At 31.1% G+C, this 129,045-nt stretch overlaps 1 protein-coding gene across 6 annotated transcripts; it reads left to right on the forward strand.

Annotated features, from left to right (window-relative positions):
- Positions 1–480: 480 nt before the first annotated feature.
- On the forward strand, positions 481–105,939 carry gem (gemini). Of its 6 annotated transcripts, none has more exons than XM_067267214.1 (19): positions 481–641; positions 17,692–17,837; positions 28,645–28,707; positions 33,544–33,720; positions 45,909–46,252; positions 54,059–54,126; positions 55,592–55,697; positions 60,544–60,650; positions 63,282–63,428; positions 70,717–70,785; positions 71,584–71,625; positions 76,693–76,838; positions 77,179–77,272; positions 84,154–84,253; positions 84,630–84,720; positions 95,586–95,635; positions 99,699–99,841; positions 100,865–100,916; positions 104,639–105,939. In XM_067267214.1, exons 2-19 carry the CDS (start codon positions 17,722–17,724, stop codon positions 104,689–104,691), a joined length of 1,968 nt encoding a protein of 655 aa, XP_067123315.1. In that variant the 5' UTR covers positions 481–641; positions 17,692–17,721; the 3' UTR covers positions 104,692–105,939. The 6 variants fall into 6 exon arrangements, 5 of the variants coding, with proteins under 5 accessions (XP_067123315.1, XP_067123317.1, XP_067123316.1 ...); XM_067267216.1 differs by having other exon boundaries at positions 77,179–77,248; XM_067267215.1 differs by having other exon boundaries at positions 481–637; positions 17,720–17,837.
- The last annotated feature ends 23,106 nt before the right edge of the window (positions 105,940–129,045 follow it).

Consider the following 129,045-nt stretch of genomic DNA (forward strand, 5'->3'; position numbering starts at 1 on the left):
CAAAGTTGACGGAGTACATTGATAAATTTTAGAACGGGGTGTCGTTACAGACGGAGATATGGACGAATATGATGTATTTACAAAAACAGAACGTACAGATTATGTTTCACTGTCATTTAAATGTATAAATCGAGACTATCCTAGCTAATTGGTTCTGTGTTTATAAAACCTTTAATATTGTAAGTTTAATACGTTGATTTTTAGTGAATTGTTATAATTCTCTTGATTTCACGCAATTGTCTATTGACATTTCGCAAACACTGTATAATCCGAAAAGACTTTCTGAACGCTCGAATCTTTGCGATCGAGCCGAATTCTTATTAATATTTAAAAAAAAGTATTAATTTTAAAAAATCAAATTATTAAATACCAAAAATAAAGAGAAAACTCTGAATTTTAAAAAATTACATAAAATTAAAAATAAAAAAAACGAATTTTTTTTTCCTCGAACGTTTCGGTCAATTGTGGGATTGCATGTTTTCATATTCCGTTTGGAGTAAATGCGTCGTCGACTTCGCGGCAAGTAGTAAACGTGTTTAGATGGAAAAAAGGGGGAAAAAATTTCTAAAAATGTTATTTGTTTAGTTAATATGATTGACATATCAACGCTATTTAATCGTACGGATATGTTACTAAGGTAAGTTTAATTTCTTTCGTGGTTTTATTTGATTCGATGCAAATAATCGAGATCGACTGCCAAATTTGAAGATCATTGCACCCTGTTACACTTGCTAGCAATAAAATTTTTTTTCGACGTATCGAAATATTCATATTAGTAGATCATTCTACGAATATTAATTTCATCATTAAGCGTAAAGATAGAATATGCTTCTTTTAAAGCTACTTTGTGCAATAAAACATGAAATACATTTCGTGTATTTAAGTAAAAATAATTTATTTAATATCAATATAAATTTCATGTATATTGGATGAAAGTTGCAATTTTATTTTGTTATTAGAATGCTTAAATGCCTGCATATCGAGATAAATCATTGTTTGAGCATCATGATAGTTTTGTGAATAATTAATAACTATTTAGCAAATGAATTTTGAACTTTAAACAGGAATTTTAAATGTATAAGAGATGAAAGTAATAACTTAGGAAATGATACTTTTACAGATTATTTAAAAAAAAACTAATAAAAAAAATTATTGAGCAATTAATGTGTGAATCAATGACCTGTACTTGGTTTGAATTTCTGTTCGGCATAACTGAGAATAATGTTTAAAGAATTAAAACTTAGGAGAGTCTTTAAATGTTTTGCATGTATTCGGAATGCCAAAATAATAATAATAATAGGGTGAGGGTATGAAAGCCTTGAGATGCAAATAGGCATGCATTGTTTTTATTGTGAGAGAAAAAAGGATAAATGAACAGAAAACAACATTAAAGGGCTTTTCTAATTCCTCTGCTAGCTCTTTCGATATCGAAAGTGCTAGCAAAGGAATTAGAAAAGCCCTTTAATGCCGTTTTCTGTTTGTTTATCCTCTTTTTTTCTCAGGTGTGTTGGCATGAATTCCATACAATGTTTTTATCAAAGTAAATAATTGAAATTCTACATCTAAAACTTTATAATCATAGTTACTAGTTTAAAAACATTAAAAAATATAACTTGAATAAGTATAAGATTCATTTCTTGGATAACATTTAATAAATTATACTAACAATAATAATAATAATCTAGCAAGAAAACAAAAATATTTTTATGTTTAAGTTTATTTTTGGATGAATGTAAATTTTATAATGTTTATCGCATTCATTTCATTATCAAGTAAACAAATAATCATCAATAGATCATAATTCCAAAAGACATATGTTTTTAAAACATTAATTTGCAAACTAAGTTGAAATAAAATATTAACAAATCTACATAATTTGTTAATATAAATTGTCTATTACATAGGTTTGCATGAAAAAGCCAAACTATTCTTTTTTAAGCATTAAGTTTTTTAATAACATATTATTATTTATATATTTTTAAACTGTATAAAATACAGAACTCATATGAGTAAATATTTTTCTTATGAAATATCTCATTTGTATGTGACAAACCTAGATTAAGCATACAAAATTGTATAAATAAAAACTTGTATAAAATGGACTTAAAATGTAGTGCATATATAAAGGATTGATGATACAAGTTCAAAAAATAAATTTTTGAATTGACTCCATATTGGAATAAGTATTAAAATGCATTTTAATGACATTATAATATACATATATGTCTGTATACCAGGTCTTTCATGTCTATGGTAGGTTCTTTTATGGAACAACCTTACTTATTATTGAACAAAACATACAAAAATATTTTTATTTATTGTGAAAGTTTTCAAACATGAAAAAACATACTTAATACTCATCTTTACAATTTATCACTGAACAGAATTTATTTGAGCTATTGCAAATGAAAGTGGTTTAAGTTCGTTTTTTTTTAATCAAGTTAATTATGACATTAGTTATAATTCTATGTGATCTTTTTATTTTTAAACTATTTGCAGTCAGAATCTTCAAAATTGCCATGAGTTTGTTAATAGATAATTATCAGTTACTGATATTTTTGAATCAGTACAAATGCAAACCTTTAAATACCTTGATTTAAAAATGAACTTAAAACCATTTTCATTTATAATGGCTCACTTTATAAATAAACTTTTTTCATTTATAATAAGTTACCAAGTGCTTATGCTTTGTACAGTACAATCTCAGTAATCCAACATATATGAAATTGGAACAGTATCAAATTATTGAAAGTAAGGTCAATTTGACGATTAATCATTTGTAAAGAAAGCATATGTTTATTTACATGATATTAATACATTGTATTAATCAAAAACATGTATAGAATATGTGAAAGGAGAACAATCATATGTTGCTTGTGTTTTTGAGTTCTCAAATTAATCAAAAATTCTTTAAAATAATTTTCAGTTGTCTTCTGTTGTTTCGTCATCTTCATATATTGAAATCGCCAATAATCAATGTTGCCAAGTTGACAGATTCCCACTAAACTTAGTGAGAAATTGAAATGACTGTGGAAAATTTAGTGGGAGGTATGGTATTTTTGATGGGAATTTCAAGTGGCTGACTTTTATATTTATATAATACTGTGTTATAAGGTACACCATTTTTTTATATTTTTTTTTAGTAGCTTAAGACTCAAAGTAATGCAAAGTTGTTGACAAGCTTTCCACTAGAGTTAACTCCAGTTTTCACTAAATTTGAACATTTTCCCACTAAATATGTCAACTTTGTCAGTGATAACAAGAATTGACTGATGTCAGATAGTGGATTTGCTGAGCTAGTGAATGGCCAGATTACTGAGACTGTATTGTACTTGGATAAATTTAACACATTTTTTCTCTTCTTTAATTTTGCAGTAGTTTCTTTGTCAATGTTTTCTTTTGGAACTGTTATATCTCCTTTTACTTGGCATATACGAGGGCTATTTTTTAAATAAGGTTCGTTTGTGAATGAGAGTGAGAATAATGCGCAATCAAGGCAGTACGCATGGGCTTCTGCTCCGAGCAAGCATGGCGCACGTTTTGACGCCATTTGTAGCCATATCATCAGTCTGTATGCTGAGCTGTAGAAGTTTAAAATGTTTAAGAAAATTGAGTCTCCCGCCGACTGTGAGATGTGATCTGTTATTCGATTCTTGAGTTCAAGAAACCTGGCAGCAGTGGAAATTCACTGTCAGATTTGTGAAGTTTACGGTGATAATGCTATGAGTGACAGTAAAGTTCGAAAATGAGTAAGAATGTTCAAGGATGGGCAAGTTAATGTGCATGATGAGCCACGCCCTGGCCGACCTTCTCTGATTTCTGAAGATTTTGTTCTTGATGTGGATAACAAAATTCGAGAGGACCGATGATTCACGATTTCAACGTTATCAATTGAATTTCCACAGATTTCAAGATCAGTCTTGTATACCATTGTTTCGGAGAAACTGAATTATCGAAAATTGTGTTCTCGGTGGGTTCCAAGATTGCTTTCTGACGATCACAAAACAAAAAGATTGGACAGTGCTTTATCGTATTTGACTCGATACGATCATCCACAAAGTCCAGACCTTGCACCCAGTGATTTTCACTTGTTTCGATACTTAAAGGAGTTCCTTGGTGGTCAACGGTTCAACGACGACGAAGAAGTGAAAACTGCAGTCATGGATTAGGCTTCTTTACAGGCGGCAGATTTCTTTGAAGTCGGAATTCAAAAAATTGTTGAGCGGTATGACAAATGTTTAAACAAAATGGAAATTATGTAGAAAAGTAGATAAAAGAATGTAGAATATGGAAAAAATATATTTTAATGATATTTACAGTATTTTTCTTTTTATTAAAAAACGGACCTTATTTAAAAAATAGCCTTCGTAGAATGTAATTATAGCAGTGGCATGCTGTCTGTGGAAGCTGTGGAAACGCCGCTTTCCTTGTATTTTTTAAAATATAAATACATATTGTGTGATTATTTTTATATTTTAAAGTACTTTGAATTACTTTAAATTAATATCTTATTCTAATCTTGATTGATTACAAATTTCTTGATTGATTACAAATTTCTATAATACGTGTGAAAAACAATGATAAGATTGCTATTGTATATTCGAATATAAATTTGTATATGCATATTCCCAATGGAAGTGCCGTATTGCCTGCGGAAATATCTCAATCGTGTAAAGCAGCCATATTACACCATTCGTGCATGTGCTTTACAGAGCACCAATCTCTCAAGACTTAGCTCATGGATGCTACACACCAAAATATCATATAACACTTCCAACGATTCTATTCATTAGCCACTTGTAGAGCTATTTGACTAAGTGGATTGTTTTAAGATTTAAAAAGTAAAGAATGTTCAATGTTATATTTATGTACATTTCTTTACAAAGCTATATTTAATTATAATTTTTTTTAATTATAATTATATTGACAGAGTTTCAGACATAAAATCTTTAGAATTTTGATCACTTTTAGATGTTAATAATTTTAAATATTATGAAAAACAATTTTCCAAAGCAAGTTTTAATTCTTTAAGTAAATTGTATGGAAAATTTTTTGATTTTTCTAAATTACATAGTGAATTACAATATTTATATTCCTGTCCAGACTATATTGGCAAGTCACTCTTAGACACAAAAAAATATTATAATTAATGAAGATCTGAACAAAGATGTACTAAAAGAATTATATGATTTACTATCATTAATTTTTACGGTATCATCTACGAGTGTGTCTGTTGAGTGCAGTTTTTCAACTATGAAGTGAATTGATACATTTGTAAGGAACACTCAGTCAGAGGAAAGATTGTCATCACTAGCATTGGTTTCAATAGAAAAAGAGCTTCTAAATACTTTGATGGGATCAACGACAAGCGATTTTTATGATAAAATAATTAACAACTTGACGGAAAAAATTGCCGAATAGAGCTAGTTTATAAAAAATAATAAAAACAAGTTTTTATATCTTTGTTTCATGTCAATTATCTATTTTAGAATTAAAATAAATAAACTGATTATTTTTGTCATTTCCAGTATTTGTTTAAAATTTTTATGGAAAAACAGATTCCCTATCATCAAATGTCAGTGGCAGGCCACTGAATTATAGTATAGTACTGAATTCTGATGAAAACTTTAATACAGATTATAAAAGTAAACAAATAATAATAATAATAAATTAACATAAACTATACACCAGGGGTCCCCAACCCTATGCCCGCGGGCACCATAGTGCCCGCCGATCGTTTTGTGTGTGCCCGCCGCTGTGCGACCACAATAAAAATAAAAATATTTCAGTTTTCAATAAAATGCTATGTAAAAGTTTTTTCATTTTTAATGATTAACCACACAAAAGTAGAAATGGCATCCAACACAGATAAAAGCACAAAGCGAAATGCGACCGATCTCTTTTTCCCCTCGCACGAAATTTTCGCCAACGAAATTTTCCATACCTAAAATGAAATGAATCGGACCGTTTCTATTGTTGCTGTGACAATGCAGACATTTGTCTGGAGGTCATCCAGCCTTGCCATATTTGGCCACTTTGTCCCAAATTTGGCTACCCTTTTTTTAGTTTCGCGTAAAAAATATCATTTGGCGCATTGGCTACTTTTTGGGTTACATAAATTTGACATAGCTACACTTTTGGCTACATATTATTTATAAATATATTACTTGAATAAAAATCACTTTAAAATGGTGTTTTGTCGTTTTTGATTAATTACAGACCCACATAAAACAAATATTTGTTTTATTATGTTTTTCAAATTATGCTTTTTTTTAAATACATTTTTGTTTGTCTCCTTAATGAATATATCTATTTTTAAGTAAAAATTGAAAGTGTCTGTAAAAGTAATTTTTTTAAATATTCTTTTTTGTGACAAAATTTTAATACTTATTATTATAATCTAGACTTGTTAATCCTTAAATAATAAAAGTAGAACAAAAATAATAATAATTTTCCTATTCCAAAGAACTTCTCAAACCAGTTATTTAATTTGAAAGTTGACTGACATTTCTTTATTAAACTAATATGTGCATTTTGCATATATCATGCTCCTTCATCAATTTGGTTTTAAGTTTTTCTGTTTTAAAAGATATTTTAAGCAATTTTAACTTTTCCTTTTTTAAACTTCCCCCCCCCTGTAGGCACTAAGGCCTTTTTAAGCAAGCCCATTATGTATTCGGCCACCATACAATTGGGCGGCCAGGTGATGAGGAACAGAGCCCGACATATCCGCTTGGACCATCCAGAAAAATTCTTGGGGATTTTTCGACCCGATCGGATTTGATCCCGGGTCTCTCCAGAGGGGGTAGGCTGGAGTGGTAGAAATAGAAATTTTGGATCTTCAGAACGACATTATCCTAAAATCCATTTTATCAGATGAGAATTTCTGGAATATAGTTGAAAGAAACATTCTTGAAAAAAGCAACATATAAAATAAAATCGTTTTCGGTTCCACATACTTGTGTGAATCATTGTTTTCGACAATGAACATTATAAAATCAAAGTACAGATCACGACGTACAGATGAACACCTTGATGATTGCTTATGAGCAGGAATAACACCACACTCTTCTAATTACAAAGCAATGGCCAATGAAATGAAATGCCAAAAATCACATTGACTTTGAGATTTATATTTTTTTATAAAGAATTTTTATACTTTGTAGATTTTGCATGCATTGTTTAGTAATTACTTGTTTTATAAAAATTATTGTTAATATTTTTGTATGTTAAATTACATTTTTGGAATTAAATGTTTTTTGTATATCATGTGTATGTATTATTAACTATGTCCAATTCTAAATTCACCTTGAAAAAATAAATGGTGCCCGCCGCCCGACCGGTATTCTAAAATGTGCTCTTAGGTACAAAAAGGTTGGGGACCCCTGCTATACACTATATGTTTTGTATTATACAGTACTTTAATATGGAGTAATGTATTAACATTGAATGATAGACCATTAAAATACAAGGTACATGTACGATAAAAGCAAGCTGCTTGCAGTAGGATTCATCAAATACTGTAATGTACAGTTTTAAATAGAATTGTTTAATGTCCTTAGATGGAACAAATATGTTTATGAAATAATAGTAAAGGTTTTATTTAAACATTTTATTTTAACAGAATTCAGAAGACAAATTTATTAAACAGAAGAAGACACTAAATATGCATGTGTCCAAGTGTCAAAGAAAAGTGTTAATAAGAACACCACCTTTTACATCAGGCTCATTGATATTTTTCTTCATTGAGTGTTGTGAATGACATAGATCTATCATCAGGTTTCACACACTAGCTTCAATTTGATAAGCTCTAGCTTATCAAATTAGAATATGAAACATGATGAAGGCTTATGAAATATGCTAAAAACATTTGTGTTCTTAAAAATGTGTTTGCTGGAAATATAAGGACGATATTGAGATTTTCTAGTTTTTTTTCTTATTAAATTCTGGAGATAAATCTAATTTGTTGAGTGTAAATAAAGATTTATTTTATTAATATCATCTGTCAAAGGGATCTTAGCAAACTCTTCCAAAACTGTAGCAACGAAGCTAATTCATTTAAAGCACTTTAAACAATAGATTGAGTTTAGGAATGAAATGTTTTCCTGTTCTGTTGGCCATGTAAATAAGGATAAATGTCTCCTCAGTACACTCCTATCATGGCTACTTGAGTGAGGTTGAGGTGGCCACTGATATGGAGTTTGGTTTATATTAAAACTTGTGCAATTTTAAATGGGATTGAAATTCCCATTTAAAGCAAGGTTTTACTGTATTTAAAACTCACATATTTGAGATATAAATGAGTAAATTCTTACCAAAAAGCAATAATAATGAACAGATTAGAGAATTTATTTGTAAGAAAAAAAATATTTCAAAAACTGTGTGGTTGTTAGGTCTTTCTTAAAATGAAAATACTCACTGCAGGACAAAGACAAAAAGTCAAAAGAGTTACCAGGTATGCAACTGGTAACTCTTTTGACTACAGTACATGAAAATGGTACTAATAGCTAGCACAATTCTAAAAATGAATAGAAAGCAGACCAAAATATTTGATTCATGGAAAACAGAAGTACAAAATTTTTAGAAAATGTTTGGGTCACCATTAAGGGTGAAAGGTAAAAAATTAGATAAAAAAGTAACATGTGTTTTTTGCTAATGATTTGTTGAATTTAATATAACCTTTTTCCAGAAATTTCTACTATTGTATTAATGTCTGTTAAATCATATTTTTCTCTCAGTTAATTTGTTATAAGTAAGCACAAATAAAAATCATATAAAATTTATTGTTAATGTGGTAAAAAAAATTAAAAAATTGGCATGGATTAAGTATTATTTTAATTAGCAATACTGTATTATATTATTGTTTAGTAAACTTGTTAAAATATCAAGCATACTTAAAGGTGTAAGGAATTACAGATTTATGAATATTTTTGAAGTTCTTTATTTCCTCTTTAGATTAATTCAAAATGTTCTTTTTACATCTGAATACAACTTAAAATGCTACAAATGTGTTCTAATTAAATTATGTGTGATGTTTGTTTTTTTATAAAGAATCTTGGATTGATATGCGTTGATTTTTTTCATTATATATTTTTTAACATCCAAACTAGTCTAATGTTAATGTTGACCCATTATACCTTTAACTACTCTGAGTTGGATGTTAAAAAATGTAAAATAAAACAATCATTATATATCAACCTATAATTCTTTAAAGAAATCATATGTAATTTAATAGAATGTTATGAACATGTTCAAGTTTGAAGTTGCATTTGAAAAGAATGATATTTTGTATTAGATATGAAGAGTAAAAGTAAAGAACTTTGAAAACATTCATCAATATATAATTCCTCACATTTTTGAGTAAATTTGATATTTTAACAAGTTGATAAAATTAATCAGTTAAAGAAATAAAATTGGTTTTTAAATTACTATATTAGTTCATTTTTTAAAAACTAGTGAGAAAGTTTAATTCTCTACCTTAATATATATAATAACATCTTAATAGCTGTGGAAGTGAAGATTTGATGGAGATCCTGGTAACATAATTGGCAATGCTTCTGCATGGTTTGCAGAAGTTGCAGCTGAGTCTTACTCCAGGCTAATTCTTTTCTTCCAGAAATTTTAAATTAAAATTCAATTTATTATAGTTCTCTACCTTGATAATTAGAAACTAAAAAAAAAAAAACACATTCAAACTCAATTTCAGAATCAATTAAAAATTATTGGTAAATTATTTAAGTTATTTAAATATTCATGTAAATAAATTTTTTTAACTTATTCAAATGTGCTTTTTAGGAGAATATTTTTTAGTTTTTAATTATGAAAATACAGAATAAACATGTCAGCTTTGTATATAAACATTAACTTGCAAACCTTACTGAATCTCTTTGATATTCAATATTTTTATGATGCCAAAAATGGCAGATTCAAACCCTGTTGTACTATTCAAACAGTAAAGCATTTTACTGTTGGGAATATGTGTGCTACAATTGTTGAAGGAAAAATGAATGCTATTCAATATATCCAAGTACTAGAGCAGTGATTCTCAACCTTTTTTCGTCACGGTACACTTTTAATAATTTAAAAATTTGGCGGCACACGCGGTTACTTCGGTCAGTACCGCGGTGACGTCATAATAGTAATTTTTTAAACGCAGTTGGTTACTTAGGTACATTTTCTAAATGCCTTGGTAACTACCGGCAGTTACTGATAACACCGGTTAGAACCGAATGAACTACTTGTCTGATGTTGCTTATGTATGGTTAATCGCAGTGGCAGCACACTTCAAAAATCTCGCGGCACACTAGAGTGCCGCGTCACAGTGGTTGAGAATCACTGTACTAGAGAGCAAAATGATTCCTTTATATGTTGACTTGTTTACAAATAGCAATTTCATCTTCCAGGATGATAATGTACTGTACTGACAGGCATGAAGTTAGTTTTTAAATTGGTCTGGAGATTGCGGTGGCATGCACAATCACCAATATTAATCTGATTGAAACTTTGGGATGAAACTTAAACAGAAGATGAATGCAAAGAATCCAACAAATAAAGTACAGTTAATTGAAACTATAATTTCATACTGATATTATCTAACATCAGAGGATCAGGTTGAAAAGCTTGATTAATTTACTTATACGTGCTTAATAATTATAAGTAAAGGTTTCCCAATTAAATATTAATTGTCTGTTTGTCTTCTAACACATCTAACATTCATTGACTACATTTAAAAGCTTTAATGAGTTAGTTTAGTATTTTTTTTTCACCTGACTTATTTTCTTGTAGTTTACAGGAAATAAAAAAATGTTAGCTTTTCAGTTTTTTCTGTCTTGTCACCCATGAATATAGAACAATGCTGTTAGTTTAATTTTGTTAAAAGCTTCAAATTCCTTACAAAGGTGCCTTTAGAATGATATATTATCTATCATGTTTGGTGTTGACATTTCTTTTCAAAGTCAGTTCAAAATCTAAAATACATGTTTATATGAGGCATTGCATGATTTTTGCACCAAACTATATATTCTGTAGTCAAAAGAATTAAAGTAATAACTAATAAATTGTTTTAATCATTTTTTAAAATTTAATTTAAGCACTGTTCATCTTTCTTTGGTTTTTATTTAATATATTTACTTTTTTCTTATATTATTCTAGAGGAATTTTTATATTTTATCTTTTTATATAATAGAACATCAAAAATTTAATGTGATTATTAGCTAGTTTGCTTATGATAAATATTTGTTTTTTTTTTCTTACAGATTCTTTTAATTAATGCATTGAAAAGATTAGGCTATTAATTAGTGATCAAACTATGAGGAGAATTACAGAAATTTACAGTATAATTGCTGAACAGTAACTGAATACATTTTTGTGAGTAAATAGATTTTGTTTAATCGTAATCATGAATTTTATATATATATTCAGTAAATATTACTAATATAAAAGCCGGTGTCTGTGTCTGTCTGTGCATGTGTGTGAATTCCTTACAATTTCTGCAGTTTTTGTCCAATTCAGATGAAATTTTGGTTATATTCGTTTTATGTTCTGATGGAAAGTATAGACTATTTACTTTGTGGAAATATTAGCTATAGAGTAAACGTTTTATTGATCTCTGATCGATGATTGCACTCACATTTCAGTGATATTGGTGACCATGTAATGTTCTTGCTTGACAAGGAAATTTCCCTTACATTGCATTTTGGCAATGGCATATTTTAAACTTACTTCATTAAATTTAAAATTTAAACGTAAAAGATAATAGTCATATCATGTCACTACTATAACAAATTTTTTAAAAAATTCCCCCCCCAGTGACCACATGACATTCTATTATCCAATCAGAAGTAATGATCTATTTAGCCCATTATTCAGATTATTATAGCTGTAAAAAAAAAAGCCTAGGGAAAAGAGTAAGAGTAAAATTGGTCAGATAAATTTTAGATCTAAAAAAATAAGAATATCTGAGACCCCTTAAGTCTGACTTGAGCAAAGTCGTCAAGGGTTGCAGAAACAGCATCTGAACATCAAGCTTCTAGAGCAGTGTTTCTCAACCTCTAACGAATCGTCGCCCCTTCAATAAAACTGTTACGTAGTATCACCCCTTCACTTTGAAAAAAATCTGATGCAATCAAGTTTCAAAATTCTGATGCCAGGGGCTGAGGCTAATATGAAATTTGTATTGCATTGAATAGACTAGTGACTTGTATAATGTTATTTGTTTAATTATTGTATGATATAACGAATAAAATATCTAATTATTCTTAATATAATGTTTTACTATATCGCCCAGAAAATTGTTTTTTGCTCCCCAAAATATAAATTGTTACTAATCGCCTCCCAACATGGAAAAACGCCCACATGGGGCGATATTGCCCCCATCGAGAAACACTGTTCTAGAATGCCACTGACCAAATACTGTCCAAACAAAACAGACACAACCATACATCGCCTCAACAAATGTTCAAAACTCGACAACAGGAGAAGAATCCTCTCCAATAACAGTCTTACAAATAATCATCTACTCAATATCAGCAATTGCCTTCAATTAAACTCGAAAGATGTTTGCCTTTAATCCTTATCGATCTTTTTTAATGATACAAAAATACCTACAACTACTAAATCAATATAACTTTTTTCTCATCTCTCATTTTGTCTGCCAACAATTGACAAACAGTTTATTCATCCACCTTTCTTTTTTTTTTCGACCTGTTGCTCATTTGCAGTGTCCTGAACCACCAATGACTCCACACCCCCTTGTGCATTCTTTTACAATCCCTCAACATTTGTACTGATTTTGTCAAACGTTTCTTCTAGACCTTTCAAGTTCTCCAACTTGAGATCACCATCTGTTTCTCAAACCAACTCCACTCATCTGGAAAAACAACTGCACGGGGTGAAATAGCCAACGTGCCTAATGCCTAACTTCACCACCAGAGGGTGGCAAGCAAGCACTGTTCTAGAGTTTCTTGAAATCTCTTCTCAATTCTTTAATCTCTATTTTCTCAAAAAATATTCTATCATGCTTGGTGAATTTCTAGTATGAATAATAATTATAGAATTTCTAGTATGAATAATAATTATAGATGAAATATATAAACAACACTTTCAGATTTACTATTATATAATGAAATTAGATTAAGCTACAGATTAAATTAAAAAGTAATAGATTACTTTAATTGATCAGTGTTTCTTAAGAAATCTAAATCCAAACAAAAACATCTGAGATGTAAAAAAATTATGTCAAGTAAAAATTTATGACAATTTAGACAACAGTCAAAATTTTTCATAGCAGTTTTTCTTTGGTAAAGATAAGCTTGGTGCTTGGAAGCAGTACCCACAAGATTTTTACTTGTATTATTGTTTTCTACATTTCACCACCAAGTGCCAAACTTATTTTTACCAAAGAAAAACTGCGAAGAAAAATTTTGACTGTTGTCTAAATTGTAAATTTTCACTTGACATAATTTTTTTACTTTTCAGATGTTTTTGTATGGATATCAATTATTTTTGTTTAATAAGTGTACAGTCAAACCTGTTTTTATGCGCTCTTTTTATGTGCGATTTTTATTTGTGCGATTTTTTTAATGCGAATTTTTAATTTGTGCGGTATAGTTGGCGACTAGTCTCGTGCGATTCGTCATGTCTCACGTTGACTTATTATAGCTAAATAAACTTATTATAGCATAAATGCACTTATTATAGTAATATTATTGCATGAATATGCGAAAAATGAAATAATTTACTTTTTAAGTAAACAAAACACCACCTAAACAAAAATATGTAAAACAGACGATAGACCAGACGATGCAGTCAAGTGCTGACATCTGTTGTCAATAAATTCTATTTCGTACGGTTTTGAGTTATTTTCTATGTGAGACTTTTTTTATGCGGTCCCTGTTGACCGCATAAAAAAATTATTTTTTTAATTGTGTTGCGAAAACTATTATTTACAGCCATTCGTGAAGTTTCGTGAGATTTTTTTTAATGCGTTTTTTTTAATGCGGTCCCTATCCCCCGCATAAAAACAGGTTTGACTGTATTATTATGTTAAGATATAAGATGATCACATACAATTCAGTCAGCATTCAGTTACTAAACATACCGCTGAACAAATGCACTGCCAACAGAATGCTTTCAATATTCATTTTGGTCAGTGATGCCTGAATGAATCGCCAATCAATTTTGTAAACAGTGCACTGACTGACACTCAATGCACTGTTTACAAAAATTGTTATAAAAAGTTTAAATTCACATAAATTTTGATCTTATGTAATTCTGAATAACATTTTGAATAAAATCCATTTGTTTCTATGCAATTTTATCTTTATAAGCATAAAATTAAGCCATAAAGTTGAATTAGCTCTATAGGGAAACTCCTGTGAACTTAGACCTATTCACCTGGAAGTTTTGTGAGCACATCACTGATAACGAGAAAGGCTTAAGTTTAAAATTTGAGCTTTTTAGACTCTGTAGTTTTTCTGTATGAGCATCTGCAGTGATGGATGAAGGAAGGAGAAGAAGAAAATACAGCTTTTTTTATGTGATTTTTGCACTTTTCAATTGCTTATATTTTGGCAATTGCATTATAGAAAATCTTGAAATTTTGCATACTGTCTAAGAAACAATTTTCTTTTGAACAAGTTATTCGGAATTAGTTTAGCTGTTTGGGGCAGAGAAATTGACCTCTGAAAATTGGCAACTCTGATTTCTGTAAATATAGTCAGTCAGTGACTTTTTTGATTGGCATGGAGTCACTGCCATGACTCATGATAAAGTAGAAGTTTATTAATCCAGCATCTACAGGACTAGAGTGGTGTCAGATTACAGGACATTTTTTTATCTTTACAAAATTTAATCAATTATATGTGATCTGAACATTGCAGACTATTACTGTGTATTTTTTTACCAGCACTTTCCGCTTATGCTTTGGATTTGTTTACATGCTCTTTAATCACCCTGAAAATGATATAATGTATGATTAAACTGTGTTAACATTGATTGAAAAATCTACACATTAATGAACACATTATTGCATTAAATCAAATGAACAGATATTATATGTTCTATTCTATTTTTTAAATATTCATTCTGTTTTTTTGTTTGACCTGACAATGTCTTTTTGATATGGAAGAAAATGTTTGTTTTTGTTAAATTTATTTTGTTTTCTACTGATTATTGGTTCTTTGTTGGAGTATTTACACATTAAACCAGTATTATAGTAGTGATTCTTTTAAAAATTAAAGCTGTGTCTAAAATAGTTTATTATTTATTTTTAATGTAATTTTTAGTTGACAGATTTATTGTCTAGGGTTTTCAAACTTTTTTTGCAATGGAACTCTTTTACATTATTTGTAATATAATGGAACCCTTATTTAAATTAATACTTATTATAGTAAAAGAAATATTTTATTTGAAACACACTTATTGTAAATTGGAATATCAAATTTTAGTGAGATGAATGCATCTGTTTTTTTGACATAAGTATCTACTGGAAATTTGGTTTTATACTTGATAACTGGATTCTCATATCTGGGGCGGCATCCAGTCTGCTTCGATACGTAGTTTTCGTGCTAGCATATCTTGAAAATCCTGATTCATATCAATATGTTGTTGTAAAGGGCAAAAGTATTTTTATGGCCTGTTTAGATATTTCAGGATATTGTTCAAGTAGATTCCCCAGAATACATCTAATGGCACTTCTTCAAAGTTAGCCTTTAACTGGGTATCGGATGTAATTTCTATTAATTTCTCATAATCCACTGACAGAAATCCTGTTGGTTTTTTTGTTACTGTGAATGGATTTTGTACCCAATAATAATCTTTGTACTCCAAGTTAGGAAAATACTCTGTAAGAGATGTGGATAAGCTGTTGAGATGATCTTTAATTTCATCCAGTATCTCTGCGTCCAATTCCATTTCAGACTCTTGTAGAAATTTAGTAAGAAGTGGAAAACAGTCAAAAATACCATGCTCTACTTATGAAATCTAGTACTGTAATTTACGAGATAAAGATGTCATATTATCTTGAGTTTGAAAAATGTTTGTTTCCTTCCTTGGTAGAGATAGGCATGTTTCATTCAGCTTTGAAAAAACATCTGCTAAATAAGTAAGTTTTGCACGCCATACATTATTTCTTAATCTGTCAGACAAATTAAATTTATGTTCAAGGAAGTAAAACTGCAATTCTTTTATCAAATCAACCATTCTCATCAGCACATTTCCTCTTGAAAGCTGCCTTACTTCTGTATGTAAAAGAAGAGTTGTTTAATGGCTACCCATATCTTTGCATAAAGCTTTAAATACTCTTGATTGTAATGGCCAAGTCTTAATAAAATTGATAATTGCATGGCTTCGTCCAAAACTACCTTAATGAAGCAGAAATTCTTTTTGTCACTAATGCGTATCTGTGAAGAATGCAGTGATTACTGCTCCAGTTTTTTGCAACAATTTTTATTCTAGTTACAGCGCCAGATAATTTTCCCATCGCTATAGCCTTCACTCCATCAGTGCACACTGAAATGCATTCATTTCAACCAATACCATGATTTGTTATATAATTATCAACACAATCAAATACAGTGGTGCCTCATATAACGTACTTAATCCATTCCAGGTGCACATCCGTTAAGTGAAATGTCCGTTATACGAAATGCATTTTCCCATAGAAATACATGTTAAAACATCTAATTTGTTCCACAGCATAAAATAACCATACTGTATCATAAAAAATGAACATGGGGTGTGTTCTTTTATTTCTCTGCATAACTCTGCGCGAGCAACATCTGTTTAAAAATTCCTGTGGAATGTGTTCTTAAATTCCGGTGGGAGTGCACGCCATCGAATGGCAAAAACGGCCGCTTGTAGCAGTAGTTTACGGTGGAAAGCAACATGGCATCCTCCATGGCTCAGATAGTTTTGATTCCAGGTCTATTATGTGGTTTTATGAATGAAAATTTAGAAATTGTGAAAGCGCAAGTTAGTGCACGCAGTGATGTAAGTGTCTTTACGAATTTTTTTTGAATGGTAGCCGGCATTCTAATTTTTTTTGTGGCTATTTTGAATGCTCTTTCAACAAATAATCCATTTTATGGTTAAATTTTACAATTGGGACCCTTCTTTTGCCTTTAAAAGCTCATATTTTAGAATTATAGATTCCTCTATCACGATACTATCAATAGTGAGGGCGCTGCCATCTTTCTTTCTTCCACCGTCGTTCCTAAATGCCTACAAACAGCAGTGTACTCCCGTAGTAGCAGAGACGCAGAGCAACTGCTATTAAAGAACACACCCATAGAGCAGTCACTAATTATGCCGGAAAGTCTGTTGTTCGCAGCATCCATTATTCGAGGCGTACGTTATACGAGGCACCACTGTATATCTTTTCCTGTGGTGTGAAGTTCTAAACTTTTACAGAAAAGCAAATTGTTCTCAATATTGCTTTTCAATGTAGCTTTATGGAACCCCTGACCTTGCTTCATGGAACCCAAGGGTTCAAGCTTTATCATTATATCATCATTTCTGTTTATGAAATTCAATATAATTGCTGGCAAATGACAGTTGCTATCTCAATCACAACTTGGAATGATAATTTGTTTTTCTGTTACATTAATAATAATTATTATATTTTCGTATATTTTATATTTTATACTATTTATAATTTTAAAAAAGTAATAACTGTTATTCTTATAGATAAAGCTTCACAATTTCTAATTAACAATAATAGAAATGACAAATACTCATCATTGGCATGTTGATGATATTGATGATGCCTTGGCTGCTGATTTTGATGGAAGCCTTTCTGGTTTGGGAATGGAGCTGGGTACTGCATCATTTAATATGAGGTAGAAATTTTTAATATTATTATATTTATTTATTTTTGTATTGTTGTATTAGTTACATTTATTATTAAATTAGTAATCTTGTAAAATAGTAATTAGTAGTAATAATATCAATAATAAAAACTAAAATAATTATCCTATGAATTATGATCGAATTAATGTAGAAATTTATATTTTTTATGATTTAGTAATGCAAATATCCAAAAGATTATTGAATAACTGTCTATTATAATAATAAATTATTTCACAAATGATCTCACCAGTGGCTGAGCAGATAAAATCACTAAATCCTAGTAGTTGATCCCAGATTTGCATCCGAACAACAGACCAACAGGCTGGTCATGAGGAGTTTTCTGGGTTTTTAAATTAGCACCTAAATTGGGACCAATTTCTCATAGAAAAGGCCTCCTAGGAATCATTCTAGTAGATCACCATTGAGTTCTGTTACCCTATCAAACCTATCTAACAATGATTCTTGTAAAATATGTGTATATTTAGGTTTAATTTGACTATAATTTATTAGTGATACTGTTAAAATGCTATACTAGTAACTTATACAGGTAACTTCACTATAGCATTCACCAATAAAAGTAAAGTTTGTCAACAAGATAATCCAATATTTGGTGTTAATTACTTTATCTTGTTGATAAACTTATATTCTAATTGATTAACTTAACTTGGATTATTGTATCTATTTAGCTTTATTTTGTATTAATTGGATGCATTTTTAATAAAATTAAAATACAAAAACATAACTAATTTAAAAATTTTATAAAATAATTTTTCTAATATAAAAGTTCCTTAAGTATTATAAAAATGATTACAAATATAACAGTTACTAAAAAAAATTAAATTTCTATTATAAGTATTTCTAATAAGAACTAATTTAGAAAAAAATGTTTTAAATCAATGTTTTCATTTATAATTAATAGCATTTAGTTAATATAAGATGATGATAAAAGAAATAAATTAAATAAATAAAATCTAACAAATAAAATTATATACAAACTTCAATTAAAAAATTTTATTTCTAATGCCAAATGTTAATGATTTTACTAAAAATTACAAATATAAAATTGGACTAACAGAGTTATTTAATAATTTGGTGCTACAGATGGCTGTATCACCATTTATTTATTACTCTGACAATTACCTAACTGGAATCATTAAAATTTAATAATTATTGGCTAAATTATTTAGCATTTAGAATAATTCAATTTTAATATTATTTTAAATATATTGAATTTATTTTTCAGTTTTTCTACTTCATTTTAAGAATAATACAAAACCAGAAAAGTTTAAAGTTAGCATTCTATAATAAAAAAATTAAAACAAATATTGCAATTTGATTTTTAATGAATTGTAAAATTTAAAAACTTCAAATGAAGACCAAAGTTTTAATCAATAAAAATCAATCAGAAAATACTTAAACTCTGTATACATAAACATCTCCAAACCTGATGTTATTATTAATCAAAGCTAAATGATTGCTATAATGTATTGGGTTAATTTTTTTGCTATTACTACTAATAATTAGATTTTAAGTAATTTGATATTAGATATAGATGTTAGGTGTCATCTCTTATCAAATTTAATAATTATAATAATTTAATATTTATTAAATAATTTAGAATAGTCTGGAAGAAAAGAATCAGCCTGGAGCAGGATTCAAACCTGTAATTCTTGTTTACCATGCAGATATGTTGCCAGTTATGCCATTCAGACCTCTGAGCAATTCTTTGCTTTCAGACATATTTAATTCTTGATATAACCATCCAGTTACTCAAGGTGCTGACTGGGGATGATTCCTATGCCCATGACTTGTATAATCATCCATTATAGCACTTAGCCAGGTATCACTTTACTATATACATATAAACATCTCAAAACCCGTGTCGGTGCAATCAGTAACCATTGATGGTTATAACTGGAAACCTAATTTGGGTAACTTCATTTCTTTTCTTGCAAGAGATTTCCTGATAAAATTATTTTTTGCTATAGTTTTGAAATCAACAGCAAATAATTTAGTTACTATTTCTTCTACAGTTTGTCTTCTTTTATACAAAAAGTTGATATTTCTGGCTGTGATACTTTTGTCTTATAATTTTTAGGACTTTTCTATTCCAGTATTAACAGTAGCAGTTATTAGTATTCCAGTATATGCTTTTGTGAACGTTTTTTAAGTGATGTAAAAAGCCCACTTGAAAAACACTTGAGAACAACATTACATTATATACATTTTGCTTTATCTTTTTCTTCAATGATTTGAAATTATATCCACATAATAGGTTTCCTTGATCTTTTATTTGCATACATTGATGAGGATTATCAGAGAGAAATAAATGTTTCAAAATTACATGAAAGAACACAATTGATTGCAATAATAGAACTGATATATCTACAGTACAAACATGAACTTACAACTGCAGATGCAGACCAGGATTTCTGAGTTGTTCTCAACTTATTTAAATATGCTAAACATGTCTCATAACTGTATCAAATTATGCAAAATTATTTTATAACTTTTTAATGCCTTAATTGCAATTATCCAGCAACATATGAACTGCCTAAGAAACATACAATAGAATCTTATTTTAATGGATTGCCTGGGATGCTGAAAATCATTTGTTGTTCCGAAAATCTGTTATATTGCAAACAACGAATTTCTCACACTCACGGGAAAATATCTGTTATTCGAAAAAATTTTCCTTTTTAAAACCCTGCATAAAAAAAAGCACTTGTACAATAAAATATTAACTTATACTGGAATTAGAAAGAATTATACAAATTAAACCTTTTAAACACTCCAGCAAATAATTTAATATTGTAAAAATGTTTTCGATCGTCTTTAACAATTTTTGTCAGTTAAACGATAAAGTAAAAAGGACTTTACTTTATCGTTTAACTGACGAAGATTGTTAAAGACGATCGAAAACATTTTTACAATATTAAATTATTTGCTGGAGTGTTTAAAAGGTGGTAATTTGTATAAACACTTGTACTCAAAATTATTCAGTCTCTTGAGATTTCTATCTTTTATTTTATATAAACACCTATATTACAAGATCATACATTATGCCATAATAAAGCTGACAGAAGCCGTATACATTATAAGCCAAAAAGTGACAAAGTAGATATGATCATTAGCACTTCAGGATATGTTAAAAAACTTATCCATTTTGTTTTGCTTTGATGATGCTGTGATGATGCGTTTCTGGGCTTCTTTTGGTGGCATCATCAGAATGAAATGTTAATGTTGCACAAACATGATTTTAAGGTGTGATATTCCCAAAAACATGTCTACAACAAAGGTGTGGCACACCTTTGTTGCATACACATGCATATCTTGTGTTAAGTCATAAGAAGTTTTTCTCTACTAACAGGTGGGCATAACACGTGGCTGCAATATTAGCAGTGAGAACTGTGATGATTATGCACTTAGTTTGCACAGCATATAATCTATTTTTTAAAATTCAGTATCCAGAAACATCCAATTATTGATTAAAGGTTGAAAAAATATGGTGTTTACTGGAGATGGAGCTAGGAAAAAATCTGTTATTCTGAGTTACAGATCCACTTAACAGAGGTAAAATTATACAGATTTGGCAAGACCCGAAGAAAAAAAATCTGTTATTCCAAAAATTTCGTTGTTTTGCAATCCATTAAAATGAGATTCTACCATATATTATATAATATTTGTGCCCTTTATAAATAATATAAAAGTAAAATTATTATTTTGTTTTTATATTATTGGTTTTATTTAATTGCAGTCATCAATGTGATTCTCAGATTCTCGCCAGACCTTAGGGACAGAAAAAGGCATTGATTTGTATGTGCCCTTCAACCATTCAGTCACTGTCCATATGAATGAATTACAGCATATTTTAGGAGCCTATGTTTAGTTTTGATCCCCTTACACCAAAATAATGACGATTGCTTTCTTCAATAGACATTTCAGTGATTTTCATTGTGCTTTCAAAGTCAGTTTTCCACAAATGTAGTAGAAATAGTCCAGCTGGTTTTTGCACATGCATGACATGTTGAGTCTGACAGAGTGATTATCTGATGAGGGGATGGCATGACATTGAGTCATCGATTTTGATCAATCTCTGTGAGGTTATAGTGCATCCCTAAAGACTGACATGCCAAGCAGTAAGGTGCAATACTCAAAATTAAAGGAGAAAATTGATGTTGAAAATTGCAAATCATTAAAAACCTTTAGAATTTCCATCATTTGTAGAATGGCTGGTGGCTTGGTGGGGACACGCCAGTTTCATAATTATGAGGTTTGTGTTTTGAATCTCAGTGGTAGCAATGTAAAAATTTTTTTAATACAAAACTATAATTTTTGATTTATTCTTGGTATTTTTAAATTTATAATAATATCAGAGAGAGAGACTGATTTATTTTTAGAATACTACAAATGCTTCCTAACAATATTTATTTAAAAACAAAACATTTTCTGTATGGTCATGTACAGTATGTTCTTACTGTGTCAACAAAGACATTATTTAACCTATTTAGATTAAATAATGTCTTTGTTTATAAATTTGCATATATAATTGCATCTTCGTTCAGTAAAGAATGAAGACGGCTTTGATATCTCATACTAACGTCAATAGCATAGAAATGTGTTCTGCAGAAGAATCACCGCAAGACAATATTACAAAATTTACATTTTGTGAAAGCATCTTTCAAAATCGAGACCTAATTGCAGTTGAGGGTTTTCAAAATTTCAGTTGCAAAGGTGGTAGAAATAAAACACCAAGCACTTTGATTTTTTTCAACATGATACAGTACAAATGATTTCCTTCAAATTAGTTGATGATGGAGAAGTGTTTTTAAACATTAATCAAGTTTGTTTTTCCAGTGACACATGTAAATCTTATTGTAAAAATCTGCATTTATTCAATGTACACACTGCAGAAATGTTTATTGTTTCATGTATTTCTATGACAGTTATCATCCACAAAATTGTGCTCATGGAAAGCAAACAAATTGAATAATGTTAATAAAAATGTTATTTTTTTTTATTAACAAAATTGGCCTTGAATAATGATAATTTTGTTTAAATCTGATCCTCTTTGCAAATACAGTGGGTGATCGGTTAATTAACACAATCTGTTCCAAGACCATGTTCACTGCCCGAATTGATTGTTAACCGATTATTGATTTACTGTAGATTTTTATGGGAATTTGATTAATTCATTGTGGAGACCCCCCCCAAAAAATAATAAATTATATGCTACTATGTTTATTTATTTGTAATAATAATAATATATACATATACAGTCTTGCATTCTTATCAACCATGTTTTTTTTTCTGTTTGTTAAATAATCTGTCCAATGTGCTTTTTCTGTATTCTTCAGGATTTTTCAGAAGTAATTAATAGCATTGTCATCATAGGTATTCCCAAGCTTGTTATCCTGAACTTGGTTTGGATGCCATTCTAAGACCATTATTCTGACAGCTTCCCACTTCTTCAAAAGATCTTTAATAGCAGATGTCAGCATTGGTTCTCTTTTGTCTTCCTCTTTTTTTGGAAGAAAACACATCTCGCTGAGATTCTTGGTTATTCATTCAAGTGGTCTTCAGGCCACCTTGCTAGGCTCATTGGTTTGGAGGTTAATAAGAGTAAACTGAACTACATCGCCATCTCATCAGTCCAGGAGCACTTGGGTGGAGTGGGGCTGACACCCTGACCAAGCAAGCGGCTACCTCTTCAGCAACTGCTATCTATAACAGGGTTCCTATTAGTGCCATCCATAACACCATCCATCAGACAGCTCTTCTAATATGGCAACAGGATTGGAAGAAGGGCAATACCAGTTGGCTAATCTTCTATTTTCTCCCAGACATTAGTCTCAGGCTAAAGATGGAAGTCAATAGAAGAAGTGTTATATAGAAGTCAATCAGATGATTGACTTCTATAACAGCTTCTCAGAGGCCATAGTAACTTCAATCAATACCTACACCAGTTCGAGCATACGGAAGTCCCCTATTGCACATGTGATGATGTCTACATTCAAGACCCCTTCACTTAATTTATCACTGTAGTTGCTTTAGTGATCTACAGAAAAGATTGATGAGGACCACCATTATGGGAGGGCACAACTGGCCCTGCCTGTTGGACATTCTTATTGGTAATCCTGGTGTTTTCAAAGAACTAGTGGACTTTATTCTCTCAATGAAAGCACTAGAACTTTTCAGTAATTAGTTCTTCTGACATGGACTTTACACCTTAAGTACAGCAGCCTTAGAGAACCCGGCTAAGCAGATCGCCTATTCTATCTGGGTATGTTTGTTTGTTGAAAAGGGACAGTCATTTGCAGGTTTGTATATATCTTTGTTCATACCACTTTTCTCCTGCCATAGCATTGATTGTCATATGTGTCAGGTTCCAAGTTCCAAGTCAAGTCCATTATGGGTTCATTTTTTTATGTCCATGTAACTTTATTGTACATAAGTGCATTGGACATCTATTTATTTTATTTTACTGTCTATGGTTATAGATAATGTATGTCAGTTTTACTATGTACCACTACAATGTAAAAACTTGAGACACTATTCATATTTACCTGTCACATAATCTCTTGTACCTGTATCATGTCTGGTTCAATAAATTTGTTGCAGCACTCATATACTCTTCCACTTTCATCAACTATCGTATCTCACTTTATTCTTCCCCTTCACCTCCTACTGCTAAATCTCTTTTACTCTCTCTCACACTAGGAAATACCTCTGAGTGGTCCTGGCTTTTCTGCCCCATTCATGTTACAAATCTCATTAGATCAGTTTCAGGTTCTATTATGAGCTCTTCAATATCACCTTCATCATCTCCAATTCGAGATCTCTAGCAGTTGTCACAATTTCATCCATAATTTCAGGGACATCATCTCGGTCTCCCTGAATGCATAATTTCAGGGACACAGCTTTTGCCAAGTAGAATTCAACTGTCATTGAATGATTTCTGACCATGTCTTTTGAATGAGCTGGATAGCTTCAACAATATCAAATTTTTCTTTCTAAAACATTTTTAATGTCATTGTTGAAGAGAATTGGCATGCTTCAAAACACCTTGAATTCTATCTCCTCATGTGACGAATATGGTGTTTGTTTCTTCAGTTCTCCAAAAATTTCTTTATCTTCCTCTTGAATGATAGGCATACTAGTTACATCTCTTTTTATGTTCCTTTCTTTTATCTAAATTAAAAACAATTTTTCCATTTTTTCACGTCTTTGATTCTTAGATGTGATTTTTGTTACTCCTTTAGCTGTTTGAGCTTCTTGATTATATCTTTCTTTCTTAGCTAAGATTGTGCCTACTGTAGACCTGTTCAAGCCATGCTGTCTAGCAATATCAGACATCTGCCCACTCTACCTTTGCTATTATCTCACTTGGTTTCTATGGTGAGCACAGTTTTTGACACTTCACTCTTTTTAGGCGTCATAATATTATCAATTTCTTTTTGAAATAAAAAGTTCGGAAAAGCACTCACAAAAATTCAGAGAATAGAAATCAACTAGCGTACAAAAACATTATTTAAATATGGGGCCTGGACAGAATTTGAAATTTGGTGTTAAAATGTTAACAAATATCTGATGGGACAGTTAAACTCTCACCTTTCAAAAATAAAAACTGATGCAAAACTTAATGGGAATTTTTTATAGTTTTTGAAAAACTTAACAGTTTTGCAAAGACTATAAAAAAATTTTTTCTGTCAGAAAGGTAAATAAAAGACAGGAATTACAAGGGAGAGTTTCAAAGTTTGGAGGAATACTATCTGATCAGTATCGAGTTGAGCGTTTATGTCAATGTCTCCTGCACTCCGAAAGGTTTTGAATTGTCACCTGGAGACAAAGGAAGATCAATTGGTATTTATTATTTTACACTCAAACCTGTTTTTGTGCGGTCTATTTTTGTGCAATTTGTTTTGTGTGATTTTTTTGTGTGCGGTATATGAATTTCAATCAAATTGGTATACTGCACAAAAATAATTGCACAAAACACATTGCACGTATAAAAAATTGCACAAAAAAAGACCGCACAAAAACAGGTTTGAGTGTACATTGTGTTTTTTCTGTGAGGTATTCATTATCCCAAAACTACCCTTGTTCTCATTGCGCCACAAGTTTCACTAGAAAAAGTTTTAGTCTAAAACCGAAATGTTTTTCCCTATAACTGGAGGGTTTTAGGATAGGACAACAGTAGCTAAAGAAATAATGCAGATTGATGCTAGGTACTGTACATTGATACCTTGGTTTTCATCGATAATCTGTTCGAAAACAATTGACGAAAATAACTCTGCAGCATTCTTGATTCTCATAAAAAAAAAAGACTGATTTATTAATAAAAGTTCCTGACAAAGTAATTATTTTTAGTAAATTAGTTGTTAGAAAACGTTGACATCTCAAGCACTGCAACAGATTTTCATGAATGAGTAAATGTTGAAAAGTAACCAAGTTACATTTCTGTATGTGATGAATAATTTTGTTACCTACTTATATAAGATGATTGAAGATAAATAAATCATAATGAAAAAAGAAAGTTTTATTTTCTTATCATCACCTCATTATTAGTTAACATCCAGAACATGTGGTGGCTTTTAACCATAATAAATTCATTGCACAGTGGTTTTAACTTTAGCAGCTGATTTTTATTTCATCGTGTATAGTATATCAAGCACCTACAAGTATATGTAGTTAGACTTTTAGCACTTTTTAGCAAAACAAAAGAAACAAATGTGTATTTTTCTCCATACATTTTATTTTTTTGAAATTTTTTTAACTATGAAAATTAAATTTCTAGGAAAACTTATAGAACTAGTGTTGTTCAGCAGTAAAAATTGTAAAAATGTTTTGAGGCTAGAATCCATATTTTAAAGTTACAAATCACTGTGTGTCTATGATCCTCTAGTTTGGTTGCATCAGCTAATGCTAAGAATGCGTTATGGCTTTTCTTAATCACCACAATGTGTCGTGGTCAAATATTATGAAAGCCATGACACGAATTTTGCTTTGTGGTTATTTTGAATTAGCCACAATGCGTTGTGGTAATTTTTTTTGCTCAATGAGTGATTTCAGTCTTTGAGCCTAACATATACAATGTATCCACCTATAAGCAGCGGTCATATATCCTCCAATCAGCAGTAGCAATGTAGAAGTTCTGAACTGTTCAAAAATTGTGCAATTCCATATTAAAACACCAACCTAATGATGTTCTTTAAAAATGGGCCAAAACATTTACTTTCCAAGTGTGTGTGTGTGTGTGTTTATTTTTTATTGAGTTAGAAGTTTTATCATTATTAACCATTAAACTGTTGTCATCTTTTCAAATAATGCCATTCACATGGAAATAAAAACTGCTATAATAGAGATAAAAAATTTAACAAAAAGTTATTGTTAAATATTTTTAACATTTAAAAATTTAAAACAGTAATTTGTAAATTTGTAATTATATCCAACTAAGCATTTTAAATTTTTTTTAAAAATTGTTTATATAATTGAATACACTTTATATTCTTGTTGACAAGGCTATGTCTTGTTTATAAAATCATACTGCCTGCTGTCTTACCAGCTTAGAGGTATGAAGGAGTACATGTCAAGAATTGAAATTTGGCACAGAACATTAGGTGCCCAAATCATGCGCGCATAAAAGAAACAGACTTGTAGGTAGTCAGGGGACTGACACAATAAAATACAAAATGGTGGCACTCTCTACGAACAGGCAGTAGTGCGAGATTTGCACATGCGTTGCTCGTTGGTAAGTTGGAAATACGAATATTGTGAAATTGAATTTTGACTAACGAATCTTTGAAAAAAAACCCATTTACCTGTCCCGTGTTATTCCCCACATATTTCTGATTGCCACGTGCTAACCTCGACCGATTGACTGGAGATATCTCATTTCATTATTGGAACTTTTTGAAACTAGATGGCGCGTCGTTATAATTTTATATTAAAACTTACTTTCGAAATAGAATTATTTTTTCTTTTTACATTTATTAATATATATATATATATTTCGTTTGTGCAAAATAAAAAAAATAATTGCAAACAATACAATAGCCACCATTATTTTTTTAAAAAATGGGAAATTTTCACATTGACAAAAATTCAACCTGGGGCGTCATGCAATGGAGAAAAATTTCAACATTTGATAGGTTAATTTCAATGAAAATGCATCGTGGATGACCTCGTGGTCGTGGCTGTGGCCAGTGAAGTTTGAATGATTGTGCTCAAAACCAGTGATACCAAAGATGATTGGAGAATGAGAACGAGACCCGTCGTGAGTGTCGAAGTGATCCCGCTTAGTAGTGAGTCTCCGAGACATAGTCTTGTCCCAAATACGGCCTTGCCGTTTTACTTGTTCCTTTTAAAAACATTGTCTCTTATGAAATTATGTATATAAAATAATGAAAGTGCTTGAATACATATTATGTAATATTTGAATTGCAAGATTATTAAACAAAATTCTGTTTATTATGGTTATTAAGGTAATAATTTCAAGTCAAATTGAAATTGTAATAAACTTTTTAGATTCTTATGGTTTCTCTTTCTCCTTTTATTATAGTAAACTTGCGTATTTCAAAACACTTTTTTTCTATTGACTGTTACTTTATCTCTAATCATCTGTCTGATTAGAAAAAAAAATTAGATTTCATCTGTCAATAAAATCATTTCTTTTAAAAACTATAGTGATGGTAGGTAAGTATGCTAATTTGCAGACTTCTGAAAAACTTTTAAAATATGGCATGTTGTTATTTTATATTAGATTAAAAAAAAACTTTAATATTTTTTTCATTGTAGTGATGCATTAATGGCTCTGCCAAATCTAAGTGCACTGAAACAGGAAAACAGTAGAGAAAATGGGTATGTGTTACATTTTGACAATATATAAGAAAGTATTGGCACTTATTCAATCTAGATTAGTGATGAGCAACCTTTTCTGGAGCAACCAGACTGCAAGTGAACATCATAGGCTTCTGGCAAATTACATGTTTCTTCTTGTGGAGCTTCAACATAACTACAGTATATTTGCTGGTACTAAAATATAAATGTCTATGCTAGTGCAAACTAGTAATATTTAGTTTATTCTTATCTTTTCACTTGAACAGGTGTAGTTTGAATATTCTTTGTCACAAATATCAGCTTAATTAGGGCTGTATGCATGGTGAAGAAAACAGGAAAATAAGATTGCATTGCCAAAGCCTTGGAAGCCACATATTAGGATTTCATGGGCTGTTGGTTGCTCATGACTGATCTAGATTAAAATAATATAGTCTTAGTTTATTATTATAAATAACTGTTCTCTGACAAATTAATGATATAAAGATAACTTATGCAAAAATGTGAAATGAAAATGTATCATATAAAATCTTACTTGAAACTTTACAAAAATATTGCTAAAATTTTATAAATTTTAATGCAACATAATAGAATTTTTATTTTACATTGTAAATTACTGTTCAGTAAAATCATTAAGTTAATCAGTCAGATAGCAACAGAAAAGAAATCAGTCTGTAACCATGGAGGATCTAGAGCAGTGGTCGGCAACTGGTGGTCTAGATTCATTGGACCATTGATGGTCCATGAGAAAATCTGGGTGGTCTGTGGAGAAATTTGGACATTGATGAACTGAAGGTTATGTGAAGTATTACGAAAGAAATGCAAAATGCTTAGTTGCTTTTTTTCACTCATCGGGAGTTTTTTTATTCAACATTCATCTGGACATGGGCAGAATGCAAACCAGTGTACATTCATTACAAACCTTGCTACGTACCAATATTTATTCCATTGAACTCTTCTGACCCTTTTTCTTACAAGATCTCTGCATTCCGTACGCTAACTAGAAGGGCATACATGCACCACACTAGATGGGAGGATACAGTGACAGAATTGAAGCTCATTGAAAACATAGCAGTAATGCATGGGTATGGTAGAAGCATGATACATAATTTGTCACGCATGTATACCAACCTGCTAACTGCATGCCATACTCACAACATACAGGTAAAGCCCAACAACACCCATAGTTACAGCATCAACTAATCACGCACGGTGGTGCAATACAACCAGCACCTAACCTCCATCTATAAAGAGAACTACCTTTATAGGTAGTAATCTCTAACAAAGATTGCCTATAAAAGATCTTGCACAGTATATCGGCTATTGCGCAACAACAAAGACAGGACCGAGGAAAGTCGGCACCGGGTGTATATATGGTTCCTCTCAGAGACCACAGATTCCAGCGTGATCTAGTACACATTGGATCCACAAAGTGCTCACTAAGCAAAAGGATACGGGAACATGGATATGATATTGCCAACCAAAGGCATACCACCATCCTAGCCGCCTGGACCCCGAAATACAAGCCGACCTCCATAAGGCCAAATTGGTGAAAATGTCAGGTCAGGTTGAACACCTTCACAACCTGGAAGTATTAGAAATATACAAAGCCAGTCTGGCCAGCAACTATATTAACGCAAAGTATGTCACTAACGTTTCATATGCATGGAGGTGGTGCTATGAAAAAACAAGAGCAACACTAGCACGTAGCTACTGTTTATACATCATTAATTACATCTTATTTATTTGTGGTGATGTAAGGATATTTTTATCACTATTGTAGCACATACGGCTAAAAATTATTTTCTAACGTTTAAATATTTCGTAATTTTAAAATAATTTTAAACATGTTCAGCGAGTTCCACATTCGAATTATACTGGTCAAAAGCCTGAGGAAGACCATGATTATGGTCAAAAACATTAGTTTTAACTAAAATTTGTTCTTACTGGTGTATAAAAAAAGGTTCTAATGTATTGGTTTTTTATTCAAATCTAAAACCAAATACAAAGTGACTGTTATCAATAAATAATGAACAATAAACAATATTGTGAGTGCGATTGTCATCCTTTGTGGAAAAGTGCTAAGAATCCATAAACTTATTTCAAACAAGCAGCAATGGACTTTAGGTTTGCATTAATTTGTTATAATTAAACAAGTGAGTTTCATATTAATATAGTAAAATTCAACTTTTAAGATCATTATTCTACAGATTTTGTATAGTTTAAAAAAATTTATGATACTTGTCCGCAGGATTCAAAATTGTGAGTTTAGGGGTCCATGAGATCAGAAAGGTTGCAGACTGCTGATCTAGAACATCTCAGCAATACATTTATAATTTACCATATACAGTGATACCTTGGTTTTCATCGATAATCTATTTGAAAACAATTGGTGAAATCCGAAACTGGCAAAAACTGAGGCAATTATTTTAATATGAATCAATGTAAATCCAATTAATTTGTTCTAGACACTCCAAAATACATATCAAAAACACATTTTATAGAGAATAAATACAGTAATACCTCGACTTACGCAAACCCAGAGTTACGTGATTTTTAAAACTCGTCTATTCATCTTTTGTTTGAGCTCCATGCAACTCTTGATTACTCACTTCCCCCACACTACTGTTCTGCTTACATGTTCGGACGTGTCGCATGGAATCGACGCATAACTACAATTTATTTTGTGTTATTTATTTCTGTGTTTGTTATATCTACGGAGACTTGAGAGACTCTACTATGTCATCCAAATGAAGTAGAACTGATTCTTCTGCATCAAACAAGAAAAGAAAAACTTTATCTTTGAAATGTAAAGTTAACATTATTGAAGACTTCGATACAAAAATGAAAAGAGGTTACAAATTTTATAAAATATAGACTCCAACGCAGAGTGCATTTCTTCTACAAAATGAGAAATAAAAAAATTATTAGCATGCTACAAGGAAATCTTGCGGGAGAAAAAAAATCTTTGAGCCGTCAGATGAATTTGTTAGATTTTATGAAGCCTTCTACATCAAAATAACTTCAGCTTAGTATTTTAATAATATAATTTGTTATACATATGTATTATCTAAAATTTTATTAAGCATTTTTTTCTAACTTATTGTTTTCTTTAGTCTCCGGTCCCAATTAAAAATAATTTGTATGTATTTATATGCGAAATTATACCCCGACTTACGCGAATTCGACTTACACTGTTATCGTTCGGTCCCACCTATTGCGTAAGTTTGGGGTATTACTGTATAGTGTTTAATACTAAAAACAATAAGAAATTAATATAAAATGAATATAAAAGACTAATAGATGGCCTCTGAAACAGAATCACCATCTAATTGTTTTTATTGATCCAAATTAATAATAATTGTTCGACATCTTCAATTGTTTGCAATCTCTGTTTCATTAACACATTTATGCTTTTCGCTACATTAGCCTCCTTTATTGTTTCCTTTTTTTCCACGATGGAACTTATCATGGATGGCAACTTCCCATACATGCAGCTGATTTCAGCAATCTTAATGCTGCTCTCGTATTTTTCAATGATTTCCTTCAACTCAGTTGTGTTCCTGGCCTTCTTCTTCAAAGGACTGCTGGTTCTGGAAACTTTCTTTGGAGCTAAAGGGAAAGGAAAGCGATGAAATTGTTGGTTAGCAGCAAGGTCATGTGGGCACGCCAATGAAATCCAAGGCAAATGACAAAAACTGAGACAAACTTTTTGCAGAAAAAGTCAATGATAATTGAAGTCAACAAAAACAGAGGTATTATTGTGTGTATATATATATATATATAAACAACAATTCAACAAACATGATTAACATGATTATTAAAGTTATCATGGAATGGTGACTTAACCACCTACCTCTAAAGAAATTATTTCATACCTGATTATTAACTATGCCTAATTATAGCCTGATAATTTGACAGATCACCTGGCTTTATCACAGCAAGTTTCAGATTATGGTATCATTTCCTATCTCTTGGCATTTTGTTGTGAATGAGAAAACTGAGACTAATTATGACAAATCAAATCATTAAGCTACATTTTAATTATTAAATGTCTGTGAAATATTTTAAGAATAAAATATTAAATAAAATCATTGTTTTCATTCTTTTATATTTTATTTTTTATTGTAATAAATTTTACTATTGAAAATTTTTCGAATTGCTTTAAATCTTGAGAACTAAATTTTAAGTAAATTAATTTGAGTATAAGAATAATAGCATTTTATAGTTAAATTATTAATAGTTCACTATAAATAATAATTTTAAGACTCAATTTTTCCCCTCTTTATCTATTATATTTTGGTGTTATTTTAATAAATAAAAGCACACTACAACAAGAAAAATGAGAAAAAGAAAATTTATTAAAAAGCAAGCATTTTTAATAAATGAATTTACTATCATCAGGCAAAAGATAGAACAAAAAAATGAAGTTAGTACAAATATTTTGGAATATTAATGGAACATACAATTTAAAACTTTAAAATTTAACAGAATTTTAAGATTACTACTTAAATGTCTTTAATAATTGTTTATGATAATATATTGATGCACATTCAGTTATAATGAACATAATAATTCCAGAAACAAATTTTAATTATTTAATATTTTTGAAATTAAACGTTTTGTCTTTGAAATATTCTCAAATTATGCTAACTACCTTTGGAATTCTGTTTAAAAATAAAATTTTATTTTATGAACATCCTTCTGAAAGATAGAAGGTTTAATCCAAAGGTTATATATTTTGGAAGGTTCTAAAATATGTGGATGATTAAAATAATATTTTAAATAATAATTTGAATTCACAATATAGATGTTAAAGTATTTAATAAAGTTCTAATTAAAAAGATTTTGTATTTTCAGTGATACATCACATGGCAGTGATTGTCGTCTTCAGTGTGAACCTTCTCGTCCAGTAGCAGTTGTTCATGGAAAGAAAAATAGACTTTCGCATGGTATTGAGGATGATGTTTCAAGTGCTATTAAAAGGTTTTGTGTCAGTAATGATAAAGAAGATACAGATAGTTCTCCTACTTCTAGGTATTGTATTTTATATGCAGTATACATCTAAAAAATGCTATGTAGATATTATTTTTATATAGAAACTTGTCAATATTTTATGTAATGAATTTTCAGAATAAGAAGTTAGTGTTAATTTCATTTATAATTATTGAAATATTTTTTCTGTTTCCAAAAATTTCTGAATCAGCTTTCTCTCAGTACAGAGAAGTGATTTGAATAATTAATTTTTCCATGTTTTAATAATTTCAAAAATATAACAACATAAACATCAACCCAATTCTATTAGCTATGCCAAATAAATGGTCAGATTATTTATTGGGCTATAGCAAAGCTAATTTAACAATTAGAAATAAAGTAATTTGGCTGTAGGTAGGTGGTTAGGCTGCTCTCTAATGGCAAATTTAGCAATTAGAAATAAATCTTAATTTTTAAACTAAATTTAGTTTAATCTGGAAGGAAAGATCAGCATAGAATGGGACTTGAACCTGTAACTCTTATTTACCATGTAGATGTGTTGCCAGTTATTCTACCGGTACATCCATATGATCTTCACTTCCAGACATATTAATTATATAACTAACTCTTAACTAAACATCTGCATGGTAAGCAGGAGTTGCAGATTTGAGTTCTGCTTCAGACCAATTTTTTTCTTCCAGATTATTCTAAATTTAATTTAAAAATTAAAATTTATTTCTAATTATCAAATTTGTTATTAGATGGCAGGCTAATCGACTATCTATATCCAAATTACTTTATTTATAACTGTTAAATTAGTCTTGTTAAAGTTTGATAAATAATTTGGCAGTTTGTTTGAAATATTAAAAATATTTTAAAGTATATAAGTTTATATTGATTTTTTATTTTTTTTTGAATTTTTAGAATAAAAATAAATAAAATAAAGCAAGTCTAAAACTTAATTTTAATTATTAAATGTATTTTCGTTTTTTATTTTAACAAAACAGAACATTAAAAATATAAAAACTAAACAACTGTTTCTGATCTAATTTTTAAATGCTATGAATGCATGTGATCTGTGTAAAAATTTTGCATTTAAAATCAAATCCAATATACAGTCATGGCTAAAAGTTTGGAAACATGGAATAAAATATTATTATTATGTTGGGTTTTGTGAATTATACTCGGTTGACACCAGTGGCTGTGTACTATGCCAGACCAGAGTCAAGGCATAGGGACCAAAACAAGACAAAAATTAAATAAGTGTGTCAGTGTGTGTGTCTGTATTCAGGAATTTCCTAACAATATGACATGTATTCAATATACAGTAATACCTCAGTTTTCGTTGACTTCAGTTATCATCGGTTTTGGTTTTCGTCAATTTTTTCATGAAAAATTTGTCTTGGTTTTCGTCGATTGCCTCGTATTTCGTTGGCGTGCTCAAGTGACCTCACTTCTAATTTTGCGAAAACAAAGGGTGACCCGTGCATTTTCCGGCTCAGTGTAGCGTTATTTCTTGTTGTGTGAGCATTAAAACTGTAATGACCAACTGCAAACTTCTCCTGGGAGAAGCTAATTGACTTACCTAACAGGCTTTTGGGTACGGGCCAATTGTCCTTCCCCTCCCTTCAATACCTCTGAAGGGGTTTTGGTTAACCCTAGGCCTCTCCCTCTCAGGCTGGGATAAGTCTCCCACTTCGGGCATAAGCACTGCCTTCCTGTTCTCTTGTGTACGTCCTCTCCAGGCTTCAAGTTGACACGCAGATACCGTACTTTCATTTTTCTGTGATTTCCCACTCTGTTGCATCTGTACTCGTCCATGTACTTATTGTAAACTATTTCGATTGTACGTTTTCTCCCTGGTTGTGCCTCTGGCAGGCACAGGGAATTGTAAATTATTTTACAGTCAATAAACATGAATGAATGTGTGAGCATTACCCCACGATGGCCCACTATTGGCCAATGGTTCTGTTCCCTGAACACTGGAAGTTCAGTCGTGGGTTTGTGCTTCACCAGGACAGCTGGCCACATCCTGGTGAAGTTTCCCAGGATTTCTCCACGTCTGTAATGACGCCTGAATAGGGACCAGTTACCCTTAAACAGACCTCCCAAAAAGCATTATTCCCCGTGATATGACCATCATAAACGCATACAACTACTATTACATGACAATTATGTCACACTTTACCACGGGGCAATAAGGCTAGAAGCTTCTACAAGACAAGACATTACCCCACTAGCTTCTACACGACAAGACATTATCCCACACGTCTAGCCAAACAATTCCATTGCTTTTCTTTAGATTAGTCTTTTATATTAATTTCTTATTGCTTTTAGTATTTAATGCTATATTAATTATCTATAAAATGTGTTTTTGGTATGTATTTTGGAGTGTCTAGAACGATTTAATTGAATTTACATTGATTCATATGGAAATAATTGCCTTGGTTTTCATTGATTTCGGATTTCGCCGATTGTTATCAAATGGATTATCGACGAAAACCAAGGTATCACTGTAGTGGCTTCTGTAGTGTGATATATGTGTTTCTATCCAATTGTAATGTTCCCAGGCTTTTGTGCAGTGTGTGTGGTATGACACCTGTGGAGGAGAGGTACAATATGACAGGTACAATAAGCACTCTATCCATCCTCCACAGATGCCTTATTTCCTGAGCGAGTTCTGTGTACTTGCTGATTTTTTCAGTGCATGTGTTTTGTACATTGTGAGTGTTTGGAATGGATATGTCTATAATGTATGTGATTTTATTGTGTTTGTCAGTGAGTGTGATGTCTGGTCTGTTGTGGTAAACTGTTTTATCTGTGATTATGGTTCTGTCATAGTACATTTTGTATGTGTTGTTTTCCAATACTGTTTGTGGAATGTATTTGTAGTACGGTTTGTGGATGTCTAATAATTTGTGTTTCTTTGCAAGCTCTTGGTGTATTATATTTGCTACTTGATTGTTCTATGTAAATAATCTGTCTATGCCAATAGCTTGCAACCAGAAGTGATGTGTTATGTGAGAGATCAGACTTTGGAGAAAAAATAATAATTTTTTTTTCAGCTAAAAATTTAATTAAAAATTAGCTATAATTTTTCCCACAATTGTTAAAATTGTAAAGGATATGATTTTATTTCTCTGTGGAGTCACTTCTTTTTAAAGATGAGACATCGAATCTGTCACAGGAACTTGACAAGAAATAGTTATTGGACACAGGCACTGCAACATTGCCAAAAAAGGGCGAGAGGGAAAAGAGGGAGGACCCCCAGTAAAAGGCAATGATGGATGACGACAACAGTTTGTCCATGAGAGAAATCCATAGTTCGTCCTCACCAAGTTGCTTCTCACTCGGATACCTCCAGGATCCTCCTCCGTCTAGAGCAGGGGTCACCAAAGTGGTTGATATCGACCCCCAGGGGTCTATATAACATTTTTGGGGGGCTCGATTATCAATCTTAAGCTAAGGATCAAGTTTATCTGTCTCACTGATTGTCAGTTACAAAAATTATTATTAACAAATATACAATAAATGAAAAAAAATGCAAAATTAAAAGAAATGTATTAAAATAGTAAGTGCTTTGTTTTGCTTGTAACACAAACTTTTTGGTGGGGGTCGATGTGAGGTTTCGAAAACTTGTAAGGGTCGACGATCAAAAAAGTTTGGCGATCCTTGGTCTAGAGTGAACACCTCGAATAAGTGAGCTCCTTTAAAGTGACTCCTTCAAAAAGAGAATTCCTTTAAAGTAACTTCTTGGAAAAGAGAACTACTTCCATCCAAGTGAACTCAATTTAAGTGAACTCCAACAGTCCTTCAATCCATTCAGATCTCTTACCAGGTATCTATAGTACTTATATGTAAGCTCTCTCTCTTTCCAACTTAGATCTCACGAAGAAGTTTTAAAGGTTTAAATATGAGATAACCTTTTTGTAGAACTAGCTTAATAAACAAAAATTGTTATTGTTAGAATTGTGTTTGATGCACTTCTTCAATCTGTGCCATCCCTTGTATCAGATCCAAATGCCTACAATGCAACTGCTCGTGCTGAAAAAAATGAATTTTGTGACCACTTAGGTTTCTGTGTCTACCTTAAAGACAGTGGTGTCAGTCCTGATGAAATTGTCATTGCAAATGCAGTGTCGACCCTTCGGTCCCGTTGTGCCGAAGCATAGGGTGCTTTACGCATTGTTACAGTTGTATAATTTCTGGCATGATGTGACAATTTTTGCATGTGTCATTTGTGAGTGTTGTATCTTTGAGTATGTGTTTTCTGTAGTTTTTAGTATATGGCAATCATGAATCCTTCCATCTCCCCAAAGAGTCATCTGTGATCTAACCAGCTGTTTGAACAGTTTAGTCAACAAAATAATGGGTCATGTCATAGGGATGCCTGCCATGGAGTGCCTTTTGAACCCACGACTGCTTAATGGTGTCTATGCTTTTTATATGTTTTGTTGTGTCCATATGTTGTGAGTGTAAATTTAATGGTGTGTTATTTGAGTCTGCTAAAGTTACTGCTTTATGTAACTGTAATGTTTCTTATTTTTTGTAGTAAAACTATCACAGTTTGTGTATTTGTAGTGAAGAAATTTATTAACTATGTCAATCAGGCTACGTCCATCTTTATGTAGAAGGATTAATCTTTCTATGACAGATTTAGGATCATGTTGTTTATGCTTAGTAATTGTTCTTGTTTTCGTTTGGAGTTGCTCAAGATCTGTGAGTCCAATGTATAATTTCAAAAGAATATATGAGTACTGGGATGACATGTGTGTTTATTGCTTTAACTGTGTGTTTTGCATTTAAATGTGTTTTGAGAATAGTGTTTAACCTACTTTGATATTCTTTAATTAACCTTTGCTTTATTTGTGTATGTATATTCTGTTAGTTTGGCCTGCTGGAATCTGAAATACTTGTAGAACTTGCTCTTTTCCTTGGATTCAATAATGTCTCCATTTCCAAGTGCAAAATCTCCTTTTTTCAGGACTCCTTTTTCTATGTTTTGCATTTGTCTAGGCCAAACTCCATTTGTATGTTCTTGGTGTATGAATGTGTGATTTATAGGAGTTGATGAAGTTGGTTTTGTTGATGCACAAAGTTTTGTGTAGTTCATGTACATGAGATGTGACAGTGTAAACTGTGTTGTTTTTTCATGTCTGATATTGTAACCATATTGTGTTATTTAACATGTTGGATAATGGGTTCAGGGGTAAGCAGAACCAGAAAGGACTCAAGGAATCTTCTTGAAAAATTCCTCACCTAATGAATATTTGGTTTGTTTATATGAAAGTATGAATCCTGAGATGTAGTGTTGTTCTCCAGTGCTGCATAGTGTTTTGGAAGAATACAATGAGTGATGGATGTATTTTGTACATGTGTAGAATATGTAGCAGCCAACTGTGTGGAACACTGTCGAATGCTTTTCTGTAGTCTATATATGCCATGTGTATGTTTCTGTGTTGTTTGTATGCTTGCTGCAGAATAAGTTATTATTATTATTGTAATGTATAAAACATACATCTAATCACCCACAAATATTATCCTTTATTTTGGGATGTTTTTAATTCAGTTTTGTTTAACAATTAACATTTATTTAGATTGACAACAAAATTATTAAAACTTATTCACATTAAAGTTTTTCTAGACTTTTGGCCATGACCGTGCATTAAGAATCAAGTGAATTGAACAAATTATTGTAGCCCATATTAATCCATCTGTAATGTTTACTTGTAAAAGTTTTTTCATGTAAAAATAATTAAACAAGAATTTTACACAATATTATAGAAGATAAATTTTTGAATAAAATATTCAACTTGCCATTTAATAGTATTAACAAAAATTGAACAAAACTGTACTCAGCAAATTAATTAATCAAGTAACTAACACCTTATTTGTTGCCGAGGGAGTTTTAACAAAAATTACTTTTTGCATTTAAACATAACAATAATCTTAACTTATTAATTAAAGAATGAATATGCTGTGCTCAATATTTGCATATTATTTTAATGTATTTATAAAGTTAAATGTGCAACAATAATATGTAATGGGCAATGTGTAACAATAATAATAGTAATTATTCATTTGAAAAGTAATAATAGATGGGACATAAATTACAACAAAATAATCTTGCATTATTATTTTTCTTATGAATACTTACTTTTTTATGTAATGTGTATTTTTATATTTAATTTAATATTCTGTTTTAATAAACAAACAATGCACTTGTTTATAAATGTGGATTTTAATCATGCTATAATATGATTAATTGTAAGGATATTATATAACAACTTTATAATTAATTATAGCCCAGATAAAATCTGGCAGTGTTATTTGTTTATATACTATATGTAGAGCTTGGTTTATATGTATTTACATTTTATTTGGTTTTATTTTATATATTTATTCTGTTTACTTAAAATGCTTAATCACATTATTTGTTTAAAAATTTTTACACTAGTTATTCTAATCACTGTTCTATAAGTTATTCATGAAGACATTTATATTAATACATAACTCATAAGCTCCATTCAAGTTAATAACAGCTTTTTAATATGTAAGAGAATTGTTTAAGTATGATTATGAAAGTTTATACAGTTAACTTTTTTCTGTAGTTGATATGAGTGCATCAAGCATCATGTACTGAATTCTAGAAATAGAATTATTTAAATAATTCTATTTTCAAGAGGCAGTTATTTTAATTTTGTAATTACTCTATTCTTTTACTTGAATAATTTCTGTATTGAATTTTATACTCATTTCTGAAAATTTTCATTTTATGAATAAAATGATGTCTGCATTTATGAATTCTAGATATAGACTGTTTCTGTTTCTTAAATTTTCAGATATGTAGATACTAAACATTGTTGGTTCAAAAATTTATTTTAGAACAAAATATAGTTAAAATCTTAAGGATACTTGGATAATATTGGATAATTAATAATAAAATTAATTATTTCTGCCTAATAAACATATGTTATGTATCTAAACTCCAGCATACAGTGAACAGTTGGTAAAGAAAAGCAAACATTTTCAGTGAACTTAAGCCATTTCAAATGCAGAATAATATTTACGATGGAATGCTTTTTATTTGAAACTTTGGAATGCCTTACACATTGGAATATTTTAAAAATTAAAAGATTCCAATGTGCAAATTTGCATTCTTATTGGTCAGCTGTGATCGTTATGTGACTAGCCTTGGGGAGTGGTATTCTGGAGATCAAATAAGGCTCTCCAAGCCTGTGCCAGGGAGTTGCTGTCTTTGTATTTGATGACATAGTCTTTGTTTGATGCTTTATATATTTCAGTTTTTTTCCAAATGCTAAATATGAGATTTTTTGTCAAAGGATGGAAAAGCCTTGCCTGATCTAGATGGATGTTGATGTCTGTTTCCAATGCAAGGATGGAACGAGCAGTGGTAGTTTATTGTTTGTTAATGGATGCTTTTGAAGGCATCTATATCAGTGTTTCTCAAACTTTTTGGACCGCGACCCCCCTTCTGCACTTAAAAATTTCAAAGGACCCCCGAAGAATAAGTATGTGTGAAAAAACATCCCGGAGGGAGGGGGTTAGGCTCGTATTTAAATATTTATATTATTTTTATTATTTATATGTGCAATTTATTTAAGTAAAAATTATTTTATATATTTTTTATTTCTATTATTTCTAAACATGAATCTATAGTAAATTTATAAAATATTTGAAAAAATTGATCTGGCATTAATTTTTCAGCGACCTCCCAAATATTTTTCACGACCCCCAAGGGGGTCGTGACCCCCACTTTGAGAATCACTGATCTTATATGATAGTCTTGTGATGACCCAATGTAAACTGTAACTTCTTGCCTATTCTGTCATCTGCTGTAGGTATGGAGTACACTTGAAAGGTGTTTCTGATTAAGATGTCTTTGTTGTTCCTAAGTAATGTGTATATTGTGGGACTCCTTTTGAAGGCCAATTATACATTATTATTATTAGCAATCTCTCCTGTAGTTGTATACTTAATATAATTGTTTGTTATATGATACATTTCTATAAGGTTGATTACATCTTTTTTTTTATCTGATTCATTTGGTACTTCTTGATGAGTCTCTCTGTGATGTTGGTACTGTATCCATGTTGTACCACTATGTTTTTGATATAAAGTAGTTCCACCATCTTAGTTTTGTAATCAGACATATGAGTACGTGCTCTTTTTATTAATGATCTAAAGCCTGCAATTTTAAACTTGAACAGATCATATGAATGTGCTGGTGTCAACACCAGATGGTAGGATGATTTCTGATATACTGTAGTGGAAAACTGCTATTCCTTGCTTCTTATAACAATGTCAAGAAAGTGTACTTCCATATAATGTTTTTGTTTTAAGCTCAAAGTGAGACTATAGGGTTGTTGTTGTAAACACATAATACAGTTTACATGTCCAGTATGCTTTTCAAATCAATGTGAATGTCATTCTAAACTCCAGCATACAGTGAAACTCCATCATACAGTGGTAAAGAAAAGCAAACATTTTCAAATCCAAGATGGTTTTTGATATTATTTTCAAAAGGCAAGGAAGACACTGTCTTTCAGGTGTTGGATGACAAGCTTGCAGAATGAGCCTGACCAGTATTGCATGTAAATTGAATTTTCTATTTGGAAGAAGGATGAATGGCAGACTAAGTCTGTCAGTTCTAAAATAACCTTCAGGTCTTGTTGGCTTCCATTATGTGTTCTAATAGGAAATCACTGAGCATATGGAAGCAAGGCTCTTCTTTATGGATGGATAGAGGGATTTTGAAGTTGCATGCCATAAAGTATGAATCTTTTCCTACTTTTCTTTCTTCCAAGATTTCCAGAAGCTGTGTGGAGTTTTTCACTGTATGATAAGGTGACCAGACATCCTGCATCCCATGGCATTTTAAAAAAGTTCTGAGTTTTGGAAAGATTAAGTTTTTGTCAATTATCAACTTATGTCTTATGTTTATAAGACATAAGTTTACAATTGTTTATTATAAGTTATAATTAAAAGTTTATAGTTTAAGATTCATAAAGATCATTTTGTACCACACGTATCAGTACCAATGTGTGTGTTAGCAGAAAAACAAGAAGAAGTATGATTAATGTTTTTTATAAATTAAATAAAAACCTTAATCAAAACATTATTGGTGTTTTATGCGCAGCGCACATAATACATAATACTGTTCAAACAGCTGCTGACTTGTTACTCATAGATGTGGAAAGTATTATTATTAAAATACATTCATATTTCTATATATACACTGCCCGCATTGTTTGCCTTAAAGAATTTTGTGAAACTGCAAAAGTTGAATATCAGAAAATACTTGGATATAGTAAAATGTCCGGTTAGCATTTTTGCCAGCTGTTGAACAAATTTTGAAAATATATGATCCTTTGAAATCCTACTTTCTATTATAGGATAAATGTCCTAGAATTTTAGAAGTATTTTTTGAAAGAGAATCTTCAAAACTTTGGCTAGGGTTTGTACACAATCAAGCAGTCTTTTTCAAAATGCTGTAAAATTTATTGAAGGTGACAAAATTTCAGTATTGAGCAGTTAGAAAATAATTTTTTTCCATTAACCATTCGTAATAGTATAAGTCAGTTAGAAGAACAAGGTGCAATAAATCGTGCAGATTTCATGAATCACGTCAAAAAATTCTATAGTAACTGCTTAAATTATTTAGAAGAGTGGACAGTATATTACAATGATATTGAACATTTTCATTGGGTTATATTAAAACAAGAACTTAATTGGGAAGATGTGCAAAGATCATTCAATCACATTAGTCAACAGTTTCCAGATAGAAATATTTCCAAATGTGATTTTTTTAATGAATAATCATTATTAAAAAATTATATTGATAAGGAAAAGGTTAAATCTTGGACATTGGCAAAAATCTCAACACAGAACAAATGGTTAGAAATATTTCATCATCTTAAAACAAGCTATGTTCCATACAATAATGCATTAAAAATTGTGGAACATGTGCTGTCCTTACCAGTAACTAATGCCGCAACTGAACATGTTTTTTCTACCATAAATAAAGTGTGGACATCTGATAAATCACAATTAATGTTGAGACTTTGAAAGCCATATTGTGTGTGAAATATAATTTAACAAGTTCTTGCGAAAAATTTCATGACATTTTAAACAACAGCAGCAATCTACTAAAAAATTAACTCAACTGAGAATTATGCAAAAGAATAAAGAGTTTGTAAAGATTTATAATAGTATATATATTTATTATATTTATAAAACCAACTTTAAATTACTGGAAATTAGACTTAATATGAAAATTATCACCTTTAATTGTCCAGCACAAATGTTTTAACAAAAATAAAAACGTTTTCGATCGTTTTCAATGGTCATCTTCAGCTACAACTCAAATTAAAAAAGAACAATAAAATGGAATTAAATACGCATATATTAATAAATGCGTATTTAATTCCATTTTATTGTTCTTTTTTAATTTGAGTTGTAGCTGAAGATGACCATTGAAAACGATCGAAAACGTTTTTATTTTTGTTAAAACATTTGTGCTGGACAATTAAAGGTGATAATTTTCATATATTTATAAATTTTACATATGTTGAAATTTAAAAAAATATAATACAATACAATTTTTGCATTCTTTGATGATAAAATTTTGTTGCTCTAGAACAATTTTTACAAGACAACCAATTCCCCCCTCAATTTTGTCCTATTTCATCAATGTTAAAATTTGGTCAACTTATTGTATGGTGGTAAGTGCCAATGCTATTGAAGATGTAGTTATTAAGAATTTTTTCAATTCTGATGGTAGGTAACACAGACTTCTCTACTACTGGACATAGTTGTCAAGGAGGCTTATTGAGTAGGGACAAGATAATTTAGGTTTCCACTTGTCAAAACACGTTTTCCAAAAAGGGTCAGTTAGCGTGAGTCATCCTAGACAAGTGAGGCAGGTATGCCAACTGAGACAGACCCAAAGGAGAAAGCTCTGTATTGGTCGGCTAACAATCCTCGAAATTAGATATAAGGGGCCATGCGACCATTGGAACAGAGAGAAATAAGCCTGGTGTAAATGTTGTTAGTAGCAATCGAGAAGTATTGTGTACATATTGTAAATAGTTGTCAAATAAATGGACTTAGTCTGAGTTAAAGGAGTTATAAGATGTTCTTTCTGACGGACCATAAATTCAGAAATTGGACGGCATGATCCAAAATTTACTATAGTTGTCTGCCATTTTTATGTGCTTTGGCAAAGATGAATAATCTAGGAGTATATAGAACTGGGATGAATGCATTCTTTATGTGCAGTATCTGGGCAAGAAGAGTACTAGTGAACTGGACCACTATCTTTTGTAATTTCTGCAGGAAGTGAGCAGGTTCTATAGCACATTCGGGGTCTCTGAATGTGCTATAGAACCTGCTCTCTGAATTCCTCTCTGTAAGTTTGTGCTTAAGAACTAAATGTTTTATCTGTCCAGGCCACTACAATATTATGAACTTCTATCCATTTCCTGGTTTGTTTAAGTGTAATCCATAAGTTATGTTATAAGTCCATATAATTGTGAGGGTTTTTCAGGTTACATGAATGTATAAATCTATGCCTTTAAGAGCATTTAATATCCATTAACAAACAATAAACTACCACTGCTCTTTCCATCCTTGCATTGGAAACAGACATCAACATCCATCTAGATCAGGCAAGGCTTTTCCATCCTTTGACAAAAAATCTCATATTTAGCATTTGGAAAAAAACTGAAATATATAAAGCATCAAACAAAGGCTATGTCATCAAATACAAAGACAGCAACTCCCTGGCACAGGCTTGGAGAGCCTTATTTGATCTCCAGAATACCACTCCCCAAGGCTAGTCACATAACGATCACAGCTGACCAATAAGAATGCAAACTTGCACATTGGAATCTTTTAATTTTTAAAATATTCCAATGTGCAAGGCATTCCAAAGTTTCAAATAAAAAGCATTCCATCGTAAATATTGTTCTGCATTTGAAAGGCAGCGATAATCTGATGATGGTGGCTTAAGTTCACTGAAAATGTTTGCTTTTCTTTACCAACTGTTTGCCATATGCTGGAGTTTGGGTATGTAATATATATTTACTGGTTTATCTAGTTTTAGTAGTGGTGTTAAATTTATTTCCGCCTAAGATTAAATACTTTCATAGATTAATTTAACATTATAGATTTTGCACAAAGAATTTATTATGATAATATAATAATTAATTTTTTAAAATTTTTAACAGTTACTATAGTGGAAAATGTCTATTACCTCAATTATCAGTATCCTGTGAAGCAGCCGTCACAACTACAACAACAACTCATACAACTGATACAGCCAATCGATGCAGACATAGTTCATCTGTCCCTGACTTAAGAGTAGCTGCTACACAGAATACTTTAAATAATACTACAGTAAATACATCTATGTTATCTCAAATATTGCAATTATCACCTTCACCACCTACTCTATCTATTAGAGATTGTTCACCTTCTCTTATAAAAACAAGTGGATTTCAATATGTATTGGGTGCTGCTACATCTCTTGCTACAAAAATAGATGAAGAAACTATGACATATTTGAATGAAGGTAGTTTTTTTTATCTTTGAGAGTTTTATTTATTTATGATCTATTTTATGTTTATATATAAATACAGTAATGTCTGTAACACTCCTTGGACCTAATAAATGATTGTACAGATCTTTACAATTTATGCATTTCTACAAAGCATATGATTTAGGATTTTAGCTTTCACTCTTACTTTTTATTAATTCATTCTAAAAAAATATTTTTTAAAAAACAATAATGTTTATTTCTCTTGCTCTGTTAGAGGCAGTGCCATCAACTTTAATTATTCTGTGCATTTTTACAATAATTTATAGGCTGCCCCAGAGTCACCTGTATATTGGGGGACTTGGGCACATACCCCCTTTTTTGTCTGGGTTGCCTTTTCATAATTCTCAACAGGTCCCCAAATTCTGTCATCAAGAAACAACAGAAAATTCATGACTTCTAGCCTATTCTTCAAATATAAAAGAAACTAATGAACTATATTTATCATTTGTTGACAAAAACCACATTCATTGTTTCCAAGGCCAAGTTAACCCCCAAGTGCAACCAGTGCCACTTGTGGAAGTGCTGATCCAATATTGAATCTGAGTTTGAAGCTTCTTGCATAATGTACAAGGTCCTTTTTTTATAGCTTGAGCCCCATTTTTTAATCTGCAGATACCTCTGGGCTGGTTTGATGAGTCATCCTTCCCAGTTCTGTAAGAAAATATTTGATGGAGAATCACCAGACAATGAAGAATTTGTCCAAAACTGTGTGAAGCAAGAAATTCAGTTATGGTTTAATATGAGGATGTTTTGAATATTCTGGCATTGGTGATTTAGTTCCATATGATGGAATTATCAGTGCACAGTGTTATCAGGTAATTTTATACCAGTACTTCCTCCTCCTGTGTCCATCTATGTATACAAGAAGATGCAATTTTCCAACAAGATCTCAGCAAACCACATACACACTCTTGGCTTTGTTAAAAGATTGTTCAGCTTCTTAATTGAGTCCCAAGTTTGCATAATCTGAACACAGTTGAAGAGCTGTGATGTGTCCTTAAGAAAGAGGTGCAAAAACACAAGCCCTGAAAAAAAGAATGACTAGAGATAGTATTTCAAGAAATGTGGCCAACATTCCACAAGACCTTTGTCATGCCTATATCACATCAATATCTAAATGAATTGCCAATATACATGATGCAAAGGTAACCCACAAAGTGGTGATTGTACGTACTTGAGTACAGGATGCTTATAAATTTATTGCCTCCACCTTTTGAGTAGAATGATGATTCCAGGCATATAGTATATCAAGATGCCTGTTACAGTGTAAGTACCAGTTTTATTGTAAAGCATAGCTTAAGTGGAGTACTTTTTCTTAGTAAAAAGTTTTCATACAAATGAATCTGCTTTTCTTATCATTTCTGACCACTGTGCATGGGGCATGTATGTTTACTGTCATGGGTAACTTGCTATATCTGATGGTATTAAATGACATATAGTATAACACCTCAAGTGCTATTGTGAGAGAGCCCATTTTTATTTATGAATCAAATGTTTTTAGAGCCCATTTGACTTATTCTCAGTTACAACTTTCAAACTTAATTGAGCATAACTGATATTCAAATATCTAAACATCTGTGGAACTTCAAATATTAGAACAAGTTATTTTACACACTGAAAAAAGTTATTAGAACAACCTTTTAATCTAAGAATTTTAAAATGTAAAATTTTAACCTGTAAAACTTTCACATTCATATAAAATGCAAAATGTGCCATAAATATAAATAAAAATGAACAAAAAATGTTTATAAAATTTTTTCAATATAGTGTGTGTAACTAAAAGAGAAATATTGCTGAATCGCTGCAATTGTTGTTACTGACAAAGGGATCATCAACCCGTGTTGTTCTTGAATTTGATTTTTTTTCTTTAATATCTTACAGTACACTTATCTAACTAATGTATAGTGAAGTAACTCTTACCAATGCATGAGGATTTAGATATCAATCAACATTTAAAATTTTCTGTTTTGGTTATATATTGAGTTCATAAAAATTAATTATGGGCAAGTATAGTCAAATAAATTGACTTGTTGGCATGTGGGATGTTGCTGCTTCAAGCCTCTCTTCTTCTGAATTTTTTTAAAGCACTCTTTTCCTGTAATATGCAGTCTTGTGAATTTATTATTATATTAAGTCAAAATATCATTTTATAGTTAGAAATAAATTTAATGTTCTTTTAAATCAATGACTATAGGAAATGTACTAATTACTATTCAATGGAAAAATAAAAATTGTTTTATAATTCTACAAGGAATTTTATTTGTGTATTATATAAAAATATATTGGCATCATAATTTTTTCAGTTGTTGCTATCATAATCTTGTTCTGAATGAGTCTTCATACACATTTGGATGGTAAATATCAAAAAAACATTTAAAATAAAGCACCAATTGACACCACCTGCCTTTAATAAAAGCAAGAGCATGGTTTTTTCTGTGTTGTCAGAGGAAAGCAGATTTCATTATCATTTAAAATACTGATCTGTCATTAGTCAATTTTGAAACATATCAGGCATGTTGTATCACTGGAAAGGAAACTGGTGTTCCAATTGGTGCAAAAGAAGTGAGTGGATTTTAATTGCATCCTCTTGAGTGGCTATTTTCTGATGATGTCTTAACAGAGTAGGAGTGTTTTGCAATTGTTTAATAAAATTCTTTACCTACTGATAGAAATACACAAAGGTTGGCAAATAAGTGTGCATTTGGGTGGAATGACTTTAATAGCATGAGTTGCTTCCCTTTTCATTTTTAAAAATATCATCATACAGAGTGAGATCTATCTGACCTCTCCACGAGTCAGTAATGAGGCGAAATTTGTTTTTGTTGATATATAGAGAGTGCTTTTTAAATCTCTACATAATTCTTTTTTCAATTTTCCCAATTTTGAGCAAGTCAGAATGACATTTTTGAAGTCATATCAATTTGTCAATGTTCTTTTGAACCAAAGCACTAAATTTTCCTGTCAGTTCCTGCATACACAAGATATGAAGGGAGTAATTTTGACTGAAGCAGTCAATGCATATTGCATGATATAGGAATTTGTAAGATTATGTAAACTTTTTTTTTTTCATAGAAACCATTTTTGTCCTTTGCTATGACATTGTTCTTTTATAAGTTTTTGATGTTGACAACCACTCTGAACTGGATTTCATTATAAATACAGATCAAAATCAGGCATGATAGCTTTTGTTTGTATCCTAAACCTTTCAGCTGCCTCCATCATTTCCTCCAATGTTGTGTAATCCTTTGTATTTCCATATCTAGTTACACTCCACTGTTTAATTCTATAGTTTTGCTTGAAGTCATCAGCCACTCATCACAGACATTGAGAAAAAACTCTTTAGCCAAAAAAGGGAATACTGCATTCATTGCCCATTGTTGCAAAATTCTTGTTATCTATATATTAACACATAAAAGCATTTGATTAATTTATATATTCTGTATTCCTGAATTACCAATGATTGCCTTAAAAATCGGGCTATAAATTGGCTAATTAAACGATTGAAATAAAGTAATTTGTTACTAGAGGTAGATGTTAGGTGCAATCTCTTATCTAAGTTAATAATTATAATTTTAAATAAATATTAAATAAATTTAGAACCTTCTGGAATAAAATTTATTTCATTCCAGAAGGTTTCATTTATTATAAAAGGTTCTAAATTTATTTAATATTTATTTAAAATTATAATTATTAACTTAGATAAGAGCTGGCACCTAACATCTACCTCTAGTAACAAATTACATTAGAGACTCGTAAATTGGCACCCCGGTAATCGGAATTGCCGGTAATCGGCACGATTTTCAGTCGGACTGTGTCGTGCTGAATCAAACGTTTTTGATACTAAATTTACTTCTAAAGTATAATTTTTATGTTTTTATATTCTTCAATATATTTATTTTGTTTGTACAAAATGCAGAAATAATTTTTAACGATATGATAGCCTCGATTATTATTATAAAAATTTTCGTTAGGCTTAAAATCGACGAAAATTCAACACGAAGCGACACACAATGGAGAAAAATTTGAACATCAGACAGGTTAATATATTTTTTCGTACATAAACCGTAATCGGAACAAATCCCTAATCTGAACAACCCCAGTCCCCAATTGATTCCGATTTTCGGTTCACTACTGTACTTTATTTCAATCATTTAATTAGCCAATTTATAGCCTGATTTTTAAGGCAATCGTTGGTAATTCATTATACTCATCAGGCTTAGAGATGTTTATTTATATTCTGTATTCCTAATTATATATTTTAAATAATATAATTTATATATTATACAAGACACAACCATAAAGTAAGTACTGTTTGCCCATAGCAATTGTGCAAGTAGTGCCAGTGATAATTCACCGTATTAATGATGACATGTAGGTCTATGAATGCTATTTTTGGTTGGATGCAGTGCAGAAGCATTTGTTTTTGTACTCTAAAATGTGTAAGAAAATCAATAATCCTGTCAAGTGTGAAGTCTAAACTGTCATCAAGTTCCTGCAAAACCTTTGTTCAGTTGAAATTCATCAAGAGATTTGTCATGTTCATGGTGAAAAAAGAATGATGAGAAAATGGTGCCGATGTTTAAAGCAGGAAGATCCAGCATGCACAATGATGAACAGAGTGGATGCCTTTTGTTAATCAGCAGAGGAGATGGAACAATTCAAGAAAACAAAGTTTAACATTTATGAGTTCCATGCACATTTTCCTGAAACTTTTCAGTCTTTGTTTTATGAAATCATCACAGAGCATTTGCATTATCACAATCTCTGCACAAGGTGGGTGCCAAAAAAGTTTCCCACAAACTCCAATGCATGGTAACTGCACTGACATTTCTGGAACACTATCAGAAGGATGGCAATGAATTATTATTCATATTTTGATGAGATGAAGCTTGGGTTTTCTAAGTGATAAGAGAGCAAACAGCAATCCAAACAATGGCAGCATACTGATTTGCATCCATAGAAAAATGTTAAGTACACTATGTCTTCCAGAAAGCTCATGTGCACAATTTTTGGGATCAGTAATACACAGCCTCATACTGCTGGTGAAACATACAAATTTCTGTGAAAATTCAGCTAGCAAATATTCCAGCATCTACTATACAGCCCAGATCTTGCACCTACAGATTTTCATCTGTTCCTTCATCTAAAAAATGTTTAGCAGGAAAGAGATTTGATAGTGACAGTGACAAACTGAAGGTTGCTATACAAAGCTGGTTTAACACACAGGCAGTGAGCTTCTTTGCAGAAGGAATTGAAAAGCTTGTGCAATGCTTTGATAAATGTCTCAATATCCAAGATGATTATGTTTATTTTACCTACTCTATAGACTCTCTTGCTTCTGTAAATTGTTCAAAAGTCTCTTGTTCAATTTTTTCATTTGAAAAACTTTGTTTCTTTATGTTTTATATCAGCTTTCCACTGTTGGGTTTTTTCATATCTTCAAAATTGAGTTCAGCTCTATTAGTGTAGAGTTTTAAAACTCCATTTTGGATGTACTTCTGCCAGGATGGCTATTTTTTCTTTGTATGACAGAGGAATATAATTGAAATTAGTCTTCATTTCTTCTGGAATATAATCTACATTTTCAGACTCATGCTTACACTATTAGCAAAGAAATTTCAGAATGTTTACAAACAAATTGGCAAAAACATCAAAATATAATCTACTTCTTTATATCTTTCATTTTTGTCAGTTTTGGTGAAAGCACTGAGATCTTTGTCTATGATAATTTTCCTATTTACCAGCATGTGCAAAATTTTTTTAAAAATTTCTTTTTCCATAATCATGGAAACAGATGATATTTTATCTAGAAGTGGGTTATTAATCATATTTTTGCTTTGAACATGTTTTTACAATAAATTAGAGGATTTGCAAGCTCATCCTTTCAGTTCTTGTCTCTCAGTTTAACATTCTCCAAATTCAAAATACTTGTCTCTGCACTTGTACTTACATTTTCTCACTTGTACTTACATTTTCTGTTTTGCACTTATAGCAATGCTTTCTACATGGCAGTTGAAAAATCTAGAGTAACAATTTGTGTCAATATATAAGGAATGAATTGTTTTGTGATTTTGTTTTGGTGATCCTGGCATGCAGCTGCTACAGTTAGCACACTAATGACAATTATTTTGTTTATGGTTTAAAAATTAGATTGAAAGACAATCCCAGTCTTTGGAATGTACCATGTGTGATTTTTGCATTCATATTCTCTCTGAAGTGAGAGCATTAACTTTGTCGTGTCAAGTAAAATCATAAAGTCAAAACAATTTTTTTTTTATTGAATAGTAATTAGTACATTTCCTACAGTTGTTGGTTTAAAAGTGTACTAAATTTATTTGCAACTATAAAATATTTTTGGCTCAATGTATATAATACAGGGTGGACCATGAATTCATAGACATTTTAAAAAATTATATTAAAAAAACTATTTGACTTATTTTATTTTTTTATTTACAAGATAGCCAATTTACAAGAATTTACTTTTTTAAAATTATATCATCTAAATGACCACCATCTCGATTTTGGCATTCTTCTAAGCGAGTACGGAAATTTTTGAATACTCTTCGGCAAAGAGGCCGTGAGATAGCAGCCATCTCTTCTCTAATTTTTGCTTTTAATTGAAGCAGTGTCTTTGGCTTATTAGTGTAGACACGACTTTTCAAATAACCCTACAAAAAGAAATCTGCTGGGACAAATCGGGACTCCTGGGTGGCCACAGGATGTCGCCTTTCCTGGAAATCAGCTTTTCCGGAAACATCTCTAACTACTGGCAGGGACTCATTAGACATATGAAAAGTGGCTCCATCTTGTTGAAACCACGTGTTCTGATTGTAGCCAGCAAATTCCAGCAGCTATGGTGCCAGGAACTCCCATAACATTTTCACATACTCAGTAGAGTTAACAGTGACCGTATGGCCACGAGAATCTTCAAAAAAATAAGGGCCAGTGATCCCTTTTGTTGAAATTGCTGCCCATACAGTTACCTTAGGCAAATGAAGGTGCCTTTCATGTTTACCTTTAGGATTTTTGCTGCTCCAATACCTGAAATTCTGTTTGTTAACGTGCCTGTTAAGGTGGGAATGGGCTTCGTCGTCGGAAAACAAGATGATGTCAAAATTACTGAAATGATCCAACATTGCTTTGGCATACGATTTATGAAATTTAAATCATTAGGCTTTAGTTCATGCATTATGTGGAACTTGTATGGATGTAATTAAAATTAGATTTCAAAATACAGTGTAAAGATGTGTGGGATATTCCTAATTCAGTCGAACAGGAAGTTTGAATACTCTTCCTGCGAAGTTTGCACAGGAAGTTCGATTTAAATGTTTACGGATTTCTGGCCACCCTGTAATTCATAAGACTGCATATTACAGAAAAAGAATGCTTTAAAGAGAAATTCAGAAGAGAGGATTGAAGCAGCAATATCAAGTATGCCAACCAACCATCATACTCATTCAACTACACTTGGGCATGATTTAATTTTACAAACTCAACATATAACCAAAATAGGAAACTTTAAATGTTAATATCTTGTAAACTTTTGTGCATTGGCAAGAGTTACTTCATCATCTATTACTTGGATAAGTGTACTATATCATATTAAAAAAAATTAAACAATTCAAGGAACGCAAAGGTTGATGATCCCCTTGTTAGGTTAATTTGAAAAGCATTTGAATAATAACAGTAACTTAAAAAATAAATTAGATGCTGACCTTAAATTCATTTCTTTTTACAGAAAAAATCAAATGTATGCATATATTTTTTTTTTATTTGCAGGTCAATCTTATGAAATAAAATTAAAGAAATTAGGAGACCTTACAGAGATGAGGGGTAAAATGTTAAAAGTAAGCTTTAAATTTTATTATTTAAACTGAATTAAAAAGATTTTAACTAAATTTGAATATTGAAAAATTAATGTGTTAAATTTTTTGAAGTCCTGCCAATGTAATATTTATTTAGCTTTCTGCTTTTACCAGAAATTTGCTCTGTATAATAACTAAGCTTAAAATTAAGACAAGAAAATTATTTCTTATTTAATGTTTTAAAATTTAATTAAAATGAAAATTATTATTATTTGATAAATAAAACAAAAATGAAGCCGTATGATAACAAATTTTGTCACTTGGCAGCCAACTTGTTTAAATGAAAAATGCACTTCTATGTATGTAAAGATTTGATGTATTATAATAGTCAGATCATCCACTACAATGCTCTATCTTGTTCATCTATTCATTTGTTGTTTAGAAAACATAAAACAAAGATTTATTTTATCTAACTCGAAAATTATTAAATAATAATTTAAATTTTATAGGAATTAATTACTTTAATGTAAAATGAATTTTTTTCATTATAGAGTTAAAAAATGAAGAAAAGAGACCAAAACTAAAATTTTGTTTGATGGCTGAATTGTCAAGCCTATTAAGGGTTTCAGCCTACTGCTCTGAGACATTGGAATTGAGTCTGGGTGGTTGAAAACCCCATGAATTTTTCATGAGCACTCAGTGCCATTCTTCATCACCCAGCTAGTCCATTGTGGGCTTGGCCAAACCTGTAATGGGTATATTAAAAAGGCCCTCTTAGTACACAAGCCAGAAAATGTTTTAAAAAACTTTTTGAATTTTTATAAAACCAAAATTGTGATGACATCTAGATTAGTTTTATAAGCATTTAAAGCTATAACTCCAACTTGACCATGCAATGGTCAAGTTGGAATTATAGCTTTAAATGCTTATAAAATTGTTAGTTGTCAAGATTCAATTTATTGCAATGAAAATGCAAGTTTATAGGTTATTACGATGACAATTATTCTGTCTTCTGTCTTAATCATTAAAGTTCTCTGAAATTTATCAGGTTTAAGATATAAATTCAAATAGGAGTGTCTAATAATATAAATTAAAACATGGATTGAATGTGAAGAAAATAAATGGGAGAGAACAAAAGGTGAGATAAACATATAGATATTTTCTGGAGTTTGGGAAAAATTATGATGGTAGAAGAATATGTCTGCAGTCCTCAAAGAAAAACTGCTGTTGAATTCATTATTGCAGTTTAAAATTTGATATAGCATGTTCCATCCTGTAAACCAAATCTCCTTTCAAGTTGCCTCTTAACCACACAAATTATAGGTTATGCATATGAAATAATGATAATCGTTGTTTTACACCCGAGTTTTTTTTATTACATTGAAATTTATTTAGAAAATTTTTACAATTATATCTAGTATTAATTTTTGTATGAATATATATAATTTATAAATTTATTATATAATTGTGTAAATATTGTAATAAATAAATACTATTTTTTATTTAGAGTGTTGTTAAAGTGGGATTTCAAGACAGAAAATTGCAATATATGGAGAAAGATTTAATTTCCCAATGGCAGAGTCAAAGAGCAGGAGAAAGAATTATGGATATTGGTAAGAAAATTTATGTCAATAATAGGTGTTGCAATCTATAGTAAAGTATGATATTATTCTTATATTTTATTATATTATTATTATGATTTGTAACAATAATATAAAATAATAAAATCTTATATATGAAATTGTAATAACTACAACATACTAGATAATACTAGATATACTAGATAAGATATATACAGTACATTCTCAATAATCTCACATATATGGCACCAGAACAATATTGGATTTAAAGAGATTGTCAAATTATTGGAAGCAAAGTGAATTCAATGGTTTAATAATTTAGTAAGAAAGCATTTGCTTTATTTGCATTTTATTAATAAGGTGCATCCCATAAATATAAAGGCACAACTTTTTATGCAAATAAAAGCTAAACTAATTACCATATGAGAAAACCAATTTAATTTTGAGGTAGTTACAACTTACAAATAAACACTAAAAAATCATGTAATTATATTTTTTAACAACTTAACAATAAATTAATTTAAATTAAAATCACATTTCTCGCTGTCCCAAAAATATAAAGGCAGGTTTGATTTTCTAATAATAAAGGTCATACAGTACCACAGTATAACTGTCACATATTTCAAATGTTTATTTCTGTTATGTATTGATGTGAATGAATTGTTTTTCATCATGGGACGTGCAAAACCCTTAACAGATGTTGAAAAAGGCAAGATTTCATCTTTAAGAAATGAGAATTACTTAGCAAGAGCAATTACAAAGAAAATTAATCATTCTCCAACTTTAATTGACAATTTTATAAAAGCTTGGAGACAAATATGGACAAAAGAAATCAACAGGTTGACCTTCAAAACTTACAAATACAGTAAAACATAGTTTTTTGAGGAAAATCAAAAGCAACCAAACATCTTTACAAAAACTAGCATTAAAACCAGAGCTTAATGTATCAAAATCTAAAATTGGAAAAATTGTTAGTACATGTCAGCATCTCTTCTATAAGAAGAAAAAGCCTGCACCATCACTAACCTCCAGCGATGAGCAAAAAGTGCTTGTAGTGGGCACGGGGGAAAATGGGATGCACAGACACATGGAAGCACATCATCTGGAGTGACAAAAAAAAGTTTAATCTCAATGGACCAGGGGTTGGACTTGTTATTAGCATGATTTGAGGAGTGAGGAAGTAATATTTTCAAAATGGCAGCATGGGGGAGGCTCATTGATGGTATGGAGTGGGTTTAGTTTTTTTTTTTTTTTTTTGTGGTTTAAGGCCCTTTACCACTCAATAGAGAGCATAAAAAGGCCCCTAAGGAGTGGGTTTAGTTGGTTTGGCAAGACACATATTGAATTCCTCAGTGGCCGAATTAATGCAAATCATTATCAAGACATGCTAGAAAGTTATCTTTTGCCTTGGGTTGATATAATTGCTGGAAATCATTGGTTTTTCCAGCCAGATAATGCTCCTATCCACACAGCTAAATTAACTTATGAATGATTTTTAAGTAATGGAGTTCGAATTATTGATTGGCCAGCTCATTCTCCAGATTTGAATCTAATGAAAAACCTCTGGAAAATCTTAGTTACAGCTGTATATGCTAATGGGTGCTAATATAACACTCATTAGCATATTGATTTGCATTATGATCCATTAGCAAGATGAGTTGAAACATGCAATTAACATCCATAACTACAATAGTCCTTCAAAAACTTATACAATCAATGTCAGACTGCAAAGTTATAATGAAAAAGCGAAGTGTATTGGTTATTAGTTGATTATTATTAAATATTTGCAACAATAGTTTCTACTGTTCTAATGATTTTGTATTATGCCTTTAAATTTTTTGGACAGCGAGAAACATGATTTTGATTTAAATTAATTTATTGTTAAGTTGTTAAACAATATAATTACATGATTTTTTAGTATGTTTATTTGTAAGTTGTAACTACCTCAAATGTAAATTGGTTTTCTATGATAATTAGTTTAGCTTTTATTTGCATAACAAGTTGTGCCTTTATATTTATTGGACACACCTTACATTATATTAAGTTGGACTACTTATCAAAACATATGAGCATGCTACCATCACGAGTATTGTTGCAAAGTTGGTAGATTTAGTGGGAAATTAAAGTAACTGTAGAAAATTGAATGAGAATTACAGTATTTCTAGTGGAAAATTTTGGGAGACTGATTTTTATATTTATGTAATATTGTATTATAAGATACTGTCTTTTTTGAGCATCCTAAGATGACAATCCTTACATCTTTAATTTTGTGACTAAGCTCAGGCTTGATATCATGCCATGTTTAGTGAGATGTTCAAATTTAATGGAAACAAGTTTGAACTAGTGGAAAGATTGTCTGTGACTTGGCAATAGTGCTAGTAATACCTGAGAGTGACTAGTATCAGATTACTGGATATGTTGAACTAGCAAATGGCTAGATTACCAAAATTGTACTGTATGTATAAGATCTTATATATATTCCTGATTGTGTGTATGTCCGTCCATTATAGAAATTAAAAGGAGAAAGTCTGCAGGGCTGAAAAGGAATCTAATAAATAATAAATAAAAACATAATTACCGAAAAACCAGCATTAATTCACTTCAGAACGAACGTTTTCTACCATTTTCAACGGCCATTGTCAGGTTTGATTCATTGGAATGCTTGCAAGAGAACACGCATTTCAAAAAGTACAAAAATCGCACGTGTTGAAGTTATGTGCATGTCCAATGTAGCGCTTTAACAAACAGTCTTGAAACTGGCTTCCTTTTTAAAAAATTTTGATGTTTAAATATAATACGCAGACAAACTTGGTGTAGGTCTATTTAATGTCAAAATACGCCCTCCATGCAGTCGCCAGCAAGTCCATTTCTTTAAAATTGATGGCCATTTCCTTCTTGAATGCTTTAAATATCTCCAGATGTTCGAGATGTTTCAGGCTGGCCTGGTGATCACATCGTTGTAGTAATTGTGCATTATCAAAGTCCACCCTGATGTCATCATCGAGGGCAAAAGAAGCCAATGCCGTAGTGGAAAGGAATTTTTGAATGGCGTACTTGTGCTCCTTGATCCTAGTTTTAAGGCAGCATGCATTAGCACCAATATATTTACCCGAACGGTTCATCCTATGATCATAAATAGGGATAGAATATATTCCTGGAATGCTATTTCGATCAAATCGATCCTTATCGTTTCTTAAACAAGAGAAAATGGTTGGCGATCTCCTGTAAGTGATCCTTTTTCTCATCTAGCAGGTTATATGTTTGTAGGTGTTGGTAAGGATCTTGTTGTAAGTAATAGGAACAAAGGACACACATCCCGGAATCTAATAAATATAACTTTTTACAAGAAATCTAGTGGTGCAATTTAAAATTACTAAAATGACACTTCTACTTAGTCATTAATTAAAATGTTTAGATAAACAATCAGTGAGAAGGCCTTGCTTCCACTGCAGCCTAAGCATATCCTGCTGTTCATAACCTCGGGGACAAAAGAGATTGAGAATCTGGTAATTTCTGTAGAATAAGAATCAAAATTATGACTCAGTGTTTCTACAATTATTGTACATTGCCCAAAAAGTGAAAAAATGAAATAACTATTTCAGAGAAATATTAAAGAATTAATTCCATTCAAACTGTCTTACATCACATTATAAATTTTGTTACGTATTTTAGCTGTTCTGTCAAACTAGTCCCAAAACTTTCATTTTATTGCAGTTTTGATTTTGTTTCACATCTTTATATATATGTGTTGTTTATATCAATTTTTAATTTATTTATTTATTAATTGATTTTGATTGTTATTTATATTAAAAAAGGATAGTTATTTTAATATGTTTATTTAAAACATTTCTTTCAATGAAATTCAAGTCAGGAATATGAATTTCTGCTATTATTTTGAATGTATCTCGCTTTTGATGAATCTTGTCCCAGGTGCAAATTAATGCACTTGTGTAAGTATTAACAATAACCAAGGACCAGATATATTTTATAAATGAAGGGTATTTATTCTTAACATAAAACTTTACTTTTTGAGAATAAATTCAAAAAAAAACAAAAAGCAATTATAAAATCAAACTTTTTTGATAGTTATGTATATTATACAATTTTTAAAAATCTTTTCTAAATGCATTAGTCTGAAGATTCAAATGCTTTTTTAAAAATATTTTTAAACTTTCCTTTCAAAAAAATTGTGTTGCTCATGCCAATGGACTATACTATTATACCCATGAATCTGTCTTATTACTTATAGGTTGTTGTATTATTAGTACAGTCTGCATATTTGGCAAAGCAGTTAGGCCATTCTTCTAGAAACTTTACAAAGAAAGGTCAGAAGTAGTTGAAGCTTTATGTGTCTAGAATGGTTGTGCTGAATATTTCTGGATAGTTATGTGCATATGATAATTATTTTTAAAGTAATAATCGTGATATTAACAGATTATACTTTTACCTAATTTAGTTTTAGTATTATAAAAATGTTTTAAGTAACCAAAAATATAAAATTAATACTAAATTTCATCTATAAAATATTAAAGACAAACTACAGATATTTATTAACTAAATACAGTAAAATAATTAAATAAAATGATGATATGTAAAAACAAAAATGGATTCATTATAAAAATCAAAGTTTTTCTAATGTTTATTAGAGTAAATGAGAATGAGATTACTTAATGATTAAAATAAGTATATAGTAAATAAACAAAAAGAAAGTAACAGATAGTCTTAGTTATAAAGTATTTTAACTTATAAGTTAAAATGCTTTATAGCTAGTAATTTCTGTTTTCTTTTTATTTAATTTAGTTTTCAACATAGATATTAAACATTTTGATATATCAGGCAAATAATAATAAAGTTTCATTAGAAAATTTTTGTTTTTTAGACATTCCATTATCCTATGGTATATATGAAGCTGTTAGTGATTCTCAAAATTGTAATCGATGTGAATTTCTCTGGGATCCGACAAAAGAAACAGGAGTTTTTATACGGGTAAGTTCTTAATGAAATAATTGGTATATGTCAGTTGATGTTAATGAATACATATATTCATTACTATAAATTTCAAATTTAATTATTAACATATTATTCACATTTTACTGAATATGTCAGGATTTGAAACTTATTATAGACTGTAGATTATAAAATTGAAACTGAAAATTGCAAACAGTATTTTGATATATTTCGAAAACTTTTCAATGTATAAATATTTCCCATATAACATGATAGTTAGCTACCAAAAAAGTGCAGTTTTATGCAAATCTGTGCTATATGAAACAAAAGACTAGTACAAAACAGAGTTATGTTTCAAAAGTTAGAAAAAGTATACTATTCTTTTTGTAATTAAGAGAAATATGTTTATTAAAGCAATTAATAATTAACTAACAGTCATAACAAAAGTATTGCACATTAATATTAATTTTTTCTTCACTGCTAAACATCATTAAACAAGGATGTTTTTTTGGCAAAATATCATCTGATATTTCCTGTTGTTGTTAATTTGAAGTATCATCATCATGATTTTTTCTACTGTTTTCATACAATCTGAAATTTTCATTTGCTTGCATGCATCTAAGAGATTTTTAAAAATTTTATCTTTTTATGTAGTAACTTTTAATTTAATATATAAAAACAAAACACTGACAACCTTTCAGGTTCATTTAGAGCACTATCACCAACGTCAGTGACACTGGTTTATAGAAAAGCTAGGACAAGGAAGAATAAAAATTGTACAATCATTCTCATTAAAGGAAGCCAGACAAAAGGCATGAATCAACATTGAAAATTTCAATATTCTAAAATCCACATACAAATATGAGACAACATATATGCTTACATGAATAAAAAAAAAATATTGAATGGTGTGTGCACTTAAATATTGTGACATTTTGTTTTGGGATGTCTCCAATTTTCAAACTATGTTGTAAAAGCACATTTTGTACAGATAGTTTTCTCAGTTCTCAAACCATGTTGTAGGAATGTTGTACAAGGGATACCTGTATATTATAGAATCTAATGAAAATTTAATTGGTGTGAAAATAACACGTGAATATTAAACAAACTTAGATATATGTATAAATGTTTCATAAAATATGTACAGTCATATAGCTAGTATTAGTTAGTCCATTAAATATTTGGCATTTTATCATTTTGTATCATGTTGCAACAAAAATAATGTCATTGAAATAAGAATATAAATAAATATCATTATTTCACAAATTTCTCTGTCTCAGTGGGATGCAAAAGAATATGTAGAAGATTGTATGTTGCATATTTATTTAAAACTTCAGTTTTTTATTTAATATTAGAAAAATACATTTACTTCCTCAAAAACTGGTTGTATGTGACAAAAAACACACACAAATATACCCAAAACCAGTAAAAGGAATAAACTTATTTAATGATACAAATGTTTTCGTCCATTTCTAACTAATATCATCAGGTATTTATTTTAACGAATATCAAACAGAACAATGTTGAGCAATCTGGCAATCTCCTTAACTTACACTGTTCCCATCCTATATATGTTGAGTACTGAGATTGCACTGTATAATGATTGCAGTATCATAATAATGCCATTAATAACTTGATTATTTAAATAAATATAAATTATTACCAAGAAATGCTGCATATACAGAGAAATAGCAGATATAAGAGAAATGCATATTCTGTTGTTAAAAGTGCTTTTTGCCATCATCAGATACTTTTTTAATATCATTAAATTGAACAACTAAATCAAAAGCTTCCAGTATAACATTCCAAAGTTTAAATGAATTTTCAGTTGAATATTATAATGGAATGTTCAGTGAAATGTTATCATCAAAAGCTCATCAGTTCATATAAGAGAATAAAAAAAAGATTTCTGTACATGAATTAGTATTGATGATCATTTCAGTTATGGTGTCATCAAACGGCTTTCCACCCTGTGAGCACTAAGAGAGCCCATTACAGTAGAGCGTCGATAAGTGGAACCAATTGGGGACTGGGGTCCTTCCAGTTAATGATTTGTTCCAGTTTCCGACTTTGTACGAAAAAATACATTAACCTGTTCGATGTTCAAATTTTTTTCCGTTGTGTGTCGCTTCCTGTTGAATTTTCGTCGATTTTAAGCCTAACGAAAATTTTTATAATAATCATCGAGGCTATCGTATCGTTAAAAATTATTTCTGCATTTTGTACAAACAAAATAAATATATTAAAGAATATAAAAAACATGAAAATTATACTTTAGAAGTAAATTTAGTATCAAAAACATTCGATTCAGCACGACACAGTCCGACTGAAAATTGTTCCACTTTCCGGCCATTCCACTTACCGACGTTCCACTTATCGACGCTCTACTGTATTTAGCAGGTCCACAATGGAGCGACCAGGTTGTGAGGGAAGGGGTCTGACATCAGGATGGACCACCACTTGAAAAATTCCTGGGGTTTTTTCAACCCGTCTGGATTCAATCCCTGGTCCCCATAGCAGTAAGCTGCCATTTTGACCACTTGGCCATTCTGGCTGTCTGAGTAATGGGGTTGGAAAAAGATAGTGATCTAAATATAAATTGTTTTAAAAATAAGATTTATGAATTTTTTGTTTAAAATTTTATTTTCAAACATTTAAAAATATTTTCAGGTTAATTGCATAAGCACTGAATTTACGCCAAAGAAACACGGAGGTGAGAAAGGAGTACCATTTAGAATTCAAATAGAAACTTTTTCTTATGGTGATGGAGCATCAGTCAGATTGCATGTGGCTTCTTGTCAAGTTAAAGTTTTTAAGGTTTTAATAATGATTTTTAAATTATCCATTAATTATTTGATATATAATTTATAAATATATATACATATCTTAAATATATCTTTATATAATTTTCAAATGCTGTATAATAATAATAAATCTGTCACATTCTCTTAAAAATTAATTTAATTCATCACAATGTTTGCTGATATATATATATATATATATATAGCTAAGATATTTCTTTTATTCTAATAAAATTTTCTGAAATTAAGTTCATATTTTGTTAATTATTTTATTTAAACATTATACTTTTTTTGGATTACCCAAAGATTATCTGTCTTTGAAAAAGACACTTTAGAAAGAGATGCCTCTTTCTAAAGTGTTATGTGTTAGTTATGTTAGTTATGTTATCAGTTATGTGATGGAGAGGGCTTTGTACTGATTTTAAATCACAATTACAAACTCATCAAATGGCTTTACTTTTGTTTAAAGTAATTAAGAAAACATTAGAAAAAATGTTTCATATGCCACAGATATATTTTTCCATCATTATGATTTATTTCTATTTTGAATATTAAGATGACGACATAATTTACAAAATATTTAAACAATTATTTCAATATTTTATAGTTATTTAAAACTTTGGATAAAATAATTATTTGTTATATTGTTGTTTATTATTTTATATTTGTTAGAACTATTATTTTATATGAAGTTTTAACAACAGATCTTTCTGTATGGATTTTATTATTACAGTAGAATGCTTATTAACCAAATGCTCAATTATCTGAACCACCACACTGATGTCATAACTACAGTTCTCTTATGTTTGTTGCAAATCCTACTCTGATCATGTCTTGAAACAAAAATATGACAGAAGAAGAAAGGAAATTTAAAGTCACATTTCTTCCTCTATATGTAACATTTCTCCTGCAGCAATGGATCAGGGCATTATTGAAGCTCTGAAATTCCAGCATATGACACTCTTGTGATAGCTCTTGCTGTGTGACAATGACAGAAATGATGTGTGGGAATTTCACAAGCATCTTAATATTAAGGAGTGCATGTATACACTAGCTGATTCATGGAATTCTATTAAGCAAGAAACTTTGCATAGAGCATGGGAAAAATTGCTTGGGAAAAATGTTGTGGTCTAGAACAAGGGTGGGCAACCTCTTCTATAACATGGGCCAGAATAAATTTTACTTTTTTTCCGCGGGCCGTAGTAGTTAATTGATGCCTTCTTGTGACCTGTAATTTTTTAGTCTGCAAATATGAAATATATTAAAAAAAGAAGTTAATTACTACATTTATTTATCTTATCGTTTTCGAAAAATTACAAAGAATTGGAAAAATAACTAATTAATAGTTATTTTTCCAATTCTTTGTAATTTTTCGAAAACGATTTAAATAATTTTCCAATTCCAATTTAATAATCTATTAAAGATCTTGCGGGCCTGATAGAAACTTTTCGCGGGCTGTAGCTGGCCCGCGGGCTGGGATTGCCCACCATTGGTCTAGATCAGCATTTCTCAAACTTTTTGCTCACACGACCTAATATATTTGTAGCTCAAGATGACTTACAAAAAAATATATAACTTTTTCAAGTCTATTCTTTTTTATCCTTTTCACAATCCAACATAGAAATATCAGCAAATTTGCTTGAAGATATAACTAAATCTTCATTAAAACGACAATAATAAAAATGATCAAATGCCAAATCCTAAAATAAAAGGTCGGCATTTGATCATTTTTAACTTTGTGTAAATTTTTTTAATAATCTGTTATTGTTGTTTTAATTAAGATTTAGTTATATCTTCAAGTTAATTTGCTGTTACCTCTGTGTTGGATTGTGAAAAGGATAAAAAAGAATAGGCTTGAAAAAGTTATATATTTTTTTGTAAGTCATCTTGAGCTTCAAATGAAGATAATCTTGGGTTATGTTATCTTTATTCAAATAATGTATGATTTTTATGCTAATATAATTGTTTTTATTGTTTTTGTGATCCAAATGTTTATAAAATAAAATTTTTAAAAAACTTTATAAATCGGAGTCATTATATATTATTATATTTTTAGTTTTTGTAAGAAATTTTTTATATTTGAAAAAAAAATTTTATATCTAATTTTTATATACAAAATAACCAACTCCATTTGAGAATATTAAATTACTAATCTTAATTTTATTATTTAATGACAATAATAATTATAAGAAAAAATTAAAAGTTTTCAGTACTTAACAGATACATCTATTATTCTTAGTTCTTAGAGAATATTTCAGTAATATAAGTTCCACAGGTATTTCTGTGGAAGGTAGTATCATTTCATGATGCATTAAATGTTTAATGTGACTTATAGCTTGTCTAGGTTGCAGATGAAACATCTTCCAATGACATTCATGAGATATAGAGAGTATTCCAGGTTTTTCAGAGTGAAGAATTCAGGAGGTGAAAAATAGACTGGGATGTGATGTGAATGATGGTGGTTTCAAATTTGGAACAATTAACAAATTAACTCCATCCAATGAACAAAGCGATAATACAAATACATCTCACTAACCTTGTATAGCTTTGAAGGTAAAAACTCAGAACACATCACTAACATTTTTGACCCACTTTTTAGGGACTTCTTCAGGTGTTCTATAAATATTTTCTGGTTTTATTCTAATTTTCAAATTTCCAGTTTCTGCTGTTTTCTATCCTCGAATTTATTTTTCAAATCTTTTTAAAATTTAAATATTCAAAAGATGTGCGCTTGCGCTAGTTGTTATAGCATTGCATCATCATAAATTGCCTGCCACGCTCTCGATAGTTGTTTCTCTTCCTTAAAATTGATTGACAGGCCTTTTGCAGTCCGCTTTAAAAATTTCTAACGTCTCCAGATTTTGCAGTTGGTTTATATGCCAGGTTTGTTTGATCATTTCTGCTTTCTGTAGATCAGGTATAATGCTGTTTTCATTAGCATATATTGCTAAAGCAGTATTGTTTTTCTGTTTTTCGATATCTGTTTTGTACTCGCAGAGGCGTTGTCTGAGTGATCATTTTGTAGATCCGATGTATATGAGGTCCTTATCGAACCTGTTATCTTTTAGCGGAATTTTATATACTCCCAGCATTCTTTCGACTTTCGCTCGAATTTTCTAATTTCTTAACGTGCTGAACGTATCTGGCTTACGTCTATCAGTTATTTTTGCGTTAGTGTAAGTTCCAATTTCCTTATACAGGGACTGCATAGGGTGTTCATACGTTATAACCATACGGTAGGGCGATGTATCTTGTTGCGGATCTTTGTTTGGAACCCTATTTAATAGGCTTTGAGTTGGTTTTCTTGTTTTTCTGCCATTCTATACATCTAATTCCCATCCGTGATATATAACATAGTATATGTGATAGTTCTAGTATTTATCGTCAGTCTGCTTTGTTTGCCACCTTAGTCATACTATGTTATATATCATGGATGGGAATTAGATAGGAAGATGTTCCTCCAAAAAGAGAAGTACCTATGGGTAGCCTGCTGTCAAGGGACTTGGCTGAAATTATAGTATGCCCTCTGGAAGCCAAGTTCATCCCCAAGTTCCTTCCCAACATTAAAATATACCAGAGATACATCAATGACATATGCATCATATGGAAGATGAAGCCAGTCATCAAAGTATTTATACAGTGCATGAATTGCAACCCGTATGGCTTTACAATTGAATTGGAACAGATAAGCAATAAAGAGGCTCATTTTTTGGATGTTAATGTAATATTCAATGGTAGCGGATATGACACCAAGATATACCAAAAACTGAGTGCCATCCCAATATATATCCCTGCCAACTCCAACAACACATACAGCTACAGAATAGCAGCTTTTAGAGCACTTATTAGAAGGGCCTACACACACTGTAGCAAAGAACAAGACAAGCAGAAGGAAGTAAGAAAAATAGCAGGAATTGCTGCAGACCACGGGTAAAATAAAAGCCTAATGTATAGAATGGCAGAAAAACAAGAAAACCAACTCAAAGCCCTATTAAATAGGGTTCCAAACAAAGATCTGCAACAAGATACATCGCCCTACCGTATGGTTATAACGTATGAACACCCTATGCAGTCCCTGTATAAGGAAATTGGAACTTACACTAACGCAAAAATAACTGATAGACGTAAGCCAGATACGTTCAGCACGTTAAGAAATTAGAAAATTCGAGCGAAAGTCGAAAGAATGCTGGGAGTATATAAAATTCCGCTAAAAGATAACAGGTTCGATAAGGACCTCATATACATCGGATCTACAAAATGATCACTCAGACAACGCCTCTGTGAGTACAAAACAGATATCGAAAAACAGAAAAACAATACTGCTTTAGCAATATATGCTAATGAAAACAGCATTATACCTGATCTACAGAAAGCAGAAATGATCAAACAAACCTGGCATATAAACCAACTGCAAAATCTGGAGACGTTAGAAATTTTTAAAGCGGACTGCAAAAGGCCTGTCAATCAATTTTAAGGAAGAGAAACAACTATCGAGAGCGTGGCAGGCAATTTATGATGATGCAATGCTATAACAACTAGTGCAAGCGCACATCTTTTGAATATTTAAATTTTAAAAAGATTTGAAAAATAAATTCGAGGATAGAAAACAGCAGAAACTGGAAACTTGAAAATTAGAATAAAACCAGAAAATACAGTTGAGTCCACATAAGTCTGTAAAGTACTTAATTTTTGTATCTTAGGAAACCGACTATAATTACGGTCGGTGAAACTTCCGTTAACCTAACGGGTACTTTACGCGGATTCGAGATTAGTTTGCCAGGCCTGGGCTTTTAAGCGTGCACCGAAAAATTAGTAATAATAACGATAAATATCAAGTCAGATCAAAAGTTCAAATATATTTAATTAGCAACTAGAATGTACTACGTACAAATATCAATAATCCAAACCAAATTTATTAACAAAAATCAACAAGTCAACCCGACAATAAACTCAGCTACTTAGCTTAACTTAATAGTAATTCCCCTTTGAAATTCGACAATCAAATACTTAGAAACTATGAACAAAATCTCTTACTAATTAAACGTCTATCCGTCACCTCACTATACGAAGAAAACTATTTCCTCAATACTTTCGATATCGTCAAATCGTCAATCGAACTCCTCTTTAGCACCTTGGATCGTCCAATTATCAATCTGGACTTCTATCAGAAAATACTTCGCTTTCGAATTAACCTCTCTCTCACAGTCGCCTCGATTTGGAATTCACCTCAGTTTGGAAATCACCTCTGTTTGGAAATCACCTCTGTTCTTCTTCGGTTAACGTACGGGTTTTATACTGTGAGGTGACGTCACACTTGAGCTGGGTTACTCCCCTTATTTACATACTTAGTTGCTAACATTAACTTTCTTTTCTGGCAGCTTTAAGTTTCTGACAAAGCTTATAAACCGTTTACAAAATATTTATCATAATTTTCTGGGATGTTTAAGACGGTTTATCAAGTATTTCTCTACTAGTGATTGTGGGGACTCCCCCCTCCAATTTTTTTTCTCTGCGGACTGTTACTTCCGCTGGGCAGCGCAAGTGCGCAAGATTTTTCCTACGGCGCTTATTTCTCCGTGAGTTGTTTTATCTTCATTTTTCATTACTAACAAGAGAGTGGTGGGGAACCTTCGTCCTAAATAAACATAAACCCCAAACAAAAGATAATAAAACAGAAATAATAATAAAATAAAAATAACGTTCGGACTCAGTTCCTTACAAGTCGACACCATCAGTTAAGTAGTCAGAAAACTGACTACTCAACCAATGGTGTCGACTTACATAGGCATTAATGTTAAAAAACTCCGGTTTACTCGACACCATTTAACTTGTCACTGCTGGATAAGTCGACATACTTTTGCTGTCCCACACTCCGATAAGTCGTCACCCCCTCCTGAAAAAATGAATTCACTCCACATGTGTGGTGCGAACTCATTTTTTTTTTTTAGGAGGGGAAGTCGATTTATTTATTAATGCATAATTAATATATTTAATAATATATATACATATTAATAAAAATGTCTTAACATTTTATGTATTTTTATGTATAAAATAATAACAGATAAACAAAAAGGAAATATACAATTTACATCGTCACACCAGAATTCAATTTTTGCATTTTCTCACACTAGAGGCATTAAGAATCCTTAGATGTTACTAGCCAACAATTAACAATTGCAAAGATAAAGTCGAGACAGTTACGTGCTCAAAACAAACAACACTAAACAAATTTTTCAGTTTTTCATCTACAGAGTAATTGTAAATGGAGGACACAATGTATTTTAAGCCTATACTACTGTATAACGCACTACTGTATTTCCCTAATTGTAGTTTTGTGGGTTTTTTTTTTCCAACTTTGCTTTAGTTGTCACATTGGATAACTCGACACATTTTCACTTCCCCTTGGGGTGTCGACTTATGCGGAGTCAACTGTATTTACAGAACACCTGAAGAAGACCCTAAAAAGTGGATCGAAAATGTTAGTGATGCATTCTGAATTTTTACCTGCAAAGCTATACAAGGTTAGTGAGACGTATTTGAATTAAGAAATTATAGAAACTGTTTGAGGAGAGGACACTTCTGAAGAGAGGATGTAACAGAAAAAGAATTAAACAATGATCTTGGACCATCACACATCAAGGCTTTTCAACTGTCTTGAGACAGCAGTGAAAGGTTGAAAGGCGGGACGAATGTACTGTGCCACAGTTGTTGACACTAAAATGTCTGCGAGACCTTGCTGCTATAAAATGCATTTTGTATGCTAAGCAATCTTTACGGCATTATTTTTTACCTGAAGTGATTTTTTTTTGTATATGCCTGTTTGCTATCACAGATCCAAATGATTGGTAGGATGCTACTTGCATATTGATGAATAAATAAATACAGTACTTGCACAATACTGTGCTGCTACCCTTTAATTTCATTCTTTACATATTATCCATTTATTCAAATTTTCAATTATTCAAATCACCTGCAGAACAAATCAATTTAGATAATCAGAGTTTTACTATAACAGATATTTTTAATATTATTAATTAATGCTAACAGTTAAATTTTTTTATAGACTTGAGTCATGTTAAATAAATTTTTGCTTATTAATATATGTTCAGTTAAAATGCCATTTATAAAAAAAGTAATAAAATAGTTCTTATTCTCAAAATATATTTTAATATATTTATAATTACTTCCTTGTTTACAGATTTTACTCTTAACTGAAATACATTTTCAGTAATTTTAACTTCATTATTTACTGAATTTAATGAGATTTTTTATTTTAACTTGATTAATATTAACATTTTCTTTAGCCCAAAGGAGCTGATAGGAAGCATAAAACAGATAGAGAGAAAATGTCTAAGAGACCACAGTCAGAACAGGTAATTTTTTAATATTATTTCGGTATGGAAATAATTGTTAGAAATATTATTTTTCTGAAAATCAATAAATGTTATTAAAAATAAACATTTTTTTAATTTATAAAACATTAATAAAAGAATTAAGTTGCTCTTCTCTAACTGTGCTTATGAATAAATAACTAAATCTTACAAATTTTTAAAATGCAGTTCGGTATAAATAGAAATGGGCAAAACAAATTAATAACAACAACACACTAAATGCAACATAAATTGGCAGTGAACCATTAGCAAAGCATACAAGTAAACAAAGCAAGACTAATTCATTTCACCTATAACAAAAAAACAAAAGTTCATATTTAATTAACCATACCAAAATTGCCAACAAAATTCACTGCCAATTTCACCAACAGTACTGCTACTTTTATAATACTATAAAGCCCTGGAGATTAAATATACAGAAAATAAAATAATAGATGGTGCCACATACAATTTTATTTATTTATTTATTATGATTAATAATTAAAAAGTGATTTTTAAAATAAAATCTCATAACAGCTGGAAAAGTTACGCAACTCATTATGTGATTTTTTTTATTTAATATTTTTAAAATTTTGCATTTTCTTACAACTTTTTTGTTTCTAAATCTGTAAAAAGCTATTAAATTATTAGTGATTTGAATTTTATAGTTTTTCAATGTTCTAATTTATACTTTTATTTTATAAGAATTTATTTTAAATTTTATTCAACTCTAATAAGAGAAATAATGAAAGATTTGATTTTATTTTGAGATAAAATTATTTTAAATATTAATTTTTTCAGGAAAAATATCAACCTTCTTATGATTGTACAGTATTGAAAGAAGTAAGTTTTTTAAATATTTTACTTGATAAATCATTTCTTTTCAGTTTCTTTTTCTTTATTTAGTTTTTGTTAGTAAATATAACTAATATTATAATTGTTTCCTGCTACATTTCTTCTTTGTTATATTGAGAGTACATTTTTTAACTACCAGAGTATAATTTATTAACTTTTTTTAATTCTATTTGATTTGTTTATTAGTATTTTTACAAATGTGTAGTATATTAGAAATTTTTAAATGAAATGTTAAAGTTTTGTACATAAATTTATTAATATTTATTAAATTCCCATCCACTAGACAATAAAATCCAATAATAATTTACTTTCCTTTCTTTCCTTTAGAATTAATTATTTTCTGTTTGTATTGCAAAATGATTTCTTTTTTTTTTTATCAAAATATATTAGACAATATTTTTTGTATTTTGCTTTTTTAAATTCAAGTTGGCAACTAACTTAATTTAATAATACCCAGAATTCTTTCTAATATTGTTAATGTTGTCTTTCTAATATCTGTTATACAAAACTGTTACACATGTTGACCATATCATTCGACAATAATTCTTTCAAATTAAAGTTCTCTTTTTTAACTTAATTGTTTATGAGTAATATTGTCAGTCATACCTGGGATATACATCCAATGAAATTTGATTAAAGATTAACCTACTTAACACTTTTCAGTATAAGATATAGGAATAACCTTTGACCCAACAATATACCCATAATTTTTTGTAACCTTTGGTCTAAACATGTCTGCTTGTATTTCCTACAACCATAGTCCTTTTTTAAGTAGTACATTTCATCTATTGACAAAATTTTAAGATCAAAATTTGAAATGGATATTGCAATTTTGCAACTTTTATCAAATTTTTTTCATAACAAAAGGTTTTCCTTCTATTTTTTTTTAATTGAAATTATTATTATTATTATTAAATAATTTAATGTTTAGTTTTTTAAAATATAAATACAAATAAGTAAATAAGTATAAACATCAAATTATTGCAGATTATTGCAGTTTTTTACAGTGTGCAAATTTGCATTTTTATTAGAATGGCATATAAACAAAAACTAAAATTTTGTTGCACACATTGTCATATATCATTGTCAAAGGACAGAACACAATAGATAGAATGAAAATAAATAATTAACATACATTTTTCAAATTGTGCAATTATAAATAAAGGCTAAAAAAAATTGGTTTTTGCATTTATATACATTATATTTATATGAACAATCACAGGTATATCTACAAACACTTCCTTATTACATATCAAATTAAATGGAAAAAAAATCTTTAATATAGAATAGTCATAAAAAATAAGATTATTCGTTTTAAAACATGCAAGATTTTAGAAAAGGTCAACAAAGGTCAGTCTACAGAATCATGACACCTAAAAGGTCCAACATAAAAGTGTTAAATATTCTTCTGGTTAATTCTCTTCTCACCACCACTTATCAACATAGCTACCTTCTGGAACTTTCCATTTTGTATTTCTTCTTCTTTCACTCTAGTGATTCTAGATACATGCACCACAGGCAGAAATAAATCGCACCAAAAAAGAGAGATTTGTCCTCCTTGTCTTCCCTTTTTATTCTCCAGAATGCGTGACTTGACCAATCCAATTTGAAGCTGTTATGCTAGCGAATCCCATGTTTATTAAGAAGGGTTTCTCAGCACCACAAGTACTGAATTTGCATGAGGCACAACTATTAATTACGAAAATAATTACTTTCATTTTGACAGAAATATCTACATCCAAAAACCAATACCAATGGTTTTACCTCTCTACTGCACGAGCTGAACTTATTATGAGAAATGTTGAAACAAAAATCTTCAGCTCTCAACTTGCTATGTGATACCCTCTTCGTTACCCATGATATGTAGACAATATCTTAATTGCTTGGGAAGGCTTGGGGGAGGAACTATTAATATTTATAGAAACGCTGTGTCGGTCTACTCTTCCATTTAATTCACCATGAAATATGAGGTTTATGCTAAAATATCATTCTTGGATCTGCTTATATACATATCTCTAGATGGAATTATGTTTTCTGTGTTCCATAAATTCAATATCTTGCCTCATATAATTCTATCAACGGCCTTCCAATTTCCAGTACATAAATTCTGCCATAATGGCTCTTATATGCAGGATATTTCTTTTCCCCTCTAATCAGGTGCAGTTGATAATGAGTTGCAGTACAGTACATAAGGTAGCTTATACATCTGCAAAATTCAAATACCTGGTTAACCATGTAGAAGAAGCACTCTTTCTGCTATCCACTCTTAACACAAAAAGGGACCTTACCTATATACAGCCTGCAATATCATACTTATGGTACTTGTTATTAGCTATCACATACACATTCAGAAAATTCAGGTTTACCATTCACTGGCTCTCTAACCGACTATAACATAAACTTTTATGAATGACAGAGATAAAATTGACTTGCTGGAAAAATTGGGAATATACACCATACCTTTTACAACACTGTCTCTCAGCAGTGACAATCAATTATTGGAGCTATTATTAGAATGCTCCAGACGTATCTAAGAACTTCAGAAAGATATATAAAATAATAAATATACTATAGAACTAGCCAAAAGAGTCTTGGACCAAGATTATGAACCTCCTCTGGTCTCGCATGTTAGTTCTGAAACAATGCAGGATAGAAGAACGTTATTCCTATGGGAGGCATTTTATATCTCCTCCCATCTTCCATGTAACAGCCACCCTCAACATTTCCAAACTATGGATCATATTATATAATTAACTAAAAGAGAAAAACTAGATTATTATAAAAGAGTATTTCATTTTATTTTTATTTTATGTTTTTAAAATTTATTAACTTTTATTTTTAGTTATAAACTGATTATCAAATGTCAAATTTCTTATATTCCATTGACATGCAGCTCAAGCATTAAAAAAAAAATATATTGCCTAATTGTTTTTATTTGTCTGTTTTCACTGTTATTAAATAATGTGATATAAGGAAAGTGAGAAAACTTTTTGATATCATTTTTAAAACCTTTAAATTTCTTCCTTTTGCTTTTTTGGTACTTTATATCCTATTATTATCTTGTAATTTTTCCATTACTTTTATTTCGTATTTGTCGTGTAGTGCTTCGGATATACCAGGATATACCGAGTCTGTGTGAGAGGGTAATGTAATGAGGACTTCACAAATCTTAGACGAACACAATAAAGTCAGGTTTAATAAAAACACACAGCCATAGCCAACAACTGGTATTCTTGGCTTAGATACATGTACAATCGTGACCAATTAATACAACTACTTAACAAAAACAATTCCAATCCAAGAAATACGGTGAATCCGCGGTTTAACTAATTACATTTATATACAGGATGACAACGCATGCTGTTGCATTTCTTCTCAGTTACTTTTGTAGATGAGTGCCCCATTCAACACAAAGCATTCTGTTGATCAAAATGTGATCACCCATGTGTCTACTCAATTATATAACTAATAAATAATACTAAAGTCCTTTAGCAACTCTTGAGCATAATCCACATGTCCTATACTTGTATATGATGATTTCTTGGAGATGAATTTGGATTACTTTTCCTCTATTGAACTGTTCGTTCTTCAGCCGTTCTCTCTGAGGTCCACCACATTCCACCTTCTCTTTCTCTTGTCCAGATGGGAGCTTGGAAGCCAGGAAAAAGATCCCAAACATGTGAAGCAATACAACTTATACTTCCCACCATCCGGGAATGCAGTTTTAACACGTGACCATCTCTTGTACCAATTAGCAGATTCGGATCAGTCCAACTGTGAAAAGGTGATATCAGGAAACTGGATGGAAGACAATGTGAAATATTATACAAAAACTAGAACCCAACACAAAATTAACAGAAACCAGCTGATATGCTAGAATAACATAGAAACGTATAAAAGAACAATATATAACACATTAGCATAGCACTACAGTCTCCTATATTTGTCACAATGTTTCCTATATCAACCACTAAATTTTTTTTTTGCACTTCATCAGGACATTGTAATAAATAGCTTTCCTTAAAAAAGTCATTATTTTATTTGATATTTCATTATTGGTATGATTGAGTGTTAGTTTTTGTTTCCATTCTTCCTTTTCATTTAACTTTGGATATTGTAATTTAGTTACTAACTTAAAATATTTCTTATTGTAATAATCATTATTATTAGTATTGCCACATTGTCTAAACAATTACTATTATTTGTTAATCTGTTTTCATTTTAATTTTCTAATTTTATATCTTCAAAAACTCAGTCATTAGATTTAAATTTCTATTTTCAATTATTTGAATATCATGCTTCTGTATATACCTACTAATATACTTTGGTAATTGTAAAGTCTTTAATCTAATCTTCTCTTTTAAACATGTATCTGGTATATAATAACATGTTTAAAAGAAAAGGTTAGATTAAGGACTAAGGATTATATATAAAAAATTAAATTATAAGACAGGAAAGTTGCTAATTATTCTGTCATATGCTGAAATCATTACTGAATCCAATAGCCTTGTACAATTAGAGAACATAACTTTACTCTACAACTCAGAATTTTAGAGCAGTTATATATTTATTATTTCAACAAAAATGGTGAGTTTATAATGAACATGAAGCACAAACTCTCCAAAACATGGATTTACCGTATTTTACAGACTATAAGATGCACCTTAACTTTTAAACAATTTTTTAAAAAAATACCTATAAGACGCTACGGACTATAAGACACATCTGAATTTTGGAGGCAATTTTTCGAAGAAAAAAGTGCGTCTTATAATAGTCCATAAAATACGGTAGTTATTGGGCTTCAGTATATGACAAGATATGCCTACATGACTTTTCATTAGACATTTAAACATTTAAAATATGTATATGGAACACTGTATTTGTCATTCTAAATTTTTTTGAAAGAGCTGAAGCTGGTTGAAATAAAGACAAAAATGTTTCTCTTAAAAATACTGTTCTTGGTTTCCTTAATATTAGTTTATTTTTTTTTTATCTGTGTGAAGTTAAATGGAACTTCTCTGTAATAATTTAAAATATTTTAAAAAATTTTTTAAGGCTGCACCTCTAGATACACTGTATCTGTCTTCACCACCACCTCCATCCACTACCACTGTTGTTACATCAGTTACTACACCATCTACATTATCTGTAACTCAGTCTACTATTGGAGACACACAAACTGTTACGGTTCAGGCAGAACAGTAAGTATGCATTTTATATTGTGCTTTTTAGACAAAAATATTGAAAATTTAAAATGTAATAATAATTGTTTTTATAATCACTGCATAATTACGAAATATTTTAAAATTTTATAAATAAAAAAATACTCTTTTATGTTAATTTATTATAAATATGATAATGAAGAATAATTATATGCAGTTAATTATTTTTGTTACATGCACAAATATAGTATATTTCAAATTAAATGCATAAACAGAAGCATCTAAAAAACATTCTTTTTAGAAGTACTCTAATATAAAAAATAGCAATTTACATTGATTTGAAACATTTTTAATAAAACTTTTTTTTCTTAATTTTTAGAAAACCTTCTACACCAGCTAGTTCCACAAGTGAAGTGCAAGAATATTTAGAAGTGTTAATTCAAAGTCCTGTAAGATATATTTATTATAAAAAAGTAATATTCTACAACATATTTTTTATAGCTAAGTACTTTAGCTATAGTATAAATACATAAATTTTTTATAGCATTATCCAAATAGATTATAATTTTAGATTTTACTTATGGTGCCAGCTTGGGTGACTCTTACGCTCTCAGTCTATGTTCTCCTCCACTATGGCACTCAACTGGCTATCACATTGCTTGGCATGTTATATATGTATATATATAAACATCCTGAAGCCCAATGTATTGATACTAATCCAAATTCTCACCATTACTGGCAAGCATACCACATGGTAAGTGGAGGTTGTGGATTCTGCTCTGGGCTAGTTCTTCCAGAATGTTCTAAATTATTTAATAAATTATTAAATTATATAATTATTAATTTATATAAGAGATGGCACCTAACATCTACTTCTAGTATCAAATTACTTAGTTTTGTAATTATTAATTATAGCATAATAATATCCCAATTAATTATGACGAGAGTTTGGATTAGTATCAGTACATTGGGCTTTGGAATGTTGATATATATCCATATATACTGTGCTGGGTAAAGTGATAGTCGGCTGAGTGATTCTACATTTTGATATGATGATTGTTATATTTAGGATAGGCCAAAAAGTCCATGTGATTTTTATTGATAGATGGAAGTAAGCATTATGAAAAACAACAAGCTTCTTTTTAAATATTGAAAGCATGTAACTGTTTGAAAGAGATATTTCACCATTCATTTTTTTAAGTGTTAAGATTGATTGTGTTATGTGTTCACTATCAGTTAAAAGATGGATAAACAAAATGAGCATTTTTGTCATACAGTGGAACCTCGGTATACGACCTTAATCCGTTCCTGATGTTTGGACTTACCGAATAGGATGTATACCAAACCAACCTTTCCCATAAGAAGTAATGTAAAAATGATTAATCCGTTCTCATGTAAAAAAAACTCTTGATATGGTATATTAATGGGATTGTAAAATAATTGAAACACTGTAAAAGAATAAAAGAATACTGGTTGGTTGACATTAATAAAAGAATAAATTTTATTATGGATTTTTAAAGTTATTACAGTAATAATCGCAAATAATTGCTTCTGATACGCTGTCGCCAGCACATTGTTTTTCAGTTATCGAAAGCAAAAGCAATTTCTCAACATGATCTAATGTTTCCGATCTCTGTTTAGAAATTGATTTAACCCCTTTCGCAATGTTAGCAGATTTAATAATGTCTTTATTTTTCATGATTGTCGATATCGTTGTTCTCGGAATACGGTATGCAACAGCTAAATCTCGAACACGCATGCCACCTTCATATTTCTCAACAATCTTTTTTTTCAGTTCCATTGTGATTCTAGTCATTTTTTTTAGTTTTCTGTTGCCTTTCATTTGCCCTTTTTACTTCATGATTAATAAAAATAATAAAGTTTTACTTACAAATTAAAATCAGAAGATATTTAACAAAGTTATAGACCGTGGCACAGCGAACATCTAGTCTGGTCTAATACACCGATAGTGCTACTTGTTCATAGATGGTGCATATAATTGAATTAAGTCGTATACCAAACAAAAGTCGTATACCAAGCAAAATTTGTTTCATCCAAACAAGACATATTCCGAATTGGACGTATTCTAAAGCAGACGTATATCGAGGTACCACTGTATTATGCTTTTTTATTTAAAAAACAGGCAAAAACACACTGCAAATCTATAAAAGGATAGGTATGGTATATGATGAGGATTCTTTGAAAAGAGCATGTGTGCCAGAAGTGATTTGCAAGGTTTTGTTCTGAAGATTTTCTGTCTAAGATACACCATGCTCAGACAAGTCACAAGAGATTAACATCAACAAAGTGAAAGAGCTAATCAACACCAATCCACACTATATTACATGGCAGATTGCAGGCATTCTCTAAATATCAAAATTGAGCATGGAAAATTGTCTGAATCAGCTTAATATGTTATCAAGCTTGATGTTTCAGTTACACACATTGACTGAAATGTATATATTTCCTCAGCTATTCACTAAGAAAATGTGAGGAAAGAGTTCCATTTTTGAAACAGATGATAATGGGCAATGAAAAATGGATCATGTACAACAAATATTGAGTGAAAACAATTGTGGGGCTGCATGGTGAGTCACACAAATTACTTCAAAGACAGGTCTTTCCAAACAGGATCATGCTTTCAATTTGATGGACTGGAAGGGTGATTGTATTCTATGAGCTGCTTTCAAAGAACAGAACAATCAATTTGGTTATGTACTGTGATTAATTTTCCTTTGTTTCTGAAGAAGGCATCAAATGGCACTTGGAATGGTATTTTTTGCCAAGAAAGATAGGAATTTTTTTGAGAATGAATTATGGAGCTAACCAAATGATAGCAATGGTTGTAAATCAAACTGGCCTATACATTACTGAATAAAGTTATTGCTTTCTTTGAAAAGAATCATCTTTCATTTACACCATGCAGTTTTTTAAGGACTTATTGGCTAGCTAACCATATATACTTGTATATATATATATACATACATACATACATACATACAAGGTGTCTTACATAAAGTGTTACAAGCTAATTTCTCAAAAAAAACTTGATAAAATTGTCTGTTTTCATTTTTTTATGATTTAAAAGGAGCTTTCTAATAAATGATAAAATTATGTTGTTTATTGTCCTCTTATGTAGGGGACAGGAGGCAAATTTTAAATTGAACCCTACAGAAAAGTGTATATTTTTGGATTTTACAGGAAAAGATAAAAGTTTATCTAAAGCAATTTTTTATAACAAGCAATTATTAAAAGTTACAGACAGTTGAAGCTTTGAGTTCATTCAAATTGTGATGACCAGATGTAACTGACAAGAATTCAATACTTATACTCTGTTTTGTTTGTTTATTTTATTAAATATTTAAATTGTTGACTATTGTTTTATGCTTGCCACAGATGTTGCTCATAGTCATTTCTCAGAAAGTTTTACTTTTAAGTTTAAAAATTGCTTTATGTATAATTAAATTCTCTGGGATTAGTAATTTGAATGTTTTTTAATTTTTAATAGTTAAAACGGGAGTTTGATCCTTATAAATTTTATTAAAATTATTGGGGGCTCATTACTGGATGTAATATCATTGATTTTAGTATTTGAATCAACTCTTAGTTTTGAATTTCTGTAGAAGTAATTGGACTTCAAAATATTTTTTGAGACATGCCAGAATAATGACATACAACCTTATTAGATTTACATTAAAAATTTTCTTGTTTTTATCTTAGGGAAATGATGATCACTTAATATATGTAATGGTTCTAAGAATGTTGATAATTATCGTAAAGATTTATTTTATGTTTAGTTTTTTCTTTGATGTTTTTCAAAGATGATTAGTAGAAATTTTTAAGTTTATTATGTTTATAGTTCATTAAGATAGTTTTTAATTAATTCATTTTATATATAAATATGAAATTCTGTAATTAATCTTAATTTAGGAGTTTATCTCATGATACTTTTATGTAAAAACCTAGATATAAGATTTTAAAAAATTACTGAATAAATTTATCCGAGATCCACTATGTCACAAAATCAATGAACTAGCATAAAAGAACTACTCACAATTTAGAAGCAGATGTTTTTGTCCATTTTTAAAAGAACATCCTCAGGCTCACTAAAATGTACTCAGATGAACATTTTCATCCAAAAATGGACAAAAACATTCGTTTCTCAAAGTGAGTAGTACTTTCATGCTGGTTCATTGGTCTTCTGGTATAGTGGATCTTGGATTAATATTAGCCTGTATTGGAGCAATGTTTTATAATTTATGAAGAAAAAATTTAAACTTTCTCTTTTTAGTGATTCTCACATTAATAATACCCACTTTGATTTTCAAAATTTTTAATAAGTTCTATTATAAAACTTAGAAGTATCTCTATAAATACATATAATTAAAATAAAATCAGTGGTAATAACAATAATAATAATAATAATAAACATATGATAACTAACACATACCTCTATGTAAGCAAATTTGATGATAAATTTATGAATTTGGTACAAATTTTATGGTATTAGTTTCAATATTTAATATTGTGTAATGTTAATTTTGAAAAATGGAAAAGTTTTTCATTTCATTAATCATTTACTATGTGAACATTTTTCTTAGTAGTGACAGATAGAATTTGATAATTTCTCTGTATGAATGAAAGGAGTTTGAAATTGTGATGTGTATTAACATTCAAAATTAATTTAGATTTCAATTTAATAGCTTCTAATCAAAACAATTAATAGTATATTACTTAATATTAGTATTAATTAATAGTATATAAATATATGCATAGAAAGAGGCCATTATATATATAATTATATAAGAAACTGTAATTATAAAAGCAAATGAAAAACAGTTATTTATTTATATTTAATTGATTATCATGATTTTTAGTGGTGATAAGTATGATTCATTATCCTTCTTTTCTTTACTAGTAGTTAAGAACAGATGAATTAGCAGTGCCAAAGATATAAAATATTCTGATTATGGTATAAAACTATAAAATAGATTCATCTGAATCATTTTAACAATTCATTGTATCTTTTAACATAAAAAATTTGTATATCTATTTATAGTATAGATTTTGTTTGATAAATGTTAAAAGAACAAAGTTTCAAATACAAATTAAATTTTAAAACTATTTCTCAGTAATAAAAATTTTTAATTGAGCTTATATTAGTTACTCTTAAATTTCAATTATTTTATATACTGAGTTATTATATGAAGATACTTTAATAACTATGTTGTTATTACTATTTTAAATTAGCTATATACATTAGACTGATTGCAGAGACAAGGTCTTTATGATAGTTAAGTATAATTTATAAATAGAAACAGATCATGTACAGGGTGGGGCAAATAAAAGTGGCCCGGAGAAGCTGGACTGCTGGAATTGCTGCCATCTCATCCGAAATGTTCTGCTGCAGTTCTTGAAGTCTATTAGGGTTGTTGCAATACACCTTAGACTTGAGGGCTCCCGGCTGTATGGGCAGTTGCTCCATCCTGTTGGAAGTAACTGTAGGTCTTTTCCTCCTCCATTAATGCTGCCACAAATGGTTTCAAAATGTTGGCAATGTAACGCGCCAAACTCAGCGTCTGATGAAAGAAGATGAGACCAATAATGCGGTGTGCAGACACTGCACACCAAACTCCAACCTTCTGATCATGCAATGGTGTTTCGTGGAAGTTATGTGGATTCTCCGCTGCCCAGAACCTGTGATTCTGTGAGTTGACATAACCACTCAGGTGAAACCAGGCTTCATCAGACATAAAGAACAGATCCATGTCCAAGTCACTCATTGTTATTATGCATACATTCACATCCAATAGTATCCGCTCGTCCGAGCCACTTTTATTTGCCCCACCCTGTATTATATTTTATTAAATACAAAATTGATAAAAAGAATTTATAAATTGGAAACAATTGATTGTCTTAATTTTTGTTTTTATTTGTATTTTGCACATACAAAAGGAGGTCAGTTCATGCTTGCTTTAAATAATAAAACTTGTGATTTAATCAGTGATTATTTAGGTTGTTTTTGTCATTGATATTTTATAAATACTGGACTTCTGTTGTTCTTTTCTATACTTAGTTTGGTTCCTTCCTTTGCTAATTTATTTATTGGGCTGCAATTTTAAAAAATTGTAGACCTGTAAATTCCCAGTCAGCTGTCCATCCATCGGTCTTTCCTTAGTCTCAAGAATGGAATTAGATAGATGAAATTTGAGACCAGATATGAAAACCTTGGGGGCAGGAGATCCCGATTTATTATATATAAACTTCTGATGTAAACTGGAAGTCACATTATTTCAATTCAAAACTTTTCCTCTGAAAGCAGTTAAAAGATGACCAGCACAACTCTATTGGTAAAGGAAAAGTATGATGTACAGGGGCAAGACACTACTGTACTAATTTGAGGTGGAGAACATATATTTTAAATTAAATAAAGTAAAAATATAATTAAAAATTGCAGCCCACCATTGTGATGATGTAACAATAAATGATTGGTAATTGTTTAATTATCTTAATATCTCACTCAACCAAACAAAAAGCAACACATTTGTGTCTTGTTGGAGTTAATTTATCATTAATCTTCAGTAAAAGTTATAAGCAGTAAAATCAACATTGCTTTTCAGAAAAAATTATTTTAAAGGTTTATCTTAGATAAAAATTCTTAGTCTAACTTTGAGTTATTTTAATTCCATTTTAAATTACAAACAATTGTGTATTGTTATTTGCAGTTAATAATTAACTTTTTTCTCTCAAATGTTCAATTTTGTATTCAGTTAGATTCAAAATAAACATCAATCCAGATTTAGAAAATATGTACAAACTTGTAACTCCTGATTGAAATATAATCCTAAAATATTATTTAGATCTCACATTATTCTTTCCTTTTGTAGTTGTCCAGACAAATATTGCTTCTGTATCATATTGATAACATCAAAAACACCAAGATATTCAATCTTAATCAAATTTCTTGCAATGTCAGAGAAAACAAAATAGTAATTTCCATTTCAGAAGAGCACTCTATGATCTAAACTTGCCACTGGGCAGGTCTAGAAAGTTGGTTTTAAACTAGCTTCTAATTATTGTCTAAATTGAGGTCATTAAGAAATATTGTTCTTGCAATTTTCTTTCTCATGATCCATGATTTTAATGAGAATCTTGGTCAATGTTTAGAACCTGCTCTGCAATTCACCCATTGTGACTAAATCATTAAAGTTACTTTAATAATGTTGTTGTTGTTTTTGTTTTTATTTGGTTTTAAATTTTATAATATATTATTGTAAACATTGTTTTTAAATAATTACAATTAAAACTATCAAATTTTAATTAAATGTTTTTTTATGCAAATTTAATTATTTAGTCTCAAGTCCTGTCATCAGAGGCAAATTCAGCAGAAACTGCACAATGGTTACAACAGCATAGATTTGGTACTTTTGTTCGGACATTTTCCAATTTCTCTGGTAAATTTATTTCTGCCAGTTGATAATGTAACATATCTCTTAAAAATAATAAAAGTAATGTAACATAATACATAATTTATGGATAAGTTACTTAAAAGTGTTTTTTAGTATGATGATCATGATGATGATGATAAAAAGAAAGTAAGATTCATTTCTGTTTGACTTTTATAAGTAAGATTAATATTTTCAAACATCTTTCATGTTTTTTTTATAGTAAAGTAATTTTATGATTTTATTATTAAAACACATATATTTTAGCATGAAATTATTATATCTACATAATAAAATAAAATTATCACAATATTAGACTAATATAAAGTAATCGTATTGAGTATATTGATATTTTAAATCATTTTTCATATTAATAATTTTGTAGGTGCTGATATTTTAAGGCTGTCTCGTGATGATTTAATTCAGATATGTGGCCTTGCTGATGGTATTAGATTATTTAATGCATTGCATTCCAGGTCAGTAGTTCATTTACAGATTAAATTTAAAGCATGTTTACTAAAAATTGAGTTTTGTAAAATATTGCTTTAAATTGAAAATGAAGTCTAACATATCTTAAGATGATATTTCTTAAACCAATAATATCTAATACAATACATCTTGACAGCCGGATGGCTGAACAGTCAAGGTGGCAGCCTACCACTCTGGGAGACCTGGGATCAAATCTGGATGGGTCAAAAAATCCCCAGGAATTTTTTGGAGATGGTCTGTTCCAAATATGTCAAGCCCCATCCCTCACCACCCAACCGTTTATTTGTGGGCCTTACCGAACCCATAATGGGATTGCAAAAAAGAGGCCCTCTTAGTGCCCACAGCGCAGAAAGAGTTAAAAAAAAAAAAGAAATACAATACATCTAATTATAATAATCTGAAAGTAATTTAATTCAGTATGTTTTAAATATTGATTTATATGAAAATAATTATTGAATTTTCTAATTGATATGATTCAAGTTTATTGTACTTATAATATTCATTTTGTGAAGTTAAATATTGTAATCAATATTTTGAAGTACAATTAAAATAAATGTTTATGGTTAGTAACTTAATAATAATTCTTTAAATCCCAGAAACTGAAAATAAAATATAATAGAATTTGTTTTTAACTTCCATTTGAAAAGAAGTAAATACTGTATATTATAATTAGCTTTTCTTTTACATTTTCAGACAAATTTATTTTACACCAAACTTTTCTTATGAATTGTATTGATGTCCAAAAGACATTACATTCTTTCAAAAATATATTTAATAAAATTATCAACATTTAAGTAATCTCAAAGATAAATTAATAATAAATCCATATTATAAAATCATGATCATGAATGAATGAGACTGAACATTCATGGGATAAATTATGATCATGGGCAAGGTTAACAAGGAAGTTAATTATTTTTCATTGTTTTTAATTGTCACAATGATAAATTGTGCTTATTAAAAAGTTATTGATCAGCTCAATTTGCAAAAAATTTTACTTTTATCAAGGACAGAAAGTAACTCTTTTAGGGCTTTGACATAAAGTTTGGTTTTGCAATATAAGTTGGGAACCCTTTTCACCTTAATAAGGACTTTTAAAACCCTGATAATTTTTATTGATTATAAATAAAGCAACAAATCAAAAATGTATTGAAAATACAAAAACAGATTAATAATGAAAAAGCAGTTATTATTAATTTAAACTGGTAATTAATGCAAAGAATTAATTTTCATGGATGTTTTCATCATGGTGGGAAAATAAAATGCATTTGAATTTTTTTTTTTTTTTTTCAAATTCTTAAACACTAAAGTATTCAAATATTGCTATTCCCTAGACTACAATTTCTTCAACAAGAATGAATACTTTAGTATTTGAATTCAAATACTCAAGAAAAATCAAATACATTATTTGATTTTCTTATCATTAGAATTAATGGATTTTATTTTCCACAAATGTGAGCTGTGCAGAATCTGTGCATACGTTCCCTTTTCCTATGAAATGTTAATAATTTTTGAAATATTATTTAAATAAATTTTTAATACAAATTTTAAACTAGTAATTAATACTCAAAACTAATTTTATTGCAGAACCATATGGTTGCATAGCACACAAATTAGGAACTTGTTCTAGTTGATGAATTACATATCTTTTTATCACTCTTCTAGCAAGAACATTTTTTAATTGAAATTAATGTTTTTACCCTCTTTCAGTGGCCTGCTTCAGATTTCAACCATTACAAATCGAATATCTGCTAAGATTTTGAATTGGAACTTTCTAACAATTTTTTTTCCTTTGATCTCATCACATTTTGAATAAATATAACATTTATCTCAAATGTACATTACATATTTAAATACATATAATATTTTATACAATAAATTATGTAGCAATACGTTAAAATGATAAATGCAGATAGTTCTGTTTAGTGAGTTTTCAACCGATGATCACCAGGAGGATGATAATGCCTTATAGTCTTTACTATTAATGCATTCTCCTTTAACCATTCCATTAAATATCTCCCATGCTTCCAATGTTCTTAGCTTGTGATCATCAAACACCTGTCTTATCATCCTTGTTTCTTTCCAATTAGTTTATTATTGATATTGTATTGGTGTTCTTTAAATCTGTAGGCTTATATCAATTCCATGTATGTTAGATACCTGTCAAATCTGCTGTCATAAATAGGAAATGAGTAAACTCCAGGAGTTCTACTTTCATTTATCTTATCTTAGCAGTGGTTAATATTCTGTAGATAGTTGGATCACATCAATAGGTTATCTTGATATTTATGTACAGTACTTATCTATCCATGCATATGTTGAGCACAGTCTAGACTCATAGTCTACAATTGGGTGTCTCTGCTTCACATTTGTGGTTGAATCTCTTTGTTCTTATGTTGTGGATGTTTAATATTACTTTCTCCTATGTTTCATTCTAGGCTGAGTATAAGTATTTTACTGTAGCCATGTGCCAATGCTAGGCTTTTTGTGTTCTTAACCCCTTCAATGTTCTTTAATGTTGGAGCAGTGTATAAATGCATTTTTACTAATGTTCTGAATGCAGCTAACTTATAATTGTATGGATAATTGGATATTGATTTAGACACAACCAACAATTGCCTGAATGATCGAACTAGAATTTGGGTAATTAAATGATTAACATAAAGCAATTTATCACTAGAGGGAGGCATTAGGCACTGTATCTTGATTAAATTAATAATTATATCCAGATTAATTAGAATCTTCTGGATATTGATGTAATGAAAAATGGGCAGTAGGTTGGCTTGTGGTATAACCATGTTTCCACTTCCCATTCTTGAATACAATGTCAAGATCAATGAAGTTAGACTTCATTACTGCTATCTTGATCAAGCTTCAGAGTCAAACCATAACACAATTCCCATAGCGCTTCTTTCTAGAGTTTTAACAGCTAACTCACATAAGTCTTCTGATTAGGTGGCTTTCCACGGGAATACCACACTAATATAGAACAGCCGCACACTGGGGTTTACAATACAAAATGCTACTCACAAAAAACCTTTAACTGGTGCGAATTAAAATTTAACAGTCACTACAAACGCTTTCAGACCCCCTCCTGGGCTCTTCCTCAGGTAAAGAATCATTTGGAACGATTTTTAAAGATGAAAAAAAAATAGAATCACGTGTTTAACAGCATCGAATGTAAAAGTATCTACGTAACATCGAATGCCATTTAAAAAATTTTTCTTTATTATCCATACAGTGGTCGTAGAGCCTTGATGCCAACCGAAACCACACATCATAACATTACCTTATCCCCTTTATACGCCTTCCTTTAGGCATAAGATGCAGTTAATCCTCCAGCTGCATTAGGGCCTGCCAAGCCAAGGAAAGAGTGATCTCATCTCTAGAATTAATGGATGACGATGTACTGTAAGCTCTATAAATCTTGATCTGCTCCAACCATTTGAGATGGTCCAAATAAGATGTGGTGACAATTAACTTAGCTTTCAAAAAGTCTGCTATGATCTCAGGATCAGATGCGTAAGTTGATAATGAAGTGGAGCATTTATTGTGTTGAATGTCATGCATAAGGAGGCAACCAAAATGGCAACCAAAGCAAAGATAAGCAGATGATTTCTATTTCCTACAACCCACTTTTGAAATCAGTATATAGTAGAATCGCACGGCAACAGGATGTCTCTCTGGCATACAGAAGATGCCCCTCTATATTTGATTTACTTCACAATGTAAAGGGCAGGTCTAATACAGAAAGACTTTCAGGGGTTATAAGGTCCTGCTCAGGGACCACCATTTTGATAAAGACTTAGTGTACATAGGTTCAACGAAACGTGTGGTTGGGCTCTGATTGAAGGAACATATGCGTGACATTCAACACAATAAATGCTCCACTTCATTATCAACTTACGCATCTGATCCTGAGATCATAGCAGACTTTTTGAATGCTAAGTTAATTGTCACCACATTATGTTTGGACCATCTCAAATGGTTGGAGCAGATCAAGATTTATAGGGCTTACAATACATCGTCATCCATTAATTCTAGAGATGAGATCACTCTTTCTTTGGCTTGGCAGGCCCTAATGCAGCTGGAGGATTAACTGCATCTTATGCCTAAAGGAAGGCGTGTAAAGGGGATAGGGTAATGTTATGATGTGTGGTTTCGCTTGACATCAAGACTCTACAACCACTGTATGAATAATAAAGAAAAATTTTTTAAATGGCATTCGATGTTACATGGAGACTTTTACATTCGATGCTGTTAAATGCGTAATTCCATTCTTTTTTCATCTTTAAAAATTGTTCCAAATGATTCTTTACCTGAGAAAGGGCCAAGGAGGGGGTCTGAAAGCGTTTGTAGTGACTGTTAAATTTTAATTTGCACCAGTTAAAGGTTTTTGTGAGTAGTGTTTAGTATTGGAATACCATACTTTTGCAGGTAAGTTTGCTTGTTACAGTTAAAAAATGAGGCATAACAGAGCATGTGTGCCAAGTTTAATATGTGTTGGTTTAAATCTGCTGGTAGAACAGTGTGAAAATGTGCATCCTGCATGGCACAGAAACAAGTTTCTAACCAAATAGATCATCAACACCTTGTGATACTGGAATTTATATCTCCCTACCCATCTAATAAGGTAGAAGCATGGGTATACCACAACCCAAGCTATGGTCAATTTTTCATTTTATCAATATTCAATTATCCATATAATTATAAGTTAGCTGCATTCAAAACATTAATAAAAAGAACACCAATATAATATCAATAATAAGAAACCTGTAATCACACTGGCCCAATATGCAAGTGAGCCTGTTCTTTTTTTTTGTTTTTTATTTTACTCTTTCTACCCTGTGGACACTGAGAGGGTCCCTTTTAGCAAGTCCATTGTGGGTTCGGCCAAGCCCACAATGAAGCAGCTGGGTGGTGAGATATGGGGCCTGACATATCCATCCTGAAAAATTGCTGGGAATTTTTCAACTCATCCGGATTTGATCCCGGGTCCCGCAGAGTGGTAGGCTGCCACCTTAACCACTCAGCCATCTGGCCGTCAAGCAAGCCTGGGGTCTCTACTAGTTGGAAGGAGGCAAGGCTGATAAGACAGGTGTTTGATGATCACAAGCTAAGAACATTGGAAGCATGGGAGATATTTAATACAATGGTTAAAGGAGAATACATTAACAGTAAAGACTATGAGGCATTATCATCCTCCTAGTGATCATCAGTTGAAAACTCCCTAAATAGAAATAATATCTGCACTTACAATAAATTATGTATCACTACATAAAAATGATATAAAATATTATGTATATATAAATATGTAATGTACATTTGAGATAAATGTTATATTTATTCAAAATGTGATGACATCAAAAGAAAAAAATTATTAGAAAGTTCCAATTTAGAATCTTAGCAAACATTTGATTTGAAATGGTTTAAATCTGAAGCAGGCTTCTAAAAGAGGCCAAAAGTATTTGTAAATAATTCACATTCAACCTTTTAAAAACCAGTAATAAAAATTTGAAAACAAACGTTTTCGACCGTTAACTCGGTCTTCATCAGGTTCTAACTATTGAGATTCAAAACTGTTCTAGAACGTATTCAAATTTTCGAATAGAACCGTTGCGCATTCGTGTTACGTGTTGGCATGCGTAATACGTGTGGCGCAAAACACAACGAAATTACAATCCATATACAAACGAATTAAATGGAGCTATGGGGAACATCACCTTCGTAACAAAACTTCCAAGCTCGAGAAATGTTACACGCATCTTTAGAATTGATGCAGGTTGTGTGCAGTCCAGCCTTGTATATTTCCAGACTTTCCAGGGATCGCAGATGGTCCAATCGGTGGGATATTTTAATCAATTCCGCGTTTTGCAGATCAGCACTTATGCCCGGGGTCGAGGCATAAGCAGAGAGGGTAGTGGTGCTTCTGTTGCGGTCGATATCATATTTATGCTCGCGTAGACGCTTGTCGAGCGACCGTTTCGTTGAACCGATGTATACAAGCTCTCTTTGGAATCTGCTATCCCATAATGGAACAGAGTATACCCCCGGTGCCATTCTTTTATCTACGATGTCCTTGGAATTGCGCATGAGGTCATATATAGTGTTACGTCTCTTGTAAGCGATCTTTTTGTTGGTGTATGCGGCAATTTCCCTGTAAATGGAGTCTAGGTGTTTATTATATTCAACTACTACAAGTGCTTGAGTGGTATTGGAGTCGTTAGTGCGTGTGTTGGTGTTGTCAGTACGATGCAAATGTGCAGACGCAAGGTTATGAACTAATGTACGGCTATAGCCGTGTCTTGTGGTTATGATCTGGATGCGCTCTAATTCAGATATGGTGTCCTCGATTCTCGAGAACACCATATCTGAATTAGGACACCATATCGAGGACACGAAAAGAGTTAGAACTCAGAATCGAGGACACCATATCTGAATTAGAGCGCATCCAGATCATAACCACAAGACACGGCTATAGCCGTACATTAGTTCATAACCTTGCGTCTGCACATTTGCATCGTACTGACAACACCAACACACGCACTAACGACTCCAATACCACTCAAGCACTTGTAGTAGTTGAATATAATAAACACCTAGACTCCATTTACAGGGAAATTGCCGCATACACCAACAAAAAGATCGCTTACAAGAGACGTAACACTATATATGACCTCATGCGCAATTCCAAGGACATCGTAGATAAAAGAATGGCACCGGGGGTATACTCTGTTCCATTATGGGATAGCAGATTCCAAAGAGAGCTTGTATACATCGGTTCAACGAAACGGTCGCTCGACAAGCGTCTACGCGAGCATAAATATGATATCGACCGCAACAGAAGCACCACTACCCTCTCTGCTTATGCCTCGACCCCGGGCATAAGTGCTGATCTGCAAAACGCGGAATTGATTAAAATATCCCACCGATTGGACCATCTGCGATCCCTGGAAAGTCTGGAAATATACAAGGCTGGACTGCACACAACCTGCATCAATTCTAAAGATGCGTGTAACATTTCTCGAGCTTGGAAGTTTTGTTACGAAGGTGATGTTCCCCATAGCTCCATTTAATTCGTTTGTATATGGATTGTAATTTCGTTGTGTTTTGCGCCACACGTATTACGCATGCCAACACGTAACACGAATGCGCAACGGTTCTATTCGAAAATTTGAATACGTTCTAGAACAGTTTTGAATCTCAATAGTTAGAACCTGATGAAGACCGAGTTAACGGTCGAAAACGTTTGTTTTCAAATTTTTATTACTGGTTTTTAAAAGGTTGAATGTGAATTATTTGCTCACACCAGTACAGAAGTCGAACCTTTAGTATTTGTAAAATTATTGTTATGTGAGTTTTGTTAAAATTCATAAAATTATATATGGCCAATGAATGTGATGCAATATGCAGGCCTGGGAGTTGCTCACTTTTCTCACTTGTACTCACTTTTCTGAAGTATCCTCACTTTTCTCACTTTTCAGGTCATTTTCTCACTTTTCTCACTTTTTTGGTCATTTTCACGTGCTTAATTAAGATGTGGGACAAACCAAAAATAATTTTAAAGCCAAACAAATTGCCGAATTATTGGACTATCGGAATAGGATTTTTTAGAAGAAAATACGCGGCCCTAAGCAGACTCAAAATTGCAACTGCCTGCTCAGTGTCGTTAGGTTATAGGAAACAAAAATTTATTTAATGTATTTAAAAAATCTTTTATGCACTTAAAAAATCCCTCTCATTACAAATTCTGAAGCCAGTGTTGAGTAAAGTTATGTACTCATACCATATTTTCATTATTCGCCAAAATCTACCTTATCCGAATTGCATTTCCTTCTACAGAGTTTAAAAATAAGAATTCTAAGCATCCCTGCGGTTTTGGCTGTTTTCTAAGAAAATCACTAAAGTCCTTTTGCAGGGGAAAACACATTAGGCAGAGGGATTAATCTCTCAAGCTGACAACACTGCTGCCACTTTTAAATTCAAAATATATAATTATTAAAATTAACACGAGATAGTAGCGTAACCTCCTACCACTAAAAAATATTTCGTTTCTGACCATTTAGTTATCCTGGTTATAGCCCAATAATTTGGCAAATTATTTGGTTTTAATTAACAATCGGGTTATGGAGTTGTCGTTTACAAAAATATTTTTTTACTTGATTTATCTTTAAATAATTTCATAAACTTGAGTTTAATAAAATTACTTTAATGATTTTATAGCATATTGTTAACGTTAAATCACATCTACATCTTCCCATAAATGTGTGTTTAAATTGACTACAAGTATAATTATTTTATAGCATATTGTTAACGTTAAATCACATCTACATCTTCCCATAAATGTGTGTTTAAATTGACTACAAGTATAATTATTCCATATAGTAAATGTTATTTTCATAAAATGTGTGATTACTTTGCTTGTGAAATATCCATTTTTTAATCTTCTCTTATGCCGATTATAATTGTGCATTAATTGAGAGACTAAAAAAGTAAACGAAAATGTAAATTCATATTTACATATAAAATTTACCAAATAAATTAAAATATTTGAAGTGTTGTAAAAAGTACAACATGTAATTGCTTGTGAGAAAGATTTTCACACGCTTCCCAAAGGTTAACAACTTTGCAACGATGTTGGTTTTTATTCATCTGCAGGAAAAAGTTCCTTTTTATTTATGAAATCATTAATAAAATATTATTTTACTTATATTATTTGGAGTACTGTATATTTATTTCAGATTTATTATTTTATTTTGAAATCAATATTTACACATCTCGAAGCATTAAAAAATAAACAGTTTCTGATAATGATAAATATTCGAGAATAGCCAAATTAGTGAAATCAGCATCGAAACTCCCGTTTCCATGAAAGAGAGGGTCAATTTTATGCCGGGCACTTTCTCCTGATAGAGCATCAGTGTTGGAAAGAATGCTTAATTCACTTTTGATTGTTAAGGAGGGACTGAACATGTATGACCAAAGCCCACACCTTGTACCCATTACAAAGGACGACTGAAGTTGCATAGAAATTATCAAGAACGATTGGAAAATGAAAAGAAGTTAAAAGAATAAGAGAAATGGAAAAAAGAGCACAGAAATGTTTTGAAGAACAACAAAAGAAAGCTGTTTGTAACATGAAGATTATGGAACTGCAACTGAGTTTAAACCAGAAAAATGTAGAAGAAAATGAAATACATGCGACAGTCCAAGTTTTGTTAGAAGCAGCAAACAAAAAAACTGGAGAAGGCTATTAACAGCAAGAACATGAATGAAGTACAAGCAGCACGTGTGATGCTTATTAGTGTTAAGTGTTCAAAAGCAAGAGGAAGCGAAAAAGAAGGAAGCTGATAACATGCAGAATAATCTTAATAAAAGAACATCATCTTTCATGACTGATTATTTACAGAAGCCAAAGACTTTTCAAGTATTCATGGTTTACTTGAAATACAGAAGCCACTGGTTATCGGGAGACAGAAAAAAAACGCGATATAACCGAGTAATAAAAATTCTGGGCTTTTACTAAACAGATTATACATGCTATAGAATCGCTATTCTTTCATCAGCAAGTGTTTCTGATATAAAATAAGCTTAGTTTTTCAATCCTGAATTTTATTCGTAGGTTATATCGAATTAATTGACGTTTACGTAAACATCGAAACCATGAACGCCCATTTAGCATTATTGTTTCTTTAACAATGACATTGAAAGACAAATACTGTCGATATAAAAACAAAACATCAATTGCGATTTTATTATACAGTACTATATAAATCGCTTATTAGAAATTCGTGTAGTTTATATTTTTCAATAAAAATTATAAATGCTGTAATTGAAAATTTAAAAAAATAAATATTGAATATATAATCAGAACATCAAAACTTATAAAATTAGAGTAAAAATTCTCTAAAAAGCAAAATAAAGTTACTACTGTATAAAAATTTTAAAGTTTTCGTTCAGAATTAGAGATCTTTTCCTTACACGTTATGTGGTGAATTCGAAATTTCACACCTTTATGTGAATTGACGCAATACTGTTAATTCACATAAAGATATGAAATTTCGAATTCACAGAAACTTGTAAATGAGGAGACTGTACTTAAAACTAATAAATAAACAACTTTTATATCAAAAGGAAACAAATGACAATCGATCTATCCACCTGTTCTGCATATTTAGCGCTTTCTCGTATTTCGTTGCAAATAGAAATTCAGTGGCAATTGGTAATTTAAAATTAATTGACTCAAATGCTTTTAAAATTTGGGGGACCAAAAAAACGCGATATAACGAGTGGCTACTATATTACAGTATATACAAAAATTTTTAAAATGTGTTTAACCGTAACTGAATAAAAAGAAAATAACAATGTTTACCGCTATTTTGCTGAGTTTTCCTTCTGTGTTTTCACTTTGTTTTGTCACTATTGCACTCACTTTTTATTCACTTTTTTCTATATTTCAACTCACTTTTCTCACTTTTTCAAAGGGGAAATAGCACTCCTAGGCCTGAATATGTCTTAGAGCATATCACAGTTCTTCTGAGCTGGAACTTTCAGAGAATTACACAATACTTTTCTCACTCTACCAGCAAGAATATTTTTTTTTAATTTGGTCATATATAATTTTATGAATTTTAACAAAACTCATACAACAATAATTTTACAGATTGTCTTTTCTGCTGTCAAATTTTCATGTTTACAAACTAAAAAAAACCTATAAAACCTATGACATGTCATATATTATGTATCAAAAAATGTATAAAGAGGTAATATACAGATATAATGTAAAAATATATATACATATGTATTTATTTTTATATATTTATATTACATTAAATATATAATTTTTTTCCAGAGCAATACGTCCTCGCCTTACTATGTATGTGTGTTTATCAACAGAACAAGGTATACTTTATATTTGGTTATTAAGATATTTTTGTTATAGTTAGTTTGTCATATAAGTCATACATATAATTATTATATTATCTTTTTTACTTAGAATGAGCAAAAGCATATGTTTATGAAAAAATAAACAGGATATATAAAATTTGTAAATTTATTAATCTTTGAAAAATACTTATGTGAATACCATTTTTTGAAAGACATAGTCTTGTTGCAGTTGATTATGACAACAATATACTTTCAAGATTTTCATTACATAACAAATGCTGCAAGTTTATTTCTAAAATAATTATTGATGAGACAATGTCTTGTCTCTAAAATCGTGCTGCTGTCAACAGCTGCACACCTTAGAGGTATGAAGGAGTACATGTCAGGAGTTGCAATTTGGCACAGAGTATTTGGTGTCCAAATCATGCACACATAAAATAAACCAGACTTGTAGGTAGTCAGGGGACTGAGAACTAAGTCAAAATAAAATAGAAAATGCTGAGACTGTTTCTACATACAGGCACGAGTGCGAGATTTGCACATGCATTGCTTGCACTCTCCAAGATATAGTCTCGTTCCAAGAATGGCTTTGCCATTTTACTTGTCTTTGTTTTAAAATGTTTGAGATAGTTTAGATACATTGTATTATATAAAGTGATCATAATTGAAGCACTACTGTTCAGTGCAATCTGGAAATATGTAGCAATCCAAACTCAACCATATTCTGCAGGCTGATATTTCTGGACATGCAGAAGAGATTTTTCTGGGGAGGAGGAAAAATTTCACTAAAACAATCACTACTAGAGAAGTTGTGGCACTGACAACAGACAAATCTTAGGACACCTTAAGAAATTGCACCAACTCACAGCTTTGGTTATACTAGAAACCAAGACACCAAGTAACATTACAAAATTATCAACACAACTGTCTATTGCCATTATAGAAAAGGTTTATTTATGCAATTACTTTAGACAGATATAACTGTCTTCTTCTGGCAATATTATCATTCATAGAGAACAAGAATGTCACTACAAGCCAACCAATGCTGTATGTCATTGGACTAGATAATGGCTATAATACTAATAAATTATGAAACAGTTTGGTACCAGAGGGAGGCATTAGGTGCCATCTCTTAATAAATTTAATAATTATACTTTTTAATTAAATAATTCAGAACTCTGGAAGAAAAGAATCGTGCTGGAGTGGGACTCGAACCCGCAACACCTGCTTACCATGCAGATGCATTGTCAATGACAATGCATCTGCATGGTAAGCAGGTGTTGCAGATTCTAAGTAAATCAATTTGATGAAAAATGCTTGTGAGAAAACTAGTAGGTGTAGAAAACCATCACTGCCTTGTGATCATAGGTTAATTAACAGAAAGCAGTCCCTTACAAACTCAATAGCAGTAATTCATTTTCAGTCATTGTGATGAGCTTATCATTGTAGTCAATATGGAATTTTTGAAGACATGCTAAGATGAGTTGCTTTAATCCATTAAAAATTTTGTTGATATTTTATGCAGTTTTTCAACACTAAATTTTTGTTAGCAGATTATCTTTGTCAAGTATTAAATTAATAATAATAGAATTAATTCAATGATTACTGAGCCTAAAATATGATTCATTGTTGTAAACAATGTGTTTTCGACTGCTGACATGAAACAGATTCTCATTCAGTGCTTGGAATTGTACTTTAATGTGTTCAAGTTGTTCTGGCAAAAATTTTGGAGCATTGTCAACTTGTTTATAATATTTCACACTGGTTTTTTTTTTAATATTTGACTTACATAAGGCTGTAAAATTCCAAATTTGGCTGCAGTTCTGGACTGAGAACATAATTTTCCATTGAATTTTTTTCAAAATTTTTGGAATGTCATTGTTTTGTAATTTTGATCTTGAATGGCACTTCCATTTTTGATTAGTGGATTTTTCACTCTGAGTCATCTCCAAACCTAGTAGGCAGTTCTCTCAGGGATTCTGATGTTGTTCAAAACTTTGGCAACATATATAACAAAAAATCCAATAACCCAATCTTGTATAAATACTAAATTATCTACTGTATTATATATGCCCAATAATATGGCAAATCATTTAGTATTCTTTGGTTGCTTGTCTTACAGACACATTTTGATAATTCTCAAATACTGCCAGGAAAATCTTCCTTCATACATCTCTAGTGGACATTTTGAAATAAGGTATTCAAAGCTCAGAAATCACAATGTTTTCTATTAGTAATATATCTAATGTATTTCTAACCAAAGTTTTGCATTATTCAATCATAAATTCTAATTTTTCTAAACAATTTTTATTTTTTGTCATTTTTTAGTTATACATCCTTAAAAACTTGAATATTAATTCATTCAAAACTTTGATTTTCTAACATAATACCGTCATGCACTTGTTTTGTCAGTTCTTTTACAGATTTACTCTTATCCTTGTTTTTCTGTTTTTTATTGACACATTTATTGTGTTTTGCATTACATTAACTGAAAAGTGTTGCTAACATAAATATATGCTAAAATCTGTTAAGCAGTTGTTTAAGTAGTATAAAATTTAAATGATGACGATCTTTAATTATTATTTATTAATATTAATATTCAAAGCTTAAAACATTTTCTAGAAATCATTGTGTTATACCTAATAATTTTTATCTGTTTTGGAAAGAAATGGATACAGAATCAAAAGAAATATATTGAAGCTGCATAATAAATATTCTGAAATTATTTTATCAATAAATATGTTATGCTTCTAAATAAAGTTTGAATAAATATTTAAAGAATGTGTTGTATCTCGTCATGTTATTGAAAATAGTCATAAGAAAAATAATTATATAAATTTTAAATTTGCATATATTAGTTGGTAAGATAAAATATGCATGCAAATTTCAAAATCAACAATTGAAGCTCTATCTTTTATATTATTTTCAAGAAATACAGAACAAATCAATTCTTGTAAGACATTTCCATTTTTTACAGTGGTATAAATTAAAGAAAATAAGAAGTGCAGAATATATTTATAAAACAATTAGTTTTCTTTTATTATTTTCCCTGACATCATTAAATGGGTACAAATAAGAATATCACCAATAAGGTAATTCATTTTCTGTTTTAATCTTTAAAAAAGTTCAAGTTCTCAAATGATTTCTATTTTAAAAATAAAAAAATTGTAGAAATTTTTCATTAACTACATTTTCTTTAAAATCAAATACAAATGAATTTAAACAAGATTACATTCTTGTTTGAATATTATCTCATTTAAATTATTTACAATTAAATATTATGAAGTGATTACTTTAAAAGATAATATTACAGTTTTGACAATTAAATACCAGGATTGAGTTTATTAAAAGCATGAAAAAACATACAGGAATAAAATTCAATGTATTAAAGATAGCTGACTAGTTTAATGGTTTTTCAGATAATCATTCATTTTATTATTTATCATTTGTATTACTTGTGTTCTGCTAATTATTGTGATTATTTGTAATGTCAAATCAAGAAAGGAGAAAATTTGGGATTTAATTGGATTAAAATATAATTGGACTTCCAAGGTTGATATAAAACCAATTTATTGTGAATTTTTATCATCTGAAGACAGAAAACAAGAATTTAATGAGTATTAAAAATGGAGTAAGCTCAGACTTGTTCATCAGGAATGATAAAGAAGTTGATAAAATATGAAATTATTGAAATAAATTATTACCTTATTCTTAATTTATTGCCTGTGAATTATTTCCTGTTTCTTAAAATCAAATTGAAATTAAAAATAGAACAATTTGAGGATTTAAAGATTAAATGCATTGTGACAAAAGAATTATTGGTGATGTAAATATAAATCAGTTCCTAAACTTATTTCATCTTTTGTGCATACTAAAATCTGCAGCTTTTTGAGGAGGATTTTTTTAAACAATATTAGAAATTTTTCATTTTAACTTTCTTTAAATTCACATTGTTCTGGAACTTAATTGCCAAACCTTGTATGAAATTTAAACTTTTAATTTTAAATATTTAAGATTTTATTATATTTATTTATAATGGGCGTTAATGATTTTTGTAATTTAATTTTTTTTCTTTCAGTATTTCGTGCTGTTTATTTAGAAAATTTGACTGTTTCTGATCTTAGTACTAAACTTGGATCATTATTCAGAATACCAACTCATTACATTCATGAAATCTACATTAATGGTCCATCAGGAATTCATATTCTAGTTAATGATGAGGTAATATATTATAAAAGACAATATACACTGACATGCAGTGTTTTATTGATTTTTTTTTTTTTTAATTCATTTATAGTGATAATATTAATACAGACAAATCTGTAAAACCAAAAATCACAAAATTAGTACATATTAAATACCATTTTATTTTGATGATTACTTATTTGGAAATTTATTATTATTGATAAAATTAACACATCAATAAAAAAGTCATAATGGTATGTTATTAAAACTTAATGACTTTATGTGATTATTATTTGTTTTATATATCTTAATTTTTTATTATAGAAAATATAATAGTTCTGTAATAATATCTAAGGTAAATATATATATCAGCTTGGCCAATTCATAGTGGAGTATGATTAATTTTCATGAATCAAAGATACTATTGATTTACCATCACATTTTTATTATTTTATAAAGTTTATTAACCCATTCTTATAAAATTATGCTGCAAAATGTAATTATATTTATTCACTGTACAGTAATAGACATTTCAGGTTACCTCATTTTTGGTAAAGATATTAAAACAAACTAAATAACAGTATTTATCACTCAAGATAACAAAAAAGAATTTTATTTTCATTTGTCTGAAAATTCAAGATGTTTGCTTCTCTTTGACACACTTATTTTGCTCATAATTGAAATTGTTTAGGGCATAACAAAGCAATTTCCAAAATAAAAATATGGAGACCATCAACACAAAGTTCAAGTTCCATTATCCTGTTTCTCATTCAGTATCTTTATATTCTGTTTTCACTGTTCCACAATCAGAAACAATCACTTGTAATCTCACAGCACAGTGTTAACAACCCATAGTGATAGTTAAGATTTCATGGTGTAAATATGGACTTTATATTCCCATGGAAATTACAAATGTTTTTTTGCATTTTAACAGGCCATGTTATTCACAATTGACTAAAAGTAATGCTGTGATTGACTTGCTGGCCATGCCTGATATATATTAATAACTGCATATTTTTCTATTAGTTGTTTAAATTAGTTTTAAAACATTTTTTGTAGGTAATACAGAATATACCAGAAGAGTCTATGTATACAATTGAAATGCTAATGGGTGAGTTGTTATTCCAATTAGTCTGTTAATATCTATATGATTCACTCATAGATCAAAATAATTTGTAGTTAATAACAATATATATGTATTTAAAATAGATAGTTTTATTAGATTTACTTTGAGAATGTTTGTTATTTACATTTAAGAAAATAACTCTTATTCATTCTACATATTTTCATAATCTTGGTGTTTTTTGAAATCTGTCTTTATATTTCAAAATGATGCAATTGGCAGTTATATGTAGTTTATAGTAAAAGCAAATCATTTATTTGTAAACTAATTATTAGTATATTCAAAATAATTTTTGAAGTTCATTAACTTCTAAATAAATACAAATTTAGAAATGGAAGAAGAAACTTTTAGATGTAAGGTCATATTGATAATAATAATAATTTTGATAATGAAACTTGTTTTCAAGCAAAATGATAGACAAGTTGTTACATGTAGACTCTCATTAGTCTATTTGCCCATTTTTCCTTAATATTCTATTAATTCTCATTGGTGTTGTACAAATAACTGTCTTGTATTTTTTTTCATACATGTTTAAAGATGTCAGATTTAAGACATTGGTCTTGTGACTATTTTGCTACATTTATAGAACTATAATGTAGTTTTCCTTCCTTATACCCCGTTCGCACCGAGCATTTCAATCTAGATTGTGACCAAGGTCAGCGACTATGCCTTGGTGCGAACACCCTCGACCGTTTCAATCTCGACTGAAACGACGTTCAATCGCGATTGACTGGAGAGAGTTCTTGAAACTAGATCCAGTCATAAGAGAGATCCCACAATCCCACGCGCGCAAGAAAATACAAGATGGCTACAGAACACGTGTCGGGCTATCGGCAAAGAAATAAAAAAGATGTTGGGAGAGACGATGACATCTGTCTATTATTAGATATATGGCAAGAAAAAGTATTTATTTCTAATCAAAACTTCCATTTTGTGTGTTGGTGTTTGTGACTTACCGAGTAGTTATGCCAGTTTTATCATTGCTTACAATAGCCGGGTTATTCTCAAGCGAGTTACCTGTGCGAACGGCACGACGTTCGACTGGCGACAGTCACAATCCAGATTGTAGGCAAATCGAGATCGAAGTGAGTCGTGGATTGTGTCGCGAACGTAGTATTATGACAAATTAAATAAAATGATTATAGTGATATAAACAAAAAATGATTTAAGTTTGTGCCTCATTGATTAATAAATGTATAGAAGTGGATCTTGTAGCTACTAAAGATAAGATCACCAAAAATTCAACTTATTTTGAAAGTTTATTGTAAAGAGTTGTTTAAAATAAAAAATTAATGTGTTGTTAAAGTTTTGGTGTGTATCTTGTGGTAAGTGATAACATTGCAGTGGCTTGTTTTGCTATTTCTGGGGTTACTAGCATTAATAATATGCAGTATGTGTCCATATCAATACATAAATAATTATGCCATCTTATGATTTTTGTCATAATTTACAAAGCAAATTCAGACTAGAAGATCTTACTTTCTTGACTAACCATTTTTGAAAATATCTTGAGCAATGTGCAACTTTTTTTCAATTTCAGTGCACACAATGAAATAGTTGTTAACAGTTTTTTTATCCAGACTGAAAAACTGAATAGCAAGGCTATGTTTTGCATAAGTCTTATTAGTGAGTTTTATTTGATTTGTGCAAGGTTGATTATAAAATGTTATATATAGATTGGTATTAATAAATGAAAACTGCAAAATTATTATTTATTTGTAATGAAAGAAAATACTGGCATAATCACATTTTACTCTGAAATTTGCTTTTTATTTCAATCATTTAAGATAGTTACATTCCTCTTTACTTGTGATTTTAAAAAAATTGTAATTATCATCTTTCTCATCAAATATTTCAACTAATATTTTCTTTCAAGTTTTAAAGATAGGATATATAGTGGACTCTTGATTTTATGAACTCATATGGACTTCAGAAAAAGTTTGTAAATGGGAATGTTATTAAAAGACAAAAAATTCAGTTTGCAGTCAAAAAATTTTCTTCAAAATAATTCATTTTGAGCATATCTTGAAATATCTGAATTCTGGACAATATGCTGAATATTTCCTTTCCTTACTGACAGATCCAGATCAGTGTTGGTCCAGAAACAATTTTGGTGTGGAAATATGTAACAAATATAAGCCTATATATTTTATTGCTGACTGGATGGCCAAGGTGGTTAAGGCATTATCCAGCTGTTTCCATTGTGGGTCTGGCTGAACCTATGGTAAGCATGAAAAAAGGTCCTTTTAGTGCCCACAAGGGACAAAGTCCAAAAAAGTCAAAGCAACCTACAGCTAAAGTTGGGATCAGTTACTTTCAAATTGCACATTGTGGTGGGCCAAACATCAGTTCACATGAGCCATCTTACAGTGGCTCATTCCCAAATCAGGGCTAGCCATTTTAAAATTGCAAGTACATCTGTTTTTAATACTTTCTATGAGCCATATCACAATGGCTTATGGCCTTAATTAGAATAAAACTTTCTACTTTAATATAACAGATAGCACTTATTTTGTTCATTAATTTATTTTTCTCAAATGAAATGAAATATATATTAAAGTAAGAAGAAAGCCACTGAACAAATGGCCCATTGGGAATTACTGATATCCCAATAGACTAGTTCACCACTTTTCCAAATCCAGTTGTCAGGTTATAACATATCAGTCTTTCCAAATAATGACATCAGCATGTTGTGAAAGCTGTAGTGAGTGAGTATAAGTGAGACAAATCATTGATGCTATTTGTCTTATTCTGATTTTTAATTATTTTTTCCCATTGATATACAATGAATTCTGTTGAGTTTTTTATTGAATGCAACATTTCTGTATAAATTGTAGAAACACTTATGCATCTTGTCTATTGATTCTTGTTCAACAATAACTATATCAAGAAGTAACTATTTCACAGTATGTTGTTTGTAATGATTATCATTGACAGATTCCATTTCGATGAGTGCAACTGTTTCCACCTGTCCTATAGCTGGGCACTTTGGCATATAAATGGAAGAAGCTTTAAATTTAATATTTCAGCTTTCATACTGTTAGAAAAATTAAACATAACTTTTCATAGAAGAAATAAAAGTTAAATTTCATTTTACAAACAAAAGGTTATGTAATTTATTGTATGAAAAATAATGCCTGGCATAACATCTCTTTTTGTTCTTATGGGCAGCACCAAATATGTTAATGTACAGTACAGTACATAATGGATCTGATGTATGTCTGTTAATAAAAAATAAATTTCAGATGCAATTCTTAGTATGATGATGATAGAATTATCGTATTTTTTTTTTTTTTATAATGTCAATATTATCTTATGTCAGAAATGTATTTTATTTGTATTTGCACAAATTAGGATTGATGATTTTCAGAAACTTTCAGTGATGAAAAATAGAGTAATGTAATTTGTAATTACTATTTCAGATCTGATTATTACAGAACATTGTTAATTTCTAATTTCTCTGATAATCTTTATTAATTATGTAATGTAGATAATTAAGTTAATTTTGTAAAGTAATCAGTTTTGAAATCATTTTGACAGATAAGTAAACCCTGCAGAAACATTAGAAGTTAATTGTTAAAGTTCATTCATTTTATTTTTTAATGTTAATAACCTCCATCCAAATATTTTTATTTGGATGAAAGATGTATTTTGAATAGCTTTATTTTTATTATATAGTATAAATATATTTGGAGTTTTATTTCTTTCAGAAAAATCAAGTGAATTGTGTAGAATATTGTTCAAGCCATATTCACAGCACTGACTTTGTGTAAAAGATTTTGTAAAGTAGAAAAAAGTGTGTATGAAATATTTGCATTGCAATATATCATGATTCTTCAGATAACATTTGAATGAAACTTGTGTATAAAAAAGAAACATTTTTTTATAAAAATACTTACATTATGTACATATTTAGATGATCATAATTACAGGTGTATGTTTTGTATGTGTAAATATAAATAGTGTGTATGAGAAGAGAGAGTGTAACATTATCTTCATCAAATGTTAAGAATTGAAAAATTGTTTACAATTAAGAAAATATTATAAAATGCATTTTCTTTAATATAATGTTATGAAGTTTTTCACATGCAATTAATTTATAGTTTCTAGAACAGTAGTTATATTTTAAAGTATATTAAAAAGTATTTTTAAAACAATAAATTTTAATAAATGCAAAACATTATTTCTGTTAATTTTTAAAAAGAATATTTTGTATTTATTGTGAAATAATTTTACAAGTTGTAAACCAAAACCATTATCAACTATATTATCTCATTGTGTCTTTATTTATCACCAGAGTTTTCAATAGATAAGCCTTTAGAATTATCATAAAAAAAATAAATTTATTAGATATAATAATTTCATAAAATTAATATCATTCTGAATAAACAGTATCATAATGCATTAATATTTGAAATTTTAAGAGATATAATTTGTAAAAATCAATGTTTAATTATTGTTTCAAAATCTATCATTAGTGTAGTGTATGCTTTTATATTTATAAATTAGAAAATAAGGGATTATAACATAATTTTGCATAGTGCATAATCTTTTAAATTCTCATATTGTTTACAAAAAATAGTGATTTTTATAAATCAAATGCATATACCTTTACAAATATTTTTTAAGTCAGTCTTTGTTTGAAAAGTTTTCTGAAAGTAATACATATTTCAGGTAATCAGTTAGCCTATTAACTAAATATTAATATAAAAATATTACTATTTATAAGTGACAAATGCTAATTTTATCAAAAAGTATTCAAATTAAGTTATTAAATGATTTCTGAATTGGACATGCCTCCATCCTTTTATGACATTACCAATTCACATGTCTACTTTTATTCCAGATTGTTAATCCATTTAATTAGTTAAATTCTAATCTAAGAATTGCAGCCAATTATTAATAGTTAATAACTGAATATCTTGAATTTTAGTTTTTGACATTTAAAACATGCAAAATTATATGTGAGCTGATTAGGCATTAGTATTAGGTTCAAAAATGATTCTTTCAAATAGAAAATCTAGCGTCTAAAATTTGTTTATAAAATTTTTATTTATTTCTCATATTTAGAGCTATAAATATAAAAACAAAAGTAAAATATAATTGCCACAGTGTCCATTAGTAATTAGTTACTATAAATAATGTTTTATTTTTAATTTTGAACATTGGATTTAAAACTTATAATCCAATTTATTAAGTAATGAATTTTCAATATACATTGTAATGAAACAAGATTTTTAACTTTTGATATTATTAATTACTATAGATTATTACATTCAATTACAAACATTTTTAGTTCTTTCAATAGAAAACATAGAAAAATAATTTTTAATTCAAAAAGTTTTATCTGCTTAAATGAATGTATTGTGTAATTTAAACAGATATGTTGCAATTATAAAAATATCAGCTAATGTATTATATATAATAAAATGTTTGAGAATAACTATGAAAACATTTTGATTTAACAAGTATTTAGATGTATAGGACATTGCTTTTATATATAAAGAATCTATAGGAATCATCTCAAAATATTTAGTTATTTCCTTATTTTATATCTAAATATAAAGATATAAGATATATGATTAAAATATGTGCCTTATACTTACACAAACAATTAAAATTATCGATTTTAACTAAGAATATTAGTGTAGAAGCTATCCTAATATCATAATTTATACTTTTTTTTATCACAAATGATTCTTTTCTTTAATGAAATTTATTGATTGAAATTAACAAGAGAGAATAAAGCATATGATCCAAAATTACAGAATATTTGCTTATACAAATCTACTAAAAAACATCAAGTAATCATAAGTTTATAAAGCATTTATCAAAGCTGTTTGCAAAATGTAATCTTTATTCCTAGACAGAACATTTTATAAGTACAAATTTGGTTAATAAAATAAATAGCTGAATAGAAATTTATATTTTGCAACATAAATTTTTGTTTTTTGTAATTAAAATATTTGAGAATTTAAAAATGACATCATCATTTTAATTGTTACTGTTTGCTTTTTATAATTTTATATGTGGCATACATATAAATCAATCATTTATAAGTAATCATGCCTTAATAAATGTACTAATTTATTAAGGCATTTTAGTGAATCTGTAAAGAATTTGACCCCAAAGTTTAGTGTGTTTTGAAGTTAATTGTTCTGTTATGATTTGAAAAATTTATTTTAAAGGATTAACAACAAATTTAAGCTAGATATTTTTTTAAGATTGTCATATAAGAATTCCAATATTTTGAAGTTGTTTAAGTCAAAATATATTTGATAAATTAGATGATCATATTTTATTGAACAATTTTAAGACTAAAATATACAATTATTAGATTAATTTCATTATTATGAGATTTAACTGATTAACATTATCATTCAAGATAAATAAAAACTCAATTAGAAACATTAATCTTTCTAAAAACCTATTTTTAATTTAAAAAGTTGTGAAGTTAAAAATGAATCATAAGTAAACTTGAATGCATCCTTGAAAATAACTTAGCACTTTCAAATTTCCAACAAATTTGTTGTTCTCCATACCTTCTATTTTTTAAATATTGTTGACTTTTTATGAAGACTGTTAAAGGATGGTTTAAAGTGTTAGGCTACATTAAATTAAACAGATTTTGCTGGAAATTTGAATTTAATATTAAGCTCTTAATATATTTCTTTCAATTAAAAAAAAAAAGGTCAGGATACTGTAATTTTTAATTCCCAATAAAGTAATTCATTTTGAAATAATAAATTTGTTTTATGTTTTGATGAATTCATCCCTTGTAATGTTAATTTTTATATTGCTATATCTATGATATATTTCATCATTTAATAATTTAAAAGATATTTTGTTTTTCTCTCCCAATTTTCATACTTTTATTATTTTTCTATAAATGAATCATTGATGATATTTCATTATTGAGTCTTATCTAACAATTTACTTCCAGCTACATCTCATGTTTCTATAGTTCTGTACTATTCCAATTTATTATTATTCAAAATGCTGTTCTTGTTTGGTTGGAAAATCAAGAGTATATGCATATCTTTACTATAATAGTGAATAATTTAATTCAGAAATTCTTTGTAAATGGTTTAATATGCACCAGTCTTCATAAATTGCTTTCATATTCCTATAAGTATTTTCAACATTTGAATGCCATTGACAACACATTTTTCATTCCATTTCTTTGTTCATTCTTACTGTAATAATTAATAGAGAATCATTTTTAATAGAAATATTAAATTTATAGAGTTTAATAAAAAATATAATAATAATGTTATTAGATTGTTGATTAATTTTACTTTGTAAAGCTTTAAAAATAGTTTTCTTGATATTTATGACTTTGAACAAGTTATCTTACTGCTTCTTGTAGGAATTACTAGTAAATATATAGATATTCATAGTAGACTCAAATTCATCTTAATATTTATTATGTTTAATTCATGAAAATTGTTTACTTTAATATATTAAATTAGTATATAATAAAAATTGAAAATACCTTTAATTATATGTAATTACATTGTTTTACAAAAAAGGCTTATCTTTGAAAACTCGATAAATGCATATAATTTCACTATAGAGTTATGTTAAATTTTACAGTAAATAAGAAAAGTTTCATCTTCATAAATGTTGATTAAATGTTTATTTCATTGTCTTTTACATGTAAAAACAAATCTTTTACCAATATTTTAATAATAAAAGTTAATTTTATATTATTAAATCAATGAACTTCCTTTTTTGTGTATTTTTAAGACAAAATAACATTTACAGTTTTGTATTTAAAAGACCACATTAAAACCAACACGGTCGAAACACCAACCTCAGGATTATGAACAGGGCCGGATTAACCAATAGACAAATGTCTAGGGCCCGTAATTCGGAGGGGCCCGGCTTCAGTTCAGAATCTTTCTCTGTTTTAAAACGAGTTAAAAATTATTTAAGAAATTCAATAGGACATGAAAGGGTCTTTAACAATGCTTACTAAAGAAAGAGAGACACTCAAACGACTAGATTGTTCAATTTTCTGAAATGAAAATTCAAAACGGAAAAACTTAAATATTTGAAAGGTTGATTAATGGCTAAAATTATATACAGTAAGACCCCGCTTAACGCTGATTCAATATAATGCAATATGCTTGACACCTAAAAAATGCTCAAAATTTATGCTGATTCAAATTAACGCGGTATTTCATTGATTCATATATAATACAATTATTCCCAAACATGAACCAATCAGCAAAAGGTGGCAATTCGTCGTAGCGCTGTACTTCCCTTAAATCTGTTTGTTTTGTTCAATTTTGGAAAAAATGTAACATCATGGATGCCATAGGAAATACCGACTTCTCTTGGTAAGAATTAACTGAGAAATGCATGAACGGAGTGTGGAAGAAGTTATGGCTGGAGGTATCCAAGAATTTTCATCGAGAAGAGTATCGCTGTATCGTTAGGTTGACAAAATTGTCAACTTAATCGATACAGATGTAGACGAGCAGGATATTGGGGAGTTACTGCAGGTTTCTGGTAAGAGCCTTACCAACGACGACTTCAAGAACTGGCAGAACAAGGAATTCGTGTAGAACTGGAAAATAGAGATTCTGAAGACGAAGAACCAAAGAACTTGCTACAGATTTCCTTAGGAAAAGTTTGGTAATGACATCCGAAATCGTTGATCAAATTGTAACGAATGATCCAGATTTTGATAGGAGTGCCAAAGCAAAACGAGGCATTTTTGATGCGATCTTCTGCTACCGACATTTGCTTAAGGAAAGAAAAAGAAAGCGACCAATGAAACTATAGAACTTCATCGCAAAAAACAAGTTTGTGTTATTTAACATATATTATTATGCAAAAATTTATATAAAAATAACTGAAAATTATAGTAAAATTGCTTATTTTTTTGGTCGCGTGTTTCCCTATCCCTATTTACTCTGTTAAAATGGTCTCGTTTAACGCTGTTTCGCTTAGCGCTTTGTCGTCATTTTTTTTAAACTCTCCGCCTTGTGGGCAGTAAGAGGGCCTCTTTTAGTAAGCCCATTATGGGTTCGGCCAGGCCCACAATGGGGCGACCGGGTGGTGAGGGACGGGACCCGACATATCCGAACGGACCACCCCCCGAAAAATTCCTGGGGATTGCTCGACCCGTTCGGATTCGATCCCGGGTCCCCAGGGCGGTAGGCTGCGACCTTGACCGCTCGGCCCTCTACGCTTTGTTATCTAGGAACGCATCCCCCGCGTTAAGCGGGGTCTTACTGTACATTTCTCATTGTACCAGAAACACTTTTGTTGTACAATTATTATTGTATTAGTGTTTGTATTCTCTATTATTAATAAAAATTTTAAGTGACATTATTTAAGATTTGTTTACAAGCAACTTATTTATATAGGGCCCCAATTTAAATTTTGTCTAGGGCCTGGTAGAGGCTTAATCCGGCGCTAATTATGAAACGACGAGACCCTATCGCCAACGGCCAATCTAAAACTTATGGAAATTCTAAAGGTTTCGAGTGAAATAGTCTTAATATGTTAATTAATTAATTAACATTTGATCTATTGATATACAGATATTAACTGTGATATATAATTAATTAATAGTCTGCTAGATGCTTCTCAATTTCCACAACACCTATTTCACTGAGAATTATTTATTTAAATCATTATCACATTAAAAAGGAAGAAAAAGCAGGAGTGTACAAAATCCCTTACGAGAACACACAACTAGGAATTGAAAAAGACTACATTGGAGTCCCAAGAAATTTAGGGATAAGACTTAAAGAATACAAGTATGACGTCAGAAAAGGCTCCAACGCAACGGTACTTTCGCAGTTCGCGCAGACCCAAGGCTTAATAATTAAGTGGGAAGAAGCGGTTATTGTCAAATCCTTGAGCTCCCCGACGTTAGCAAATACCGCTGAAAAAAATTGAAATTTACAAAAGCAAGCTGGAAGAGAGATGCATAAACGCGAAGGACGCAGACAGCCTACCGACAGCTTGGAAATTTGTAGTCAAGAAATTTAGCACGACCTCGTAGGCTTCCCTTAGTTTATATTTTTCATCAATTATTCCTTAACTATTTGCCACTATGTTTATATAAAGTATCACCAGTAGATTTATTTTTATTATTTATTTTTTTTACTTCTTATTTTCACTATTTTGACTTTATTGTATATTTATATTTGTATATATTATCTTGTTCTTCCTTTTTTCCGTTACTGATGCTTTGAATTTTTAAACAAATGTATTCTTTTAATGGAACGCCAACGTTCCGTTTTCGAAAGCCTGATGATGGCCGATTGAGTAGCCGAAAACGTTAGTTCTTTCAATAAAACCATCTCAGCAACAAATAAAGGTGTAGTGTGGTGAATTAAGCTAATTATTTGCTGAGCACGTATCTGCTTTATTTAACGGTCTTTAAGTGCTCATTATTGGCGTTTTCCACGGTAGTTCCAATATCTACCATTTAGCGTTGTTGTCAGCGCCACTCGATATTGGTAATTTAACATAAATTAGAAGTGTTGAACACGAGATCGTGTTAGTAACAATCACATGGCTTTTTCCACCTTTATTTAGTTGATACGGTATATTCCTTACACGTTTCGGGCCTTGTGCCCCTCATCAGTCAACTAAAATAATAAGAAAATAGTGTATACAGTATCTAAACAATATTTACAAATAAATTGTACAACATTTAAAAACGCATGTATACAACTTACACGTACCAGTTTTCTCCAGTATGGCACTTGCACACTGTAAGTTTGTATATTACAAACCCGAGAATGAGAAGGTTATAAAGACGTAGTAAAATTTTTGTACATCTATTTAAAAAATAATAAAGTACATCTGCCATGATCACTGCCTAATAAATAACTGTAATATTGATAAAGATACCACCAAAATTCTGCACAAAGAAAAAGACACATATAATAGAAAATTTAAAAAAAGCCTAGCTATACTCAACTCAAAAAATTGTATAAATAAAAACGTAAGCATAAATATAAATAAAAACTGGCTAAATATACTGTTAGCCGAGTATATGAAATAACAAGACCCTGAGAGTCGCTCGGCTTTGATAGAATTAAAAAAAGAGGTTTATTAATTTCAGCGAACATAAATAATTTACAAAGAAACGATTACACACATTTACTAATTACTAATACAAATACATTTGGGGCTGCGCGTAACAATGTCATCAATTAGTCCCCGCGTGCCGACAAGACAAAGAACTTATTCTAACTTATATCTAGCTTAACTAAGTACAGGGCCCTAGAGAAAGATAAGGTGGAAGAGAATTAAACAGAGATAATAAGACTGAAAATTGGTTCGAAGGGGTGACTGGCGGTAATAAATAAGAAAAAAAAAACCTCGGATCCGTTCCTTAATAACTTTCTTTGTTTCTGTTCGTCCCGTTTTTCTCTCTCTCCGAAAAATCTTCCTTCCTCTCGCTCCTGTCCTCCTATCTCCTCTGACGTACCCCTCGACCCCTCGGTGTCACACCCTTTTTGTTTTTATTACCGTCCAGGCCACATGTGTCGACTAACTACCGCGTGGTTAAGTAAATAGAAAACGGAAGTAAAATTGTTACTACAGGAAGATAGTATAAGGAAAGTAAAGAAAAGAAAATAAATAAGGTTTAATAAAGCCACATACGTCCCCACCAAAAGACATATTAACAATTAACAGAAACATTAATATGGATATACACAACCATTAATGGATGATGAACTACAGTTCATCTTCCAAAGTGAAGCCGGCGATAGTCCACTTTCTGCCCCCGTAAGTTATACGGGTGGGAGATATTACCCCTCTGTTCCAGCATGGTCTCATTACCCGAATCCTTGCGGTCTCCTTGATGCTGCTGGTTATGTTGATTATACCTATTGTAGCTCGCCCGTTGCGCAGTGGGTAGGTGAGGGATGTCTTCTTCCTCTTCAATCTCCTCGATCTCTCCGGATTGTGATCCTTCGTGTCCAATTGGGATGTTACGCTTCCGTCTAGGCTCACGGAAGTTTGAGAAGCACGGTTTTAGTCTGTCTATGTGTACAACAAGTTTTTCCTTTTTATTACAATTTTCGATTTCCGCGTTAACAGGCCCCAGGAGGCGAGAGACACGGAAAGGACCTAAATATTTTGGAGAAAACTTGCCTTGCTTCTTCCCTTTCCTTAACATCCAAACTTTCTGCCCTACCTCAAAGCTCCTCACCTTCCTCCCTGTGTTGATGCGGTTACGGTTAAGTTTGTTACGGTTGCGACTTAATTCGTATGCCGATTCACGGATGCATCGTAGCTTATCCATAAGGAAATCACGATACTCCCGAATACCCGGGTAGTCATTTGTCTGTTCAACAGGGAACGCATGAGGGAATTTAGGATCAAATCCGTAAAGAAGAAATGAAGGTGACTCACTAGTAGAGGAGTGTGTAGCATTATTATAAGCGAACACAGCAGTCTGTAAGAAGGTATCCCAATTGTTGTTGCTGCCGCCTGATATTCTGGCCAAAAGGTTACTGATGGATTTGTTCACACGTTCACAAACTGAGTTCGAACAAGGGCGATATGATGTCGTAACATTGTGCTTGACGGTAAGGATGTTGCACATTTCATTAAAGATGGAGGACGTAAAATTCGTGCCCCGGTCAGAGATGATGATCTCGGGACTGCCATATCTGCAGACTATCCTTTCGAAAAACACATTGGCTACAGAGGCCGCAGATTGGTCCCTTAAAGGGACGGCTTCTGTGTATCGAGTAAACATGTCAATTATGGTGAGAATATAACGATTACCCTTATGTGTTTGATTTAAAGGGCCAATTATGTCGATTGACACCTTTTGAAACGGATAATTAGCGACTTCCGTTTCTTGAAAGGGGGCTCTTCCTTGATGTAAGTTATGTTGTTGGCAAACTTTGCAGAACTTCACGAATCTATCGACGAGTTTTTTCATCTTCTTGAAGTAGTAGTAACGGTTGATCAGGTCACACGTTTTTTCTTTGCCGTAGTGTCCGGCTAATGGTGATTCATGGAATGCTTTAATTACGTCATTAATTGCTGTTTCCCCTACACAAACACGCCTCCATTGACGTATTCCAAACCGTCCCGGTCGTACGTGGACTAATACATCACCATCTACTTGATACTCAGGAAGTATGCCACTACTCGGGTAATCATTGTAAGAGGGTGGGAATTTAATTAAATGATTTCTCATTGGACCAAAAATTCTGTCCCCAATCTGGGACTTCTTTACCTTTTTCCACAACTCTTCACTGATGCAATTAATGACATCGCTGTTTGAGGGGGCTTCTTCTCTACTACCATGTGGTCGAGACAATAAATCAGCCACTGGGTTACTCTTCCCTTGAACATGCGTAATGACCAAATCAAAATTAGATAATTCTACGGCCCATCTCATGAGGCGGTTATTGTGATTTTTCATATTTTTCACAAAGGTTAAAGGTTTGTGGTCGGAAAGCACAGTGACCTTCTGACCAAGAATAAGATGTTTAAAGTGGCGGAGGGCTAAGATTATTGAGTAGCATTCCTTCTCGATAGTGGAATATTTTAGTTCGGGCCCACGGAACTTCCTACTAAAGTAGCCAATGGGAATGAGTTTCCCTTCGCTTTCCTGTTCTAAGACCGCACCAGCCCAGGTATCTGAAGCGTCCGAGTGCATGAAAAAAGGTATTTTAAAGTCGGGATGAGATAGCACAGGGGGTTTAGATAATAGTTCTTTAAATTTTTCGAAGCTTGATTGGCACTGGTCGTCCCATAAGAACTTTACATATTTTTTAGTCAGATATGTAAGAGGAAGAGCAATCTCGGCAAAGTTTGGGATAAAGTTGCGGAAGAATCCCACCATTCCGAGGAAACTCCTGACGTCTTTCACATTACGCGGGGGTTGGACTTCTTTAATCGCATCCACGTTGCAGGGATCAGGTCGTATCCCCTTACTATCGATGATGTGTCCCAGATACCGCACTTCTTTCACCATGAATTTCGATTTTTTTGGGTGCAATTTCAAGTTGGCTTTGTCTAATATAGAGATTACCTCCCTTAGGAGTTTCACGTGATCTTCAAAGGATTGGGAGAACAACACAATATCGTCTTGAAAGACGAAACAATTGATATCTATGAATCTCCCCAACAGCCTAGACATGGCGTATTGAAAATACCTCCCGCTATTCTTTCCACCTTGCGGGAGGCGGCACATCTGGAATTTTCCCCAAGGAGTAGAGAAAGCAAAGAAATGACGTGTTGATTCATGTATGGGTATCTGGAAATATCCAGACTTTAGGTCGATTACCGAGAAGAATTTGCTTCCCTGAAACTTCGTTAAGATCTCATCCACACGGGCTAGAGGGAACTCCTGGGACTGGGTTACTTCGTTAATTCTTCGTAGATCGAGAGTAACCCTTAACTCGCCGGACTCCTTCGGGACAATGTGAAGGGGGGAATTCCATTCAGAAGTACTCTCCTCGCAAATCCCCGCCTTCAGATATGAAACTATCATTTTCTTTAGTTCACTCAAATAACATTGCGGTATTCTATATTGTTTTGTATTAATTATTTGGTTACTTTTAATGATAGGTGTATGAAGAAATTCCTTAGTACCGGTCAAATCTTCTATTTTCCGTGCGAAACATCCGGGGTGTTCATTAAAGATACGCTCCACTTCCTTTTTTTCGTAGTCTTTCAAATGGGATAAATTAACCTCCATCGTATTATCGGATTCCTCCCTTCTGAATCCACAACACTGATAAAAGTCATCAATTTCGGTTCTATTCCAAGATGTTACATTCTCACCTGTTTCAATTAATACTTCCGGGAACCTGTTTAACACATCCATACCCAATACTCCTTCGTATTCGACTTCGGATGGCAAGTGCATGCAAGTCATTTGAACATTTTGAGTTCTCCCTCCTCTTTCGATCTTGATATTAGACTCCCATTCGCATTCGATAACCTCCCCACCGATTCCTCGTAGTCGTTTCCAACTCCTGTGAAGTGCACCGTTCGGTCCCCTACTCCATATCTCGCTCTGAGCGATCTTCAGGCTTAGCACGGACCTTTCCGCACCCGTATCGACCAGAAACTTGATACTGGTACCATAAGCATCACCAAGAATGAGGGGAAGGCCCTTTTTAGAGAAGAACACATTAGGGGCCAGGGTTAGCTCGATGCATGGGACGTGATACTGGCTATCATCACGCCCCGTAATTAGTTTAAATCATTTATATTCCGTTGAGGGCACTGGCGGGCCAGGTGGCGAGGATTCCCACAAATGTAACACCTTTTTAGGACAGATCGGTTCGGGCTATCCTTATTTTTATCTAGATTTCCACCCAGTCTTTCGACCAAACCATTAACAGTACTACATAACGACCCCACCATTTTTTCCAACCTTTCAAGTCTATCGTCTTCCTTTGTTTTCACAATATTCATCACACCATTCGGATCCTCATTAGCGGTTGGGTTCTTTATTTCAATGGTGTGTACAAATTTATTTTCTCTACTAACGTTACACTCGAGTTCGACCCGTTCTTCCCTCTCCGCTTCCTTAATTGCCTGATCTAAGGTCTGGGGTTCTCTCCTTAATACGTATCCCTTTAGCTGGGGCCTTAGGCCCTTTATAAATCTCTCTCTAATAATGTCATCCCTCAAGGCACCAATTTTTTCGTTATTGGAAGCGGCCTTCGACAACAGTGTATTCATGCGGATGACATAGTCACATACCGTCTCATCATGGTTCTGCTTAATACTTAAGAGTTGGTCGAGTGCATTCTTTTCCTTAAGTTCTCGCTTTTCGTAACATTGAATTAATTTTTGCCTAATTCCCTCAAAAGTACAAGGATCTTGGTCAGCCAAGCTGAAGAACGTCGATAATGGCCCCCCTTTTAACCGAGCTTGTAAGACAGCCAATTTCACTTCACTGTTCCACCCAGCCAGGCGAGATATATTATCTATGGTCTTGAAGAATTGGCGGACATTAACCAAATCACTGCCACTATTAGAAAAAATGGGAACCATTCCTAGAAACCCTGTGACTACCGGAGGGATCCCCTCACCCTCGCCTCCTGAGGATGTAGCAAGATTGTTCTGGTTACAATCATCCATAATTAATGATATAAAAATAATACAATTGATTACAAATTGTAGGGCCTTAAATCTACAGGCACGATAATACAATGCTACGTTCTATACAATAAAAACCGTATCCCGTTACTAACAGAATCCTGTCGCGGACGCCATTGTTAGCCGAGTATATGAAATAACAAGACCCTGAGAGTCGCTCGGCTTTGATAGAATTAAAAAAAGAGGTTTATTAATTTCAGCGAACATAAATAATTTACAAAGAAACGATTACACACACTTACTAATTACTAATACAAATACATTTGGGACTGCGCGTAACAATGTCATCAATTAGTCCCCGCGTGCCGACAAGACAAAGAACTTATTCTAACTTATATCTAGCTTAACTAAGTACAGGGCCCTAGAGAAAGATAAGGTGGAAGAGAATTAAACAGAGATGATAAGACTGAAAATTGGTTCGAAGGGGTGACTGGCGGTAATAAATAAGAAAAAAAAAACCTCGGATCCGTTCCTTAATAACTTTCTTTGTTTCTGTTCGTCCCGTTTTTCTCTCTCTCCGAAAAATCTTCCTTCCTCTCGCTCCTGTCCTCCTATCTCCTCTGACGTAACCCCTCGACCCCTCGGTGTCACACCCTTTTTGTTTTTATTACCGTCCAGGCCACATGTGTCGACTAACTACCGCGTGGTTAAGTAAATAGAAAACGGAAGTAAAATTGTTACTACAGGAAGATAGTATAAGGAAAGTAAAGAAAAGAAAATAAATAAGGTTTAATAAAGCCACAATACTATAAATGAAAACTTTAAATATTTTCATCCAAAATACCACCAGAGGGCTTAAATTCGTTTCGACCTTTATGTAATTATGGGTACAACGGCCACATCTTCCAACATAAACCCACGTACAAGAACATAATTATGGGTGCGTTTACTTCTGAGCTAATTTTACTGTCAGCTCGCTCAGCCTGTATACTTTCGTCCGAGCGCCACGCTCATTGGCGTTTACTTTAGTGCTATGTGATGACATGTTTAGCGAAATTGGCAAACTCGAAGTGTTAGTTAGTTCGTTGTCGAACTTTGCGCTAATTCAATATGGCTGCTCCCATGAAAAAATTACTTTCTGTACAAAGTAGTAAAAATGGAATTATTTTTTGGAAAAATAAACGGCAGAAAGTATTTTTATTGATAAATTTCATTAGTTGTATAAAACGTTTACAACAGATGTGAAAAAAAACTAAGTTCCGTTCATTGTTTATGATTAAAAGTGAAGTTTACCTTATACGTGTTTGGAATCTTCAAAAATGTTATGTTTAGAGCATTAAATAAATCGTAAAGAAATGAACAACATTAATTATAATCCAAAACTGACGGCCGGATGACCGAGCGGTCAAGGTGGCAGCCTACTGCTCTGGGGGACCCGGGATCGAATCCGAACGGGTCGAATAATCCCCAGGAATTTTTCGGGGGGATGGTCCGTTCGGATATGTCGGGCCCCGTCCCTCACCACCCGGTCGCCCCATTGTGGGCCTGGCCGAACCCATAATGGGCCTACTAAAAGAGGCCCTCTTAGTGCCCACATGGCGGAAAGAGCTAAAAATAATAATAATCCAAAACTACATAAGTTCGTACACTTGAATGAATTTTTACTTACTTATGGGAAATGACTTTTCAAGAAATTGTATCATTTGAATACCATTTTCTCATTACAAACTAAACTTATATGATGACAGAGTGATACTTATTTTTATTGAACTAAGCGGTTAATGTTACCTATGGTAGCAAACATGGCGGCTCGTCTCAGAAACGGTGGGGACGCACGTTCTAACCTAACCTATTCTAATAAATTACCATAATTATTGTCAACCAAATTATTAGAATAGGGGTAATTAACAAGAATAGGTTAGGTTAGAACGTGCGTCCCCACTGTTTCAGAGACGAGCCGCCATGTTCGCTACCATAGGTAACATTAGCCAAATAAGCTGCTGCTTCTTCAGTTGATGTCTTAATAGCCATATGCTTTTCATCAATAGAGCCTCTAATTCCAGGAAAACCAGATTGGGTATAAAAAATTCCATTATTCTTACATCATTTGTGATGATCAAGAGATTATTTTTCATTTTCATTTAACACTAAGAGAGAATTAACAACCTTATTTAAAATATTCCACGCAGTCTGTCTAGACATATTAAAACGATCACCAATACCCTTAGAGGAATGGAAAAAAAGGTTTTGTATTTAATATCAATTATTTGTTGAGTTTAAACTCAGTTTAGTTACACCATAAAAGAGCAACGTCATATCCATTCGTTGGGTAAAACAATGGCATTAAATATGTATTATATATACAGTATGTATAATCTGCTATTTTCTTATATACTGCATCTAATTTCATATATTGCTTCGTATAAACAAACCTGAATGATTCGTGATTTGCCAATGTCCATAGGCAGCATAAAAGCTGCTTTTGAGGAGACACAGGTCGTATTCCACAGGAAATAATTTTTCTGTCTAAAATTGAGCTTATTTTTTAAGGGAGACTTTCAAAAGATTCTCTTGTAAGTCTAAGTACTGTTTAAAATCGGTTGGATTATAAAAAGGTAGTCTCTTCATAAAAGTTTCTATCGTTTTTATTTGACCTTACTTTTCTTTTTTCTTCTTTCATTTTTTCTACAATTATATCTACAATAAGATCATCCTCGTCTGATTCGGAATCAAGTACAGTGGTGCCTCATATAACGTACTTAATCCGTTCCAGGTGCACGTCCGTTAAGTGAAACGTCCGTTATACGAAACGCATTTTCCCATAGAAATACATGTTAAAACATCTAATTCGTTCCGCAGCATAAAATAACCGTACTGTATCACAAAAAAATGGACATGGAGTGCGTTCTTTTATTCCTCCGCGTAACTCTGCGCGAGCGACATCCGTTTAAAAATTCCTGCGGAACGCGTTCCTAAATTCCGCTGGGAGCGCGCGCCGTCGAACGGCAAAAACGGCGTTTGTAGCAGTAGTTTACGGTGAAAAGCAACATGGCGTCCTCCATGGCTCAGATAGTTTCGTTTTCGGGTCCATTATGTGGTTTTATGAATGAAAATTTAGAAATTGTGAAAGCGCGAGTTAGCGCACACAGTGGTGTAAGTGTCTTTACGAATTTTTTTCAAATGGTAGCCGGCATTCTAATTTTTTTCGTGGCTATTTTGAATGCTCTTTCAACAAATAATCCATTTTATGGTTAAATTTTACAATTGGGATCCTTCTTTTGCCTTTAAAAGCTCATATTTTAGAATTATAGATTCCTCCATCACGATACTATCGATAGTGCGAGCGCTGTCATCTTTCTTTCTTTCACCGTCGTTCCTAAATGCCTATAAACAGCAGCGCACTCCCGTAGTAGCGGAGACGCAGAGCGACCGCTATCAAAGAACGCACCCATGGAGCAGTCACCAATTATGCCGGAAAGTCCGTTGTTCGCAGCCAGTCCGTTGCTCGAGTCACGTAACGGCCAAACAGAAAGTGCATTGTTCGCAGCGTCCGTTATTCGAGGCGTACGTTATACGAGGCACCACTGTAGTTCTATCTGTAACGCAACATTTCAAATAGCAGCTTTGACAATATTATTTGCAGGAAATCGCGATATTTTTTGTTAGCATTCGCGTTTACTTTCGAACTGGACATGTAAGTACGAACACATCTAATGACGTCACTTCCGGTATTCAGAAGTAGCACTATTAGCTCAAAAGTAAACGTGCCCTATGTAAATTTTAACCAACGCACAATCTAAACACCACTTGATAGCAGAAAGTCCAAACTAAGGATTATACTCGAAAGATTAGTCTAGAAATTTGTCTAAAGGAAATTCCAAAATTCACGCCAATATAAATGTACCAACGGAAGTACTTGGAAAACGAACATTAATCGTCTCTGATAGGAGAAAGAAGATAATCAATAGTAAGAACACATTCTGCAAATACTCAATAGTTAATGTAATTTTAATATCACTTTATTGTTTTAAACAGATGTACTTTATTACTTTTTAAATACAGTCAAACCTGTTTTTGTGCGGTCTTTTTCTGTGCGATTTTTATTTGTGCGATTTGTTTTGTGCGATTTTTTTTTGTGCGGTATATGAAAATTTCAATCAAATTGGAACATAATTGACTCCTGTAAAATTTTTAAAAACTCTTTTGGTTGTTTTCTATGACAGCAGGTTTTTTCATTTTTTATTCAGTAAAATTTTTTTCTCATTCGTTTATTTCGGTCCCCTCTTATTTTAATAGCATAAAAACCATAAATATTATGTTATATTTGAACAGATGCGGTAAGTTAGCTCCCCTCCAGCTTTAGACTGCAGGTGTGAAATTACATGCCTTGTTAAATGAAATAACACTTCCTGCAGCTATATTTATCAAATAAAATCATTATTTAATGATTATTTTTAACTTTTTAATGTTAGAATCGTATTTAAGTGGAAATAATTAATTAATATAAAAATTAAAATTCTTAGAGGATTTTTTTCCCCATTAGGCGTTGCAGAAAAAGGCCCAAGGAGTTAAAAAAGCAATTCCTAGTTATTTCGTACGGTTTCGAGTTATTTTCTACGTGAGACTTTTTTTATGCGGTTCCTATTCACCGCATAAAAAAATATTTTTTAATTGTGTTGCGAAAACTATTTTTTATAGCCACTCGTGAAGTTTCGCGCGATTTTTTTATGCATTTTCTTTTATGCGGTCCCTATCCCCCGCATAAAAACAGGTTTGACTGTAGATGTACAAAAATTTTACTACATCTTTATAACCTTCTCATTCTCGGGTTTGTAATATACAAACTTACAGTGTGCAAGTGCCATACTGGAGAAAATTGGTACGTGTAAGTTGTATACATAGATGCGTTTTTAAAATGTACAATTTATTTGTAAATTTGTTTAGATACTGTATACACTATTTTCTTATTATTTTAGTTGACTGATGAGGGGCACAAGGCCCGAAACGTGTAAGGAAAATACCAGTGGCGTGCCATGACATTTGATGATAGGGAAGATGTGTTTCTGTAAGAAGCCGACTTCCAGGGGCAATCAGTTAATTGCGCGTCAGTGAGGCTGCACAATTACAAACGACAGAGCAAAATTTCTAAGCGCGGCGTAAGCTGCACAAATACAAAAGTTATGCCAAGTTAGTGAGTTGGGGCTAAGAGGACGGATGGCAGCCCAGGAGATGTCCTCGGCGCCCCAACTAAAAAGAAAAAAGTCAGTGACTACCTTCGGGTAAGAGACCAAGGCCCATGATTAAGGCATAGTCTCTAGAACCCTGTAGTGCCTTGTGGCAGAGCAGGGGAAAAGAGTTTCCTTATGAGGTAGGGTCCATTCGGACGTGCGTGATGGCGGAAGAGACGTATCTGACAAAAACCGACAAAAAAAACATAAAATAAACATATACTATGCACAAAATAGTTTGCTTTAGGATAATCAGCCGTTTGGACATCCTGGGCGTCGATGTGGTTCTTTGATGGTCGATCGAAGGTGGCCCCGGGACAGTGGTGTTGACAAGTCTGTAGGACACGGGGAAACTTCGTCCGTTGGCGTCGGGGACACGGTCTAAGTCCGAAGTGGCACGGATTACAGGTTGGCGAAATAGACGAGAAACTTTTTTTTTTTTTTTTTTTTGCGCGTTGACACACGACGTTTTGGTTATTCGGAACGTTAACCGAGTGCGAAGTGTCCTCGATTGTTGGGGATCATATCAATCTCTGTTCTTTCTTTCGTCCATTTGATTGGTCATTCTCCCTCAATCACGCTTCCTGAGTGGTTGGCCTCTGGTTACTAAACGTAACGAGACTGAAGGCCGGATGGCCGAGCGGTCAAGGTGGCAGCCTACTGCTCTGCGGGACCCGGGATCGAATCCGAACGGGTCGAATAATCCCCAGGAATTTTTCGGGGGTGGTCCGTTCGGATATGTCGGGCCCCGTCCCTCACCACCCGGTCGCCCCATTGTGGGCCTGGCCGAACCCATAATGGGCTTACTAAAAGAGGCCCTCTTAGTGCCCACAGGGCGGAAAAAGCTAAAAAAAAAAAAAAAAAAAAAAAAAAAAAACGTAACGAGACTCTTACCTGGAGCGCGAGAAAAGTCAAAATCGAAGACGAATTCGATCTTCCACCGATCATAGGACGACTTCCTTCCGCGATTTATGGTTTCTGTCTCGCAGTTTGATATAAACAGTGGGTGTCCGACTACAAACGACTTTTACCTATGTTTTTTTTTTTAACTAATACATTTTTCTCTAAATTAACCGTTTTTTTCGCGTCTTTTGTGACGGGTCAGACCTGTCCAGTACATGACATTTCCATAAAAGTTTTAAACAAATATTGGAAATGACAAAAATAAACAATTTATGTATTTTAGTTCTAAAATACAAATAATACATACATAATACAAATTGATACGATACAAACAATGATAGAAAAACTTGTTTTTTTAATTTTTTATAAACTAACTCTATTCGGCGATTTTTTCGTAAAGTCGTTAATTACTTTATCATAAAAGTCGCTGGTCGTCGACTCCATCAACGTATTTGAAAGCTCTTTTTCTATCGAAAACAACGCTAGCGACGACAATTTTTCCTTCGACCGAGTGTTCCTGGCCAATGTATGAATTTGCTTCGTGGTCGAAAAACTGCGCTCAACAGCCGCACTGGTAGATGGTACCACAAAATTAATGATATTAAATCATATAATTTTTTAGTACGTCTTTGTTCGAATCAACATTAATTATATGTTTTATGTTTAAGAGTTACTTGTCAATATAGTCCGGACACGAATATAAATATTGCGATTCACTACGTAATTTATATAAATCAAAAAATTTCCCATAAAATTTACTTAATTTAAAGAATTAAAACACGCTTGGAAAAATTGTTTTTCATAATATTAAAATTATTAACATCTAAAAGTGATAAAAATTCTAAAGATTTTATATCTGAAAGTCTGTCAATATAATTACAGTATAATTAAAAGAAAATTATAATTAAATATAACTTTGCAAAAAAACGTACATAAAAATAACATTGAATATTCTTTACTTTATAAATCTTATACAATTCACTTAGTCAGATAGCTCCCTACCCTGTGGCTAAGGGATAGAATCGTTGGAAGCGTTACACGCAGTGGCGTGCCGTGACATTTGATGATAGGGAAGCTGTGTTTCTGTAAAAAGCCGACTTTCAGGGGCAATCAATTAATTGCGCGTCAGGGCCCGTTCGTATTCGTTTGTTCGATAAGCCAGTAAAAACCGTATACTTCTTTAAATGTATTTTTAATAGATTATCTGACGTACTTAATAAATAAGAAGTTCAATATAATTACCTCCGTTATTAAATTCAATAAATTTCCTATGCCCTCTAAATGCCAATTCTCGCTTTGAGAAAAAACATAAAACATCTATTAATTTAGATATATCTATTAATCGTAATTATCTCGTTATAATTTTAAATATTTATTTTATATTGTCTACCAATGTTAAATTCTATTCCGCTTTGATTTTCAAATTGCTTCAATTTTACGAAAGAATCGTCATTCGTCATAAATTTTATCGTCAAAATGTCGAAATTTTTTGTTGACGTATTTATATTTAATTTAGGCATTGGTCTTTCTCTTTTAACAATGTTTTCTTTTTCATTATATGGTCTTGAGCCAAAACTTTTTTAAAATAAATTTTTGAATCACTAGCCACGATATAAGGACTAAAATTAAAATTATCAGAAAAACTTACTTGGTAAAACAAAATGTGTGACGAATATACATACCTAGTACAAAAAATTCTTCAATTGTACGAATATACTTTTAAAGAAACTTATAATTAAATATAACTTTGTGAAGAAACTTACATAAAAATAACAAAATATTCTTTACTTTTTAAATCTTAAAACAGTCCACTTAGTGAAATACTGTAGTTCCCTACGAGTGGCTAATGAATGGAATCGGAGACGGTCCAGGTAGGCGTGTGCGTGCCAAATCCCGAGAATGCCGATACCGGTCAATGTCAAATGCCTCTTTTGTCGCATCACTAGTATATATCAAAGGACGCGACAGGGTTGTTGTAGATTTTAAACGTTTCTCACCGTAGCTGTAAAAATCTAAATATGTTAAACTTAACAGATTGTCCGTCGTTCGTTTTCTAACTAATTCGTTTTAAGACCAAGTGTCCACGGAAATTTACAACTTTTCGGTCACTCTCATTGAACTGGAAAAATTTCTGTCTTTGTTACATCTAATATTATGAAGAGATCAGACCCCACTGTACTCGGCAAGAGATTGGTTCGGTTAAGCTTCTGTTTAAGTAAAATTTCGGCTCTTTCATCAGGGATTTTATTTATGTTTCTAATTCCCTAATCGCTTAATTATTTAACTACTTCTTAAGTAGAAATAAGTCGAAACTGGTTACTTTGTACTCGAATATCTGTAGTCTTGGGAAAAAAGTGGAAAGAAATTTTTATGACAACGGATACATAAATCGTAAATTTAAGGAAAATAAATTCTAGAGCTTTTTTTGTACCATTGTACGTCTCATTTATTAAATTTGGTTGTAAACGATGCTGCCAAAGTAACAGTTAATTTTTTAACACTGTACTAGAATTGTACACGTTTTTTCTGCATCCCCTTACAGATGGGACATACTAAATCGTAATATCACCGGTTTAACATTGAAATCCGTAAGTAATATAAGATGGGAGAGCAGAATAAACGCGGAATAAATATATCAAATATTTTAATGGATTTTTTTAAAACTCCTGTCAACTATACAGAACTATCATAAAAACATGCCAGGAAATTCCTATTGGTTGGGTTAAGTTATAAACTAGTCTACAGTGGGCAACCTTTTTTATAACGTGGGCCAGAATAAATTTTACGTTTTTTCCGTGGGCCGTAGTAGTTAATTGACGCCTTCTTGTGACTTGTAATTTTTTTAGTCTGCAAATATGAAATAAATAAATAAAAAGTTAATTACTGCATTTATTTCTCTTATCGTTTTCGAAAATTACAAAGAATTGGAAAAATAACTATTAATTGGTCATTTTTCTAATTTAATAATCTATTAAAGATCTCGCGGAAACTTTTCGCGAACCGTAGCTGGCCCGCGGGCCGGGGGTTGCCCGCCGTTGACTTAGTCTGCTCGTGATTCACATAATCGGGCGAGGGTGGCCGAATATCTAGCAGGCGGCTAACAGCCCACAACCGCTCCGGGATATAAAGTTGGACGCTTTACGCGTGTGTTGCTTCTACCAGCTAAACCGGGTGAGGTTTGTGCTCTGTAAACCGCGTGTGACAATGCCTATATAATCTGGCTGATTGGAAACTGACCCGGTTTCGACATTCCTTTCGCCACCGAATTATTCGAATATACAAAAGCAATCTTATCGTTTTTTTCACATGTAGTATAGAAATTTGTAAAAGATAGATAATGCAGTTATAATAAAATATTAATTTTAATTAATGCAAAGTACGTTAAAATATGAAAATTTATATTTTATAAAATACAAGGGAAGGTCATTGGAAGGTGGAATCGGCGCTTCCATCGCTTCCAATGACGGCACGCCACTGGTTACACGTGTGTAGCTTTCCACCAGCTAAACCGGCTGAGGTTGGTGCTCTGTAAAGCGCATGCGCCAATGCCCTCTGGCTGCTTTACACCATTCAGTTAATTCTCGCCTTGAAAGCTGTTTTGGAAGCGCTCCCATTCCGCCACCGACATTCGAATATACAATAGCAATCTTATCGTTTTTTTGCACATGTAGTATAGAAATTTGTAATAAGATACATAATGCAGTTATAATAAAATATTAATTTTAATTAATTCAAAGTACGTTAAAATATGAAAATTTATATTTTAGAAACTACAAGGGAAGGTCATTGGAAGGTGAAAGCCACGCTTTCACCGGTTCGCTAATGACGGCACGCCACTGCATTCTGATTTATCAAATTTACATATTCGATGATACAAAAATGTTTTATTATTCTTCTCTTTAAACAGTTTTTTTCTTCATAAAGTATTTTTACATTATTACTGTCTATTTTACTATGATAATTATCACAATGTAGATACCAAGGCGACTCTTGTCTTTTTAGTCGTATCGCAGCCTCGTGTTCTTTCAAACGTATCTCCAGCTTCCTTCCCATTTCTCCAACGTAAGACTTCGTTTGTGGATAAGTACATGACAATTTATAAACTACACCTGCAACATCGAGTTTGTTTTTTTAACATATTTTTATCTTCATTGTTTATAACATTAACTACATTCGACAATTTATTTTTTTGCTTCGTCACTATACATATAGAGTACTGCTTAAGATCGATTTATATCGTTCATAAAGTTTGTTTACATAAGGAAATTTTACATATAAATTACTAATTATATGATTTATTACATTATATCTATAATTTAGATTAATGTTACCCTTGGTGCCAAGATGGCGGCTCGTCTCTGATTCCAGCAAGGAAACAGTGGGACGCACGTTCTAACCTAACCTAACCTATTCTAATAAATTACCATAAGTATTAGCAACCAAATTATTAGAATAGGTTAGGTTAGGTTGGAACGTGCGTCCCACTGTTTCCTTGCTGGAATCAGAGACGAGCCGCCATCTTGGCACCAAGGGTAACATTAACCATAATGTATAAAGTAATCATACCACTTACATAATTTGTTCTTTGGATAATTATTTAATAAATATTTTTTAAACATATGTTTTGTTTCACTCGAAATCGGATATAAAAGAGTAGTTTTACTTGAATTTTAATCTCAAAATAATTTTTATTTTTAGAGTTTACAAAAGATATTTTACTACATACATCATTCTGGATAACAAAAATGTATTAACATGAACTAACCTTTTGTTCGTTATGTTAGACACTGAAGCCGTAAGCTTGAAGCAGGGCCGGATTTACATAAGGGCATTTAAGGCCTGTGCCCAGGGCCCCCACAAAACTAAAAAAAAATTATGTTTAAACATAATTTTTTTTATTACTGCGACAGCCTAGTGTGGCCTAATCATGAGGGCAACAGGCAGAGAAAACCAAACCCAGGGAAAAAACCTATGAAACATCGGAAAATTTCGGAAAAAAATTTCACATAGGTATTTTTCAGTTAAATTAAAATAATTAGTTTTACACAATAAAATATATGTATGTTTACAATAACCTTATTTTTAAATGAAATTTACAACTTCCTAGTTCAAATCTAATTGAAAGTACAGTATTTTGTGTAAATTTTCTAAATCATCAAATTTGCCTACTCGTAAAGGAGGGACCCCCACCGAATTTGTGCCCAGGACCCCTGGATTGGTAAATCCGGCCCTGGCTTGAAGAGGAATTGGAAAATTACCAATCCGAAATGCATCGTTAAACAGACGAAGTAAAATAAACTGTTTTAATCTCGGTTTCTGTTAATTGAGAATAATTAAAAAAGACGCAATAAACATTACTAGTCTCACTATTGGAAGAAGAAACCTTTACTTATAACTTTTATAGTTTTAATTATTATCGAATGGCAAAAAGCTTAATTTTGAGGGTGTGATGAATTTTATAAAAATAAATTGTAAAAGTTAGTAACGAATAACATTTTCATTAAGTCCGACATCTCGCGAGATATGATACATGACACCCATCTACCTCCCACTTTAACCTTTAACCACAAAAATTTAATAGCATTAATGCTCCTTACATACAAGCTAACATGACAAATTTCGTTTCTTATAGATGCCAACACACACATACACGGAATATTTTTTCTATTTTTTATTTTGTTTTTCTGTAACTTTTTAGGGTTTAGGAGGTCTCAAAACGTGGAGACTCGCAAAAAATTCTGAGGGTCAAATCAGTGGCGTAGCGTAGTGGGGGCGGCAGGGGGCACTTTAAGAGAGCGGCAAAATTTCACAATAAATAATAATAATACCTAAATAAGGGGGCGGCGAAACTTTCCTCCGCCCCGGGCGGCTGACACCCACGCTACGCCACTGGGTCAAATTTGACATCTAATGCTTTCTTTTGTTAT

This window comes from Centruroides vittatus, unplaced genomic scaffold (genome assembly GCF_030686945.1).
Source record: "Centruroides vittatus isolate TY-2023 unplaced genomic scaffold, ASM3068694v2 contig_299, whole genome shotgun sequence".
In the NCBI taxonomy this organism is placed as follows: Eukaryota; Metazoa; Arthropoda; class Arachnida; order Scorpiones; family Buthidae; genus Centruroides; species Centruroides vittatus.

Bases quoted from the DNA above. Each gene is read 5' to 3' on its own strand.
- gem (XM_067267214.1), top strand. From the start codon at position 17,722: ATGACAAATACTCATCATTGGCATGTTGATGATATTGATGATGCCTTG. The intron at 17,838-28,644 runs GTAGAAATTTTT...TTTTCATTGTAG, and splicing joins ACTGCATCATTTAATATGAG to TGATGCATTAATGGCTCTGC. The intron at 84,254-84,629 runs GTAAATTTATTT...ATAATTTTGTAG, and splicing joins GACATTTTCCAATTTCTCTG to GTGCTGATATTTTAAGGCTG.